The sequence below is a fragment of the Pollicipes pollicipes genome, unplaced genomic scaffold (assembly GCF_011947565.3).
Source record: "Pollicipes pollicipes isolate AB1234 unplaced genomic scaffold, Ppol_2.1 Scaffold_7261;HRSCAF=8764_pilon_pilon_pilon, whole genome shotgun sequence".
Classification (NCBI taxonomy): Eukaryota; Metazoa; Arthropoda; class Thecostraca; order Pollicipedomorpha; family Pollicipedidae; genus Pollicipes; species Pollicipes pollicipes.
Window position 1 is genome coordinate 20,471,464 of NW_023597054.1, and position 144,179 is coordinate 20,615,642.

At 48.2% G+C, this 144,179-nt stretch overlaps 2 protein-coding genes across 2 annotated transcripts; both read left to right on the plus strand.

The window, feature by feature from the left end:
- Positions 1-12,653: 12,653 nt before the first annotated feature.
- Positions 12,654-31,057, plus strand: LOC119111156 (putative imidazolonepropionase). Its single transcript, XM_037234984.1, has 11 exons — positions 12,654-12,753; positions 17,649-17,811; positions 18,201-18,350; positions 19,609-19,780; positions 20,048-20,183; positions 21,884-22,025; positions 22,376-22,493; positions 22,693-22,800; positions 23,108-23,326; positions 23,989-24,149; positions 30,124-31,057. Exons 1-11 carry the CDS (start codon positions 12,654-12,656, stop codon positions 30,248-30,250), a joined length of 1,596 nt encoding a protein of 531 aa, XP_037090879.1. The 3' UTR covers positions 30,251-31,057.
- Positions 31,058-43,719: 12,662 nt separating this feature from the next.
- Positions 43,720-115,842, plus strand: LOC119113226 (uncharacterized). Its single transcript, XM_037237577.1, has 7 exons — positions 43,720-43,782; positions 55,508-55,659; positions 76,455-76,602; positions 88,426-88,568; positions 88,928-89,057; positions 89,394-89,508; positions 114,400-115,842. Exons 2-7 carry the CDS (start codon positions 55,584-55,586, stop codon positions 114,529-114,531), a joined length of 744 nt encoding a protein of 247 aa, XP_037093472.1. The 5' UTR covers positions 43,720-43,782; positions 55,508-55,583; the 3' UTR covers positions 114,532-115,842.
- The last annotated feature ends 28,337 nt before the right edge of the window (positions 115,843-144,179 follow it).

Here is a 144,179-nt window from a genome sequence, read left to right on the forward strand (position 1 = left end):
CGGGGTGCAACATTTGGGGGTAGCAAACATATTCGAATGATCGCGTTTGGATCGTACGAAGTTTTACCTTGGTGCGCGTGGTTCACACATTTCCTCTTGAATATATGATATCTAAAAAGAGACAGAATTGACACATCTTAACGTGCACGTGTGAACACTTCCTTTCTTATTGTGTGCTACCGCCGTGGTCGATAGAAACCCAGGGTTTGATGGCTACTCATGCCACTTCTTCAGAAACAAAATCTATGGGGAGTGCCCCACCTTTGGGACCTCTTTCAAAAGTATACTCAAGCGAAGCCTCAGGATCAGTTACGTCTAATGATATTACCGCGTAGTGCCGCTGCACTTACCCAGTGACACTCCCCATAAGCCCATCAATATAACATATAATGGGGAGATAACTTGATAATTTTCAAATCCAAGTTACGCTGTCAAAGTCAGTCACGAAGGAAGTCACAGCATTACACTTCTTTCCCTCTTGATTACCACAGAGTGTACCTCTAATCTGTGACAGCTACGGGTGTCCTGGCTGCCGTCGTCATGACGACGACAGAATCTGTTTAAGCCGTCAGAGGTTGTTGCGAACCAGAGGCACCACATTTGAGCTGTTTTACTCGCACGTTGCGGCCTGTGGGCTTAAAAATGACGCATCTTCTGGTATGAATGACGCCAGTACAAGTGAATGTTTGTGATTGGCACAGCAGGTGGCAAACAACATTTACCGGGAAGGGCGTTGGTTGAAGTTTGAACCAGTGCGTTACTACATACCAGCTGATCGCTGTTTCCAAAGAAGACCATGGGACGAGCGAGCAACGGCAGAGGCAGCGGTTTGCACAGATCGTACAAATGGAAATTGCACTATTTCATTTAAGGGGAAACCATGTTTTTACGTACTTCCAAATGACATATTAAACTACGTGATATTTTTTGTCATGCACCAACTTAACGTCATGAAGGTTATGTCAAACGACTCGTGAATAGTCCACCGAGTTGCGGATCCACTAACATATCAGAAGTTTTTTTTTTCTTGGCGGGTGCACACCAGGGGCTTGGGAATTCACGCAGGTCACCGATGAGGACGCAGTGGTGCGGGCAAGGGATGCAGAGCGCATGTGCCCCCTCTCCGCTAGGTCCCCAGATGCCGAAGGGCCCTTCTGGATCAGCGATGAGGGGGCCAATTTGAGCGCCCCAGGGCTGACCGGAGGCCGCATTAAAGGGCCCGGCACGCAGGCCGAGCCCTCAAATGCCAGTCAGAGGACCCTTTGCGCCGATTGGGTGCCCATGAGTCCATGGGGGCCGCAATATCGGTCAGACACCACCAGTGCCGAACAGTCAGCTCTGTGTCGGTCTGGGCCTGAGGTCCCATTTTCCTAGCATGGGCAAGTCACTGGTCTGCGATTTTCATTGGTGGAGCCCCTAAGTCAATGACGAGCTCCCTGTTTCGGCTAGGGGTCCACAGTACCTAACAGGTGTCCTGTGTTGGCAAGTAGCCCTAAGTCAGCCGGGGGCTGTGTTCGAGGGGGCCCGAAAGGGCTAAGAGAAAGGTGAGCTCCCTCGACCCGACTGGGGCCAAAGATCTAGGGCCCAACTTGTAGTCTAAAGAATCTGTAACCCCCGGATAGTTGGCTGTATGCTACAATAAAGACCTCTGCCCGTGGAGCTGTGGCCTGAAATGTTAGTCAGAGTGTTGCCCACTCTGATTTGGGAACCCCCGGTCAATGCGTACCCCTATTACGGTCAGAGACCTCAAATATCGAAAAACAGGGACAGAGCTAGGAACCCGAATGATTTTTGGAATATGCTGAACTGGAACAGGGAGGGACCCAGAATGCCGGATGGCCTCTTGCTTTGGCCGGCGTCTTTTGACGACGGAAAGAGATGTGAAAACTTGTGATGAGAACCCGCGATAGGGGAATGAAGTGGTGCTGTGCCAGTCAGGACCCTCAGTGCCGAACCGGAAGCACACCATCACATCTCAGCTGAGCGTCCATTTTGCCGAACTGGAGTCCTTATGACAAATATTGGATTGCGCGCGGCTGTAGAGGACCCTGTCACGTCGGTGATGGCTCCGCGTTGCTGGGTAAATACATGCTGGGCGATGGAATTTATCCCTGAAGTGGTTCGGGCTTGATGCGGTTCGGAACTTTTCGTTCATACACACCGACGTGTTTATACGTTCTGTGGAAACCTGCTTTTTGTTGGAAATACAAGACTGATATCACTCCCCAGTAATTCGAATTTTTGCATGTGATCATAAAATGCAGCTTTATTATGGACAAAAACACTTGTCATCAGGGCCGCAAACATTAACTTCGATTATCAGTAAGTATTTAATGAAACGAGTGCTGGAAACATTCCTACAATTTTGGCCAAGGTAACCGAAATTTTTTGAGTTTCGTATTTCCTGGATTTCGGCGAGCAAAGCACAACTTTAAAACGCCTCTGTTATTGACAATGTTCCGGTGGAGCGCGTGACAACCATGGTAACGGATTATCGTTGGTGGATGATGAAACAGTAACGACATACTTTCTTATCAAATTTTGTTGTATGACATCCCAGGATTTGTAAAGACGTTTGTCACATGCTTGGAAAGACTTTTTAAATGTATTCTCATGATCGTGCCATCCATGTCAAAACCTAAACATGGTGCGAATAAAGACACCAAATTTCTCTCCATGTTCCATCACAGACCATTTGAAATCCTTTTTGGGTGTAATGGGCAGTCACAAGATTTGAACAAGAAGGCAATCCACTTTTATCAGCCATCACGGTCGACTGTTAGACATCTTAAGACATTCTGAGGCAATGGCAGGCTAGGTTAGGCTATTGATGGTATCACGCAGCATAATATAATATGAATAATATCAATAGGTCAGGCTAGGTTAGGTAAGGTTAGGTTAGGTTAGGTTAGGTTAGGTTAGGTTAGGTTAGGTTAGGTTAGGTTAGGTTAGGTTAGGTTAGGTTAGGTCAGGCTCAGGCTCAGGTTCAGGTTCAGGTTCAGGCTTAGGTTGACGTTCTGGTTCTGATTCTGGTTCTGATTCTGGTTCTGGTTCTGGTTCTGGACATCATCTCAAAGGCAGAATGTTGTCAAATAGCAGCTCGAGCTGGCGTTGACGAATGAGCCAGTTTATAACGGGAGTCGAGATCGGGGTCGGGAGTTAGGTTAGGCTCTTATATTCTTGATGCCCTCTTGCCAATGCCGTGTTTTCGGTATTAGGTTAAGTATCTTTAATCCCCAATGCAATAGGATAAACGAAACATGTCTCTGTGTTACGTGTGTGCACACGTACCATGTCTGTGCCGTTTTGGCCGGTCTGAGACCTCAACAGAAGGAAGGTCTCTTACTGGATTTGGAGCAATCCACCCGAAATGGTGTCTCTAAAATGCTGAAAAGGGTCCCGGAAAGCGATGAGACGATCGATACAACTTTCCTTTTTACCGCACATTCTCACGTACCACGTTTAAACAAGATTGAGGAGTCCAAGTTCCCGGGACGTCCGTTGTTGGACTTGACAATTATCCACCGACCGGCCGCCAGCCGTTTCGACACCTGTTCGGGGGCATTTTGTCGCTGCATCGCCAGGCGGGCGGCCGCGGGCTGGCAACCGGCCTCCTGGTGGTGGGTGGCGCGAGGGAGGTCCCTTAGTGGACCTAGCCTGGATATAATATTGTGTCAGTGATCTGTGTGCTGCCTGGTGTCAAGCATCATTTGAGTTGGGTTTAAGATGTCAAAGCATGTGGTAGAATATGAAAAATGACTGAACGCCAGTTACGCTATCTTGGTAATGTGATTTCATTTTTCAGTATATTGAATATCATAAATCGACAGAGCTGCTCACTGAGCGCGAGTAACAACCCGTGTGGCACTGAGTGGCATACTGCTGGCCGCGGACCTGCCTGGATTTGTGCCGCGGATGTACGCCGTCCATCTGCTCTCTTCAAAGGCGTTACAACCCCAGAGCCGCGTCGGCGGCTCTGTCGGCGGCCACGGACCGAGCTACGGGTGTCCAAAGGTCACACAAGATCGTCCAGCCGGCTTCATGTTTCTGGCGCTGGTCACGGCGCCGGACGACGTGACAGTCCAGCTCACCCTACGCGGCGGGACATCCTAGCTCTGGACGCGGCCCCGCGCCTGTCGCTGATCACTGCCGGTGTCCTGCAGGAGCTGCTCTTCGATTCCGAAGTGATGTCCTCCTGGCATCGGCGCTAGCGAGAGTGACCATCGACCGACCTGCCGACAGGTCTGCTCGCCAACCCTCTGGTCGTATTGCTGTATTCTCGCTGATCACACAGCTGTTGGTGCGATTCAACAGATCTAACAAGAATTCAAAACACGGGCTGAAGTGTGCAGAGGTGTCCTGACAAGAACCAAGAACCAGCTTGCATTTTGTCGCTAGATTCATTAATCACAAATCTACAGCCAATGGCTATAGCCATGGTCAGAGATCCCGCAAGAACCCAGAGCCAGCCAAAGAATATAACTGGGATCCAGCAACAACCAAGATGCAGTATGAAGCCAAAGACACCAACAAGAACCAGGATCTCACGTGGAAACATTGTCAGACACCAATACTTATTCACTTGATGAACTTACGTTATGCTGTGAGCACATGCAATCATTAAAGCACACATGTAAGATATCTTTAATCTCAGACATCATCTCAATAGCAGAATGTTGTCAAATGGCAACCCGTGCTGATGTTGACGAATGAGCCAGTAACGAACGGGAGTCGGGATCAAACGGTTTGGGGGTGAATTAATCAAGTCCAGAACGAAGGTGTAGTGTTTGCGACGAACTAACAAGAACTCGTAATCGTATGTTGAGTTTGGGAGCAATCAGTAAGGACCAGGAGCCAAGGCCTGGCGTTTGTAAAATCACCCATGTGATCCCATAACCAGGAGCTAGTGATAATTCCTCGTTTTGATGAGCGGAAGTGGGTACCAGAAACCAACATTGAAAGCCACGCACATGCCTGTTGGTAACGGATCTCTTAGGGTAGGTTTGAGTACAAATTCAGTTGAAATATCAAAAATTGTATTTTTAGTTGCCACATGCCATCATGTTTGTCAGCATGTTAAACGGATTTATTTTTAGCCAACATCAGATTGAATAATCCTTGCTCGTGGGCTCTTATTCCAAATAAAAAATAGATCAACCAAAACAAAGCATTCGTAACTTTTTCCAACATCACTACTTTTATAACTTGTCTTGTGCTGTAGTACCATGCAAACATTGTAATAGTGGTGCAGCATTCGTTGGATTTAGTTTCATAATAGTGTGGCATGGGCCAGAACTTCTCAACATTTGGACGACAAGATTGGTACACTGCTAGCATGAGATGGATACCACGTGGGGGATAAGAAAACCGTGCTTTATTTGACCTACATGCGATGCAATTTTTTCAGATACTGAATGTTCTGACCTTCGTTTAATTTCAACAGAACATTGCATGGCGAAGGCAACAGCTACAGTAAATTGCGCTTTGCGTGCACCAGCAACTTTCTAAAAAGCGCCTGAACTTCAGTTGCATTGGCGTGCTTGCATATCGCTCAGTTAGCACACCGACACTCCCGCACTGAACTCACACACCTGCTGTCGATATTGCGAATAATAATTTTTATTCGCCTCAGTGATTCACTGCAGCATGTATCAGCGCGGGCTAGCGATGCTGGAAGCACAAGTTTTCACTCATTTTCTTGGTCACTCTTGTTTCCAGACCGCTTCTCGCTCCATGCGCCTTGTATCATATGCAAATCTTATTGACACCATGGTGATTTATCTTGCCCCGCCGGATTGGCCGTTAAAAAATTATGAGCCCTTATATGAAAACCATCCGTCCTGAGCAGCAGCCTATGCGCCTAATTGGTACTGGGCAGTATAATATCTTACGTTACAGGTGTATACACGCTTACAATCGCCTGTTTTTCACTTAAGGATCCCAGGGTATTGCGCAATGCAGACCAGATCCAGCCCTTGAGCACACCAAAACATTGCAGAATCTGGGGTTTATTGCCATGGTAACCGGAGTTTATCTCTGTGACGACATGAAATCCTCTGACCAACCAATGGGCGAGTATGACGTCCGAATTCGCGGCTTCCCCAGAGTCATACGCTCTACATTTGCGGAGACCGAAGCTTTCTATTTTATTGTCTCTATAGCTTTGGTGGTGGCTGCGCCAGTCGGAGGCACCAATCAGGCCGCGTGGTGTCCTTTCAACGGAACATATATGGCCTGGTTGGGTTCAGTGCTCCCCAGTTTTTAATTTCTGAAGATCTCTTCCAGCTTCTTAATTGAGCTGTCTGACTTTTTGCATTTAGCTATACCAGACGCAATCCAAGACCGGCACACTGTATCGGAAAAGCCATAGCCCTGTAGATGTCAAGGTCGTTGAGAAAAAAAACTTTAACTACATGTCCTTTAATGTTGACCTTCAGACTCCATGTTTGAGATTCGGCGTTCCATGCGGGATGGCCTCACTGGTTTTCCACGATTCTCCTAGGTAGGCGGTTCCTTGGTTATCTCTAACTTCGACAAACTCGTATAATGCCAGGTTTGTCCTGCATTATACATTCCATGGCATGCTCGTGCATATTTCATGGATGCTATTGCGTTTGCCTGCCGCTATGCGAAGTTGTTTTGTTTTCCAGACACACAAGAGTCAGAGCTGCAGGAGTTTCCATACTGTCTGTCTTGTCATGTCTAATGTCCCTTCTACTGGTAATCTCGTCGCAAGGCCCGTGCGGTGTCTGGAGCTCCATCTGACCTCCGCCAATGACCTGACCAATTACCTGATTCAGTTACACTGGTGTTCGGAGCTTCTCCTGTCTTCCACCGTTGACCCGACCAGGTGACCCTTTGTACAATGGCATTTGCGTTGTCGGAAGCTCCAGACGTCCACAACTGACCGAACGACATGGCCCGTCTTGTCGCAGTGGTGTCCGGAGCTCTAGCTGCCCTCCACCAAACGCCCCTGCGTGGCCCATTATCTTGCAACAGCGACCGAAGCTCCACTTCTCCTCCAGTCATCCACTACTGACGTCGTGCCGTGACCTGCTATCACTGGTGTTCGGAGCTCGAGCTGTCAGCTAATAGCGGTCTGACCCTTGACCTGGCCCATCACACGTTTTCCTGAATACCTGCTCTCCGCCACCGCCGACAGCGTATGACCTTCATCTGTCACAGTAGAGGCCGAATTCGCAGTTGTATTTCAACCACAACCTAACCCTGTGGCTTGTCTTGTAACTGCGATGTAGTGAACATCAACTATCGTCCACCGCTGATCTGACCCTGTGACCCCTCATTTTGCTGAGAGAAGCTCGAGTTGACCCATGATGGATGACCTACGGCCTATGACCTTACGGCGGTGTCCAGAGTTTCAGCTGTTCTCCACTGATTACCGTCCCCGTACCTGTACTGTTAAAGCAGTGTCTCGAATGCCAGATATCCGCTTGCACCCCGCCTCTGTGACCTTCAGCCTATGTCCAAGACCTGTATCATGTCCCGGTGACCTGCAACCCGACGCCGTGATTAGCAAGCTGGCTCCGTGATCTGCAACTTGATTCCATAGGCTGCGGCCTGACCCCGTTATCTGCAACCTGGCCAATGAACAGCAGCCTAACCCCATGGTCTGTAAACTGACCATTAAACTGCAGCCTGATCCTGTAACCTGCTCTAGCTGTGTCCCAAGTTTTAACCGTTTTATCGCCCCTGACGGTGGCTTGCAACTCGCCTTACGTCTTCCTGAGCAGACTGCGCGCCGAGAACGCGACGAGCCAGACAGCCTGGCATTCAGCTCGCTCGCTAGCCGACCCAGGCCTGACCACCGGCCACTAAAGTCATCCAGTTAATCTCAACCAGTATGGGCTCGCTGCAGGGACAGTGGGTCGCGCTCTCAGCCACTGATTTACGAGGACACGGCAACAGTGGATGGTAGTCTACGAGCTGTTGGTGCGTGCTGAAGGTGACTAACACGACACAGCGTCGCTTCGCGGGCAGTGGTAATGTGTGACAACGTATGCTAGTGCCCGTGGCTCGCTTGAATGATCTCAGTCGTAGCATGCACGCGTTTGGTGCTTTTTTGTTACCTTAATGCGTGGAATCAAGGAGCGTTATACCCAAGCGTCTATGGCGCTTTGTAATGTTTAAGTGACGGCACTGGATACAGGACGTGCCCAGCTGTTAATAACAGCTGTAAAAATCAAACAGCTGTTAATAACAGCTGTTTGAGGTTAAAAGCCTTCTCCCCCTTTAAAGGAACTGTTTCAGATTTATATGGAATTTTGAAAGGAATAGCCGTCTCCAGGACCTTTCGGTGTTGTTCACAGTCCTGCTCCTCTTAGTACCCAAGCCCTTCTAGTTTCTGAGCTACACGACAGCAAAAATGACGAAACATATATTGGGAAGAGTATCTAAAAAATCACCTTGGTATTCATGCCGTCACAATAACGTGATTCATATCCTGTCATCCTATAAGCTATGTAGCGACCAAAGCCAAAAAACAAAAAATTGTCGAGGCTCCCATATCTGGCGCTCGTGAGCGCGAATATGGACCGTTAATTGGCTATCAATCGACGTTGTGCAAGGTGCGATGACGTAATCAAACCATGACACATTGACGAGCATATTTACCAAACAGAGAATTGTACCGTCTAGAATACGCTTTTCCATTTAAAAAGTTTACCAATAGTTAAACGTGAGCTTACTTCATCATACCTGATGTTTGCTCCAATATCTTTACGTATGAAACACACCATTTAGGGCTAATTTCTTTCCAAATGGGGCAGACGATCCTCAGGTGTTCGGAATCTGCGTTGCTCAGGCTGCGGATGCTGTCCTGAGATATCCCTCATCGCCGGCACTGAACATTGGCTAGGTTACATATCACCATATTGGGTTGCAGGTCACTGGGTCAGGTTATATGTCACTCTATCAGGCTGCAGGTCATGGGCCGGTTGCAGGACATCAAAGCAGGTTGCAGGTCACGGGCCAAGTTGCATGTTGAGGGGGCGACCTACACGTCACGGAGCAGGTTGCAGGACACGGGGACGGGTTGCACATCATGATGCAGGTGACAGGTCACAGGATCGAGCTTCCAGTAGTGGATGGTGACGCCAATGAAACCACATGACAAAACAGATGATATGGTGAGGTCGTTCGAACACAGCAGCAGGCAACAACAACAAAATAGATGAAGCATGAGTCCAGCATGTCATGGAATATATAATGTGGTACAAAGCTGGCTTCCTACGAGTTTGCCAAAGTTAAAGAAAACCGAGAACAACCTATCTAGAAGAACCGTGGAAAATCCAGCGAAGCCGACCTTACAAGTATGTACAGCTGTAACTTTTCTAATGCAACGTACCGGCTTCAGATTTTGTGCTCATCGCAACCAGGGCGTCATTGTGTCTGTACACCGGTTTTCAAAATAACTGAAAGAGTCCGCCTTCCATCGCGATCTTCGGCACACTATATGTTCGGTAATAGGGCGTACCTGCCCCTGGTTTAGTGTGCATTATGTTCAGAAAAATTAACTGCTTCCGTATGCAAGCTGTCAGGCTATTCTGAAGACTGCTGAATCTCCACTGTGGACCTGGATCTTGTTGTTGATTGGGGTTTAAAGGCGCGCCGACTTCTAAGATCATTCTGCGCCCTGGACCTGAAACAACGTCAGCAAAAGGGTAAGATGTCTTTCCTTAGCGACTTTGACACTGGAAGGGCTGAACTTTTTAGACACAGCCAAACGTTTTGTATTCAACGCGATCAGCCAGGACGTCAATATCGATCTGCACACCGACTTTAAAAATAATTTAAAGGGCCCGCCTTTTGTCGTGATCTTTGATACGGTCTTTCTCGGGTAATGTGCTGGTACTAGTACTAGTACAAATACCGGCACTAGATGTTGCGGTCATTATGTTCAGATTAATACACTGTATCGGTATGCAAAATTTGGCCAATCTGCATAGTCCGTTGAATTCCGAACGTGGGCTTGAATGTGAATGTGAATGTGGTGTTAACTTGACTAACGTGAGTTGCGCCCCTGGCGGGTGTCCGAACAAAAAGTCAAATGGATTAAATGACAGACGCCGAAGGATAGAAATTGGCAAGATAAAAGTCGAACCGAAAAAGTCAATAGGGCCGAAAGTCGACAGGACCAACGCTCGAAACCGGCAAAAGTTATAGGACAAAAGTCAAAAGGGATAAAAATTGACAGAACTAAAGACGATCCGGGAAAAACTCAATGGACAAAGATCATCAGGGCTAAGCGATGGAAGGAACCATGTTCTTAATTGATGTGCCGCACTTCACAATGGTCTTATAAACACGCAAAACCTCGATGTCATCATTTACAGCGCAGTTCCTAGTGTTTGAGCACTGGCCACATTCGCTGTCCGTTTTCTCTCCTGTTCTTTACTTAAAGTTCACCCGCCCTGCACGGAGGGCCGGACGCTTCTTTACATATACTGATGAGGACTTGAGTACTCCAGTGCTCACCTGAGCCTCCCAACCAGGGGGGCTTAGGTAAGCGTATTATGCACTTATGCACTTTATATTATGGTATGTACTTTATATCATTTTGGGGGCCTCAGCCAATCTCCCCCCCTCCATTGCTCCTCTGAGCCCCCTCATTGCATATGAGCAAGGAGGGAATACTGCGGCAAATCAATGCAGAACTATTGTCTTAACCTTTGGTACACTAGAAAGAAAGTACCTTAACAAATCACTATTTGTATCATATCTTTTTATCAGTGCCCTGTAGGTACCTAACGTTGTTGTCATGCTAACCAGTACATATATTAACCCAGGCTGCCAATGTTTGACAAAGTTGTCTTAAGCATAACGCCTAGATTGAGATAAAGGACAAGGAACTGCAATATGCGGCAGCATTTAAAAGTACAGGATGGCCTAGTGAGCGCGTGTTTTCCGGAACGGTGGCAAGTATATTCGTCGGATAATCGCGGCGGTGGCGGTTATACAACACGATCAGCCGCAGCGCTATCACCAGTGATCATTTACTGAGATTAACTTAAGCTGTTTTCTGTGAGTTACACCTCATTCTTAGCTGTTCATAAATAAGCAGCTCACATTGACATGCGAAGTCATTTTCCGCAGTAAAGCAGTTTAAATTCTGTGAAATATTAATCAGGTTTGTTTAAAAATTATGGCATCGAGATTTCAAACTCAAGTGACCGTAATCCGACTAGGTTTGGGGATAGGTCATGTCAACATTTTCTACTGAGACTCCAACCGATTTAGAAAGTGACTCCCCCCCCCCCCCCCAATGCCGCTCTGAGCCCTCTCCAGTGTGTGTGGGCAAAAAAGAATACTGAGGAAAAACACCAAAAATTGCCCGCAACTTTTGGCACTCTTCGTACATGAGCACATCAGTAGAAACATCGTGTTCCTTTTGCACTGCACTGTGTCCAATTGGTACAAAATACAACATTCGTACGCTGGCATAGATAGATAGATAGAGATAGAGACCTCATGGCAAGATAGAGACCTCAGCTGTGACCAAGTAAAGCATGCACGGAAATGTGACAAGTGAGAGGAAAATTCACTGTTTGCTATTAAGGCTGTGAAAACAATCAATATTTTCTACTCCGAAAGCATCTCGTTCTCATCGTCATACACGTGTCGGTCATTTCCCGTTTTGCGGTACTTAATGGTTTGCTTCCATTACAACAAATCCGTAAATGCACGAATAATAAATTGGCACTTGTTGGCATTAACGCATACTAAATTTTCCTGCAGGGACTTTTCTGCGCAATAATACGAGCAAATATACGATATTCTCACCTCACTCCACTCCAAGGAATCTACTATTATAATGTGTTGTACCGCCCGCACCGCCGGCCGAAGAAGCACGAGGAGAGCGGTGCTCGCCGGCACCCTGCATTGTGGCCGCTTAGTCAGCTCTCCGGTGACGTCAGCAGCGGTGACGTGCTTAGTCAGCCGGAGTCCTATCCCATCGTCTGGTACGTATGAGATTAAAATTTCCTCCTCCGTGGAGCTATCACTCCTGATTATAATCGGGTCCTAACTCCTACCGACCCTCGGCTAGGGCTGATTAGCACTGTCCGTAAAAATGCTGGCTGTGGAAGTTGTACCTTATTTATAAGTGTGACATCAGCATTGTCGGCAGTCCTAATATAAGCAGGCGTGAACTACGTCGTAATTTTATTCACTGATTCGAGGTATCACACCATAGATGCAGGAACGAGAACACCGAGATTGTACTCGGAGGGTGCCTTATTTCTTCGGCCATTTTATGTCCATTCGAATTCAGTATGGTGAAAACGTGATATTGTACGCCACGTCCGTTATGAATTTTCAACAGGAAAGGAGATGTCTCTAGACCGAGCATTGCCCGTAGGGGCATGGAAGTAGATCGCCGATTCCCCGTCAAAACTTCCGCTCGACGCACAGTCCTTTGCGTCTAAGGCGCACAAGGCTGCTTCACTGCAATGAAAAAAAGGGAGAACTGAACCATCCTCTAAGGGCGACGGAGCAGAGACGCTGTTCGGCCGCAGCACTGTTGCCAATCCGACGCCCATTGGTCCGCCAGCCCGGTGAGCCGCACTAGCGAGCAGTCTCGCTCTGTGATAGCGTTCTCGAACGACGTCCAGCCTATTTCTGATCGTGCATTAGAGATGCATTCGGAGCGATTTATTCAATACACGGTGCGGATGGCGGAGCTGATGGCCTCGTCGATCTACTGGCCTAAGTGCACTGTGATGGTGGAAGCCAGCCGTCAGGAGGCCAGGCTCGCTGGGAATCGCGTGTGGAAAAACGGGTGCCGGCATGATAGGTGCGTAGATTGAAGAAGCAGAATATGTGTATCTATAGAAATGAGCGCTAGAGTTGAGGACTCGGCTCTCAGAATTGGAAAATATTTGAATAGATGTAAACCTTGAAAACAAGGATTCGTATCCGGAAAGTAAGGATTTGGGCAAAACAATAACACAAGATCTTGAAAGTTCCACCCAGATATGTAAATAAAGTCGGTAAACATTATCTCAGTTCACATTTCCTTCACGGTTAACAAATGCGACACGTACATGGCGGCTCTGCATAGCACTGCGCCGCCTGTCTTCCTCTTCATTACGCTGTACCCCGTTTTACGCTAGCATTATTAGATATACATTCAGTTGATTAAGTTGGTGCCATATCAGAAAGTCACAAAAAGTGGATATGTTGGAGCGAAAACCATTGTTTGTTTTCAGACCTCTCAAAACAGAAAGTAGATCTTGTAACGAAGTCGTTTTTGCTTCTTCATGACTTACCGAATTGTTCATCATTTTACGTTTGCGATTTTGGAGACCGAATCATTAAGTACCACAAACATGAAATGATAAAAAGGTATATGTTGACGACGCAATAACTTTTTACAGAGTGGCTGGCAGCATCCCATGGATTTTGCTCCCACTTATCCAAGTTTTCAGTCATTTCAGATTTGGTACGAAGTAAGGTTCGTGTGTAATAATGCGTACGCAACAAAGAGTGGTACTGATTTTGATGCAAAGATCCGTATCCGATGGAATATACGTGGATCTCGAATGTACTCCAACCTCGAATCCGATTCAAAATTCGTCTGTCAAGGAATTCAGTCCCAAAATGCCGCGATTTTTCCATTCTGCCACGAGCCACCCCAAGCAATTTTCAGGGGACGCGTTAAAGGACCATGAATTCAAAACGAATGTTTTCTCCTGGGGAAATTGAAGCTTGCGCCGGACGTTTGAAAGTTTGCCATTACTGACCAGAGTGCACGTAAATTATATTGTAGGAAGTAAAAATGTCCTTTTGGTGTTTTAGGCACACCTTCGCTGGTTTTGGACGGCTTCGGTCAGGGGCGTAGTTCCACCAATGAGTTGGCGGGGAAGGGGGGGGGGGGGTTGAGTTAAGCTATGAAAATGGCAAACATACCCGAAAATCCTTCAAAAACTTTTTTCTCCGGATATGGCCCACCTTCCTCTCAAGTTTGGGGGAGGGGACTGGAGTCTAAGAGCCCTTATCCAGCTCCTCCCTCATCCACCCCAACTGAAACGGAAACTACACTGCTGGCTTCGGTACTTCACCATAGGTTTGCTAAGAATCTACCGGGTTTCCAAACAAGCCAAGCAAAACGTCGGGGTCTGGATGTCATACCGTGGAGCGGTGTAAAGATTCAGTTCGTTTCTGTGGGGTGGTACACGCACCAGAATGTTGATTTCTGCTGCTCAGCCTTCTCACCTTCAACCTCAATTTCAACTTCAATCGCCTGAAGAGGAATGGACCACGGAATGTGAGAATGATATTCGTGTGACTTGGGTTTCAGTTGGTTAAAATGTAACTGCCGCTGCTTCCGACGCCGCGGTGGTGAAAAATGATGCCCCCACATGTAGCTCGTGCAGGTCGACAAGAATATATAAATGTTCTGATGTCCCCTTAGATGATGCGTTGGTTCAAAGCATATCCACGGGATTACGTTCTCTTTTTTTTGGGGGGGGGGGGCGGGGAATGAGGGCGTTGCAAAGACATGATGTCAGATGTTGACCTATGCACGAAGTCAAAAGTTGAATGCAATGGACGTGCTAATTCATAATAAAACATCAAAGCCCATGAAAATGGCAGCAGCATACAGGATCATAAGAAACATTAAAGTTTATGGGGATTGCAGCAATATGCAGGATTATATGCAGACGAGAGCTTACGATAACGCAAACCACCAGTATGTATGGAAACACTCACATGGGCCAAAAACCAAGGTGCACGATCTAGGATTTGAATTCTTAAGTAAGAGCTTTGACCATGCACACATGTCACTGGACAGCGTTGGCCGTGGGCAGGCGGTTCCACGTTGCCAGCCACGGAAAGGAAATACGAGCATGTTGGCGTCCAGTCGGCACCTGGGCAGGTGGGGAGACATTGACTTTGAAGAACGCATCGCCTTCAGGGACTCATAGGGACGCAGCGTGAAAACGGACTGGACACTGGACAGCGGGACAAATCATTCGCATCTCATTTTTGTATTCTTTACTGTCACCCAAGAACAGGTAGCCAGAAGTGCCCTTCCCTCCATTCCAACGACGCAATAAACCGCGCATTAACGTCACAAAAAAATGAAATTCACCCTCGGTTCTTCCAGCTAAGGGTGCTTATGCTCGCGCTCATCTTTCATATGTGCTCAGCGCTCATCTTTCATATCGCATCTCACCTGGTTTCAAGGCGTCCTTTTCATCCAGCAAGACATCAAGCTGGGGCCAACCAAGAAGTCCATGTCATGCGTTGGCCAAGTTTATCGCCGGAAAGAATCCTGCCGGCAAGATTTATTGTGTTTTGCATAATTTGCACGCTACACTTGGTCATGCCACTTCAAACGCCTGGACGGTATGATATATGTGAAGGCAGTGAACTTGAATACTAAGTTTGAGAGCATCAGTAGCAGAATAAAGTCTAAGCCGGTACAGCGAGCTCAGAATCCCGTTGCATTTGTGTACGGCTCTGATGATCTGCTGCGCTTACGAAATCGTTGAGTCTCCGATCACACCGAGAACTTTGACGTGCCGCGAAGATAACGCAGTCTTCATGCATCGAAGTGGAAATAAATAATTTCTTTTAACTGTTGTTTAGAGCATGTGAGGACAAAGCCGGCTGTGACTTTTATATAAGCAATACAAGCTTTCAGCTCCTTGTCTCGGCATTACGAATTCTGAGTTCTTATACTGAGTTATCGACCTTCTGTATGCGGAGAGGTATTGATTAACCGTCGTTATAGAGCGCGCATTGGTTATATTATTAACACTCGACGTCTTAAGCAGTGCTTATGAGTGGCAGGTGGTGCGATGCGGGCACGGCGGAGAATGAAACCCCGTGCTTATGGTTTCCCAGACGCGCAGCTTAACCGTAGCATTACTGCTCTCCCCCTCCCCCGCCCCCCCCCCCCCCCCCCCCCCCCCACCCAGAAAACACCCATATCGATGTTGGATGGACGGTCTCTAAGTTTATATCCGTGACAGATTCCGAGAGCTTGGAGAGCTCACTCACACTTTGTACTCACATGGAGGCTTTATAAGCCGGAGCCGCCATGGTGGAAATCGTGGGTGTGTTTTGCTAAAGTTAGAATGTTTAAAGCCTTTTGTGAATTTCTCCTCCAGTTTCGTCCGCCTTTAGAATATTGGTGCGATTAACATTCACCACAGCCATTCCACTCACTGCAGGCTTATCTAACGAGCCGTTCATCTCAACCAAGGCTTCATATACGTAGGATCTCCGTCCGTTTTGCATCGTGCATGATTCCTTTTCGTTTTTACGATTCACCTACGTTCGTTTCCTCTTCGTTTGAACTGATATAACGGGATGTTCATCTCAACCAATGCTGCATTTACATAGGACCTCAGCCCTATGTGCACCGTACATGATCCCTTTTCCTCTGTTCGATTCACCGAATATCTTTGCTCATTCATCTGAGTGCTTTCCTTGTCTCGGACTCGGTGTGTCATTAAGACTAGTTCAGATTTCAGCTGTTTTTAAGCTCAACCTCAGCATCTTCCGGAAGTGGCGGAAAGCGGTTTATATATCCGATGCGTAGATGGAGTCATCACGGTCACGCCTACACTACTAACGGATGTCCTCAATGACTTGTGAGCAACTTATGAGCTTTCCTCCATGACTTGTGAGCAACTTGTGAGCTTTCCTCCATGACTTGTGAGCAACTTGTGAGCTTTCCTCCATGACTTGCGAGCAACACTTTCGAGCGTCTTTAGTCACAACCTGCCTCGGAAAGAATCATATTTTGTAAGCCGTTAAGATGCCGTAATATAACTTTATATTTGTCCGCGCTGAGTACCAAAGAGAGTTTTACGAACCTGTCCCTGAGCAAAAACGCTTTACCTCACTCAGTCGCCATGTGGCAGCATCTGCGATTGCGTTACGGCACTGGCCTATTCACATTCACTTCTGCTCTCATTGAACACACAACCACCACACGCTGCACAAGCCGTCCTCACTGGCGGCTAATGAACTGACGAGCCTTGATGAAGCGAGGCAGTTAGGGAGCGCGACGACGCTATAGTGCAGACATCGCTTGCATTGACGGTATTCGACGTTCAAAGTTGGACAAGCAGCTTACGCTCCCGGGGACCACCTCTAGTGAATTTCGAACACATGTACGTAAAGGTTGTCAGCCAATTCATCTCCACCTTACACAATGTGCGATAGCTCGGTGAGGTCCGTCGAGGCTTACGGCGTGCTGTACACGGAACAAAAGAGCTCCGTGACCAGCACATGGAACGGATTTGCTGTGGTTGACAAACCGAAATCGTGGAACATCGTGAGGGAATATAACCGAAATCGCGGAGTATCGCGAGGGAATATTTTCCAGAGCACGGCAGGCCAATGAGTCCCTGAGAAGGGCGCAGCGCTTCCACTCGAAGACAAGTGTCCGTCTATTTTAAAACAAAACACCCTGCTTTTGCCCCGCATCGCATGTTGGTGGGCGGCTGCAGCTCCTTCATCGGAGGGCGGAGGGTCCCCGGGTGGTCCTCAGAGGACACCGGCCCTCTGCAGATGGCGGTGTACCTGCGGACCGGTCGCTCGGCGTCACCTTCCGCCGGCGGGAAGGTCAGCGCCGATCGGGGCCCAGATTGCCCGGCGCTGCTCGCCGGCAGGCCGGCCAGCCGCCGGGCCGGTTTGTTTGGGCGATCTGACAAGGGGAGTGCTGGCCGGCCAGAGCGTGGTGTCGGCACGGCAATCGCCAGTGCTTCGCGGGACGTCGCAGTGCTGCGGTGTGTGGCGGTGCACCGGCTGTCTTTCGCCTACGCGGGAACTGCCGTGAGTTATTCCCACAGTCTTCCCGTTAAAGGCTGCAACTGTACCAGTAACTGCCACTGGGGTCGGTGGGGCAGTAGGTTTGTAACCCCGGTAACTGTCAGGCAAAGTGGACGATTCTATGCTTTGGCCACGTCAAACGGTTTCAAAACAAAAATGCCCCACGTAACATGTAAGGCGTGATTAGGACCACGGCTGGAGCTCGTGTCTGTTACCTAAGGCATTCACTGCCTCGCGCTGGAAATGCACGCTGATAAGCAACGTAGAGGCAAGCAACTTTTGCTTGAAGCGTTGCTGTACATCTCCCGCTCTGACCGTTTTACTTTCCAACTAAGGTTCCTGTTCAGCGGTCTGTTACAAGCTGCCCCTGCCACGTCCGTGTCGCGTTCCAGCTCGGCCGCCGCCATGCGTCTTCTGCTTCACTCGGCGCGCCAGGTGGTGCAGGTGTGCAGCGACGGTCAGCTGGCGCTGCGGGGCGCCGAGATGGGGCGGCTGGCCGTGCTCGACCGGCCGGACGGAGGCCTCGCCGTGGCCGTCGACAGGTCAGCGGGGGCTCATGCTGCCCCACCGTCTCCAGCTGCGTGCTGGGGCGGATTGGCATCAGCGGCTGGAGCGACATCCACACGACAAAATTCGCGGAATACCTGCTCCGGCAAGCACTTCTGCGATATGATTGCGCACGACTGCTAGCTGCTTTCAGCTTGAAGCAGTCGGTAGCCTGCCTGCCCGCAATCCTTGAGATGCACTATGGAGCCTGATTACATTCAGAACTGCTGTGCGTAGATTCCTGAGATGGATGCAGGGATCTGAATCATGACTTCTGGGTCATCGATCCTCTCTAAGATGTAATACCTATGGTAGAGTTAGGTGTACATGGGCTTTTGAGATTCGGGACCTAAAATTTTAGTAATGATTCTTCCCAAATCCCAAATTCCTTTCAGAGATTGTCAAAAAGTAATTCATGGTGTACTACATAGATATCCTTATTGTGTTGAACGGCCTTCAAAGAGCCATTTTGCTGGACTGGTTTTGGATAGTTTATTATTACCCGACGCAAAGCTAAGTTTTGCTTCGTCATTTAAAGTAAGCAGATCGAGGACCTTCAACAAAACCTCGATTGTATCCATGAGGTTTCGGCAGGACAGACAGTGCTGAACATTGTGGCGCGTTGAGCTTTCGCCACCAAATTCTGCCGTTCGTCTGGAATTGCGCGACCGGATGATAGGGGTCAGGGCTCACACAACAGTGTTTGGCGTGAGCTCCGGTCCCAGAAACCCATCCACTTAAAACGTTCGAATCGAATTTTTTGAAGAAATCTGCTTGAAACCAAGATCTAGTTTCCGACATTGTCAAAACCCCATCTGGAACGCAGACTTGGCTTCTACGATGCACAGACGCATCTGCTTATAGACATGCTGCACATGAACCTTCTCCAACGCAGATTACCAGCTACATCTTTGGTATATTAACCTCAACTCCGCCCGCATTGTTGCGTGAATGACTTCAAGCCTAGCAATATAAATACCAGCTCGATCATCAGCCACCATCAGTGTCCACCAGAGGCCGCGGGGTGATCGCTAGCGGGGCTTGTAGCAGGAGTGTCGGTCTTCTTTTGGTCTTTAGACCTTCGGAAAATTTTGCGTTAGTCCTATGTTGGTGCATGGAAGAAAACGAACCAATCTTCAAAAGTATTGGTCCCAAAGTTAGACTGGTTTATGCACTAATGGACCCTGACATACGTTGGGCAGCGCGCCCCAGCAACGCTAGACGTTCGATCTCATTCACTTTGCTTCTGCGCAGCGACGGCAAAATCGCCGCCATCGGCTCCAACGAGTCCGTGCTGGCCGCCTACCCCGAGTCCAGCTTCGAGCAAGTGATGGACGTGTCGGGCCAGGTGCTGCTGCCGGGCCTGGTGGACGCGCACACGCACCCAGTCTGGGCTGGCGACAGAGTGAACGAGTTCGCCATGAAGGTCAGTGAGCGCTGTCCGAAGAAGCCAACGGACCGTTACCAACGCTGCGGGCCTCCACACCGCACGCAAGTGCGTGCATTGGCCGAATTATGTCGGACCTGCTGTAACGAGCGCATTTACGCAGTCTGGGGACTTACTAGTCGTGCTGTGGTACCACCACAGGAGCCAATTCGACACGCCAAATCTCGATTATCGCGGAAGTGACCGATCGTTTCTAGAAGCGCCCTCCAATCCCCACTCGGCCTGACTCGGTCGACCTGTGCGCAGCTGGCCGGAGCGTCCTACATGGAAGTTCACCAGGCCGGCGGTGGGATCAACTTTACGGTGGAGAAGACGCGGGCGGCTTCGGAGGAGACGCTGCTGAAGGCGTTGCTGCCCAGACTGCAGAGAATGATCAGTACTGGTATGTTCAAAGCAGTTTATAAGGACTGGATCGAAGGGTTTCAGCGGACAGGGATAGAGAGGAGAAGAAAGAGAAGAGCAAAAAGGAGAGGGTTATGGGGAGGTATAGAATGGAACATATACAGAGCGAGAGGAATGAACAGATGGAGAGAGCGGGAATGAGCCAGGGAGAGGGACATAGTGTACATAACGGTGATCAGGGCGAACAGTCGTCACCTGTAAGTAACACATTTCCTCTCGCCTATGCTGAAAAAACAGCCATTGACCTCAGTTATCTGAAAAATGTGGCCCACTCAGCCTTCCGAATTCAAAACATACCCCTGATAACAGTCTCGAGAATGATTGCTTTCTCACCCACGGGCGGGAATATATATTCCTCGCTCAACAAAGCCTTGTGACCAGCTTCTCGTAAACAACTTCCTCTCCCACACTTTCGATTCTGAGCACTGCGTCGTGATTTGATCCAAGGTTTAGACAGACATTCAACAGAACGGAAATTTGATCAGAAGTTTTGACAGCCCATTGGATGCTGCATATGAATATCGTTCAGTTTGCCAACCGTTTCAAAACATGGCCGACGGGAAAGCACAATTCCTAGCAAAATCACGCGAGGTAAGACAATGGATAGAACACATCGGTGTTCAACGTGTAAGTCAGCAGTGCGAGGTAGCATGCCCATAATACCAAACATTACTGTTTGGTGACCAAGGACTCCTCCTCTGGCTTTTGACGTAGAACAGCAAATCGTTCTTCGCGTTGAGAATCTTCGTTTAGAAACCCGCGAAAAATGTATTCGTGTTTCTTGGCTGTTTGCAAACCAAGCCTGTTTTAACGGTTTCCACACGTTCGCACGGAATACTAAACACGGAAATAAGCTATAACATGGTAATCAAAAAGGAAGAGACGAGAAGGCATCTAAAGCATATTTAAAACACACGAAACCAAACGCCAAAATCTTCTCTCACATGTTCAGTTCTCAACACCGCATCAAACGCACAACAAAGACGTCGTTTTGTTGGGAATGTCTCGACGCGAGCGATATAGCAAAATGTCTTGCGAGCGGACAGTCATAATTGGGTGTGTATTGAGTATGGGCAATCAGACATCATATATTTGTATTGCACACACTTCTTTATGTATGCGACAGCGCCGGCCCTGAAGACACTACAATGTTCTTGGACTTTTAGAACACTATGCGGCAACAAATGTCTTCATTCCGATGTCTCCTCCATATTTGTTTTGTTATCAACGACCTAGAGACCAACGTAAGCCCCTGTTAATATTTTAGACCATGTGTTCAATGTGACTACCCAGTCATTGCCATTACATCAAACTGAATAAAGAGCATCAGTCACCAAAACAAACCACATCAAGCAAAATAAGTAGACGAGGGTGTTCTTAAAATCATGCGCGAACAGACCCGGCCTGGGGCACATCCCCGATAATCGACTGACATAGTTTTTCGCTCGTCTCAATAATGGAGTTCATTGCGCATTTACCTCACCCAAACTAAATTGAAAAAGTAGTGAAGTCGGCATAGCTCCTCCCGCACCCAATAAAAGGTCTACTTAGCGTTGCTGACCCGCATTCTTTCCCACCCGCGACGCGACCACTCGCTTAGCGTCAACCGCAGTGTGTGCTGGTGCTGAGCACGTGCGGGCACGATGTGCCCGCCCCACCGGAAGCTCCCGCCGTCCACAGGCACCACGCTGGCCGAGTGCAAGTCCGGCTACGGCCTGGACACGGAGACGGAGGTGAAGATGTTACGCGTGCTGGAGGCGGCCCGGCCGCGGAGCGCCGTCGAACTGTCGTCCACCTTCTGCGGCGCCCACTCGGTGCCGAAGTGAGCCGCGGTACCGCCACGTCGGGGTCGGACTCGCTGCACTGGTCGCCACGCTGATGCTTTATGGCTTTGCAAATCGATGCAGACGAGTGGTAATCCGTGATGTTTTGGGGCTAGGAACGTGTTCTTTGATGGCTATACCCGGGAATCGTTTGCCACGAAGCTGAAACGTCGCTTCGGGATTGATGACGGCGTATGTGCTGTTTGCCTGTTCATTTTTTTGTACTGTGTCGACATTCACCCAACTGCAAACGCCAACATCAAAGGTAACGACCAATATACTGTACATACAAACTTTTTAGGGTGCATGTGCCAAGACATTGACGCATACCTGATACCACTGTTTCCAGAGGAAAAACATCGTCAGAGGCAACGGATACTGTCATCGATGGCATGCTGCCTGAAATAAAAAGGCTCCGTGACCTAGGGGAGCTCTCTGTGGATAGCATTGACGTCTTCTGCGAAAAGGTGTGCAATTCAATTTGATACTTATACTTGTGCTAAGAAAGCTTACAAATAAGCACACAAGGGCATCAGACTAGCATTCAACCATCCCTTATGGCACCGCTCTCTGGTCTGTCGCCACATCCGTTATTGCTTTTCATTCTCTGCTTGCGTCTGCAGACAGCAGTGACGGGGCGACTGACTAAAGTTTCGCGGTCGGCAGGGCGTGTTCAGCGTCGAAGAAACGAGCCGTATTCTGCGAGCTGGAAAAGACCAGGGACTTCTGCTCAATTTTCATGGCGAGGAACTATGCAGACTCAACTCTGCAGAGGTACGCGGGGCCGCTGGCCTTTTTCTCCATTATTTCTTATCGTCTTCTCGTCAAGCAGACTGTGGCTTCCAGCTAGTACCCCGCTCGCAGCTGGTAATGTGTTAAACGTGTATAGGAACTCAGTCCCAGGGAATTCTCGCCATTGTTCGCAGCATTGTCAGCGGCTTAGGGCACACAGGCCAGTGATAAACCCGTGACGGACTTGCCTCTGCCAGACCCGTGCCTCCCTGGTGTCGAGTGAGACAGGCGGCGGTCCAAAAGTCCCGGCACGCTCACGGCCAGCTGGCTGCCATCCCGCGGCCGCCAGATGGGTGCAGGGCTGGGCGCCGCCGCCATCAGTCACCTGGAGCACGTCTCGCCGGAGGGCATCGGCGCCATGGCGGCGGCCGGCACCGTGGCCGTCATCCTGCCCACGACGGCGTATATCCTGCGCCTGGTGGCGCCGCCCGTGCGCGACATGATAGCAGCGGGCGCCGCGGTGGCGCTGGGCACCGACTTCAACCCGAATGCCTACTGCTTGTCCATGGTGAGAGTTCGATCGTGCTGCCTGCGTTCTGCATCGTACATCTTTGTCGTCACGTTCAGTTCTCTTCTTAATCCAGGGCCGTACAGGTAGGCTGAAGATGAGCTAACCTTATTACTAGAGCTTTGCTTTCAAAAAGCGAAAGCTTTGATTTCTAGCCGGGAAATTGATAAGGTGATGGTGTTTTCTCCTTATTCCAGCTGTGACGGGCGGCATTTAACTGCCATACTGCATAAAAATGGCCCAGTCATCTGAAAAAGGTGAAAAATGAAAGCTTTCCGCAAAAGTTGCAATCAAAATCACCGTTAGCTCAATTCAGTCACCATTAGATGCGAAACCCAGAACACGGGGCTCAACTCCCTGACGCGTAACCCAATGTTCACCAGATGCAAAATGCTATCTATCTGCAGCGTGGTGGCACATTATTGTCCATCAAAGCCTGAGTAGAGGCAAAACGTCACCATCCCTGTCAGATACCTTTCCGGGAGAGCAGTTTCTGTACGTTCACGCTCCCTGGTATCGCATCAGATATCAGCGACAGGCTATGCGTGTCATAGAGGTCTGCCGCTTCCTCTCTGTCTTCCCTCTTCATCACGAACTGCCACCGAACTCCCTGCCGCCGCCACGCGGGTGAACAGTGCTCGACTGCTGCCACGCTCCGGCAGCCGCTGGTGATGCACCTGGCCTGCGTGAACCTGCGGATGACGATGGCGGAGGCGTTGTCGGCGGCCACCATCAACGCGGCCGCCTCGCTGGGCCGCGCCGCCTCGCACGGCTCGCTCGAGGTCGGCAAGCAGGCCGACCTGCTGGTGCTGGACGCCCCCAGGTCAGGGTCAGCGGCGCCGGCACAGGGGTAGGACAGGTGATCAGAGAACGCAGGCCGACCTGCTCGTGCTGGTCTCTTCAAGGTCAGGCTCGCTGACCTGCTCGTGCTGGTCCCTCCACGGTTGGACTCGCCGACCTGTTCGTGCTGGTCTCTCCCGGTCAGGCTCGCCGACCTGCTCGTGCTGGTCTCTCCACGGTCAGGGGTCTGCTCGCACAGCGATGTCATGCACGCGTGAAAAATCAGATAAACACACTTAAATGCATCTTTAAGCACGAGCAAGGAGGCTGCTGAACCACATTCAAGTTCATCTCAAAAGAAGTGGCACCATTTTCAAACATTTCCATTGCTGTGCCATGACGTATATCGCACCTGTGACGAAGGTGTCGCCATGAACTCTTCGCAGAGTGGGCAGGTCGTCATTCGTGGCCAGCTTCCAACGTAAGGAAACAAGCCTTCTCTGGCTAAAGTGGCCTTGCAATGCATCATGCTTTGGTCATGCCCATAAGTGTTGTAATGGAAGGCTTATCTATGCACACATATATTTCCTAGGAACAACGACAGCAATATTAGTTACCTTTCTTCAGCATGTTATCAGTCATTTTAGCACACCAAACCGCAGGTCAGGCAAGTTTTCTTTTGGCAATGAGCATGGGAAATTTTCAGACCAGTGTCGGATTCCATTTTAACTTAAAACCAGCGCTCATAGGTTCCATAAAACCACCCAACACATTTGTACGACTGATTCCTTTAGTACTGCGGCTTCTCCACGATCACAGGCGCCTCCCACTCTCAGTTGTAGGATGGACTGCTCTCAGTGATTGAAAGGGCGCCCGTTTAGACCGAGGATGTCCCTGCGCATCATGGTCATATCCGTCATGACATGAGCCTTCTGCCGCACCATGGACATGAACTATCCGAACGATAGTTATAGTGCAGGTATGATCAACATTCTCGGTCAAGAGTGGAGTCACCTTCCGTATCTCAACCTTCTTTCACTGTTGCTGCTGACCTTGTCCCCAGACCTGGTAGCCTCTGCCATTGCTGCTGACCTAGTGCCCAGACCTAGTGGCACTCGACCTGCGAGCGGTCCGTCCAACTTCAGAGAAACAATAAATAAAGGGATATTTTTATCGCCCTGTTCTATGGTAGGGTGGAAAGTTACCAACACCACTTACCGGGTGTCGCCGCTCCTGGTAGCCCACCCCGTCCACCGGGTGGCACCGCCCCTGTTAGCGCACCCCGTCCACCGGGTGGTGCCGTCCCTGTTAGCGCACCCCGTCCACCGGGTGGCGTGGCAACTGGTAGCCCACCCCGTCCAACGGGTGGCGCCGTCCCTGGTAGCCCACTCCGTCCACCGGGTGGCGCCGCAACTGGTAGCCCATCTCGTCCACCGGGTGGCGCCGCCCCTGGTAGCCCAACCCGTCCACCGTGTGGCGCTGCCCCGGTTTCTAGGTGTTGTGCTGGCGCGTGTAGATTCGCACACTCACCATGTGTCAATGACACTTGCTTATAGCTTGTTCCGTGAGAGCAAGGCAATTCAGTCCGCTGTAAATCAGTCAGCTGTATGGACAGCTCTGTCTCAGTCTACCACACGTTATAGCGGCCCATACGTCCATCCCTGTTAGGGCTCCTCTGGCGGCAGCGTTTCTGAAGTCCATCCGCTCTAAGTTCCTGCGCTATATCCAGGAAAGCAAGCAGGCCAGATGCAAGCAGAAACAGTATCCGACATCTCGCGTGGCGTCGCATGATTACGTCATTAAAGATAAGTGCATGTAGCATTTGGTGGATAAAATCAGATCAACATGGTCGATCAGTGAACTTGGGTCTCGGCCATCATCTGTACACCTGCATGCGGCGTGACAGTTCGAAACGCGGTATTTCATATTCCACCCGGTACGATGACTCAAGTATCCACAGCGTCATTAATACGCAATGTTTCATTTTAGAAATCACAGCTGTACCAACGAGAGGGCGTGACCCGTGACGTGCCTCACCAAGCCATATCGCACGTGCATGAACCCCACTCTGTCATATGAAAAACTAAGCATCGCATGGCAGCAAAATAAACCAGGCTAGGTAGGGCCTCCTAAACTTCATCAGAGCTAAATTAATTCGATCAAAGACACATCAAACCCAATTACGAAAGGTTCCCTTTCCGAAACGTCCCGAAGGTTCTCGTAAAAATATTCAGCTCGGCTTATTTGACCCAGCTGGGGCTTGAATGACGCGACCAGCATGAATTTGAAAGAATTTCGCCATCATGTAGGATGATAAAATACAGCAAAGCAATGCGATGGAAGCCTTAAAGAACGGACCTATATTTCACGACCAACGTACGCTATCGGGCGCCTGAACCCGAAATGCGGCCATGATCTCGACGGAGTGGTCATATCTCATGGACTCTGACAGATAGGGTCTTGAAAGTTTCACAGGACGTGCGGGGTGTCTTAAAACCCATCGACTGAAACGTTCTGCAGCATACACTCACTGTTTCTTGGGTAATTCCGGAATACCCGAGGTGCTCTGCGGCCAGTGTCCTTGTCCAGCTAAAAGAGTAAAAAAGACGGTTACCGTCCTTCATTTTTCAGGCGCCGTGCACGCCCATATCGCATAAATAGCGGTTCATGTTGTTGTTGCTTAGACTCACCACAGATAACACAGTTTGTGCTTTCACTCATATGTTTATCAATAATATTACGACGTCATTAAATGTGTGCTGAAGCGTTAATCAGTGTGTGCAGCATCGGTCGATGAATAAGCCTCTTTCTTCCCAGTAGCATGCTTATTCTCACCTTAAGCAATTTATTAATCGTTCAGGCACCGTGTTTCGCATTTTCCTAGTCAAGCAATTAGCAGGGACACTTATGGAGTGTTCAGTGACTTTTTTGTCTTTCATTTGTTCTCACTCTCTCGCGCCCCATCTTAGCATTGTGAAGCCAGTCTCGTGCAATTGCTGGATGTGTTCAAACAACTGGTGTCCCACTGCCGCTGATTAGCCCTTGACAGACGACAGCCACGTACTGACGAGACGACGTCATGGTACATCGGGCTGTGTGGAGAAGATCAGACGCGTCAAGGCCCAACGTGCTATGATATGTCATGACCAGGGATCAAATAGGTTCTGGTCTCTTCGACGATCCCGTTTTCAAGACCACTTGTCTATGACGCAATTCTAGAATCGTGCCATAGCTATCTTTCGAGCACTTCAAGTCTATAGTCACACGTCCAAGCACCACAAGTCCGCACTCCGTTGAGCGTGTTGAACTTTGTACACAGAATGGCCTAATGGAGGAAACACAGTCGCGACGAACTTTGCGCAGCCTGTATTGCGCAGCGAACTTTGCGCAGCCCGTATTCTGAGTCGCACTCTGGGTCAGGCGCACTCAATTAAGTTCGACAGTGGCTTTACTAGACACATTTTTTTCCGTCACGCTAAGTTCATGATGGCCGTTGCAGTGTACCCAACTCCATCCTCTATGTATATTGCAACCAGAGTCGTCATTATTGGCGCGCCTCATGCCCGTCATTGTTGCTATGCCTCCGGACCCTTGCTTGGTCCCTTGTGGCAGCAGTGACCTTCATTGCGTGTCGGCTTGTCTCTGCGCACGTCCCCAGTGGCCACAACCATGCGTCACTTTTCGTAGCAGGTGCCAATATTGATGGCTATCCTGTTAGATACTCGTCTGACAACCTGCTTGTTTACTTCATCGCAGTCGACTTTATCTTCGCCTACTTTTCGTGCTTTCATTTTTCAGTTGTCTGTTATCCCGGCTGACTTTTATTCTTTTTGGAGTTGTCTTTCGGCTTTTCTCCGAATTGACTTTCACACGTTTCAACTTTTTGTCTTCCGACCTGTTCAGACTGAACTTGTATGCCTGACGACCGCCATCCTTTTCAATTCCTTCTTTCAACTTTTTCGTTCGCTCTTATTGTCCAGGAGCCCATGCAATACGACAGGGGTGAGCTCGGTTCTCTGTCTCATACTCAAGACACCGCCACTGGGACTCATGGTGTGGACTTGGGCCGATTCCTGCACTACCGTCATGCTTTACAGGCCTCCCTCATGCTGAAACAGAAAGTCAGATCAAATCTTAGCATCAGTTGCTGTTGGCAGCTACTAGAAACTTGTCATCTCCTCTTAAAAACACCCAGTCGAAATTGGTCATTTTAAAATGTACTCGCACATGCACCATCGTGGACACTGGATTTATCGTAGGCTTGCATGCCCTGCAGTTAACGCCCTTGCACGATCACGATTTACAGTGACAGTTCAACGAAAGGATTAGGACGAGGCACTGGTATCAATGAAATTATTGTTCGGACTATGGTCCTTGTCCGTTGGGTGTCAGTGTGCAAACTAACACACCAGACGAGGGTGTTACTCCGAATAATCAGTCTATCCGCGGTCTGACAGAGGTCATTAATTGTGCATACCTGCATCACTTGCAGTGAACGATGCCGGACCACGCTAGGGGCAGTTTTCACTCAGACGGCCTGAATGACGAGCTCTGCGGCGGAATGGTCCAGAACTCGCACTTCGAAATCTAATGTAAAGAATTACTCTTCCTCTTCTGGTTTTGAATCATAAATAATCATTAACTTCAGAACAGACAGCTACCCTGCAGATAGAAATAGCAATCATATGACTGATCGAAACAATAGTGGTCAGATTGCTTTGAAATCGTATATCATATAGCCCATCTTTAGCCCATCACAGCCCTTTAGCCCATCATAGGTGTTTTGCGTTTATCACGTGTTTGTGTGCGTGCATTACATTGTGTGCATGGCCATTGTATTTGCACATATCTTAAGTGTTACGACTGTTCTAATGCCTTCCACTAGCGATGGAAAATTTACTGGCGCAGAGTACTTATCAGCCGTATATTAAGATTGAAACAGCTTCGCTTTCGTTCCCTGTCTTCATTAAAAGTATTCGGAATGGCCCGAGCGGTTGACGTTTGGACTCGCACACGTAAAGAGCACTTGACTGCTCGCACCTTGAGCCAACCGCCTGGCTCCGGTCGGCTGAGCATTGTACCACGAGCTTATCGGGCAGGCATGACCGTGGATACATTTTTATAAGCGGAGGGACGCTACGATAGCGGCCACGTGCAGGTCGACCCTTCACGTAGGATCTCACTGGACCGGGCTCGATTTCGACGGCCGTCGTCTCGACTGACGGTAAAAGTTAGCGTACCGCAGCTGTCTGAACGACCGCCGCCCGGGCCAAATGCAGGAAATGTGACATTCTTGAGGAGCTTGTTGCCGCTTCCAAATCTCACATTTCATCCGCCGTTATTGGTCACGTGCGACCCATCGCGTCATGCGCAAAACCTGTGGCGCGGCGGGTTATGCACTAGGCAATGCGACAAGTTCGCTAAATCCACCGACACCCATGTGGAATGCATGATGGAATGAAGCGGTAAGATATGTCAACAAAAGTACGGGCATAGGCAAGGCCCATGTGGAATGTATGATGGAATAAAGCGGTAAGATATGTCAAAAGTACGGGCATAGGCATGGTTGTGTTTAGGAGCTTGAATAAATGTCTGATAGAGCTTTGTTTGAGCATTTTCCTTCATCCCCGTTATTATCGTAATTAGCTGCACGCACGCGGCTAATGCGAAGATAATGGATCTGCGCGCGTAAAGCTGTCCAAACTTCTCTTATGACTTTAACGTCATACATTGAAACAGGGAAATGCGTGCGTAACATACCGCTGGGACCAATTAAGAATGGTAACAAGCGAAAAGGGATGAGACTCCGCAGGTAGCGGATGGATAGGGTGAAGAGGATCTACGCCTGAAGCCCTCTAGTATGTGAAACATGCTTTGCCCAGTAGGTTCCCGAACGTTTTGAGTACGATGAACCATAACGGGACGCAAGTAATACCACTCACTGACGTACTCGTAGCACACGTGACAGGCAATCAGCTGCGTTGTTGGCATGGCGTAATCATACCGTCATCTTTCAGCTGGAAGCATTTGATCTATCAGTTCGGCGAGGCAGCCCACATCATCAGTCACGTGATCAAGAGGGGTCGCGTCGTGCACAGCCGGCCGGCCTCGGCGACAGCGGCCGGGGAACGCTGCCAGTACTGACCGGCGCTCGGAGCTGGCGGCGCCCGCCACGTGCCCCTGGCTGAGAGAGGCCCATGAATAATTGCAGACAGTAATGGAGGTGAACTATTCCCCTGAATAATGGAAGCCGTTGTTGTTCTGACGCTGCAGTATGTCGATGACGTTTGCTCAGATGAAGGCCACTTTGAGGTGCCATACGCAGCCTATGATATCAAGCGAATGTAAGCAGGTGTTCCTCACTTTACAACCGATAGGTCGACACGGGAACGACCAGACCTTCACGCGTCATGCCGAATACATGTGGCCAGTGTTTACCAATTCCACGCCTTCTGTTTTTGACGCAGTGTGTGCTATCGATGTATCTAACCGTTTGAAAACGTCGTTGTGCGATGTCTGCGTTCACTGGCATGCACTGGTACAGAGTTTATTATCGAATGTAATGGCTTAACCCGTGTCCTAAGGGGGGGGAGCTGAACATGATGGGAGAGCTTAAATGAGAGAGCTTGACATGTAAATTGCGAAGTCTGTCCGAGCATAACATACGAAGTGAACTTTGCGTCGATGTCATGTCGAGCATTAACGATTGGATTAACTCCCTAATGCACCGCTCATGCGTTTGTCGCAAACCACATCGCTTGATAAAAACTGATGGCTATGCGTTTGGCCTGGCCTGGTGGCTTCAATCGACGAAATCGACGAATTCGTCAAGACTCGAGCTGATCAGGACCACTTTTTGGAATACTTCTATAATTTGGTAGATTTCTCTTGGTTTTTGGATATTTTGGCTTTTGTGCGCTGGTTTCGTGGTTGACAATAAATGGGAGGACAAAGCGCACTCTTGAGTTTATCACAGCACACCAGGATATGATAATATTCTTCGCGGCTGCAAATGCGACTTATGATAACTAAATTATATTTAAACAGCACACTTCAAGGTGTTTAAGAAGTATGGGGCACTGTCGTGCAATTCGTCATACATGCTTGGTCCTGAACAAACTCGTCTTGTTGCCTGGTTAGCATACTTACCTTGTTACAAATCTTGACTCATCACCTAGTTTTGGAGCGAAGCAATCGCACGGCGGACTCCTATATAGTACGAAGTTCAGGATTCATGCATTCATACGGAACGACGCTACAGTATTGCACTTTTTGCAGCTGAAATCTGCGTGGAGCTGCGATGAGTGGTTGCAAGGACACTACCTTTTGGAAAGCGTGACGACGCAGCGCCTTCCTCAACCATTCTGACATATTCTTGCCAGCACTTGTTTCAATTTCATCTTACCTTGCAGACCCACAGTTGGGCCCAGTTGTGCCATGTACTCGCCCCCCATCAGAGTCTGATGAGGCGGGAACTTGCGGAAGCACCGAGACGCAGCCCTTCGCTCTGACCCTGGAACTTCATCACCACGTCTGCCTCCCCACTCAGGAGGCTTACCGCCCCGTAAAGGAAGTCGTCTTCAAATTTGGAGCATTTGACACAGGCCTTATATGAAGTCATTCCTGCTGACGATAGAGACGGGTGATCCAGAGCCAAGAACAAACCCATCCCATTCCCGCCCATCTCCAACACAACCGACGAGGCATCATCACTTACCGTTTTGTACTTGACCCAGAACAGTGGTTATGGCCCATCCGTTAAGACACTGACATTCAAGTGAATGGTCGGCACTCCATTCCATCATCCAAACCCTCCAGTACCTGAAATCAGTATTGCACATTTGTACGTGGTTTTGAACTGAAACAACCGTCCTGGAAATCATTCGGTGCAGTTCACAGCCCTGTCTTTCTAAAGACCGAAACCCTTTTAGTTTCTGAGTTACACCCCCGCAAAGATGTGCAAACTTTTTGTGGAGACTACTTCTAGGTCACCCGGGTATCAATGACGCCACAATAACGTCATTCAAATTCTGCCATTCCATTGGCCATGCGCTGATCAAGGCCATTAAAAGTATAATCGCCGAGTCGTTCCTATCTGGCGATCGTGGGGACGACTTCCAGATAAAACGGCCGTTAACTGGTTTTCAATCAATGTTTCTCAAGTGCGATGGCGTAATCGAACCATGACATATTGAGGAGCATATTTAGCAACTAATAGCAACATTGCGTTCTCTAGAACAACCTTTTCCGCTTAAAAGCACACCAATCGTTCTAACTGAACTTATCTCATCATATCTGATGCTTGCTTCAATATCTTTAAACGTGGAATATTCCCTTTAAAACGGTCCTGCTCAACATGCTCGAGGCTACCGCATTCAAAGCTTTTGACGGTGGGGGTGCCCTGACGTTGACGGCAGTCACCTCTTTTGTGCCCTTCAGCATTCCACTTGGAATGATTTCTCTGGAGTCCTACTCCTGAATGCATCTTGCCCTTTATGTCTCGGAAACTCTCCTCCAAAGAGCCTCTGACGTCACAGGAAGCTGTTCTTGAGTGGCCTGCAGCTCTCGACACACAGCGGCCTGGTATCTCCCCTTCCCCTTCCCACCCGGCTGCAGTGAAGCCACACCCATGTTTATGTTTCCACAGCCTTTCCCCGTCACTCCCAAAAGGACTGTCATTTTTCGCCTCCATTCACACACATGCGGTAAAGCGTCATTCCCGCGCTGTTATACTCCTGGTGGGCGATAAGTGTTTTGTCAGCCTTTCCTTGCATTTTTCGAAACTATGGATTCAAGCTTTGATGGTCCTAGTCGGACATCACATATGCCCATTATACAGGACCAACAGATGAATCAACATCACGCATTTCCACTTACTTGTGATACGCGAGGTGGCCAGGCAGCGCTCAACCCCTTTTACCAGTTTTTTTTTAAAGTCTTCTCCTGCTCGTAAGGTCCAACTCCCAGGTAGTCATAGAGAAGCTATCCTTTCTGCGGGTGAAACCTACGGAGCTGCCCTGATGCAGCTTCCTAGGACTATCACCACGCTTTGCGAGGCTCTCGCTTCTTCCGCCGCTCGATATACACGCCTGATAGAGATGTTCCTCGAGGCTTCCATGAAGAAACGCCATACGCGTTCACTGTTTCGTGTTACCGCTCGGGGACACTTGCAGCCTCTGCCTGGGGGCCGCTAAAGCCATTTCTAGGCTCTGCTGGTAAGCCATTTCTAGGCTCTGCCAACCGTACTTCGCCCGGAGCACCAGCGCCGCGCAACCACCATGGCTTCAACGCCACGCCCACTGCCAAGAGAGCAAGGGGCGGGGAGGGAGGGAGGGAGAGAGAGAGAGAGAGAGAGAGAGAGAGAGAGAGAGAGAGAGAGAGAGAAGAGAGAGAGAGAGAGAGGAGGCAGACCGATGAGGAGACCGAGAGAGAGGAAGACTAGAGAGAGACGAGAAGAGACGAGGAGACGAGAGAGAGATCGGAGAAGGAGGACGAGGAGAGAGAGAGGAGACGACGAGAAGAGAGAGAGAGAAGAGAGAGAGAGAGAGAGAGAGAGAGAGAGAGGAGAGAGAGGAGAGAGAGAGGAGAGAGAGAGAGAGAGGAGAGATGAGGAGAGAGAGAGAGAGAGACTGATTAGAGGCGGAGGCGGAGGGTGAGATGTGGAAGGGCGAGGGGGCAAGGGGCGAAGGGGAGGAGGGATAGGGAGCAAGGAGGGCGAGAGGAGGCGAGGGGGCGAGCGAGGGTGAGAGGGTGGGAGGGCGAGGGAGCGAGAGGGCGAGAGAGCAAGAGTTTTGTAAAAACATATGAAAAGATTCCACTCTCGGGGCCAAAATGTTGGCCACGTTCTGTATCGCTCCAATCGCCTCTTAAGTCTTTCCTCCATACTTACAGCCTCCTGGCACTGCATTGAGCCAACGCTACTTCATACCAGGACGTTCGATCTCAACGGAAGCCAGGGGTGGAGTGATGCGCCCCTGCCCGCACCTTACCCACAATGCATCGGTTCGATGCAAACTGCGAGTGACTGGCCTCTTTCTCTCCGTTCCACCCCCACCTCTCCGTTGGTCACCACGGGCCTAGCAGACTCACCTGCGGCTCCACCGGATGCTCCGTGCGGTTTTCGTGTGGGCGCTTGGCGGCACGCGCTGAGTTATAACTCGTGGCTTAACAAGAGTGGCCCCACAGCCTTCTGAAGTTTTCCGGAAAAAAACTTTTCTATGGTTTTGAGCACGGTATTGGAACTTCGTGTCCCTGAAACTTTATCATTTTGCACGTATTACAAAAAATTAAAGTTTCTGACTTCGGTGGCTCATGACCTTTGACCCTTTCTCGTGGTCATGCCCATAACATCTTGCTGAAACTTGCAAACGACGCTTATTTATGGCAGAAATGCAATTCAAAGAGGCGTTCTGGGTCTTTGTCACATGAACATCGCTCCGAAGTGCACTCAGATCGCTCTGCTGTACTTCGCAACGTCGGGTTGTCAGGACGTCATACTTGGACAATTGTGACGTCATACGTCATACGTCAGGACGTCATACTTGGACAATCTGCCACCGAGGGTCAAATGATTGGAACGCTAGTGATGCAAACATCATAGCTTCAAAGGTCTTTCGAGCCGTGTTATCTCCACATAAGTTGTGGGTTTGGCTTGGTTAGTTCGCGTCGTGACACAGCCGGACGAGACACCGCAACAAAAACTACGACCCTTTTGCAGATATGTCGTGCCTCGACAATGTCCATCTGGTGGAGTTTTCCAGACATGTTCAACACTGTCTTCCGCATTGTCGTTGCATATTTAAGTCTCAAGATAACAGAAGAATCGATAAAGTGCTAATTTCTTCGATATGATCTGATTTGACCTGACAAAGGTTACACTCACTCGTGTTAAGTCACACCTAACATATGCAGTTTGACGAGAGCTATCTAATGACATTTTCCCGTACCTTCAGCTTAGCTAGTTGTCGAGCCCCGTAGAGCGGAGGTTTAAGAGTCAAGGGTAACGGTGCTGAGGAGGGGAGTCAATACCGGTAACACCCTGACTGTTTGAGGTGTCACTTACCCCATATAGCACCAGATAGTCACTGTGACAACACCTCCCTTTGTGAAAGAGGGCTGCCCGCTAGTTTGACCCCGAGGTGAAAGTCCCCGATGCCGAATGTTGCGTGCACATCGTGTTGATGCTTCGCAATCTAGCCCCAAACAAATAACGTCTGATCATCTGTTCAGGGACGAGGCGGTGACCCATCTGCCGAAGGACTGGACGGGGACCCATCCGCCAAGGGACGGGACGTTGACACATCCGCCGAGGGACGGAATGGTGGCCCATCCCCCGAAGGACGGGACGTTGACCCATCCGCTAAGAGACGGTGACCCATCTGCCGAAGGACGGTCGCTGACCCATCCGCCGAGGGACGGGACCGTGACTCATCCGCCGAGGGACGGGACGGTGACCCATCCGCCGAAGGACGGGACGGTGACCCATCCGCCGAAGGACGGGTCGGCGACTCATCCGCCAAGGGACGGGACGGTGACCCATCCGCCGAAGGACGGGTCGGCGACTCATCCGCCAAGGGACGGGACGGTGACCCATCCGCCGAAGGACGGGACGGTGACTCATGCGCCAAGGGACGGGACGGTGGCTCTGTCCGCCGTCAGCAAGGCTGTGGGCGACGGCCGCTGAGCCGCTGCGCCATGCTCCGTGAATACGACCCGCCGCTCTGGACAATAATGAGGTGCCAGTCGGCCTCACAACTCCGCTCCTTTCAGTGAAAGGAGGCAATTCCAAAATTTAGTACTCCAGAGTGGTTCTTCATTAATCCGCGTGTAGGGATCAGGATTCAATTTACGACGGAGCAGGGCATGTCGAGAAGATGAAGAGATGTTGAATGGCCAAGAACTTTGCTACTTTGTTCAAAAGACTTTGTTAAATGACAGGAGGCCACTGGAGTGACAGTCACGGTGCAAGCACACCCGGCAAAGAACTATCTGAGTGGTGAGGCAACGCGGTAACACTTGCGGGGTTGCTGAGGACACTGTTGACGGGCTGGTCACAACACGGAATAGCTCATGCAAAACACGTCCTTTGTCAAAACATAGTGGAGCTGTTCTTCATGCTTTCCACTGCCCTGATCTTCTGGAAGAGGTCACGGCCGGTTTGCAGTATGCACCGATGAAGCTCCACGGCGCCGGTACAGTGAGCTGATATAAGTGCCAATTTGTTAAACGCCTACGGTAAGGCCTGGAAAGAGTTGAAATGTCTGACATGTCCAGATGTCTGCCACCAGTTAAAGGAATGTGCATCCCACGTGCTCCAATAACCCGAGATGGTCAGAAGCATACTTATGCATGCATTAAGCGCTCCGCTTTTCTCTGGGAAAAGAAGATCGTTAGAACTAATGCGAAAAACTGCGGCCCAAGATAAAAGCTGCAAACTACCGTCCGCGAGAGACCCAGCGCTGCTCGGCGCACCGACGGGACACCGGTACTCTGAAGCCAGCTGCTGCAACAGGGCGGGAGTGGTGAGCCCTCGACCATCGTGGTGGAGGGCCACGCGCGTGCTAACGGATGGCGCCTGCGGTGTCGGGAGACACCACCGCCATGCGCTCCTCTTGAGTGTCATCACGGCACCTGCAGTGGTAGTGCCCACTGACAGAGGTCGAAAGGTATGGTTAACTATCTCCCAACTCCCCTTTCCGGGCTAACAGGTTGTCTCCCCAGCCCATTCAAGAATTACTGATATTCCTTCGACGTGAGGGAAGCAGATGTAGCGATGCATCTTCCGTGTTATCTGGACAAATGCGTATTGTTAATAGGAGTTGGAGACCGAAAATACCACAAACAATGGGTTAACTCATATTTATACTGTTTCACTACCTATCACAAGTTCCAGACACAGCCAACGATGTATACAAAACTGGGGCGCACTGTAAATACTGCCAGTAAAGGAAAACGAAGCTCCCTTACACCAATAATAGACATTTAGATCTCCAAGACAAACAAAAGGAATATGAAGATATTGCTGGCGTGAACCAAACCAGCCCTCCCAATCATTAGTTACCAACCATTCTGTGACGTCCATGCCTGCCATCTTCCTCCCTCACAGTATCGGTGCCCCCCCCCCCCCCCACACACACACACGTCGCCGCATGTCGGCAGGGTAAGAACTAGACTCAACTTTTCCGAAATTTCAGCCCTCAGCCCGGCCCGCCTCAGTAAGCCAGGGGTCAAGCCCGCAAAAGCCCGCTGTGCTACAACACTGGCTCGGTACTAACCCACCGGTGCTAAGTCAATTGCAATCTGTTCTCCTTAATTTACCGCTATGCATGAAGTGTACGCAAACCGTCATGTCAGGGCTACGTGACGCACAATATCGTTTGGCTAGTGCCATTCATCACGCTTGAACACCCGTGATCGAAGTAGCTGGACTAGGTAATTTGTTACGTGCGAAAGCACATTTAAAACGCTGTGATTTCTGTGACTTCTGTGTAATAAGCACAGCGTCTGACCACGAGTGAGAAGGAAGAGAATTGAATTTGAAAAAGCCTTTTACGAACATGTACCAAAGATTTCGCTCATGTACCTCATTCAGCAAATCACAGACCAGGCCTTCTAAAATCCATGCATCAATTGATGGCTTTGCTCCTGAAAGAGTATAAACATGCTGAATAATAAAACCATGGTAAGCCTCCTTACTTCATCACACTGCACAGGAGCACAAGCACCGTGTGAATGCGTCACAATAGTCGCAATGTCATGACCTGTACTCAAGAACCAGACGCAGGCTGTTATAAGGTGCCTACTGCCATTCCAAGGATATATCATGCACTAAATAAATGTCACGTACTAGCTTTGAAATGATCAACATTTTTCCTTATTTATCGCTGTCCATGTTTCGATGCAGAACAACCATCACGGTACTGTACGTGATTTCTGTCCTGTGTACAAGCAAGAACAGAAATCGCATTTAGTTCAAAAATATTTGTCATTCAACTGGCATCATTCAAAATTAGCACCGCCTCAAAAACATGGTATGTCATCCAATGTTGATGAAAAATATATACGAATATAAAACTAGAACATATGATATCTAGGACCCTCCGCCTACATTTCACATAGACTGACGACTGCCGCTTTTGGGCTTTTGGTCCATATTGAATACTTAATTGTCGTCATATGTTGCGCTAGAATTTTTGGCAAATACCTGTTTACAGAACAGATATCGGACGAGATGGCCAAAGCAAACAGTCTGCTTTATATATATATATATATATATATATATAATATATATATATATATTTATAGCTATATATCGGTGTGCGTGCGTGCGTGCATACGTGCGTGCGTGCGTGCGTGCGTACGTGCGTGCGTGCGTGCGTGCGTGCGTGCGTACGGGCGGGCGGGCGGGCGAGCGGCCGGGCGTGCGTGCGTGCGTGCGTGCATACGTGTGAGTGCGCGTGTGCGTGCGTGTTGAAAGTTAATGGCGATCGCAGGAAGAGTGAAGCGTATCTTACATAACAGCCTCTGTTGCCACGGTCGTAAATTGAGTGTTCTTCAAGCATAGATAGACAAGCTCTGTTCTCACTTTTTAAATTTCGAAACCTGTTTGCGAGTAATGCATCAGTAACTACGGACTGTCTTGTGTTTGGCAGCAGATGGCAATGTGTTGTGTTTGGCAGCACACCAGTTAAAAGCCAACGGGTTCTTGCGGGTCAGATCTTGGCTGGGTTGACGGGCTGAAATGTTGTTTCTCTAGTAAGAGCCCATCTCCCGTGGCCAGCCCTGTCCGTAGGCGAGATCTTGTACGACCAGTGCCGCCCACCGACGAAAGAACCGCGATGACTCGGCAGGTAGATCCGGCCCGCCCAGCCGGAGATGAATGACGCCCAGCTGTGCTGGCGGAATACGGGCCCCAGCGCAAGACCATTTCTGAGAAAGGCATCGAACACTTCCATGTGGCCTTCTGTGGTCTATCTTATCTCGTAACAGTCTGAGGTGACAACTTGGGTGTCGACATCGCTTTACAATGACATTTGCGGAGCGTACAAGCCAAGCCAACAGGCTGTCCCACCTAATCTGCATACGGCGGGGGGTCTGCGTCAACTGCAACCAACCGGGGGGGAGGGGGGGCGGATATCCATTTTCCAGACGGCGTATAAGAAAAACAAGGAAAGATTAAAGTCTCTACAAGTCATGAAGAGTGCACACCAAATATTAGTCCTTAGGTTCAATATCAGGTAAACAGGGGTTACGAAAGGTCAAAAAGGGCCATTCCGATAATCCTTTTCATCTTTAGATCTCATCTGAGTCGGTGGGCGGCACTGGTCGTACAAGATCTCGCCTACGGACAGGCTGGCCACGGGAGATGGGCTCTTACTAGAGAAACAACATTTCAGCCCGCCAACCCGCCAAGGTCAAAAACCTATATTAACATACCAAGACAGATGTTAAGGGTACGAAAATAAGCGTTAAGACAGTGGGAAGTCCATTCCAGCCATTTCTATTCCCCCACATGTGTGAAGACACAGCAGGTTACCGTTCGATGCTGGTCTACCTGTAGCCTACGAGAACGATTCTTTAAAAAATGTTCTTCTGACTTTGTGTGTTTTATTGGGTGCAGCTGTGAAAAAGATATTCCGAACATAAGAATTCAGTTTTAGGCTGACCTATTCGGATGACCTAAGGTCACCTGAGGTTTACTTTGGCCAAATTTTGGAGCCACCCGAGTGCACAAACTTGGAGTACTAACCGAGTCTACGTGATCAGTACAATGTTTTTCTGTGGTTAGAAACAGTGTGCTGGACATCTACGGATACTCAAGATCGCACAGCTGTTGTCTACATCATATGCAGTCACTTCGACGCTTGGCAATGCATTTGCAACAAACCGAAAACAGGTACGTTGCTACACTAAATGATACGCCATCGGCTTCACAAACACGACAAGGAGGTGGTCACGCACGTCGTGCTCGTTCATCTTGCGTCTCCGCTTCTGACAACATAGGTAGTTGACCTTGGGTGACCTTATGTAACCTTGCATGTCCTCAGATGACCTATCGTGAGCTCGTTTTGCATTACGATGATAGCACAAGATGTTTTGAGTGGAGTATTCGAATTCTGTGTTCGAAATACCCTATAAACTGCCTATTTTGAGCCCAACATGTGTTTTGCACTCGCACTCGTTCATCTAGCCTCTTCCGCTACTAGCAACTAGCAACATGGGCCAAGAGTCCTGGTTGACCTCAGATAACCTCACATCTCCTCACCTGAGATATTGTGACCTCCTTACTCGTTATAATGATATCACAGGGTGCTTTTAGTGGAGTATTTGAAATCTTCGCCAAACATTTACCTGAAAAAACTGCCCATTTCGAGCTTGACATGCATTTCACTAAAGGTATCCATAACGGTAGGTCATGACCTGGGTCAAGGTCATGCACTCTGCGGTCATATGACGGTTGTGCATGTACGTAGTAACTCTTTCCCTGACATACAAACGCCAGAGCCACACACAAATCGTACAAATTTGCGGTATTTACAAAAATAGCAAACTATGACCTGACTTTATGTCATTGACCTCACATTTTTCACAAGTTCTGGAATACCAAACCGTAGGTGCTATCATGTTCTTTTAGAATAATACGTGCAGGTTAGGCTACCGAACAGCCTGTGAAACAAACCCTGAAATAATATTTTCCTAGGTGAAATATGATTTTAGCTCTAACAAATCTTCGCTTTTGCGCGGTAAAAACTTCACAATTTTTGCATGAGCGAAAGAGACGCACCGTATCCCACTTTCATAGCTGTTAGTAATAAATTGATTGCATGGCGTTGCATGAAAATTTAACAGCGGCAGTGTGAACACTGCACCATGTGAGTGGGTATGCTGGATACTTTAAGCTGTTTCGGTCGTGGAAAAGTTGCTTTATGGATGTTTAAAATTGAAATTTTCGTGGTGCGCCGAGCGGTTCCCATTTTAGGCCCCCTTGTGCCCATGCAGTGCTGCAGTAGGTTCATACTGGAGCCTAAGCCGGAGCCGGATCTGAATTTTAAAGAAGTCTGCAACTCTAGTGCGCGTGAGGCCTGTGCCTGCGCGCGTGTGTATGTGCAGGGGACGGGGGGGGGCGTGTGTGTGTGTGTGTGTGTGTGTGTGTGTGTGTGTGTGTGTGTGTGTGTGTGTGTGTGTGTGTGTGTGTGTGTGTGTGTGTGTGTGTGTGTGTGTGTGTGTGTGTGTGTGTGTGTGTGTGTGTGTGTGTGTGTGAATATGTGTTTACGCAAGTGTGTGAGCGCGTAGATGTGTGCAATAAGTAATTGAGTTCTGACACGCCTGGCCTGTTGACCGGTCTGAGATGTTATTCGCAACCGCAAGTCCGGATAGTTTATGGAACTTGAATTCCCTATTGGACGTCAATAGAACGTCTTGTTTAACCTGTCTTGATTGCTGTTGGGCGGATGCTTCAGAGTCATCAGGGGTCGCCGAAGTCGAGAAGTCAAGAAGCCTTGAGGCGATCGGTTGGTTCTGAGTTAGCACGGAAGGCATTTACCAGCTTGGGACGTAATGAGAACTCAGAATCTCTAGATGCCTGTGACTGTCAAGGGCCCCGGATTTTGTGGAGGGTCCGGCATCACCCAGGTGTCGTACCCCTTATTCAATTCAAGGCATTCAAAGGGTCCCCGAACCACAAAAATCACTAGGTCTGTGGTGTGTAACAACGCCTCGGCATGACCCAGGGCCCAAGAGGGTTTCAAGATTGCCGAGGCGGGTAAGGAGAGCTCAAGATATCATGGTGACTCGAGCCGTTTAGTGACCGGACTGGCAGTCGTGCTTTCGGGACAAAAGGGTGGAAGAAGTTGCCCTTTGCCGGTTACGCATAGGTCACACACATGCTACGCACCGTCACCTGCTATTGGCTGGCGACAGAACAAGCTGTGGTCGATGCTGTAATCCACTGACCGCGCATCACGTACTGGTCGCTTGCCGCCACCTTACTGCAACGAGAGCGCAGTTTTTCGGACGCCACGTCCAGAGTCGCACGCTATGCGACTTTTTAGGGGATTCTTCGAACATCGTCGAGTTTGGTAAAGTGCTCCAGTTCCTTCGCGCTATAGATTTCCCTGTAATCTTTTCATCATGATGCTAGGGCCGATCATCATGGCTCTATAGGGTGACCTGATTGATGCACTTCTCTGATTGACAGCTCTGCATAAATTGATAGTTATGGGCGCTGCATGACCTTCAGCAGTCGATGCGCCCTAAAACCCCAAATCATCATCATCATCATCAGTGACCGGACGTCGGTGGTCGGGAGATCCCTAAAAGGCCAAGCTACATGAACAACATGCGCATTTTTATCGATATGAAATGATTGGGAGGTCCCATTCAAGTGTCCCTAGGAATGAACGCCGAGTTTAGAGTACAAGCTGGAACTACTAAAACCCTCGAAACAGATGTCTGTAAATATTGAGCCTGACTGACGGCACCCAGTTTGATCCAAGCCTCGTCCTACCCCCCCCCCCCCCCCACATCCCGAGGGGGGAAGGGCATTGCAGTGCTAGGCATCTAAGTGAACCAGACAGCAATCAGTTGTTGAGAAACCATGAGAACCAGAGTCAGAGTGATCCACAGAAAATAGACCACAGAGGCCAAAGAGAGAACGTTTTTGGTCGGCCAGAGTGAAAACAAATACACAAAAAACGAAAGGATGCGAGGCCAAAGTGCATTGCAGATATCTCCGGATTATTCTAGACTCGGTCCAGCCCAGAAACCATACCTTTGTCTGGAGGATCTCCGGAGACGGAAGAGCAGGTCCCCCGCCGTTCCCGAGGGACGGTAGGATGACTGCCGCCGGTACCGACGCCAGATGGGACGGTCAGCTGACGTCAGCTGACAGCTGACGGTCAGTGATATATATATATATATATATATATATATATATATATATATATATATACATGTAATGTAATAATATAATATCTGTAATATATTATATATGTACATATGTAACATATGTGTATAATACATGTAATATATGTAATGCGCAAACGCTACCGACAGCCGGCATAATGCTGCCATTACGAAATTAAGCGATGAAGGAAAGCATATTCCGGTGCACATCTCAAGTTCCATTTTACATGATTGCGCATGCCGTGACTAGTCTCTCAAGCTAAAGAAACAGATATGGGAACAGACCAAGAATAAACTTTTGTACCATCTTCGTTAGTCTCTTTCGTTACGCGATTCCTCGTGACCGAATTAAACAATGTCATGGTTATTTTTTTGTGACAGATCACGTCAGTTGCAACTGACAGACATGGCGTCCACGGCAAAACGGAGCACAAAAATGAGTTGGGCAGACAGCAGTTATGTCTTCGACGCGCCGAAGTCCTCATGGCACGGCCTGCAGCCGCTGGATTCATCCTAACACCGCCACACCGCATTGGCGCCAGCGACGTCGCACGCTGTCACTGTCAGCCGACGAGCGCGGTGGCGCGCCGCCGGCAGATCTGCCCGTGACTATGACGTCAGGCCGCCTCGGGCGTCGCGGAGAAGCCGGAGCAGTGCGCAGGGGCTGGCGGCGCCGGGAGGCGCTCGGACGCTTCGAGCTGCAGAAGTGGCGCAGACCGCGGCCGGGGAGCAGTGGCGGAGAGCAGTACCGATGCCGCCGACTCCGACGCTAGGTGAGCCGACAGCACGCGCACAGATGGACGAAAATTGGCATATCTATGCGAGCTCCCGGCCAAAGCACTTATATGGTCAATGCTAGCAAAATCAAAACAACCTTGGAAAACTTCAGCGCAATAATCCTTTAAAACACCTTTAGCTAGCATTTTAAGTACGGAAAGTAACAACATAAAGCCCTCGGTTCTATGCTGGAGAGATGCGTACTTGTCGGCAGAAGCAGGTACAAGGTGGGGGTGGGGGGGGGGGACAGGAAGGGGGTGTCGAACAAAAAAACGACTTGCTTTCCCTGCCTTTTCCCATTTTTTGCTCACCGAATTTCGGCCAAGCGAGGTTCGAATTGGCTAGAAAGGGTGTTCTTTGTTGTTGTAATGTGTATTATTAACGCCAACGCGTGTCCTGGTGTGATAACAGGTCTAAAAATCCTATTGCACCTTTTTCCACTTTAATGTAATGCTATTCACGAGACCTAGCAAAAAAAAATTATCGTGACTAAAATATCAGAAACAAATGTCCGCATTTACTTCACCTTGAATTTAATGATGAACTGACACATTACCGTCATGGAATCGTCAGAGCATTATCTACCGCACCTCAAAATAACCCCATCATTGACTATGCGTTGTTACAGAAGTGGCCCCGCGTCGTTACAGTAGTGGCTCCGCGTTGTTACAGTAGTGGCCCCGCGTGGTTGCAGTAGTGACCCCGCGTTGTTTGCACATCAGGGTTACGGTTCAACACCAGTGCTCTGCTGACCGCTATAGTGATCGTTTCGTTCTGAGTTTTAATGCAAGCTGAAAGATCGCGAATTGGATCGTACGCCACCGTTTTGTCACGTTTTTCACCATCCCACGTGCTTGCAGCTTCCAGTTGTGATATTCATGTAGCTAAAACCACGGGTCCACCGCTGACTAAGAATGGTGTACCATGAGATGGAGTTAACAGTAAACAGGTGGCACAGCTGGGTGACCTACAACCATAATCATATGATTCCATAGGCAGACCTTAGAACAGGGGGGGGGGGGGGCGTGGGAAGGTTATCTTGTTCTTTGGACCACCCGAGGTCATGGGAAACAGAAAGGCTTCCTTAAACCTCTCTTTTTCATTTCATTCCGGTCAAGAACAGAGGCAGTTGAATGTGTAAGTAGCCGAATCAATGCAAATATATGGGTGGGGGTCAAGTGTACGTCCCGCAACTTCAATGCGGATGCGCGTTTAGCTAGCCGAGTATATAAAGAAGGCACACTGTGCCTGTGTGCCTGTGACCTTCCACCAAGACGATGTGAAAGCCATTTGCTTTTGCTTGCGACAGATCATCATGTGCAGCGCGCTGATATCCGCTGCTTAAAAAGCTGAACATCTAAACGAAATATCTATGTCAATTAAGTCTAGCTCTGTGCACAGGGCTAGTCGGTAACGGCACATTTAGGTCATCTTTTCTAGACATGCAAAATATTATGCATTATAAACACGAGGTATCTCAAACCTAGATATGTCTGAGTGCCGTATTTTTGGTTAAGATAATAACCAAAGCCATAGTTATTGCCGAATTAGTTTCATTACTTTGGCAATTTATGTTTTGGTTATCGAGTTCAGAACAGCAAATTTTCACGGAACACCTGTAATGCACTGTATGCTAAACCCATAAAATATCACACCAATAAGACATCTCGTCCTGTTTTCAGGTATGGTGTATTACATGTTCAAAGTGTTGGCACCGGCGGCTCTATCGCACCCGAACGCGGTGTACGAATTTTTTTCTTCAAAAAGCTCACGCACTGAGCGATGGAAAAAGCTCGAATCTTCTAGCTATCTCCTGCATAAACATGGTCCCTCAAGAAGCCCCACGAAAGAACTCGTGAGGCTACAGGTCACGGGATGCAAGAAGCCCCACGGAAGAACTCGTGAGGCTACAGGTCACGGGATAAGTCGGCCGTTCCAGGTGAAGTCGGCGACTTATCACTTTGTCACCGATGTGATCTTGGAACTGTCCTAATGATTCCTGGGAACAATCAAGTATGCTTCCATCTTGCTGACACCACAGACTAGCACGCCTGCACGTGCGTGCTCTTCTTGGATGCTACCAGAGCTTCTGAAAGACTTGGTGCATCGCTGCATGTTCACTGTCGCCGCTCGGCTGTGTTCTTCCTTGAATCAGAATGTCCCAGTGAAGCCATGTCTGGTCATTACCATTCATGCGGTACTCTTCACGAAGCGTAGGGGCACTGCAGTATGATAGCGGGCATGGTTTGTGCCCAGTACACATATTCTTCCGAGTTAGCATCGTTACTTCACAAGAAAATGTACCTCGTTAGTGCATCGGAGATTGCCAGGAAAGTTTTATTCGAGCTTGAGTTTCGCAGTAAACCATCGACATATTACCATTCATTTCTCCGTGTCTTTGGGTTCGAGTTTTGAGGACACGCCGGTGTGATGTAGGTGCGATTTCAAGTCTGTTTAGTATCCTATGCGATCCAGTTCTGGGCGGTTCGAACTCTTGGCAGCAACCACGGATGAATGTTGTCGGACCACGTATGTCTGACGCCGCGAAAGTGGCATCAGATTTGGGCAGGAGGTCTTTAAAATTTGGGTGCTCCCGAATGTGTAGGCTTGCCCAGGGCTATAGAGTCCAGATTGTTCAACGTTCCATGAACTCTGAATTTGTACATCCAACGACAGATTGATGCCTACTGAAAACATTGTCTCTTGAGACCAAAGCGGCGTGCAAGTTGCGTGCAATTTTTTCTCGGAAATCCGCATCCAACTATGTTTTTTTTGGTTTCGCTGCAGTCATTGGCTGCCATCCTTCAGGGATTTCTCTGGATTCTGCTATGTTGCGTGGCAACTATCCGTGTACTTGCACAAGGCAGGCATCAAAGCACAAATAACAAATGTGACAACGATGAAAACCCCAACATTCGTGCGGCACCTACCCACCTAACGGCCTACCTGGACATGAAAACGAAGACCTGGAGATAAGCCTGTATTCGGCGATTTATGAGCAGTTTTTGTCTTCAGTGCTTAGCAATTGCAACGTTAACAAAATGATGATTCCACATTACTGCTGGATCGACGGAAATGTAAGAGTCTCCTAAAGAAGTGAGAAGCAAAATGACGTCGAAAAAGGCCCACTTTAACCCGCCTTCGATTTTCCCATCTGGGAAACATGGCTTTGTGCCCTGAATTACTGCCTTCGGAAAGTTTTTCATCTTTTCCTCACATTCCAGACACGTCTGTCTTCTTTCACCGTCGTGAAGTGGTTCAGAAATGTAAGGTTCTTCTATGCATTAAAATCTGTCATAGTATAAACCAGGACTGTTCCAAATAAACAATTCTCAACCTCAGTTCCTTCTGTTGCGAATTTTCGTCCTCCAGAGTCTACATTAGGGCGAAAATGATTACTTTATTGATTTGCGAAATGATTGCAAAAAATTGCCTCAGTGGCAATTTATGGTCACGTCCTTGTCTTCTTCAAGTATGTTTTGCAATAGCACCCAAAAAGTGAACACACTTTCTCCAGCTGGTGCCGATACCCACTTTATGTTTTCGAGTGTCTACATCAGTAGTTATTGCCTAGAAACTAACTTCGAGACTGCGACATGCCTGCACAACATTTCGAATCCAAAATATGTGGTTTGTGTTCAAGGAGTAATGATTACTTGGTCCTTATGTTGATCACTGTTCATATTCGGCATCCCCATTTTGACACCCGAATTTGCCGATGCGAAGAACTTCTGCATCACAGCCTTCATAAGCTGTTACCACAATGACTGCGATTGGCCATGAGGGTCACTACGTTTGTGTCTTAGCTCCATCTTACCTCGACCCTTTGATACGTGAGTGGCAACCCGTCGAGATGAAACTAGGCAGGTGCCCCATGGGCGGTCGCGTTGCTGTGTTTTTCATTATAACCGACATCTCTGTGGCTGCAAAATTGAGAGCCTGTGTTAGCAGCCGGGAAGGTTTGTAAAATCATAACCATATTTTGCCGTATATGTATGTTGACGCTCAACTTAAGCTAGCCTTTCACCAAATTTTGAATAACCACCGTGACCATGGGTAACGCTTTTTATAGTTTTGTGTGGTTTTAGGCATGAACGTAACCACGTCCCTACGATGGGGGAGACGGGGGAAATCAGCATTGGATAGGTCATTTGGAATCTGAGAAGGCGCAGTCTGACAGAAAGTAGTGATTTCAGTGGGAAAACAATAAAATGTGTTCATTCCTCAGGCAAGCAGAATGTCATTTCGTAAAGGTGGGGATATATCCCCCGGTGGTTAAATGCATGGTTCTAGGTGTGTTTATAAATGTCTATCTTTACTTGTTCTATTTGCGCCGATGGGAGCAAATATGAGGCGAGTACAGTTTATCGTAGAATACCTTCTTATAATTAATGCACCCAGATCAACTAAAAACATCACATTATACGGCCAGCAATCTAAAAATGCACATGCAAATCAAATTATAATATCGCTAATTTTGATTATAGAATTTCTAAACTACTCTCTGTTCATTTTACAACCTTTATGCTGCAGTGACAAATTGTTCTAGGGTGATCTGAACCTCATTGTAGCACATGGAGCAGCACCCTGGATGTACTCCCCACCCAAAACAAGTCACACCCGCGACCGCCACACGGCATTCATTACACGGCTGTCCAAGAATTATTTGCTTGCTGCCAAGAGCATCTTTGCTTGTTGGAAATAATATGCTACCGTGCATCGTGTAAAATGTATCACTTAGTATTTTTAGTGGACTTCTTATGATTCCATACGTATACCCTCGCTCTGATAAGGGAGGGTCATGTGCCGCCTAAGGTTTTTTATGGGTACCTCCGCGGTATGCTATGCAATTGCGCCGAAATTTCCGTCAGTGTCTGGGGCATCTGTTGCACGTGTTTTGACGCCAAAAAACGAGCCCCTAACATTTCTGGTCCCTGAGTAGCGACGGTTTATAGAACACTGCATGGAGATCCACCGCTGGAGCTGCAGCAACCGGCGATTCCGCAGACTTGCGCAGCGTGCCGACGCCGTGACATCGACGGAGCCGTACATCATAAACGTATGCTCAAAACACATCAAATGGCATACCGCTGTACTCAGAATTAGACAATAAATACGTCTGTAGGAGTGTCAGTGTAACCACAAGGCAAGGTCCTGTATATATTAGCATGTAAAGCCGACAAAGCTCTAATTTCGGGACAATTTTAACTTTGACCTGGTCTGACAGGCCAATTTTTAACATAACGACACATAACTTATTGCCAATCGCGAGATGTCGTAGGGGAACAATCCGCTGTAATTCGTCTGCGGGGCTTCATCTTTTTTTAGCCTGGGAATGGCAGCGGGTTGCATCACCCCCCCCCCCCCCCCCCATCCCATTAGTGTGTTATTCAAAACGGGAACCGAGATAAGAGCTATTTTCTGATTTTCAGCTCCGCCCAAAGTGTATCGCCATCCGCCAAGCAATGACGGAGATACTGGAAGACTGTAGCGCAGTCCCACCAACTCGCTGAGCCAGACCAGACAATGATACACGCTTAATCATTGACCGGGATTGGCTCCCAAAAATCATTACTGGTGTAACTGCACGGGAAGTTGCGGCACGCTTCCGATCAGACGGTTTTTTTTCCTTTTTTGCTGAGTTTTCTAAGCAGCAGCATTACGGCACTGTTGTTCTCAACCCAGGCCGAATGAGAGATAAGTGCTGCATTGCGACCTATTCGTTGTGGAGGTGTTTTGTCAAAGATGATACACAAAAATCTGCATAGGTCATGAGCTCGGGATTTGTCGGAAGGAGAGGGGGAGGGGGGGGGGGGGGGTAAGAAGCTCCAGTTAGATGCATCTGCCCGCTCTTCATTCTTGAACAAGGAAACTTATTGGCAGGCCCGATTCCCTTGAATTCTATATCCCTCTGTGAAAAACTGGCGTCTTCAACGTCTGCACAGTTGAGATCGTGGCGATATGGTTCCTTCGGCGTTTGGTGTGCTCCACACAATCAGGCTGAGAGAAGTTCCCAAAAGACACTGTGTACCTGAGATGTCTTGTCTACAATGCAAAGAAAACATCGGTCAACGAACACGAGTAACTATCACGCTAGATGTTCTTCAGTGGACAGTGCTTGGTGAGGAAGTCTGACATTAGGAAGCATTTATGCTTTGGCATCATGCCAGACCAGCAGAACGGTGGTTAGAACCCGAAAAGAGGAAGGGTTAGAAACTGATTAGTAGGCAGTCAAATGTTGTACGCAGCAACCCATCTTTGTGGCGTGAAACGTGTCAGGAATTGTCATGTCATGCCAACATGTTAAATGCACGCAGAACATTTTACATACCTGAAGGTGTTAGCCTGTATTTCACTGTCACAAAATTTATGGCGTTAAGTCTAGCAATCTAACTGCCTTTACCCATTTCTACCACCGCCACCAACATATCAATATGCGTGTTATGTGACTCACTTAGTTCATCGCAAATTCTGAGTTTGAAAGTGGCTAGTGTCATCAGGCTCTGGAGGAAGGGAACAGGCTCCATGTGCCTTCGTCCCATGTCTGCCGCTCCGGGCTTGGGCCCAGGAGGGCGGTGACCCGCATAAAAAAGAACAAAAGCAGGAATCAAGATTAAATGACAAATTCCAGACCTTTGGGGACAAAAAGTTTGGGGGCGCCGTCATGCGATATCGTTTGTCGTGCTGGCAATGTGTTCATATTCGTATCCATATCGATATTTGCCCGGGAGAGGACTTTTGGTTGACCTGAAAATCTGCACAGGGATGTAATGCGATTATCTGAACGCATTAAATAAGGCAATGAAAACTGGTACGCAGCATCCCGTAGGTCCTACTCTTATTACTGATTAGAGGCGTGATGGTATGTCTAACGTCATTGTTTAAGATAGTCTGCTTTCATTTTCATAAACTCTTGTGAAAAAATATGTATTGACCCTCTCAACACGACGAGCAAAATAAATGACACCGGCAATACTTATTACGGGGCCAAATGCTTGTTCTATGAACACGCACTCGCCATGTAGACCTCGTCGAAGAGTTCTGGAAGGATGTCGAAGTGATTGGTTTTAAGCCTGGAATGAATGGATTAAAGGTGGCGGCCAGAGTTCCCGACGCAGTGGGTCGGTCGTGCCCCGTCACCAGAGATACCGGCCGGTCGGCTCGTGGCGTGCCACAGAGCGTGATCCGCCAAGGTTCAGATTTGATTTGCAGCCGATCTTGCTGAGATTCCATCGATTCATTTTTGGGGCGTCTAAACGGCAATAAACTAATATGATATTCCATGTCAGTTTGAAAAAAAAATGCAAGCTGCCGCGTATTCAAGAAGTGAGATCAAAGGTGAAAGTAGATCAATACATGCACTTAGCTGACCTCGACCTTTTATCTCCTGCACCAAGGTCAGCTCACCAGATCTCAGCGCAGCGCTCGGCTGCGGTGCGGACGGCGCCCGGCGTGTCGGTGACGCATGCGCAATGTACTCACATGCAGCCAACGAGCCGACATTGCCGGCGAGGATGACATTCGCAGTAATGGAGTCAGCCAACGACCGTCTCGTGCTCGTGTGAGGCCAGCCAACAATCAGGCGTAAGGCCGTGACATCGGAGTAATGGGCCGCCGACGTTGTGACGGGACACAGGGGAGAAGGCGACGGCCGTTCAGTCAATCGACAATGCAAAAGAGTTCCTAGATTTTCGGACTTACCGGACGAGAGCCGCAAAATGTTGGGGACGGCGTCTCTACGATAAGGAAATTTATGCATGGAATAAGTCTGTACCGCGGGGTTCCGAGTAGCTGAGTTTGGGTTTTTCAGCATTCAGGAGTTGGGAAATACAAGTTTGACGATGTGCATCATTGGTTCATTTCCAGGCGCACTCCAAGCGTTCCACGCTGTGAATGGGAAAAGCGGCCAGCGTGGACCGGGTGCGGCTGTGATGATGGTTCGTTCATCTGTGTTTAAAAACCAATCATCGACTGGGATTCTTTGGGTCCGATTGATGCCTGCTGACATCAGCATCACATGACACAGGCAGTGACCCTGCCTCGTGGTGACCACCCCACTGCTCCCTTTGTATATGCAGATGTAACAGCCCTCTCACCTCCAGGACACGATTTCAGCTAAAAGTCCACCGTCCGTGATAACGCTCCCGCATACTAAAGGGTCTGATTCTGCTCAGGGCACACCGATGGCAGTTCGCTCACGCCGCCCGCAATAGTTGTAAAGCTGACGTAGCGTTGGGTTTCGGAGTTCCGCTAATTTTTGGCAGAGGTCATCAACGAAGGGAACGCTGTCACTAACGCAATATTGGGCTGGCAGTTGTCAGCATCGTGGTCAGGCTTTTATCAGTGGCTGCAGAGGAGGGCGGGGGAGGGGTTAGGCCGGATCAGGGGTCCTCGTAATCTCGTAATCAATCAGGGCTCATGAGTTCAGATTGTATCATGGCAGCGAAAGGACTATCTATGTGGAAGGTGCGTTATATCTCATTTTTTTAATCAAGCCAGCACGTCAGTTTGCCACGCACAATTATGACCCACGGCCAGTGGTGCAGTTTCTATTGCATTGAAAAGGTTGCATCTAGACCCATCCCCAACTTGGCCTCCATCGCTCAAAATCCCCACCTCCTCTCAACTCATTTCGCGAAATTACGCCCTGCCCACGACGCCACCGATATGCTCGTACAGGCGACTGGCGTCCGGGTACGGTTTCGTTGTGTTCAAAAACGTGTCTATTTATATCTACACACATAATCACTAAGACCTGATTCATGGGCATTGTGAGCTGTTCGTGATCATTTTCAAGAACTGGATCATTAAAAATACATTGTTGCTTCGAGAAGCCCTTTCCATAACGTGAATTTTTCTAACGCAGGAAACAGTTTTGTTTTGTCTCACGCATCTACCTCGCTTCGCATTGCATAAAAGCCAATGGGGCCCTCGGTCCCCGGAAGGGACCCTGCTATCTACAGTGGTGGGGATGCCAGGCCTTTGACCCCCTTGGCTTCGCAGCTGGCGGTAGCCTCCATGGCCATGCTTCTAGCGAGCATGTTTATGCTCTTGCCTACCACACGGAACCAGCATGTCAGTGAGCCTAGTAAACACCGAACACTAACAACACTAACACCGAATTGCGTGATCGGGACGCCCAGGCATGCGACACACCATAGAAACGTCACGTGAATGCTGCTTCCTGATTGGCCATGCAGTGCTAAAGGTCAAGCAAAAATATGATCATCGCGCTGTCCTTGTCTGGCGCACGTCATCACAATTTCTAGTATCGGCGGACTTCAGTTGGCCCTCAACTCATGTAATGCTATCAGCGCAAGTTTAAAACGTGAATCACGTTTTGTGTTACATAACACAGGAAGTTAGGCGGCGGTGCGAATTATGGCGAAGATAAGTCTGGGAATCCAATAACTTGAGAAGAACGCCATAACCGAGTATGTGAATGCCAATAAACAATGCAAAATCAAGGCCAAATATGCAAGGACGTCTCGAGAAGGAGCCGACCGACGAGGACATAACGATATTGGTTCAGCAACATATCCGGCATCGCCACTCGACCCCACTATTGAAGTACTACATTTAAGCCAGCCCGTCAGCTACAGTGGCAATTCTGACACGGCCAGTCTGGCAGCGACTTGACGCCGTTAAGACGTTCCATAAAATGATCAAACGATGATGTGTTGAGTAACGTATTCACTAAATAGTGAAATTGTGTTGTTTAAAGCAGTCTTGAACACCTGACCTGCGCCCGGCCGGGGGTCTGAGACAACCGCACCCGTCGGAGGAGGAAGTTGACTTCCTCTGGGATTTCCAACTTCCAGACGCCGTATGCTAAAAACATGGGTAACCATGTGAGAGTATCGTCAAATCATGAACAATGCACGCCAATTGTTTTACTTTAAATCAAACGTTAGGTCACCAGAGGTCATGAAAGGTAAAAAACGTTCTGATAGATGCAGTTAAAAACCTTGTTAACACGTCAAGACGGATATTGAGGGCCCGGAAATAAGCGTTAGGACTGTAGGGAGTCCATTTCGATAGTTTCTGTTCCCCACAAGCGTCAAGTCAGATCAAGCCAACGTCCAAATTTGGTCTACCAGTTTCTTACAACGACATTTCTCACAATGTGCTCCAGGCTAAGTTTATTTTATTAGGTGCAGCTGTGGGACAAAAATATTCCAGACACTAAAATACCATCTTAGTCTGACCAAGAGATTATCTCAGGTCAACTTAGGTTAGATTTATAAACTATCCAAATGGATAAATTGTAGTGCTAACCGGGTCTATAAGACCAGTACACTGCTATTCCGTGGTCAGAAATAGTATGTTGCACATCTGCCGGTATTCAAGATCGCCTAGCTGTTGTCTACATTGTACATATAGTTCCCTCGACGTTTGGCAATGCATTTGTAGCAAACTGAGAACAGTCACTTTGGTACATGAAATTATACGTTATCAGTTTCACAAGCACGATAGGGAAGTGGTCACGCGCGTCGTGCTCGTAAATCTTGCGTCTCCACTTCTGACAACATAGGTAATTGACCTTTGATGACCTTATGTAACCTCGCATGTCCTCAGATGACCTATCGTAAGCTCGTTTTGCATTACGATGATAGCACAAGATGTTTTGAGTAGAGTATTCGAATTATGTGTTCAAAATACCTTGGCCAAGATTATGTACTCTGTGGTCATATGATGGCTGTGTATGTAAGTGCTCTTTTCCCCACACACAAACGCCAAAATCACGCGAAGATGCGTACAAATTTGTATTATTTACGAAGGAAGCAATAATAACCTGACTTCAGGTCTCTAACATCGCCTGCCTTAAAAGGCGACATATGCAACTGTGCTAGTATCATGTTCTATCATTAATGCCTCTATCTTTTAGTAACCCACAAAAAGCTACGTATAATGCAGTATGCATTCAAAGTTTTTTAGAGGTTGACCTCTTTGATGTGACGTAGGTCACTGATCTTGACAGGTCAAAGATTCAAATTTGCAAAAGGGATACCAGATTGAAACATCAAGAAGTACCAAAATTCCATGTTGTTGCGAGCGTTCATTTCTTGACCTGTGTCTAAAAACCATGATGGGAAATCAGTTTCCACACGGCTGGGCGCGCGTTAAAGGCAAACCAGTAGTTATAAGCAAGGCCATTTTATCATGCCGGATGCTACCCTCAATATCTTCAAATGTGGAACATCCCCGGAAGAAATGTGTGGAAATTGCGTACAGTGGGTGTTTGTGGAAAAGGGTAGGTAATTGTCGGCATAATTTTGTATTTGGCAATGAGCGATGCACGCTCTACATCATCTTGACGCCAGGGGCAAATGTTATAAGCAAATTGACCCCACAAACGTAATTTTCGCTCCGGCTTCAATCACTTTCTTATATAAAAACAAAAGGAAAACAAATTTACCGCACCAAATAATGTTTAACTAATGTGTTTTCTTCTACGCTCGTGGTGGTATGTCATACCGTAAATCACGTTAGAGGGCTGTAGCGCATGAGAGCACTTTTAATTATGATAACGCGTCGTAATGTGTTTTTTGTGTGATGTTTTTTACGACTTTGGCTTTCGAACAGTGTTGCGAGGTTACCGAGCATATCAACGATCCTTTGCTTATTTAATCGCGCAGCCGGCGGGCTGCAGGTATCGTTGATCTTCCCGTGGATCTATTGATCGATCAATCTCACGCTGATCGGTGTGATTGCTTTCAGGTGCTATGGCGAACCAAGAGTGCTATGATTAAAGGTGATCTTCAGTGAGAGCGCGTTCTTGTCAGCAAGCGTATCAATGGAAAGAAGCCTCGTGCAGCCTACGACGTCAAGAGCCTTGTTCGGCTATTTGCTGCTGTTTTTTCTCATTCTCGGTAAGCATATGCCCGCCGATGCCTGCCAATATAGATTATCCAATATGCAGAAGTTTGTCTGATGTGCATTGCTCCGAAAATTTCATCTTTTCATAATTGGTTTGATTTCACTTTCAATAACCATGCTCCCAAATTCAAATGTTTTAGAACACATTTAGAAATGCAGTTAAATTTGGCAGCAAGTTAACGGTACAGGTGAGCATTCTCAACAAACCATCGCGGGTCGGACCTTCAGCGTTCTTTAAGTCGATCTGGCTGTTAAATACGTGTTGCAATGCCTTTCGAACGTACTGTCCGGTGCACCTTTGCTGCGTTCGCCCGCCCGAGGTCTCAAGTGGTTCGTAAACTGATTGCAATTTATTGGCTGTCATGGAGATACGACCCTGGCAATGCCACTCATCTATGTATTGCCGCCTTAAGTTTGGTCACCATGATCATGATTGGTGTTTTACGCCTCACCGGCTGCCAGGGCCATTTCGAGCCCCGTACCTTTGTTAGGCATCATGTGGGATGCGGTGGTGTCGTGGTGGGGGCTTGAACCCCAGACCGACGGGTCCAAAGTCGCACCGCTATACCGACAACGTTCCCAAAATAAATGAAGGCATGAAAAATCGGGGCTGTCACATGAAACAAGTGGGTTGTGAACAAGCGATGCTGCTAAACGCCGTGCAAGACATTTCCTAGCTGAGGAACGTCCATCTGTGTGTTCGTATATTCCTGTACTCAAGCGATTAATACCTTTCATAAATGTATTTTCATCCTTTCTGCCTGTGTTTGAGTGAAGTGCCATTGAAACAAGCTGAGCTAAGCATGAGCACCATATGTCACTTCGACGATTTTGACCTGTGGATTGTGCGTAGATGGATCGCTTTTCTGTCATACTGATTGTTTTACGCCGGTAGCGTTGACGTACGTTCATGCACTCATGTTAGCTTGACCGTTAACAGCGCTTTAACGAAGTGTGAACAGGCTGAACTAGACTTGCGCTCGCAGACGTCACGGTTCAGTGTTACCCCCATTTGTTTGCAGCCGTTGGCGGGTTGGGTGGGGAGCGTGCGGGGTGTCAGAGCCCAGGTCACTAGAAGTGGTACTTCTCCAGAGCAGGGAAAGTTGGGCAGCATTCTCGGCGCGTGCGGGAGACTTAAGCTGACCAGGTCTGACACTGTACATGCTTTAATTATCCGTTCGCAGAGCTGGCTACAAAATGGGACTAAATCGAAAGCCCCATCACGCCGAGTACACGCCTGGGTTTCATGTTGATTTAATTGGTGAAACCGTCCCACCACGCCACACGGATACCTGTTATCTAGCTTTTTACCACAGAAGTAAGAGTAGAATGCGCAGCTGCATGAACGATCTGGCCGCTAAGTCAGCGAGTGAACAAGCTTGCGCTCGGCAACAAACGGCCGCACTGTTTTCCCAACGTTTGCAACGCCCATAACGCAAACACGGCATCACCGGTCGGGCTGGTCGAGTCCGGCGCCGCTCCAGAAGGCGGGGCGGCGGTGCTAATAGGGTTGTAGCGTGCGCTGACGGCGGGTCGGTCGGCGGCCGGACCTGGCGCTCCCCGGTACCGCCGCTGACCGACGGCCGCCGAGTACACGGGTGTCGACCGCCGGTCACCACCGGGCGTGACCCCAATCGCAGCCCGGGGGCCACGATAGCACGCCACGCCTCGCTTCGGGCAGCCGGATGTGGGACGAGCATGAAGGGCGCCGCACGGCTGCTGAACACTCGGTGACCCAAAATAGCCCGTTCTTATGGAAGTCCGGCGGGGTGGTTTCATCCTCGTCGTAATTCGCTCAGTCATCACCAGGTGTCCAACATGACATACGCAGTACAGGTACAAAATGTCGCCAATTCTGACGCCTGAGTCGCACCGGCGCTGCTCTCCAGGCACGTGCCACTGCACCAGGACGCTATGTGGCCGGATGCAGTCCATTTGACCCAGAAGCAGCCCGGTCAGCTAAGCCCCGCGGGCACGTCTCGAGCGTGCGTTAGACGGGAATAGAAGGTCGGCGCTGCGGGCGTGGGTGTCGCGAGCCGTCCCTCCCTCCCGTACACTGGCCGGTCGCGCAGAGCGTTCAGGGTGCGCGGGTGTGGTGGCAAATCCCAGACACGCCAGAAATGTCAAGCCACGTCACCAACTGTCGGCCGGTGAAATTGTTGGGAAAGCGCTGGAACGTGATGATGTTTGGAACAGAACAAATTGTGATGACAGTTGTTCGTAAACTTTGCAAGCGATAAAGCAGCCGTAAACCACATCGCCCACATGTAGCCAAGCAATGCAACATATGACGAAACACAAACGCTTCGATAAGAACCGTTTTCCACTTCCGCAGACAGGCGATGAGACAGCTGAGGCAAGCCGTTTATCTTTCCACAGTCCACCCAGGCTTGCAATGCTCGCAGGTAGATCGCGAGCTGCCGCAGTAAAGATGGGGAAATCGGAATATGCGCGCGCCACTTCATGCCGCGGCTTGACTGGAACGGGCATAACGTCGGTCTTCTCCGGGTGGATGTGTTGCCCATGCTCGGCGAACCGGACGCCCGCTTCTTCTTCCAACTCTGTCGTAAACTTCCTGCAAATCGCGACTGCGTGGCAGACAGCTCTTCGGAGGGCTACGGAGAATGCAGTGAGCGTTGTCAGCAAACAGTAAGAAATTTTCGGCCTGTGACGAAGGATGTAAAGGCATACGTGAGAAGAAAACACGTAATTGTACTCGACAAATAGCCATACCGACGACATAACCGGGGAAGACGGGAACATGGCGCTCTAAGCCAAGAAGTTTACATCACATACTGAGCGGTTTCGCAAGAGTTCAATCTAAATTCACAACTTCGAACAAACTGTGACATATTCCCCCTGTCGCTGAGGGAAATTGTGTTTAAGTGCCTATAGTGGTCGACATTCACAGCAGGTCCGTCGGTGCGACTCGAAACGCACCGCTGACTGCGTTGCGGAGCGTTGAGACGTGAGAAAGCAGCCGTTCACTGTAGCGTCTGCAGCTGCAGCCACACGGAAACACTCAGAGAAAAGTTGCAGCCACACTTGAACACTCAGAGAGAAACTGCAACCACACGGGAACACTCAGAGCGAAGCTGCAGCCACACGGAAACACTCAGAGCAAAGCTGCAGCCACACGGAAACACTCAAAGGAAAGCTGCAGCCACACTGGAACACTCAGAGCGAAGCTGCAGCCACACGGGAGCACTTAGAGCGAAACTGTATACCAGGCAGAACGCTGCCAGCCCGAAAAGTGGGAAATAACTAAGATTTGGTCGCGGTGTTGAGTCGAGCGACACGTGACTTATCACACGAGCCGGAAAGAAAGCAGAAACTAGTGGGCCGTTTCTGCTTAACACGTGCCCGGGTGGCTGGCTGAATACGCTTCGCCCGGGTGGGCGGGGGTTGATTTGAACCCATGCGATCTCAAAAATTAAGATAGCTAAGGACACCAAATTCACAGGATATATTAATTTGGACGTGATGACACCTGTGTCCAAATTTGAGGTGGCTAGGTCATGGCCCTGGTGTCAAATTATGTAAAAAAGGCAAAAACTCAGATTGGTGCCTCAGGTGCACCCAGACCTCCTCATGCAACCACCGTGAAGCTAGACACCTAAAGCAAAAGGTCATTGAGGTCAGTGACCTTGTTTGACCTTCATAAGACCAAGGCCACCAGGCATCTAAGAGATTGCCCTTACTTTGTCATTCAAATAAGCGCCAGGGATTACGCTAGGCGATGTCCCTAAAAACTGAATGTCAACCTGGGTAGTTTTAGGCCAGTAACCTATTCTACTAGTCTTTAAAAAGTCCATGGAACATGTCTGTTGTGGTCCCTGTCGTGATAAGTTTGAAGTAAGCACCAGAAACTGCCCGTTAAATCCAGCTCTCGAGTATAAAGCAGATTAGTTTTGATCTCGTTTTGACATTTATATCTGACTGCAGGTCAATAGAATTGGTTGTAATTCTAAATTCAATTGGGTTATTTCCTAAGAAACTATCGCAGATACGTATGACTTCGTCAAACAATCCGTTGCTACATCACGTTAATCGATTCTCTAGAAATGCCCTTTGCTGGCGGCCAAGTCCTGATTTTGACCTGCCAGAGGTCAGCAACCTTACGATGTACATCTAATTTTTACATCAATGATCCGGTTTTCAATTCTCTATAGCTATGCAAAGTTTTCCCCCACCAAAGTGCTCGTGAAGAGTGGTGGGGTTAATTCTTTTGTGGTGTGGTGCTTGATGTGACAGATAATGTGATCGATAGTGTGGCTTCAATTGTTCCCTACTATTCTTCGTGTAACTTAAGTCTGTCCAGTCTTTTGTTAGCTGTTTTAAGGACGTAAAATTTCTAGCAGCTCGATGGGGATTTGTTTCTTTCAGTTAGTGAAAGATTGGATATGTCAGAACTTTTTTGATCGGCATTTTCTTACCAATTAAAGATGAAAAGAAAGAGTGGATAGTGCCATCATATATTTTTATAGTTTTATATTTTACCTCTTTTCTCAATTTTCCGCGTGTATTATTGAGATGCCTTTGAGCGCATGCTTACAACTTGCACGCAAAGGAACGTAGAAACTTTGAGCGTTTTACGTTGATGCATATCAAGATTCATTCTACGTTTGCTCTTCTTGAGTGCATAACGAATATTTTCACTAAATTCTAGCCAGATCAAAGAAGGCATTCAGACCCGAACCATTTGTTTCGCACGCCGTCCATCAAAACCCTTACGATAGATTTATATTTCAGGCTTTTTCAATCCGAAATAAGTCCTCACATAGTTTTGAAACAAACCTCTCGCAAAGACAGGAGTCCCTCAGAAGCTCTCCCAATAATCATAATCGCCCGATGCTGTATGCAAGCCAGTGATGCACGGTCGCGCACTGAAATTTGAATGTGGCTTCTCTGCTCTGACGCAAGCAAAGCTGGCTCCAACAGCTGAACAGTGCTCCACAATTGATGGAACGGAGCTGCCGACCCTTGCCTTGCGAGAAGACATCAGACCCCCATGTCAAAGGCAGTGAGTCTTTAGTGTTTTATCTGTCGGCCTTTGCTGCAATGACGTCGTTTTTTCGTGGTCATGTTTCATGTTGTAGATGAGATCCTAGGTCTCATCACATGCTGTTAAAAGATGTGGTATATCTGTTCCAAAGAGTGCATTTGAGCATTATCAACTCTTAGTGTCGATGCTATTCTTTGGGGTTCTACTTGAATAGCTGACACCGATGTATTCGGCTCAAAGCCTTGTCGGAACGAAACTGAGTGTCTTGCTCCGGGTGCAAGAATGACACAGTTTTTGCCTGCACAACTTTCTAATGACGGCTAACTTTCGGATCACTCTGTCATGCTCCTACATCTCACGTTGCCTCTCGGTCAATGTCCCCGGCGTGCTGTTCTGTCAGCGTCCAGATCAAAGGAAGTGCTCCATCCCTTCTTTTACCGCCTATCCGCCTGGTAAGGATCCGTCCAGTGACGGCCATTTCGAGTGCATAAATGAAATTTTACCGCGAGACTTGCCACGCGACTATAATATTGAGAGCACGTACCAACTGCCATTGAGTCGCCCTCCTCTGCTTGAATCCCTTTGAGGCGACATATGGTGAGCATTTGATGCATCGGCACGATTCCATAAGTGTGAAGAGTCCTGAATGCTTTTAGTTGTTCACCAGCTACTGAGGGTATTTTGATCCAGCGCTCGACCACCTCACAAAAAAACTGCAAAGGGTCGCTTCATCTACAGGGCTCCAGCGCCCGGCAAGCCGCAGTTCGATAGCCGCGGGTTCCCCCTTACGAGCCGCGGTTCGCTAGGTACCAATTCTCCCCCACCAGCCCGGTAGGTGTTAGTTTTTCCCAACGAGCCGCGGTTCGACAAGTACCATTCTTCGCCACCAGCCGTAGTTCGATAGGTGCTAGTTTTCCCCAACGAGCCGTGGTTCGATAAGTACCATTCTTCGCCACCAGCCGTAGTCTGATAGGTGCTAGTTCTCCCGATAAGTGTCAGTTCCCCCCACGAGCCGATGTTCGACAGGTGCTAGTTCTCCCCCACGAGCCGCTGTTCGACATGTGCCAGTTCTCCCCCACGAACCGCTGTTCGATAGGTGCTAGTTCTCCCCACGAGCCGCTGTTCGATAGGTGCCAGTCTTCCCCACGAGCCGCTGTTCGACAGGTGCTAGTTCTCCCCCACGAGTCGCTGTTCGATAGGTGCCAGTCTTCCCCACGAGCCGCTGTTCGACAGGTGCTAGTTCTCCCCCACGAGCCGCTGTTCGATAGATGCTAGTTCTCCCCCACGAGCCGCTGTTCGATAGGTGCCAGGTCTCCCCAAGCTGAGCTCATAATCTCGCCGTGCAGTGGCTGCCTGGAACAGTCTGTGTCCTGGTGTGACGGTTTTGCGCATGGTATGTACAACGCGCCAATCGGATGTCAGGCGCAGAGACTAGCTCAGTTGAGTGTGTGTCTGCGCGTGCGTGCGTGCGTGCATTATATACGAGTTTGTAAATATAACTGTTTAGTGGGTTCAGCATGTCAATACACGGAATAACTTAACGAACATTGAAGCTATGGCTGGTTGCGACCACTTAAACTGGTTTATCCGCTTAGTCTTATTATGAATGTTTAACTGCAACATATATGTGAATAGGATCATCGCCAAATTATTTGTTAAGTTCCTGAGTTCCTTTTCTTTGTGGTAGATTACTGTATGTATCCTAAACACATAGCCCAAGTGCTCTGACATATTACAGACTGCGTTAACCCTCAGCTCTTTACTACACTACAGAGCTCGCGCACCTGATGATATTCCCCAGCTGCACGTGGCTGGGGCGGCGAGAACGATCCGCTGCAGCTGGTGTGCATGCTGTCTCTGACGGCGAAATACGTTGTTAAGCCATGACTACAGGTCAAATATATCAAACTAAATGGAAGGAAAGTGAAATATATACACATAGCAGACTAGCAAGTTATTTCTAATTGCCGTGGCGTTTTGCTCGGTACCAAGGCAAGATTCCTGACAATTTTGTAGTTTAAGGTTGATAAATTCGGTAGACATTCAAATACATACATCGGTCTTAGACATGGAAGAAAATGAACCTGCCAGTGACAGGTCATTAAGGAAACAGCACATTGGCGGTGCGCGCTTCATTTGAGTCTTATGGAAGTAAGTCAGCGACGGGGTGGTCAAAGCCCAACTACGTTCCATCTATAACAGGGTCACCCAGTGCTGAAATAGCTCATGATGTTGCCAGGTGTCTCGGATGTTACGGGATGAGGTGCATGCCGATGAAGTGGCAATGCCAGCGCAGCAGACAGGCTAGTATAGTTTGTTAGACCACCACCAGAGGGTTTGCGCACCAAATCTCACCATTAGTAAATGAGATTTGGTACGCGAACCTTCCCCAGATATCCAAGCGAACTTCGTGTTTTAAATTGCGGATTTCTCGGCTTCCGGAGAACATGTTCCAAGTTCGTCGCACATTCCTAACATATATGCAAAGTTTGGCTATCGCATGCATGGTGCCGCGCGGATTTTGGGCGCGGTTTGTCTAACCTTGGGCCAAAGTCACAGGAAAAAGTCATTTTGTCCTTTGCCTTAACAGTCAACGACAAAGTGCAAGAACAAAGTGGTATCGCAACAAACAAGAGAGCAAAGGATGACCAATTTATGAAACCAGCAAGAAAGCTTTTGAGGGCTCAGACGAACAATTTAACAACAGTCGTAATTATCAACTCTATGTAGATGCTACCTAAATGATAGGAGATGAAGCCCCCCAGCTTTTTGGGATCCATACGGATATGCGCTATATATGCATTGGACTATCAATATCAGTTGAGTGGGCGGAGATGCACTGATGTGTAGTGCCCGCGCATTACACGTTTATCTATGGCTGGAATATTGATTATCTTTGGGACTGCCAAAGCTTTACTATTAAGACGACGAGGTGAGTGAACTGGGAATAGCTTACGTTTTTGGCAGGTGTGAAGGAAGTGTCTGGGATATATCTAATATCTTGAGTGAATGTTGGCAACAATGAGGTTAGCGCTTGCTTCGATTCAGGTTCTGAATCAAACCAATAATTATCCGTATTTTCCGTGTGAGAAGCTTTTTTGCATCATTAGCTTTTGAAACGATTAAAATCAAACGTGATTTAAGTCTTATGGCTTGATTCAGTGGAATCATTGGATCAACTTGAATCAGCGATGTGTCATAAATGCTGTTAATGATTAAGAAACGATGGGTTTTTGGGAGAAAGCGATGCGATGGGAAAAGTTCGGTCAAAATGTTTGACAGCGTGAGTGACAATATATATTGCGTGTGGTGGAAGCCTAACTGAATCTGATGTCAACACGCTGCATAGCCGAAAGCTCGAACACAAAGGTATATCAAAAATGGATATGACAGGCGTACAAGACAGTTGAGAAAGAGAATGAGCCAGACTGTTAGAGATATTTATGCATGGCAAAACATGCTAATTTACTAAATTCGGAATTCATGGACTCCTGGGTTTTTTTTAGATGATATCAGTGTTTTAATCATTACATGACAGGAGCTCAGAATATTTTGCTAAATGTCCGGTGGTGCAAACAATTGATGGATGACTTGCAACGACTTCCTGCTGTTCCATTTGATACAACAGTATCGGAAATCCTAACGATACATCCGTCCACTGCAGGCGTTCATTTCAACTCGAATTAGATGAATCTAGCAAATCATTTAGACCCTATGTTGATGTTGCTTCATTGAAGTTTATTGAGGTGCAAGTTCAATTGAACACGAATATGGCCACGTTTAACGGGGCTATGTGCCGAAGTATATTTTTAGGTGCAACCGGCCCCGATCGAGACCACAGCATGTGATAATTTTTTAGGTCGGGTTTGGAAAAGGTGACATTTGCGGCTTTCCGGTCAGTGACTGGCGCAGCTACGTATGATCGCCTAAGGTCTAGGCAAGGTCATGTCTGGTTGGTTGCACGTTTGCCTGTATTGCACTGCTCATTTACATTCATGTCTGGTATTGCTCTGATTGCAGAGATATAACATCGATCGTAAATGCGGCTAAAAACCGGCGGACCCATGGTTTGCACACTTACCATGCTAATCGAAAGGGGAGGCGAAACAATGGTGATTTTGCAAAATTGCGGCAGATATAAGTCGCTCGATCCTCACCGTTGTGTGGTGGAATGATCATGGCGCGAGCTCAGTTATCGAGCACGGTTTTAGTGACGATCCTGCAGTTAAGATTCGCAGGATAATTCTTCTGGTGACAGGGAAAGCGATCTTGACACTTATTGGTGAATGGTCGCCGGTACAAGACGTTTCGTTTGATATATGCTTAATGCGATTCATATGGTTCAATGTAGCTCACAAAGAAGTACTCGGATCAAATCGAAAGCTCCGGTGTGCAGGTGTGCACTAATCGCTAGAAGTTTGTGAAGTTTATTGGGGCTCGACAGTTCATACTCGGCTGCGATCGAATTGCGCATTGCAGTACCGACAGGGATGGAGGAGAGACTAAGGTCATCAGCGCTGAAGTTAATCGGAGACGATGTTTTCCATTTCTGGACGCGATTCCGATGGCCGGTCCGGATTGCACGCGTGGTGACCGCATTATCTTGCTGGTGGGCACCCCTGTCCGCTTCTGCTCCGATCACTCGCCGCGGACGCATGGGCTGTAGCGTGTCTTCAGACGGAGATGGTGGTTAAGAATTACTTTACTCGGTGATGTGGCACGCAGAGATCGAAAGCTTCCTGGAAGATGCTCGAGAACTTTTCTTGTTGACATAGCGTGACATTCCGGAGCATGACTTGTCATTTGGTCGCACCAGTCTCCGGCTCGCAACAGAGAAGGCTTTAAGAAGTTGTCTTGCTGAGTTACATGCAGTTTTGACTCGTGCAGCATGTCGGTTTCTGCTTTATTCTGACGGCGCGGAGGCGAACGGTGATCGCTCAATGCTGGCCGATATATACCCGTGGTACAGCTGAACAGCGTATACGTTGGTGACGTGTCACCTGCCCCCAACAGGATGTTCTCAAGTGTTGAACGTCTTTCACGTCGACACAATTTTGCTCTGGCGTGGCGATCGCACCATGATCTTAAGCTCATGCTGCTGTAGATTGCGTACCGAAACGAAGGGCTACTTTTTATAGCTGTGTGGAACGCAGATTTCCAAGTGTCATGAGCAGGCAGTTGCCAATCGCCATGCACCTTTGAGGCCCGCTGCGACTCATAACTGTTATCCCACATCAAATGACTGTGAACGCTCTGGTGTTTTCGTAGACTCCGCATGAAGCTTACTTTTAATGAGCATGCATGCTCCTCCACCACTACGCTTGGCGATCGATCTTTCGCTCTTTCCGAAGGAAGGTATGCGCAGAAAGACTGATCAGACGGCAAGGTGTTCTCTGTTTAACACAAAACACTTGGCTTATCTTCGGCTCGCTAGACGCTTATGTCCGGCAAATTTGGATGCAATGGCCGGATGCTCGGAAGTAGTTTGATATTCGCGGTAGTGGGATTGCGCTGATAGCTCACCGCGGTCTGAGATTTATTCGGTGGTCTGGTCAGATCTGGCCACGTGGGATGGCAGGCAGAATAGGCCAGACACGGATCCCAGGCTATATCATCATATTTTGCCCCGGTATGGGGAGCTGATCGCTGAGCTGGTTGTCCAGTTGGGTGAGGACGAATGAGAGCGGCAGCCTTTTTTGATGGGTAATTTGTTAAGACCTTGCAAACTTTTTACACGATATTTTATAACAGCATGACGTGGAAATATATTTGTTAAAATTGCACACCCAAAGGGCCAAATTTATCTACAAAGAGTTCGGTTACGTCACACAAAATTACACTCATTGATTAATAAAACCATACATTATCTATAGATGAACATTTAGCTTCAGATCATTCAGAAACAACTTATGTTTAGTTAGATGGACTTACTGGAGCCATACAAATATCCAATCACAAGCATGGCCAGTCCAGACCAACCCTTTGACCGATATGCGCGCGCACTTTGGACTAAAATGACAAATGCAAGTGGCCCCCTGGATGATTAAAAGGATATTTATTGCTAATGTCGGCTGCAACCACGTTCAGCATTTGAACGTTACGTACGCATACCTAACACTGATCATGATGTGCGCTTTGCGTCTTTTTACGCACTCGCATTGTTTCACCTCTGAGTAAGGAGTGCCGCGACTGGCTGCTTGTGTTCTTTGGTGTTTATATATGGTAATGTGTTTTGCTGAGATAGTGGGAGGGACAGTTCTGGTTGCTTATTTACGAGTGATGGCTTAAAAAAATAGTTCGGCAAGAGTCGTGTCAAAATCATGATCGTGTTTATCATACAGCTAAACCTGGTATGCACTATTCATGACATTTTTCTTCCACTAGCACCATAAAAAACATGGTGAGTAACACAGAATGGTCAGGGGAAGAACAAAAACCAAAAGGCACAAGACACGTATGTCATGTCTGAAATGGAAATGCTGACAGAAATCTGTGTATTCTGATTAGTACTTTGTTTTAAAGCCCAGTTACAAAATCTTATGCACCTGCTGCATTCAATGCCCTTTATAATCAGCTTTAGTCTATTTGTCATGTTAAGCATTTCAACTATGCTTTCTGGACACTGGAAAGTAAGTACTTGATCCCATCTTTGTCTGTAAATCAGCATTATTGTTTTATGCCCGATCACACCATACCGTAAAGTGAGCTTGAAAATCCTTATGCTGCTGAACTTGTTTCAATAGAAAGAAAATCTTATAGACCTTCTGCACTCCCCGTCGACCCCCAGAGTAAACCATTCTCTGCTCTTTCATTTTAAACTGTTACACATAATTACCGCAATTATTTCTTCGCTACCAAAATTACGTTCTTTCTTCCTAAGTCTTTCCAAGAACATTGCCAATACTTGTGTTTGCTGGCATCATTATCGTAGTTATTTATTCGCTACTACAATGAACCTTTTTTCTTATCTCTATACCTTTCCACGAGCCTTTTTTAATACCTGGATTGTTGGCAGCTATCGTCATAGCGATCATATTTTTGTATATCTGTTTCACTACCGTTTGTAAAAATGAATTCGTTTTCCATTTCATTTTGGACGTTTTTCAAATTTGGGCTGCCGCGTGGGCCGTTTTTTAGAAACTCAAAATTGACCGCTGTAGTCGCACCGCGACCGACACGTGGTCTTTCTTACATGGACCCGCCTAGCACCATGTTCAACGCTCCTACTTCCTAGGACGTGTTCGCCAGAACACCGGTGAACACCACAAAGTAGTCGAGCATACCGCTGTGGCGCTTGTATCAGTTGGGGGCGACACCAAGCAGACATTCCACTGAAAGGCGATGAATTTACCAGCTATCTCGCAGGCAAGCACTTGGAAACTGCGTGTCGGAGGCTATGTGTAAAAGGAAACTTAGAGCTGGTCCGAGAATGCTGCACTACACCGTTGGCAAACGACGTTTTGCCTGAAAAACCTTTGATATCCTGAGCACCATCACCTAACTAGTTACGAAACTGTCCAACATCTATGCCATGCCTCTCAGCTACATCGGGAGCCGACCATGTGGGACTTTTTTAAAAAGTTTTGAATTTTGTGTTGCAAAGCGGGGACCGCTTGACCTTGGTCCATGTGGCATGGGATGACGCCGAGAGCCTCCACCAGGGCTTGCGCTTTAGAGTAAGCCGGACCTAAACCATCACGTTCAGGGCAAAGTAGGCCCTATGCAGCACGGTACGTAATCGGTCGGTCGCATGCCGTCCGTTCGTCGAGTTCAGAAATAGTAGGTGACATGGACATTGGCATGTTGGTATACATAGTCAGCGTTGTAAGCGTTCATGTCTGAGACATTTCCAAAGTTAAGGAGTTGTGTCAGTGGAGCTATGTTCTACTCAGAAAGGTTGTTGTCCGACTGCCGTGTTCGCTTGTGATTTGCAGGATATGAAACCCGACGACAGGAATAGCTGACGTCGAGGATTCTGCCGTCCGTCATGCTATCTCTCAAACTAAGCTGTGAACCAAAATAAGCAAGCTCTCAAACTAAGCACGGTATTGGGAAATAGACAACTGTAACTGGCCAATATATAACGAAAGCAAAGCTGTGTGTTCTCAAAATTGATCAAATTGGCACATTGACTAGCTTGACTATGGATGGCCGAATTTATTTTTGATAATTCTAGGGAAATTGGTAATGAAAGTTGTGAGGAACTTCCATACGCAGAACGTTAGAAGTACAAAGAACATTAGTTTACGCATAGACTTGTAACTTCAAGTGACGTGGAACAAAGAGAGCATCACTTATGTGCTACAGCAGTTTTAAACCATCAGATTTGCAGACATTTCAAACTATAAATAACTGGAGCACTTCAGATTTCCCCAGCATGTGTAAACAGCCATTAAAAAGACGGATAGACAATCACAGGTCTCAGGAGCTCCTCTCAAGAGGTCATAAACATTGTAGGCTCTCAGGCTGTGAGGGCTATAAGGCGCTCTGATAATTACAGCAAGGGTTCGGAATGGTGAGCGCGGAACATTGTTGGCTTAGTTATGTCTGATCTCTTGTCGTGCTCTAAACTGGCCCGGAACTTAACTAAGGAATAGTTTGTTCCTCCAGCACGCCAATTAAAAAGTTTGAGTGCGCTAGCAAGAAGTCCTCTAGCATAATCATTTAAGTTTATAAGAAGTAAGAAGTTGCTCTGCATCTCAAAAGACCGGTGTTTTGCCGTGTCCCACGGTTGCAGAGCATTTCTTCCTCAGGTCGGCGCGCGTGTGCTCCGCCATTAGGGGTGCCGCACAACGTTCGTTGCCAGGTGTGCCGGCCCGTCGCGGACTGGCTCCGGAGGGTGTCCCGTTTAGTGGGTGTCCGCTGACGTACAGTGCGTGATGACACCGGAGGGTGTCCGCTTTAGTGGTTGTCCACCGACATACAGTGCGTGATGACACCGAAGGGTGTCCGGTTTAGTGGTTGTCCACCGATGCACAGTGCGAAATGACACTGGAGCGTGTCTCGTTTGGTAGTTGTCCACCGACGTACAGTGCGGGACAACACCGGAGGATGCCCGGTTTAGTGGTTGTCAACCGACGTGCAGTGCGGGACAACACCGGAGGATGCCCGGTTTAGTGGTTGTCCACCGACGTACAGCGCGGGATGATACCGCGCAGCCGCATTTCATCGTTCGACATGTTGGTAGAGCTGGATTCAAATGCATGAAAACAGATTCAATCTCTCCTGGGTTGTTAAATGCTTAAATGCGTGCCTTTAGTACCAGCCAGGTCAGGCAGTGATGTGGTCGGGCCGAGTAAGCTATGATACATGGTACACACGTATGCGCGAACGTCCTAACCGGACCGTTTCTGTGGCATCGTGCCCCTTGTGTGTGTTTTACCGGTTGTACGCTAAATGTTCACCTCGGATATCCCCGGCTTAAGGGAAGTGATTTGTTTGGTTCGACTGCAGCAGGGGTCTGCGAGCGTCGTCTGTTGACCGTCGACCGCCACGGCACCACTAAGTTCTCTGGGTGATCGGTCAGACTGGTCCGTTTGGTGTTCGGCGCCTGATGATGATGATGATGATTTGGGGCGCATCGACTGCTAAAGGTCATGCAGCGCCCATTTGTGTGTTCGGCGCCTGTGCGCTTCCATAAGTGCACTAACCCGGCTGTCAGACGGGCTGTGTGCCTGTTGAAACAACGGGCTGTTGAAACAATTACAACAGCGAAAGCTCTTAAATTTTCTCAGCTCTCACACTTCGATAGTGTCTTATAAATCACGCAAATGCATTCCAAGTCAAAGTTTCACTGCTTAAGCTAATTGCTAGCAAATCGCCATTATACCGTCACCAAACAAGCCAACGACAATAATATGGAGCTATCGGGAGTGAATTTCCACGAAACAACACTATCTTTACCACTATTAGAGTTACAGATGTTTTGATACACACATTGTTGGAAAAATGACGATCATTTCCCCTGTCACTTGGCCACATTGAGCCGGTGGGCCTAGAACAATCCCACCACAGGCGCTGCGCGCTCACCGCTCTCCGAGCCCACTCATCAACCGGCACTGCCCAACGCACAGCGTGCCGCACCCACGCACCCGATCCGTCCGCACATCGTGGCAGGGTGTTCGATTCTGTGGGAGCATACGACCTTGGCACATGTCAATATGCAAAGCTACGAGTCACTTACGACGCCACATGTCTGGTCGAGGTGAATTGCGCCGTGAACATTTTCTGAATCGGAATCTGCAACGTTAATAAAGAGAAGTTCACTTTTTGTGACGTAGTCTTTGTTTCTCTTTAAGGCTGACGAAAACTGGAGGATATTTATCGTGGGTGGTTTGAGTGCAGGTAACGATTTCTAGCGTCATGGGGCGAATTGTTTGTCCATGGCTGTCGATTATCCACACGCTTGCGAGGAACCTGTATATATATATATATATATATATATTGATAGATAGATAGAGATAGATAGATAGATGGATAGATGGATAGATAGATAGACAGATAGAAAGATAGAAAATTTCATCATTATTTATCAGTTTGGTTTGACGACGCAACCCGCAAATGAGGTTATATGTCGTAGCTTGCCTTTCATCCTGGCAGCGTGTGCATCGCGTGGAATCGGACACCGTGCTTCTGGTTTCCGAGACGCCCAGTGAAACCATTAAGCTAATGACATCCCAATATGTGTGTCTGACATGCAGGTGGAGAGTCGTGACATTGGTCACGATGCCTCAATGCCTCAATGTTCTAACACATCCGCACGAAACATACGAAACACCAGCTTACACGGCCAAATGGGTCAAAAGAAGAGTCACATAGTTTCGCAAAGTTACGCTGGTCTCGTTTTAATGTCAGTGGTCTTTACAGTTTCTTACTCAAGTCCAGCGAATTCCGTTTGTAAAAAGAAATAAATCAAGTGCGACTTCTGAATGCCTAACACAACGGTGACATCTGTGCTTGGAGTAAAGATTATCAGAAAAGATGACAGTAAACATGACCATGGCATTCAAAACAATGAAACAGGACACCTTTGGACACTTAATTTACTGTGTTCCCACCTTCAGGGAGTGCACTTCTGAGTTGTTCAAACTGATTGCACCTCTCATTGTCTTCCGCTTCAATTCAACTCGTCCAAGCGCACAAGCGCCCTGCCCTTCACTCACACCTGAAACGCGAAGCTTAGGTGTGGTCACATCAGGCCGCGATCGGTCGAAGCTTAGGTGTGGTCACATCAGGCCGTGATCGGTCGAAGCTTAAGTGTGGTCACATCAGGCCGCGATCGGTCGAAGCTTAGGTGTGGTCACATCAGGCCGCGATCGGTCGACGCTTAGGTGTGGTCACATCAGGCCGCGATCGGTCGAAGCTTAGGTGTGGTCACATCAGGCCGCGATCGATCAAAGTTAAGGTGTGGCCACATCAGACCGCGGTCGGTCGAAGCTTAGGTGTGGTCACATAAGACCGCGTTCGGTCGAAGCTTAGGTGTGGCCACATCAGACCGCGATCGATCGAAGCTTAGGTGTGGTCACATCAGACCGCGATCGGTCGAAGCTTAGGTGTGGTCACATCAGGCTGCGATCGGTCAAAGCTAAGGTGTGGTCACATCAGGCCGCGATCGGTCGAAGCTTAGGTGTGGTCACATCAGGCCGCGATCGGTCGAAGCGTCCGACGCATAGCGGCAAGCACATCAAACACGCTGCCATGGAATGTAAACATATATTTGAAGAGCAGCCCAGCCCTCATCACCCCAACGCCCCAAACCTCACCGCCTGGTCTATACGCGTCTGCTTGCCATTCGTCGACGGCAAAATAGTTGGAAGAGTAAGTGGGGTAATCCGGGGATCTCAGTGGGGTAATTCGGGGAGCTCAGGTATCTGTTAGGGTGGCTTAGTTCATTTCAGCGCCTCGCAGTGAAACAAAACCCTGTGCCACCCTACTCATCAAGCCTACAACGATTCCAGAGCTGTACCTATGGCGTATCAGGTAAATGCGAAATGAAACATGTGGCATGCAAAAACGCAGGCAGGCTTTGCGAAATGGAAGGGCGTGGCAGGTTTTGCGTGGGCGACAACGATACTGTCGGGTATTGTTCCAGCGAATCGATCTAGAGTACACCGCCGACGCAGTCTTGGCACGCCGAGGGGGGGGGGGGGGGGGGGGGGAGGGGAGTATCGCATCGATACAGCGATGCCGAGAGCGTCCTCATCTTGTCATGCGGTTAGTGGAAGTACGTTGACCCCAGATATTAGAAACATTATTTAGTTGCAAAACATTTTGAAGCTAGTCATGGGGTCGCAAATCCCACTTTATTGGACATTGTAAGCAGTGGCGGTCATCTTTTACGCCAACGCAGCTCATCATTTATCGTTATCATTTTAATTTAAGTCATTTGCCGTTTCTGGTCTGTTTTTGTCATGTCACTCGTTTTTTCCAGGACGTTTCCGCTGCCCTGGGGGTGTCAAACCTGGACATGACTGCGTCAAAGCTATCTAATGGAACCGGACTTGGTGCTAGGCAGCAACACCAAATTTTCACGTTCGGTCTCCGCGTCCAGTTTGATAATGGCCGAGGTCATGTACTTTAAAACTCAGGCTGTGCTAGTCATACTTGAGTGGGGAGCATGCTAATGTAGTGCAGTAGACTTGCCCAAGATTTCTGAGCCTCGGAAAAAAACAAAAAATAAAGACATATTTCCTTGCAAACAATGCTTGCAAGTTTGCAAGTTTGTAAATAAAGTTTTACGTCGAAAATAAAACCACCAATAAAAAGTTGAATACTTTATACAGAACAAAAGTTGCATGCCCTGCAAAAGCTTGTGTCGGGTATCAAAAAGCTCTTAGTTTGACCCAGCCTGCGTTTGGATGACCTGATCCTCTAAAAGTAATCAGAGCGATAATGATGTACTTCAGAGTGATACAGATAAAAAAGCAGCTCAGATAACCTATTTCGAGTGATTTTCCTGCAAGAAATAGACGCTGAAATGTCACCGACATTAACTCGAGAAAGAGATTATGATCACGAGCCGTCAAAGTTAAAATCTACACATGTTCGAATGCAAACAACAAAGTTAGCTCAAGTATCCAGAGCTTAAGCGTCGTGCTCAAAACTATTAATGATTTGTGCTAGAAAAAGCGGACGGGAGGCCTCTGGGGTGCCTTTCGTGGGGCGAGTGTTAATCACACGAAATGCACTAAAAAAATGAGATCGGGAGCCGGTACAATTAGTCATAGACAAATAATATGTATTGAATGCGATCGCACAATCTTGTACACGATCACGGGATATTTGTTTGGCTCCACCCCTGTCAATAGTCTGCCGAATGGCCATGCCTGGCTTTAAACGAATGCGGCAGCATGCACATCTCTTAGGACCTGACTAGACTTCGCTGTCGTATGGTAAGACAGCATACACAATTTTTAAAGGTTGGCTCCCGGCCCAAAATGCCTGTCAGCAGATTCCCCGTGTTTTGTGCCGGCGATATGGGACATTTTCCCCACATCTGTTGGCTGAGCCGGCGCGATGTCCGGATATTGCCAGTTGATTGGGTTACGCTGGGAGCGCCCAGTGTCATTCAGCGTCACCGAAGGCAGGGGGCGGGAGCGGAGACGGGCGGTCGGCTGACGCGAGCTGGCGTATATTCATGAGCGACGCGCGGCGGCAGGCAGCGCCACATGTCGCTTCCGTGCCCAATTACCGCGCAACTTGTCTGTGTTGCATTTGAATGAGACGGGAAGAAAACCTACGAGCTGTCTATAGAGGGTCTAATTTACTGGCCTGATCAGAATGTTTGCTGAGTGCGGATGCGAGGCTCCCAGGACGTGAGCGGCATGCTCCAAGACCCTGCTGTCCTTTTGCCAGCTGTTCTAAAATATTACACGTGACACTGGGTAAATGGATTACCATTCTGCGTCAGCCTTCGCGATAAAAAACATCGACTCTTCGCAATGCGTCTTGTTTATCGTTAGGCAAAGGATGGTGTATTTCTTTCGAAATCTTTCTCCTTACACGGTAGGGAACGATATAGAATGTCAACGCATCTTGTTGGACCACACAATCCATTCCAGTTGACGTATTCATGTCTAGCTGCATCGCGCATGGGACATGTAAGGATTGAAACCTCCAAATATGTTGTCTCACGCGTTTTTATTGAATTTCATGCTCAGAAGTGATTGTGTGATCGATATGTGGGTTTTCGTGCTTTATTTTGATTTAAATTGAAAATCATTGACTGGGAAGTTCTGCTAAAAAAACGGACCTTATAAGAATTATACTAGTGATATCTGAGCATAACCACTTAATTACATAATTTTGTGATACCTGACCAATTTTTTAAAACCATTCGGAACAGCCACTTTCAATCCATCGTGTGTTGCGAAGGAGTTATGCGAAATGATATCGAGTTGTGCCCTTTAAAAGACATGTATGTGTAATTACACAAATTATGATATTCAATATAATATGATATAATATGATATTTAATATAAATAAAAAATATGATATTAAATATAGTATGAATATGAATGCGTTTGTGAGTAATAATAGAAATAGAAATTTAAGATCGAAAGGTATTTCGACCACTGGTTCATCCACCTCTGGCTGCTGTCGTTCACCCGGTTAATTCCCGTGGCCAGGCGGAAATAACGGAGAGAAATTTTCTCGACACCCAGCGCCTCACAAATGGCAACAGTCGCGATACACCCGTGCACAAAATCAAAGCTCAAGATCTGAATTGTGTATGAAAGATTTTAGGCTAGCCACGCTTTATTTACGCATAAATTGTCTGTTGACTTTATGCCGGCTCATATCCAAGGGTCTCGTGAGGGCTTTTCAAAAAAGTTTATGGCGAATATCTCGCGCCCAAGCCCCTTTAAGCCAGGAGCGTGGTTTCCCAAAATAAGTTCGGGAGGTGCGTGAGCATTGAAAACTGGCGCATCCTACCCCGAAAATCCTCCCCCAAAATGGGTTTCTGCCCGGATTTGGACCGCCTTCTTCTTAAAATTGGGGAGGGGCTCGAACCCCCTTCCAACGGAACTGCAAAATGCATCCCTGCTTTAAGTTCAAAAACATTATTAGCTGACGCCGACGGGACCAACGAAAATACCACATGACATTTGGGGAATGGTTGACCTGTGTACAGGAGTTTGAACAAGGTTATTATATACTGTTACGTGAGCACGAACAACTCTGTGTAAAGCGGAAGATGTTTTACTTCCGTCGCCTACGTTTACGGACTTACGTAGTTTGGGCTCAGTTGGGGTCTGGCGTTATGCAGTTTATTGTTTTGGGTTGAAATAGTGATCGTTAAAGGTTCATGAGGACAACGCTACTTGACTTCAGGCATTATGTCGGACTGGATTTATAGAGGGCCAGTGACATTATAGGTGCTTTGTTTTATTCACTGAGTTGAATTCCAACCAATTTCATCGATACGCTCACTGATTGTCTTGGGAATGACCTCCCGACGGGACTTGAAGAACCCAGTGATGGGGAAATGCATCACTTTGTTCATCAACTTGAACTGTGGTGATTTTCATGAAAAATCCGGATGTTTTCGCGGACTTCATCATGCCTCTTTATACAAATAGACAGACGTTTATTAGAATAGACAGACACTCACTGTCCAACAACAGACATTTTACATCAAGCCTCCATTACCGCACTATATGAAGCCTCCATTACCGCACCGTGTCGTGATATTCCGCCACGAGATGGTGCGTCGCTGACGGAGCATCCGCCTCTGGCGCGATCCGTGCCGCGCCCTGACCGCGCGCCGGCCCGGTCCGGCAGCGCTCGCCGGCGGCGTCGATCGGAATGACCGGTCGCGGGACTGCGCCCTGGCGCGCGTCAAGCCCTGCGTCGACCGGCTGCTGCAGCTGGCCAACGACAACGTACTGGTGCACGCCACCAACGAGACTCTGCTGGACGACGTCTGCACGTGAGTCATGCGGCAGCCGCGCCCCTCCGACGTCTGTCCGAGCGCATTAGGAAACTGTACGTGCCGTGCCGGACCCGTGCCGCTCGCCGTTTGCTTCCGCTCCGCGTCGGGTCACGCTTCCAGTGGGGCAGCGTGGCGGGTCACGTCAGTGCGGGGTTGTATATCAGTTAACCGCCGCCGGGCGGGAGCTTTTCTCCGCCGTATCTCCGCCGCGTCGGGCCCATGGTTTGATGAGTGCACCCCTCGGTATTTTGCCACTATCTGAGTTAGAACCACAAAGCAAAGCAAACAGCAACCGGCTGACAGCCTGGTGCCTATGAAATGTGATGATGCCGGATATGACCCCTTTAAACAAATTTAGCGATGTGTACGTCGATATTAAATTATTTAGGCGTGCCGAAATGCATGACGTTTTATGTTAAGTACCAATTTTGAATTTGCTGTGGTTGTATGGAGAAAACGTTATTGCCATGTTTCATTTTGATGTACATATTTCAACATTTTAACATATTTGTTTGTGTCGTCAGCGCTCATTTACCTAGCGAAATGACTTCACGTCGGCCTCCTGAACGCAAACACGCGTATGCAAATTATGTAGGATGCCCCGTGCAGGCAGCGCCTGCTGTCTTGCAAACGGCCTATCCAGCCACAGGACGCAGAAAGGGCGGGCTTACATCTATAGCTCCCAGATCACAATGATTGCGACAACGACGGCAATCTGTGTGAATGACAACAATCCAAATGTGCGATAATTTTCGACAATTCTTTCCAGATGGCGAATGCTTGGCCTATTATTTGCGCGTCATCATGTCATGTCAAGTGTCATCTCTAGTGAAACACACCGAACAAAAGTTTATCATTCCAAATAAACAACTCCAGATCACCGGAAGTGTCACCATTCTTGTGCCTTTTTCCTCCATGATGCTTATGGATGAGAACGCTGCAGTAGGGGAAGTCCGACCGCGTGATACTTGCTTCCTATTGTGTTATTATTACGCCGAAACTTAACACGCGCCCGGGTGGCCGGTTGGATACCCTTCGCTCGGACGGGGGTCAGTTTGACCCCCTGAGATCTCGGGAATTAAGAGAGCTAAAAACACAAAATTCACAGAATGTGTTGACCTGTACGTGAATTTTCTTAGATCAAAGTTTTCATGCCCTAGGTCATGACCTTTAGGTCAGATAAGGTCAAACAAGGTCAATTTCCAGATTGGTCTCCAAAGGGCCCCTAGAACCTAGGCAACTGTTCGAAGCAAAATGTCATACGCTCAATTAAGGTTAGCGACCATGTTTGACCTTAAAAAGGTTATGATGACCAAAATGATGTAAGACTGTCTTGAGTTTTGCATTTGGATAAGCGACAAAGATAACGCTAGGCGGTATGTTCATAAAAAAACAAAAGGTTGACCTGAGTCATTTTAGGTCAGTGACGTGTTCCAGCTTTAAGAAGTCCATGCAAGGTCTGTAATGCGGTTCCTGCTATCAATGTACTGAAATGAGCTTTAGAAGCAAACCCATACAGCAAACCTGAGAGCAATAAAACAGGCTGGTCTTGACCTTGGTCTGACCTTTATGCCTGACCCTAGTTCAATGCTATTTGTTGATTCAATTGTTGTGTTACCTGAGAAAGTATCTCAGAGTTGTCTGGCTTCGTCTAACACTCCGTTTTTCTATTGGATTGAACGACTCCCTTGAACGTGCCTTCGCTGAAACCGTGGCCTGACTTTGCCCTGCCATAGCTCAGCGACCTTACAAGGTGCATCTAAATTTTTTATGCCAGACAATCTGCTATTTAATTATCTATAGCTTTGCAAAATTTGGCGTGGCTACGTTTTGCCACTCAGAAACCGTTTTGAGAAAACCCTCGGGGGGGTTTGAGAAAACCCTCGGGGGGGTTTGAGAAAACCCTCGGGGGGGGTCAATTTGACCCCCGCCCGAGTGCTTGTTAAACCGAAGCGTAAAGATAAGACTTCTGGCAAAAAAGAAACAATACGAACCATTAGAACGTTCTGCATTTTAGCATACTTAACCCTAACATGGTTTTACTTGGTCCAATCCCTAAAATGTTTAGAAACGAAAAGTATATAAGTAGCTCTTTTCGTATTATACGAATGACACCTTTGATACCATCCAGTCACATAACATTTTCAGTCAAGTGCACTGCAAAACGTGAGCGGCATTGATCTATACGCGGTTACGGCAAGGCTAATTTGTTTCATATCTCATTTTACCTTTCAGAGGTAATTGATGCATTCAGAGCTACTTATTTTTTTCTTCCCTGTGGCCGCCGTTCTATATTGATTTTGCGCGCAGTAACTATTCATGACCAATCAATATTGGCTTCGCCTGCTTTCTGAGATAAAAGCATAGCCCAGCAATCTGTCACGGCTCTAGACGTCAATTAATGCAACACTTATGCAACGTCTTTTTCTCAGATTGAGTTCGTGCCTTTAGTGAATGTTCGTCTAAGATCAGCGAATCGTAGGATCAGCGAAGCGAATCGAATCAGTCTAGGATCACGAAACAAACACTGAGCAGTGTTTGTTGCTTGACTCTCGACCCTCCCCCTCCCTCCGATCGTTCCGGGTCAACGGTAAAGCACTGCGGAGAAAGCTCAGTGTTCCGCAATGGTCTGAACGGTCAGTCCTGCTCTCTGACATCACGTGACCTTAAACGTGACCCCTGCCACCGGCCGTTGGCAATCCCAGCCCCAGGGGGCAAATAACGATTGTCTGAAGCGACTTGAACCCACGTGGCCACGGGTGAATAAATCGGAATGCATTCGCTCTAACAGCTAAACTCATCATCATGAAAGGGCATCATCATGACTGGATTGTCAAATATATCATATCATGGTGTCGTTGTTGGCCATTTATCCATGATTCAAAAAGTGCCCATTTGAAGCTGCTGATTACTAATCTGCGGTTGGTAATAGAGAATTGGTGATTGGTGAAACTCCAATCTGAAGAAGTAAAGGTAAAACTCTGTCACTGAAGCTAGTGAGGCTTGAAACTTGTAGACTGGCTCGTGAGGAGAAATACGCTATTAAACTGGCATTTGTTCGTCGTGGCAGATGCCCCAAGGACGTTTGGGCGGAAGCGATCCAGCTGTATGTAATTGGCGTGGCAAGCTTATCGTTTCGTAATCATACGTTGCTTTTGTTTTGTTTTAACATTGATCCTGGTCCAGCAGTTTGATAAAGCAAGTGTAGACAGAGCTAGCAAAGCAAAGCAAAGCAAACTTGGAAAAGCTGCAAATTAACGAATAGAATGGGGCATAACTGTTTTGAAAATAAGTTCCCTTTGCCCGACGCATGTCTTATCTTCCAAAACCCAAATGTTTCTCTTTGGTTGATCAGCAATACCAAAGACTGACGCGCGTTGGTTGATACATACATACATACATTTAGATACTTACATATAGTCACGCACACAGCCAGCTACCCACTCTCCATTCTGTGGGCGACGTCGCCTTTATCACGCCTGGCAACGTAAATTTCCCGCTCTTGCTGTCAGTTGTTCTGTCGCACATGTTAACATCGCTGCAACCAAAAAGTCTGTCATGTTTGGCTATAGTGATTTTTTGCATTGAAGATACAAGTGCACCCCGGGGCAGATCCAGGATCTGCGTCGCGGTGGAGGGGGTCGGCCGGTCCGAGAGGCGACATTTCTACCGGATTACAGCGGTGGCATAGTCCGGCATGGAAGAAGTCGCAAATTTGCCGCAACGTCAAACTGCCGGGAGGGCTGTCATGCTTTGGAGTCCTTAAGTGCCTCGTTTTCAGTTTCATGTTGTCATGATCGACGCTTAATAGGGTGCGCAAGGCGCCCTACTTACGTACCAGGCTCCTATTGGCTCCGACCTTGCATTTACCAGACATGAACAGTTGAGCGGCCCTACAGAATACGTTAGCATTATGAGACTTACGCCTGGCCTCCAATAGAGGTTCCTTGCAGGGGCGCAGGCAGGGGGGGGGGGCACAGGGGACACGTGCCGCACCTCCTCCTCTTAGGTCCCGGGGTGCCCTTTGGTCCTTTGGAGATTAAAAAAAAATGTTGAATTACGCCTCAATGATCGGTAGTGTTCCCTAATAAGTTTGCTTTAACTGGCACTCCCCTGCCTATGGTATGGCCAGGGAGACAAGGGGAGCAGTTCCACGACAAAACTTCCAACCCAGTTACCGCTAGCGACTAAACTTCTGCGACATGGTTTCTTATGGCTAAACTTCCACGACATGGATCTGACACAAATACTTCTCCGTAGCATTACTTGTACGCGGCAAAACTTCGGACGCAAAAACTTCTGTGCGACAATGCCTCTAAGGTGAGAACTTATCATGCATGAACTTGGATACGACAAAACCTCAACACAAAAACTTCTACCTGCCGTAACTTCTGCGCGACAAAGCCAAAAACGCAAAAAGCTCCACGCGACAAAACTGATAGCCCTCTTTACGCGACGTCACTTCTAACGTGAGCACTTGTGACGCATCAGCTTCTACGAAACACACTTATATTGCAAAACCTTCTCCACGTCACTTTTAATGCAAGCACTTTTAACGTATCAGCTGCTACGCGGAAATCCTTCTGACGTGAGAGATTCTAACGCAAGTATTAAATGGGCTGCCAATGGAGGTACGGGGAGTGTGTTCCAAAGTCCGAACCTTTGGCTTTCTCACTGACAGAGCGTCGTCACCACTTCTGCGAGGCTTGCGCTCTTTTTTGTACCGGAGAACGTTATCTAGCTGACATTACGGGACCTTGAATCTGTCCCTGTTCCGTAGATGGGGCCATGACCGGTAGGGGACGCCGTCTGGAGCCAGGGCCTCTGACCAGAGATCTTTCTGCATCACGGATTCTCCTAGTGATTCAAGAGGAATCACTTTGACTGAAATCCGAGGTCCATGGCTCTGTCGCTGTTCGGCTGGTGGGGTCCTGGCCGGCACGGAGCCCTGTTAAATGTCGTTGATCCCCGGTTGAGTATTGGGGATCCATGGCAGCTGAGCATGCTCCCTGTTCAGTTCCCTGCTCAGTACCGAGCTCCCTGGCCGGTAAAGGGGCCCCTTAATGAATCAGAGGCCCCTTAGTGATGCCGGAAGAGGCCTCTTTTTTACTTGGGTCCCACCACTGCTCCCGCTCGGCATATGGGCCCAGCACCGGGTCCCTGTTAGGCACCGTGGTCACTATTCAGGTTCTGGGACCCCTGGCGGTCAGACGGCCTCATAACGCATCAGAGACCCCGGTCGGCCCTCTCAGCCTTTCGGGTCAGAGGACGGACCGCGAGGCCTACGATCCGCCACAGCTATAGCCCCCAGAGCCCCCTTGTATCTTCTCCTGGCTGGGATGATGTCTCCCGACACAGCAGCTTATGTCATGCTGCCATACGCCACGCCATCTGACCGGGCTTGTGTCAACATTTTAAATCATTTGTGTTTAAACTGTGCACAGTAATTTCAGCTATGAATATTTCCAAGATTTGAAATAGCCTGCTACAGGTTTAATTGCGGGCAATGCAGTGCACAGCTGCTACACATTGGGGCATACGCAGATATGTATTATTGATAAACACGTTTATATTGCTAGGTACAGGTCAATGGTATATCTTTGTTCATAACAATATTTCCCCTCGGGATGCTGGAAGTGTGTAAAAATGTGGACTGGCATTCCATGTGACAAGCACCGTCGCGGGGAATATTCTGAGTTGGAAGTCTGCATTGTGTAAGTTTATGCGTTATAAATTATTGAATTGAAGTAGAGTCGCATGTGATTCGTGTGTCAGGTTGTGTGTGTCGCGTAGAAGCATAGGCGTAGGAGTTTTTTCAAAAAGTGGGGGGCGGACTCAGGGTTTGCCTTTACTGGGAAGCAGGCCCGATAACCGGAAAGGGGAAAGGTAAGAGACGGAGGAAATTTTCCACCATTAATTCGCAGAACACATTTTGTAAATAATTACATTTCATGGCTGTGCTATGCTAGATATCCACCTACAACTGTTTCTCACTGGTGTACAATCTTGCCTATCCAACTCATGTATGCCATTCAGCAAATAAGAATATCCAGCTTCCCAATACGCATTTTGGTTTATTTGGGAGGCATCTGCCTCCTTGGGGTAGATGCCGAAATACCAGCTGGGCACAGGCTGGTCAGAATTTTGAATGCCAATCAGTAGCCCAGAGCGCGCCAGAGATTTCTTTCGCATAAATTTCGCCGGCTGTTTTTCAAGAGATGAGATTTGTCGCAGCAATTTGGGCGGAAACAGGTTTGGAGGCTTCAGTGACTAACTGTCAAAAGCGATGTGAGGAAATCCATAAGACCGGAGCTTCTCCCGTAAAAAACAAGCCACAGAATGCAGGCCCCTCTACCAGATAGTCCTTTTCTAGGCCCTGCTCCCATCCGCCATCGGCGGCCACTGCCCTGGACCAGCTTTCCCTCGCATGACTGACCGCGAACTAATCGTATGGCTGCTTTGCTGCATGTTTGTGCATCAGCATAGCTACTTATTGGCATCAAAAGCATAGATTAGAACCTGCTGCTGTATGTATTTCCGAATTATCTTCCCTTACACCACACTAATGCAGAAAATAAGATTTCGGAAATCTGCCTGTCGTAGACATGAACTGATCTACCGGGTACCTGTTTGCTGCTAATTCAACGTAGCTGGCTTGATCTGCTCTTGTGTGTAGGCAGGGGCGTAGCCTTACCAAGGGGAGCCTTACCTTAGGGGAAGCACAGGGCTTACACAATCCCCTTTTGGTGACCTCCGAAAAACTGTCGGATATAATTCACTTGTGAACGAGTGGCACTATTCTCTGTTTAACTGTTATTTTTATCTTGCAACCAGGACAGAAACCAGAAGCCCCAGCGTCAATTATGTTTGTATTTTGAAGAAAACAAGCTGCAGAAGTCAGGCGTTGGACGACCGCATCGAATAAATCACTGCCACTCTTCATTTTAACGGTCCTGTGCGCTTTGTTTAAGCTGTTACAGCTCAGAAACATTGCCAGATTTTTGCGTTCTTCAGATATATTGAAAACGCTCTGAACGTAGACTGTGGATCGAAATGGGGTCCAAATTATATATTGATATGGCTAGACCAGGTTTGCTTTGAAATGTTCAACATTCTGTCAAAATGAATTTCGGAGAAAAGTTATGTAGCATGGTGTTGAACACGCGCGCTGGCAAACCTTGCAACAACATTAAAGCCCGGCGATACAGTCTCCTTATGCCGGTCTGCGTCGGCCCCGCCGCCGACGCTAAGCGCTGGCTAACAGGCAGATGAAAAGGCGATTGATCTGAAAGTAGTCCTTTTGAACGCGTAAAGACATTAGTTTGTATGTTTAGAAAGTGGTCTGAGCGTACATTTCACCTGTGTGATTTTTGGATCGATGATAAGGACGGATTAGTCTTTACAGCACCGCGAAGACGTGCTGGAATAGATGGTGGAAGTGGAAGATAAAAGGTACAATCTCTGCTTTTCGTGTTGCCTTAGCTATTAACTTCACCAGGGAACATCGTGAAAATTGCTAAAGACACACGCCCAGTGTAAATTTTGAATGGCTCAAATTTATTTTGAAATACTTTTGGAGGCATTATTTTACGACGGTCGTTCTCTCGCGTACCGCGAGCGCCGCCTGGTGTTACCGGCAGCGGCCAACGCCGTTCGGTTTTACGAAACTGCCATCGCTGTTCTTGCCACTGAGATTCCGAGCGTGCGGAGTGTAAAACTGATTTATGATATTTGTTTCAGCAGTCGATTTCGTAAAGAAGAATGTGCTCTGGCTTTGGGGTTTGCCTTTCTCATTTTGTGCTTATTTCGATCCACTCAATTCCAAACTTCTGGGACCCCTTACGTTTTCCGGGCAAGGGACTCGTGGGTGGAACACTAGACGGCACATTGTCATTACCGGTCCAAGGCTCAAGAGCCATTCGGTCGCAGCGCGGGATGCATTCCGGCCGCCGTTCTGGTGATGCAGGGACGGGGTCCCCTGTTCGATCGGGAGGCCCTTAGAGGGATACATCATGCCATCCTGAAAACCATGAATATGTGCTGATGGGGCTGTGAGCAGTCATGCAGAAAAATCTAGACAATATAAAAAGAGAGAATAGAGCTTTTTGGCACTAGAAGAACCTCACGTTTACTCCCCAATATATCCGTTCGGTGTAAATGATAGAATAAGATGCTGCCATTTCTCACTTGAAGAAATTCTGTCCAGTGCGGTTTGAGGAAGATGTCTGGTGAACCAGGTAAATCGGCATGCGTGTTTAAGATAACACGAAAGTAAGCTAAACGCAAATAATATCTGAAAAGTGGGGGCAGTTAATATTGCTGCCCCTCCCACCTTGAAAAGCGTGGTACATGGCCCCTCAGGCCTCATGTTCCTAAACGCATGCCTAGAAGCAATGTCGCGCAGAAGCCTTGCATTCGAATTCAATCGCATGGAAATTAGTGCGTTGTAAGTTTTGTTTTAATGCAACTTAAGTTGTGCATAAGGATCTGCGTTAGACATTTTATGGGGTGAAAGAAATGTCGTGTATAAGTTTATTGTTAGGGGATTTGTTGCACGCAAGACATTTCAAGTATAAATTTTTCGTCGTCATGCATAGATTAAAAAGTAAATAATGAAAGTTTTTGCATTATAAGTGATGCATAGAAGACATTTTGTTAGGGACTGTACTGCATAGAAGTAATGTCGTCAAAAAGTTATCGTATTAAAAGTTTTGTCGTGGACAAGTTTATGCGTTAGAAATAATGCCGCGGAGCAGTATTTGTGTTAGAAGAATCGTCACTCAGAAGTCATGTCGTGTAGAAGTTTTTGCGTTAGCAGCTTTATCGCGTAGAACTTCTTGCATTAGAAGCAGTGTCGCATAGAAGTTGTTGCGCTGGAATTTTTGTCGCATATAACTCATATCGCCTGGAACGTCGCCTGTCTAATGGTGCCTCACCTTTTTGCGTTAGAAACGCTGTCGCGTAGAAGTTTATGCATTAGGCGCGTTTGCATACGAATTACTGTCGTGCAGAAGTCGTGTCATGGAAGTCTGTCGATCGCATTATTCGTGCCGCAACTATTGTTGACACATTGACACCCTTTGGCCGAAGAAGCCCCGAAAGGTCCCTCGAAAAAGGCCACGATAAAGGCCCAATTGTAGCAATAAAGGGTCCGAAGGGCTGGCGTGAAGTCGTACTAAGGGTCCCCGGCCAGCAGTCCCGGGCCTTGGAATGCTAATCAGAGGGCATTTTGCGCCGATCGGGAGCCCCCCCCCCCCCGAATCGATGATGGCCTCTATATCAATAAGGCACCATCAGTGCCATCAGTGCCAACAGTCATCTTCGCATTGGTATAGGCCTGCGAGCCGGTTGCCCGAGGCGGGAAGAGGATAGGGCCCGCGATTTACATTGGTCGAGGCCCTTGAAACAATGAGCGGTACCCTGGTCGGTCAGGGACCCACAATGCCTAACAGGATGCCCTATGTTCATAAGGGGCCCGAGTCAGCCAGGGGTTTTCTTAGTGAAGAAGGAAAGGGATGAATTCTGAATGCCAGGGGGCCTTTTGCATTGGACGGTTTTCCCCTGGTTAAGACGAGGTTTTGAGGCAGAACGAACCTGCTGAATGATTGTAAAATGAATAGCACCAGCGGTTTATTGCATACAGTTGTTTCACATCTAGTTCCTTCACTTTTACTTCAAACAGCACAGATTGATTTTCATTTCGCGGTGTTCTCCGGTTTCTGTTTCAGTCAAAGTACAAAATGAAGTAAAATGGAGAAAATCGTTCACCCCGAAGTCAAGTGGGCCATATCCGGTGATTTTTTGGGAGTGAGTATGGGCTTTCATCAGCAGAGGGTCCTCTGTCAACTCTTTGGCCCTCTTACTAGTACTCTGGATGAACCCCTGGCTCCTGGTTTTCAATGTTCTTCTTCGAAAAAAAAACGGATCCTTGGTCCTACTAGTTCATTCTACAAATTACGCATAGGTGCTGGTTCTCACTGGGTCGTCCAGCAACATATAATCCTTAATCCAGGTTTCCGCTGTTTCCTTCGAGAAAACAAGAACATGGATCCCAATTTCCACTGGATCTTTTGACCAAACGAAAGCCCAAACCCTGTTTCTCCTTGGCTCTTTCGAGGACCCTGAATATGGTTCCTGGATCTAATTTGCTCTGTTGAGTACATCGGATGTTATATGTGGTTCTCACGGGTTTGCTCACAAATACAAGACCCTTATTCCTGGTTCATAGCAACAAAGTCACAAAATTCAGATGTAAACCAGCATGCCTTGATCCTACTACAACAAATGAATCTTGGCCATTTGTTGAAAACGACTGCTTGCAAGGAAGTCCCTGAAGTCCATTCGCTGTTCCGGGACATCAGGGACGTCTTTCTGTATTATTTCGTGAGGACTTTGCCCCTCCCCTTTCCCTACCAATGTTGGCTCTCCAATGCTAATTGGCCTCCTAATATTGTTTGCTGCAAACTTCGGTCCAGAGTTCTAGCCGGTGGCGGCTTGGGGTACCGGCCGGCTGGCCCTGCACGCTGTCCCAGTCGCGGTCACGGTGCAGTGCTACACTCGCGGGTCGTGATTAATGACGTCAATCAGCGCGTAGCCGTAATGGCGCCTGCCTTAAGTCGGCGGCTAATGAGGCGTGGCCGCGGCCGCCAGGTCAGCGCGTAGGACCGCTCGGGCGGCGTCAGTGCCCTGCGGTGTCCACACCTGACGCCAGCCGAGGCGACTGCCTCTGGGCGGCAAGCGGCGGCTTGCGGGGTCGTTGACGGGCGGCCAGGTGGCAGCCGCCCACGCCAGACGCCGTTATGACTGCTCAGTGCTCCGAACCCCGCCCAGAAGCGGACCCAGAGGTCCAATTTGTCCCGTCCTCGGATCCACCAGAGCCAACGGAGCCTATCCGCTGCTTTCATCTTCTCCGCAGGCAGTGGCCTTTTTGGCTCCTTTTTTCCTTCCTTTGTTTTGCTCAGAAGCAAGGGAAGGCTCGTTTTGTACGGTGATTGTAAGGGAAAGCATACATGTAGAGTTCATTCTGTTGTAGTCAGTTATGCGGGTTGCGATAGCAGTTGCTTTATGCCTCCCTTAAGGGTTCCACACGACTAAATTGCCCTAACCATGGCCTTGGAATGGACATTGATTAGACGTACGTGAGATGCATGCGAAGGAAATGCAGTATTTCGGGTCGTTATAGCACAGCACACCGGAAAACGACCACTATTGAGAGCACAAGCAAGTCCATTCGCAAGAATTTTCGGTCTGCGAGAATTATGCTCCCATTGTGATGCGGCTACCGCGCGGGATCAATCTCCAGCGTGATTGTGGGCGGAACGGCTGAACTGATCTGGAGCAGACATGGCTGCATTTTGCTGATAGTGACGTCCCGCTTTGGAAACTGAGAACGTTCTGAGAACTGGCTGTCATGGCCCACCCCTCGGTTTTCAGTAGCCTTGCTGTATGTTTTGTTTTTTGTTTTGTTTTAAGGGCCCAATTACACAGTTCAGTCACGGTATCATGTTTCTTATGTGTAGGGAACACACAGGGCGTCCAAAACCTGTTAACACCGATAAACTTTTCAGTCGCAATATTTAACACCAAGAGAGCTAGCACGTTATTAACTGACCGTGAAACTAAACGCCATTGGTCTGATAGTAAAGTTTGACAGCCGATGGGGCAGGCGAAGGTCTTGGCACGAGCCCAAAAGACGTTCAACTATTCCCAGATCATAATATAAAAGGGTGTGTTGCATGCGCTTATCCCAGCCCCAGACTGCATTCCGTTTGAACAAACGCGGTGGTTGTGTAGGCGCTCACGCCACGTCCCCGCCGGCAGGATGACCCGCAAGGCCGTCGAGTGCGTGACTTCGTACATCAGCAACTGCTTCGACAAGACGGATCGCGAGGTGTACCTGCAGACGGCGTCCAGCACCAAGGGCATCATGAACGACATATGCCAGCCGGGGGAGTTCAGAAACCGTAAGCGGAGGTCGTTCCGTGAAGCCGAGCAACGACAACGGGCAGTTCCAGCGTTTCGCGTTCCGCGATATCCCTGTTACGCCGGCGTTGGATGCTGTGCTTGGTAGAGCAATCACTTTGTGCACGGGAGCGGCTGTGGCCAGGGCCTTACCGACCTCCAAAGTTGATGTCCAGAAATGTTGGCGCAGTTGTGTTGCTTGCTTGCGGTGCAACGTTATCTGCCTAATACTGAGTGTTCTGGCAATTGCGGCGTGGGCGAGAAAGTGGTGGGAATAAACAGGATCGAACGTTGCAGCAGCCAAATGTTCCCATTCCTACGACACTTCGTGCTGAACATTCCCGCTGAAACTTATCGCCAGGGTTTCTGGAGCACATCCCATGTCTGAGGCTGGTCACCATCGACTACAACTACTGCGGCTATCTATACAAGAAAACAGTGTACCACATCGAGAGAGGCGACAACGCGCACGCCACGCCCGAGACGTGCTGGTAAGCTGGGGCCTCTGGGCCCTCGGAGCGCGAACAGGCGCGGTTACCCGATCAGGCGAGTTACCCGAACAGGCGCGGCCTAGTTACATCCCAACAGCTGCTTGGCATCTGACCGCTAACAAACAGCCTCGTCTGTACAGGCGTCGAGAAAAGCGGAATCATCTCAAAAAGCGGAGGTCTTGGGGATGCTTGTCATCCATCATCACTCAACGTTTCACTTGGAAAAATGGCGGGAACGTTGTCTCCTCCCTCGTGCTCCTGTACCGTGACAGCAGACAGAAGTGCCAGCTGAATACGGTTAGCGGGTCCGCTGATGGGTTATGCTCTATCTTTCAGCACATACAATAAGCTGAACAACTGCTCTCGCAGCATGTCCCGTAAGCTGTGTGACAGCGAAGCGGCCGAGTTCGTAGACGAATTCCTGGAGCGTTCCGGTGACGTGCAGCTGCGGGTGAGAAACGCCTACAGCCTTCTGTGGCCCGCGCAATTAGCTCTGAAGGAATGTGTGCCATCTTTCAGGTGGAAATGTAGTCTTGCGCATATGGAACTAGAAACATGATAGCTGGGCGTCGGGCTGCAAAGCGTAGTTTTCTTAACAGGTAAGATTTTCCACTTTAGGTAACTTTTTGGATGGAGCTTCAATTGGAGCCCTGGCTGACGACAATCAAACGCATTATTTTCATCCCAAACCTCTGGCGTATCAGTCGGTCAAAGCTGAGTGGTTCAATAGACTTTATGACTAAATGGATTCCGCTACCAATCGCATGGCAGTTCATAATGTGTTCTTCAAAAGAATACGTTATTTGAAATATTCCAGTTCAGTGAAAACCTGGCGTCCTTGGCTTCTGCGTAAAAGATAAGCTCCGTCGGCTGTCAGCAGAGCCAAAGTCTTACTGCCACACGCGTGGCAAGCGTTGGGCCGTTTAGCCTGATTGGCCAGCCACAACAGACTTAAGGTTGTTGCCGTAGTTTATCTTGTTGCTTATGGCTTGCAATTCGATTCAGCTTCAGCTTTTTTGGCGTAAATAACCAATGCAGTTGACGCATCCTTAAAACTGAATAACTGAACTAATGTAGCTTCGAACAACTTTCCATGCCGGCAGTTTGATTCAAATGAATCAGTTCCCGGTGGTCAACGTGCGCTTTGGAGTATTCTGTACCGTGATATCTAGTGAGACGCTTCCGATGGAGAACATCGGTCGCATGACCATCTAAGATGGGCTGAAAACCCCTTCTGAAACTCGAACCCCCTGGCGCTTGATCACGTAACACAGCAGAGGACCGTCGCATTTCCGTCACTAGGGGGCTGCCGTTTGAGCTCCACATTAAAGACTCGGTGATAAAGTAATAGACTCGGTAAAGACTCGGCAGATAACGTAATGAACTCGGACATCTCCCGGATGGCTGCCACCCCATCTGTGGGTATACCGGACTGGGTCAACAAATTGGCTTTAATGCGGGCCACGAACGGTGTGTAGTCTGTTTCACAGCAGAAGCGGCGAATAGGGGCGGGTCAACTTTCATTTTCGCCACCCGGAGTGCATTTTGTTTGTCAGCAGAAGCAACAGATTGAAGTGTCTCAGCCCTCATTTTCGTCAGGTATCAAATAAGGTCGCAACCATCATACATTGGTCGTAAGGGAAATGCCTCGTCCTCTTGCCAAGCTATTCGGGACTCAGCAGGCTGAAGTCATTCATGAAAAGTGCGAGCATTTCCAAGTTAGTAAATCGGAATCGACCTCACCGCCGAATTGTGAGCAACACCAACGTATCTCATGATTTAAGCTTGATATAAGGCACGGTTTTCTGTTAAGCGTTGTGACAGTCCGTCCAGATGGCGTAGTTGGTTAGAGGACCTGCTTTTCGATTCACCCTACCGCGGAAAAATGAGCTCGAGGCGCTTTAGGCGCTCGCTATTTACCCTTGACAGATATGCCCTGGGGCCGGTGGCAGCAGCCGCAATAAAGGTCAGGTCATGTCAGGGGGCAGGACGAACAGTGTCGAGCATAGCGGCGCATTGCGGCTCATTAAGCTCTCGCCACCAAATTTCTCCGTTGACCTGGAACTGCGCGATCGGATGATATGGGTCATGGCTCGCACAACGAGTGCTGCTTGGCGTCAGCTCTGATCGCATAAATCCATCCATTCAAAAGGTTTGGATTAAATCTTAAAAAATGATAAAATGATAGCCTATGTAAGGTACGATTATGCTACACATTACTGCCATGGCGACTCTGAGAAAACACAAATTTATGGGGAATCAAAGCATGTTCAAAAATGCCCCCAAAAACCCAGTGCTAAACTTCGCTGTATGGATTACACGCAGCGCAGGTTTGCGAGTACTGTACTGCCGGTAGGAGGGCGACGTTGGGTACTACAAAGCACAACACCATTCCACGATTCTGGGCACGGCGTACGCAAAATGTCGGCTTCACCAAAGCAGGCCGTGCGCAAGGCAGTGCCCGCTAAACTAGTCGCTCAAAACAGTTGCAAAGTCTGCATGCTGGATTCAAAGTAAAAACTCTGAATCATCAAACAATATATGATGCTGTGGCACAAACTGGTGGGTATGGCAGGCCTGTCTTCATCATCATCAAAATATGAAACAAGTAAAGGCGGCAAGACGGGAATGACAACATTTTATTCGGAAAGAGAAAGCGGGTCGTGAAGAACTAGCTGCCCAGCATGCAATAAGCAAAGCCAAGAGCGGCACCATGTCCGCTACCTAAATTATGCATTGTGTTAACATTACTGATAGATTAGCAATAAGCATGCCTCTCACAGACTGTGCAATGACTGGTAGTGTGTAGAAGAACGTGGGGTATTCTAGAAGTATGTGGATGAATGACATTGTGATCCGGACAGCTATAAGGTGCCTGAAATGGGCTGGATTACTGGAATATAGCTTGCAATTATCGCAAGTGTTTCAGTGCTCCTGGATGTCAAAGATGTATCCTGGATTCCACAGTGTATTATGGCGACGGGTCCTGTATCCAAGATCCTTGGCTCTGTTCTTGAGCCGAAGTACTCAGCTGAATGTGATTAGACCATTCCACTGCCGAGAACATTATTACGAGATTACGAGACTACGGAAGTTGCTAAGTGCATTTGCGGAAGACATTATAGTTATAGATAAGGCAATGCTGTTAGCCTTATTCTTCGCAGAAGAACCGGGAAAAGAAAAGATAAATACATCGGGCGCTTGTGAGATCTAATACGTGTACCCCTCCCTTCTCCCGGCTATTTTGTGAGAAATAAGGCCAACAATACTGTGTTATCCATTGGCTTCAGTCGATGTGGAATCTTGTAGTATGTGTAAACTTCACAGTATGTAAGAGCCGAGACCAAGAGTTTGTGTGGCTTTCGTCTTCTGGCATCAAACATTTGTCGCTTCTGGCATGGTTTTGACCTTTGATTGCCATTGCCATGGACATTTGCAGCTAGGGCTGTGTGAAAAGTGATGAGCTTCGACTGCTACTTTCAGGTCCACATAACATGATAAAACGGTTAGCTCTCAAAAATAGCAAACATAGGATTACAAAAAGCCCCAAATGATATTGGGATGAGTTGACATTAAATCGGGTGCCTTTGGGGAGTGCGTGCGAAATTTAACAAGAACCGTATTGCATATTCAGTAATGACTAACTAGTCCAAAGTATTTGTTTGTTTGGCGCCAAATCCCTTCCAAAGAATTATGCTACCAAGTGCCGCACATTCTAAAAATTATTGATAATTATAACGCGGTGCAAAACGTGCATGCAAACGTTAACGGAAAAATTTGGCCCCAAATGTGAAACCAGCTGCTCTCATACAGCACTTTACGAAAGTGAAATGCCTTACTAGATCGTTACGATGGTTAGAATTTGTCAGTTAGCACGCATCCTTACTGATACTAAACATGGACACCACGCGTGTATTGAAGCATTGGTTTAGTTGCGCATGGCCGTCTGAAAATACACCACGGGCTTCGTGCAAAACAGCCTAAAACTACTGCCTGCCACACTACGGGAGGATTATCGTCCACGTGCAGGCACGAGGTCACCAGTAGGTCCGATTGGTCAAATAGATCCGTAAAACCACTGCCAGCTCTCAAACTGGGAAATGACCGGGCACAGGAGCGTATTTTTACAAAAGGAGTTGGGAGGAAGGCGTTGGAGAACTGCGAAAGATGACGCGATCTACCCGAACAACACCAACAGACAGGTGCCTCTACGGATTTGGATCTCTCCCTCCTCGAATTGGGGGACTGGAACCCAACTTGGGGGGGGGGGGCTGAATGGGGGCTGGTGAAATAATGCTTCCGGAAGTTTTTCAAAATATATTGGTATCGTTGAAAGATTAGGCGGGGCTTATCTTTTTTATAATTTTGAGGCTCTCGTCGGCACAGATTAACAGCTAACGGCAATGCCAAAACATAGATGCTATCTTGACCCTTTCAGTTTCACCAGCAGATTACAACACTTCGTGGTGCTGTAGAGGAAAGTTTGGTCTTACCAGCAATCTAGCAATCGCATAGGTGACATATTCACCCAGGATATCGTCTTAATGTACGAATTGATGTTCTTAAGGGCTCAAAGGTACTGCTTTCAGATGCGTTTTCATTTTCGCCCGCTCGTTGTAGCCGAAGCTTAGTGTTAGCCGCAAGATCAGGGCGAAGCCGACACCGCGCGATCTAAGGAGACTGTAGCGCCGGGTGTGGAGGTTTTTCTTACAAAGTTTGCGAGCGCTCATGCTCAAAACTACGTTACATAACTTTTCTCACTTCTCTATTCCCGGCTAAATGACGAACGTTTTCTGGCTAACATGGGTTGACCGTGTCACTACACATTTTTGGCCCTTCTTTGGAGGTGGGGCTCTTTGTGAGCCATTTCTCCCGCCTTCACCCGTCGCCAAAGCTCTGACTGCGCCCCGACAGTGTACGTGAATCAGAGCATTTATGTGAGATGAAACGCCACGTTTCCAACTGCCTCACAACTTCGAGAAGAGAGAGGCTCAAACCGGAGGGAGTTCGTTTTTTGGTATTTTGGAATATAGGTTGTCATTTTTCTCTGTTCGGTCCTTGCACAAGTCATTTTGCGAAGCTTCACGCCTTTGTTAGGTCCATTTTCCCAGTTTGAGAGCCGGCGATGATTTTTTCGGATCTATTTGACCGATCGGACCTGCTGGTGACTTCATGTCAGCGGTTAGTCAGTAACCCGCCAATCTTATGACAGGGCGGTAGTTTTAGATTGTTTGCTCCACGCCCGTGTTGTATTTTCAGACTGTCATGCTTAACTAAATCAATGTTTCAATATGCGCAGACACCACAGGGGATTCTCGAATATGGCGGTATTTACTGCTTTTTTGTTTGGCGGCTAAACTCCAGTAACGTCGTTGCGGGCACACAATTTCTAGATATGAAGGCGACAAAATGAGTTTCCCTCGCCCCACCAAACTCCGACAATCTGAACTGGCGAAATAGGAAGGACGGAGATAAAACACCAATCATTTCAAGCATAAAACTCCTGTTGTATTTCGCACTGCAAGTGAGTTAGGGACGATTCCCGGGGCGTATTTTATTATTTCTAACTCTGGTGGTACGTAGATGATACTACATGCCAGCTGGTGGCCAACGATGAGCACGTCTGTTTTTTGTTCGTGTGGTAGCTTTGTTTTGCCCGCTGACATTCAGTCGCTGTATATGTGCCTTCACTCAAACATTTTCCCGGATCTCACGGTACATGACTCGTCTGATTTTGCGTCAGCAACTCACAATGCAAACCATGGCCTGAAACGTCTTTTGTGTTGTGAGGACTGATTCATTAATGAGAATGTGGAAAATGTTTGCTAATTAAGAACTACGGACTGTATCAAAACACTCATTATGTCACAACGGCATATATGCGTGATTCTCAGTCTAGTCCACCTCATGCCTAACGTGACCAAGCGATGCCTGCAAAAAAGCATAGTCCGCGGCTTGAGCCGGGGCCAGCTTCTAAAATGGCTTTGTTCCTCATGTTGTGTCGTGTTTACTGCTTTTTATGTCGCATTAATAAAACTTTGTGTGCCCTCTGTGTCATCAATTTAAAAGGTTGGCCTTCTGAATGTACATGACGTATGCGGTGGGAACTAACGCCAGAAACATGGCACGTCTATCATGATTAAATCTTGATGAACATGCTTGGCTCCTACACCCGAACAGACTGGGTCGCAGTTGGCAAGAGATTGCAGAGGAAAGTGAGTGCTGCGAAGTAGTTCGCGGCCACTGGATGAGCCACGAAAATATCCGCTAGGCTGTACAGTTAAGCCTTGTTCCCTTTTTGCAGGAAGTTCAGCCTTGGCCCTTATTGTCATACGTTGAAGACGTAAAGATAAAAACGACATCTTCATGTGGGCCGCCAAGCTAGTGATTTATTCGCCTCACGGTTAGGAATCAATGTGCGTTTCTTCAAAACTAGCCTGTCTAGGAAAGTTCTCCAAACTAGTAAGCCAATCAGAACGTAGCGCTGCTCCCACGAGCGGTCACGCTGGCGGGCACGGCCAGGCGACTGCTGATGTCGATGGAGGTGGGACCACAGTGCAAGTCAAGAATTACTTGATATATGAACTAGACACCTGACATCTACCACACCACGTATATTACACGTGACGTTGCATTACACTACAGCAGGTCTCGGGGCTGTACATGGGCGGGGCTGAGTGAATTGATTGCTTTCGGCACAGCTCTTGTGTAGTTGAAGTATTTAGGCTATTGCGTTGCCCTTTAAAATTTGTAGCATGCAGTATGTCATTGGACCGACGTCTTTATAATGACGGCTGAGTGCCAGCAGGAAGGATTCCGTAGCGCATGAGAGCAATAACTTGGGCCTCATAGCCCACGGATTATGAAATCCGCAGTGATATATTGCGATCCGCGGTGGACTTCATGACCCATGGATTACATTTTCTATACTGGGACGTCGTGAGTTATGCAAAACCCATGATGCCTACAAACGTTATCTTAAGATTTCCGATATGACGTCATAATATGACCCACCCCTCAAATTTGATCAAAATCAGACCATGAGTGTTTCAACGCGTCTCGTCGAGCGTCTGCCGGCGATCATGTGCGGAGATTCTTGGGCTCGAGCCTGTCTGCCTGCCTACAGTTTGGTCCCCCGCAGGTTGGTCGACAGCTGGCGCTAAGCGATGCCACGGCAAATGACAAGAGGCGCTAAATGTACACTTATTTCCACGGTTACTATGTGACAGGCTCCAACTGTGCTGAAGTCTGAGCAGTTGTTCACCATGGTCACGTGAGAGCTTCGGACGGGGAGAGCTATCCATGAGAGAGCTTCGGTCGGAGAGAGCTGTCGGACGGCGGCGGTGCCCAAGGGTCGCCATCGGCGTAGACCAGAGGCCGGCACCTGTGCGGCACTCGGACGAGCGCACGAAGGGCAGGACGCTTGGGCTGGTGTCGTCCACCCCGTCCTGACTGGCCCGGTCCCCAGTTCGTGGTAGCGGCACCGGCACACTGACCTCAATCATCCTGGGCGATCCTGCCATGTCCATGACGAGCGCAGAGTGAGGGACAAAGTCAGGAGCTTAGATTTTATGCAAAAAAGGTCGTGATCTCCTGGTCCTTCGCACGTTAAGTTCTCGTGGACAAAGTGCTTCAATGTGCAAGAAGGCATTGGTTAATAAATGTGAAACAATTCCTCAACTTAATTATGAATGCATGTAGTTTTTTTTTAAAAACAGTATTACTTTTCCAAGCCAAAGTCAGCGCTACACTCAAGTAAGCTGTACGCATGTTTCAATTTTAAGCAGCGGCGTATAGTTTCCGGAGCGCAATAAGGACGAAAATGTCTCCGTTAAAAATATAATACTCCTCAATACATTTTCCTTTCTTAATGGATTTAACATGAAGAATATATATATATATATATATATATATATATATATATATATATATAGCATAAGATATGCACAGAATGAAACAGATGGTATGCCACCGCAGAGATATTCATTGGGCGATTACAACGATGGCAGACTACTAGCTGGCGACCAATGAATAGCGGCAGCCTTAAACGATGGTACCCACCGGCCCCGTCCGCCGATGGTACGAGCCGTCGGCTGATGGCATCCCTTCTCCTCCCTCCGAGACTACGAGCGTCCGAAATTGCCCGCCAGAACAGACTCCAGACCCGTGATGCGCAAACTCCGCCCCCGCCGGTGGAGTTGATGAATTATCGACTGGGAATGTCCAGAGGCTGTTAACCAGTCAAGGCCAGGCGCTAGCGAGCCCGACGCGATCCTGGAATCGAAGCAGTGCGCTAAAACCAGATATCCGGATCGTTGAGATGGTCAAGGAGTTCTGGAGTCTGCCGAGCGGTGCTCGAAGTCAGCCATTGGGCGGGCGTGATGGTCAGATGGACTGGCGGGCCGTTTAATTGGCTCAGGGAGCGCCCGGGCCAACGTCCGTGCGATGCGCCAAACACAGCTCCCTAGAAACAACTATCTAAACGTCGTGCACAGGTGAGTTCTGTAACTGCTAAGTCGCTCCCCTGAGGCGTCAGATGATAGTCTGATGCCCACCTCCAAGTTGGAGCTTAAATGGTGACAGCAAATTTGATGCTGATAATTCACGCCAACTACCACCTTCCTGACCATGGGCCCAGTTTTGCTGCTCTTCTAGCATGAGACCGCGATGGATACGTATTGAGGCAAGACATTTGGCACAAATCGTGTACCACCACCTAGCACTAGATCGAGACATAATGGTCGAGCGTAATGGCCGAGTGGTTAGTGCTTTGGACTCCCTCGTGGGAGCCCAGGGCCAAATCGCGGGCACCGTGCCATAACCCCTGAACGCTAATATGGTAAATGCAGTCTCTTGCGTTTCCTAAAAGGGGTGTGGCGACGTTCTTCGCGTTCCCTTAGTAATCAGTAAAGATTAACGTAAAACAGTACAATGCAGCAGAAAATGCAAACACTCAATGGTGAAAGTTCGCGTTTCCCGGCGAAGATTTTAATGATATCGGTCGCCTTCCGGGAACGTTCTCACGTAAAGAGAACGTAGAGCTAACAGGAAGTGAGGCTGTCGGAAATCACCCACACGTCGGCCGCCAACAGATTGCAGGTTAAGAAAAAGCGCGGTCGTAAGGGCTCCCGCGTCCCTGAAGAGAATGGGATAACCTGGATGGCACTGTACTCGGCGCCGAGGAGTCTGAGAAAGGGGCCTGATAATCACCACGACAACGCCGGTGTACTCGGCGCTGAGGAGTCTGAGGAAGGGGCCTGATAAACACCACGACACTGCCGGTGTACTCGGCGCTGAGGAGTCCGAGAAAGGGGCCTGATAAACACCACGACACCGCCGGTGTACTCGGCGCTGAGGAGTCCGAGAAAGGGGCCTGATAAACACCACGACATGGTCGGTGTACTCGGCGCTGAGGAGTCCGAGAAAGGGGCCTGATAATCACCACGACAACGCCGGTGTACTCGGCGCTGAGGAGTCTGAGGAAGGGGCCTGATAAACACCACGACATGGTCGGTGTACTCGGCGCTGAAGAATTCCAGAAAGGGGCCTGGTGTATACGGTGACACCGTCGGTCCATCCACAGCGTGAACTGGGGATGGAGGCCGAGAAAGGGGTCTGGTGTACACCACGACACCATCGGTTCATCCACAGCGTGAGCTGGTCATGAAGGCCGCTATCGCGCCGTGCCTCGGCGCCAGCGGGAGGGGCAAGCGGCCAGGGAGCCGCGACCGTAGCGGTCTGGAACGACAGAGGCGCCGTCAATGACCACTGTCGGCCTGATGACACTTTTTTGGTTCATTAATAACCTTCTCAAAATGAATTATTAACCGGTTCCAGCGGAGACTACTTGATTAGTTGAAATAGCATCATTAATTATTTCAATGTGAGAGCCACGGATTTGTCTCACTCAGAGCTAGTCTGACACCATACAGCTCGTGCCGTTCTTCAACTGCACGACTTAAAGTGGTATAAGCGGTATAAGTAAATGAGCCCTTAACGTAACAGCAGCTTTGTAAAGTAAGTCTGACATATGTCGTAGTGCGTTCATGCATTTTTCAGCGCTTAGCTCGTATTTTTACGACGATTGGTAAAGCGACATTTTCAACTTTTTCCGTCTCCACCGATCCACCCGGTTTTCCGGGCCGGGAAAGTTGGTGGGAACTGGCCTTAAGCAGACCTGTGCTACTGGCACGACAGGTCTACTGTAATACTGGCAGGTTGGGTTATCAGGTCATGCCGGTTGGGGTCACGGTAAACCCCCGAAGATTCTCAAAAAATAGCTTTCGAAGGGTGCAGCGTAGTTGCGTCAAACTCTCAATAGCTGTGGTCAATTCAGTAGCAGAGGTTTCGCTATTAAAATAGATGTACCATGTAAGGACTTTACACGGCACAGCTGTTTTTCAGGTATGATGCTCAGGTCGAGTTCAAAACTTTTTTTGCACTTGACGCCTTGCTGTTCTTTTTTTCTTAGTTTCTGACGCTCGTCTCGAATTTCTTGACCACATGGAGGTTAAACAATGTGCTATTTGAACTTCATAAAGGTCACAAGAGATCACTGACCTAGAATGACCCCAAAATCATTTTGCTTTTTGAAGCATGCCATCGAACGTAATCCTCGATGATTACTGCAATACAAAAAATCCATAAATTTTGCAGATTCTGGGTTACTGTGATCTTCTCAAGGTTATATAGGGTCAGTGACTTGAAACATGCATCATAAACTTCTGCTTCGTAGAAGTGTGCAGATGAACGATGATTGCATGAGAAATTCGGACACCGATCTGAAGTTTGACCTTGCTTGATCTTATTTGACCCAAAGATCATAATGTGGCACCTTAAACTTGGACACAAATGAGTTCTTATTTAGGCATATTTATATTTCACTTAACTACCTCAAGCTCTCGTGATTCTTCGGATCTCATAGGTTAAATTGATCCCTCCAGTCCTGGTGTCGTTGTATTCAGACAGACAACCAGGTGTGCGATAGTGTTTAAATTGATCAAAGCATGGTGAAGAAGCATACCATTTCGAATTGATGCGGGCGAAATATATAAATATATATATATATATATATATATATATATATATTTATTCATATATCTATCCATCTATATATCTATCTATATACATATGCATCTCAATCACGGCCATTGCGTATACATACTTTTCACATATTTGAGCTCTTTCTCGCCAGAGTTGTCAGCGTGGCGCTCCAAATACCTTTTCCCCAGGTCTCTAGACCCGAGATCCCCCAGACTCAGCCGCGCTGACTTCTGCGAGCACGAGTAGGCTCAGAGGTTATAACTCGACTCGACGCTTCAAATTAGGCTGACGCAACGTTTCTCTATGACTTCTGCATCTGTGCTAAATCCAATCCCGCTGCTGTGGGTAAGCAGGAATTGCTCATTTCTATTATTCAACACATTGCTTATTTGCAGTTAGTGAGAGGGATATGGCCTATCCTAGAAGAGGTCCCGATATCATATGTATATATATATATATATATATATATATATATGTATGTGTGTGTGTGTATATATATATATATATATATATATATATATATATAGACCTAGACCGAGCTATGGGGATGCGACTCATCTTTGTTTCGTCGGTACTCGGCTAATACTAGCTTCGAACTTCGAATGCTTTTATTTGATTTTATGGTAAGGAGACTTCAGGCTAAGGCAAAGCCAGCCGATTCAAGGCATAGTTCTTCAATCTTTTTTTCACGCCAAATTTCCATTATAAAATAGCTTGGATCCGAGTTACAACGTAACACATTATCTCGACAACAACAACCACACGCACGATCCGCGTCGCGTTACAACCAGCTCTGAATCTCTTTCATTACAGAAGCTCACTTTTCTAAACGAGAGCAATGGTGGATGTGATATCTAATCTGTAATCTAACTAATAAACTAATCTGAACGACAATTACGTCTTCTCACGGTGACCTCGCGCCGGGTACAGGTTATAGCACTTACATGTGGACGCTCAAAGACGCTACTGATGAAAAAAGACTTAGAAGACTAAGTTATTAGTGACTTAATAGAAAGCATGCAAGAAACACAACTGTTAACGCAAAAAACCTTGGCATTATAGACGAGCGAAGCACGATTATGGATATACAAGTTAGAGATAAATGAGGCAAGCGATTATGTTTGTGATGTCACATGACCTACATGTCTATGTACACGTACATATGTAATGGCTCACAACCCCCGGTGTTTGGTAGTCCCTATCGTGCCCAGTCGACAACGCACAGAATGTTTGGGGTCGAAGAGCATGTCACTTAGGCGCCTGGGTTTCGGGCGGCGCATCTAAGGTCTCCGTTCCAAGTCTCATTCTTGGCAGAGGTAGCGGCAGGGTCAAAGAAAACAACGTGGAAAACACTCCAGCTTTTGTTACAAGGCAATGCTGATCAAATGCGATGAAATGCTGATCAAATGCGTGGATGATGATGATCAAACTGCGATCATTAATGGGACGTTCACACGTGAAGACATTTGTATGTTCTCGTTCTTATTTGCTCTGAAAATAGCGGCAGGCACGTATCACATCACAGCGGTAATGGAACGAAAACACGTTTGGAGCCTCCGGGCCTTGAGTACTAGACACTCCAGCTGCAAAAATTGTACGTATACATGACGCTATTTGGCTGCTGAAACTCCCTGAAGCTTGGCAAAATTGGCTGCACGCTTTCCAATTGGTATGAGTAGCTGAGGTGCCGCGCATAAATCACCGGTATGCTGCTGAAGCGTCGAAATTACCTCCGTTAGTGCCGACGACTAACGACGCCATGAGCACGCCGTGGTTTCATTTATTTCGTTGGTGCTATATATGGTGTGTGAGTTCTGAAATGCATGTGATCATGCCGCGCGATAGCTGGGAGCGGTGCAGGGGGCTTATGCGGCGCGCCGAAATAGCGTCGGGTGGCGAGCAAGGGCGGAGGCTGGTGGAGGGCATCACCCAAGTAGGCTGTTGTGCCATACACGAGGCCGCCAGCAGCCGCAGTCCGTCGGCGCCCGCTTCAACGTCAGGGGTTGACACGCGGCAGGAACGGCGTCAGCGAAGAGGAGTCGCGCGCCAGACGAGTTGCAGCGGGGGACTTGATCACCGGCAGGACTGGGCCGCAGCGCCGCCGCGGCGCTCCGGGCCGGCCGCGGCGGGCCCGAAACGGCACGCGTCGTCAGTGCCGACCGCGACGTCGGACTCCGCAGAGACTCTAGGAGTCCACCAAGTCTGAGTTGCCGAGACTCCACTGAGTCCAAGGTCGGCGTCGCTGCCGGGTGGTCGGGACGACCGGCCGGATCCGCCCGTGTTGGAAGTGGCCGCCGGCGAAGGTCAGCGCCAGCCGACCGCGCGGGCGCCGGCCGTCGGACGGCGATCCGGAGAGAGAGAGGAGAGGAGAGGAGAGGGAAAGGGAGAGGGAGAGGAGAGGAGAGGAGAGGAGAGGAGAGGAGAGGAGAGGAGAGAGGGCGGCCGCCCGGCATGCGACGGCTTCCCGACGACTACACGGAGTCCACAGTAGCAGAGGTCGTCGTAGACGCCACAGCACGCGGGGAGGGGGAGGGGGAGGGGGGCAACCTGCTGTGGGCGACGATCAGCGTCAGGTGGACTCGCACCCAGAGCCAAGCGTGGTGGTCCGGGAAGGGTCGGCAGCCTTACCTTTAGTCACGATAGTGCGTGGCTCCTCCTGCTGCTGCTCAACCGGAAGTGTCTGCTGGCACCGTGCTGCTACTGGCGAAGATCCTCACCCACGGCAGCTGCTGGGGCCGACCCGGTCAGGACTGGACTGGACTGGACTGGACTGGACTGGACTGGACTGGACTGGACTGGACTGGACTGAACGATGCAGATGTCTACTCACGCTGTGCGGTGATGCGACGAAGGAGTCAGCCGAGGGGTTTGGTTGCTTAGTAACTGGTTTTTCAGAACTACGGTGAGAAAACCTGTTTTTTCCAGTGTGTTTTCCCCAGCCGTAGACGACTTGCAGTTGACGCTTTTAGTCTCAGAGTGTCATTCACCATAGCCTGATATGCAGATGCAATGCGCTCCGCCCTTTCCAGGCATTATTTTATGGGATTTCTTCGACGGCATAGGGGGCTCGATGATTGCTGACTTCAGCTTTCTGTCGTCCTTGTCCACGAAGCCATCAAATAGCGCCGAACAATTTTGGGCGGAACTGTGGTTATCTTTGGCATTGCTCTCCCTAGCCTGGGAGCTATCGGGGCACTGAAATGATGAATGTTCTCCGCGCAGCCGCAGCTACCATTACTTACATCCATAGAGGATGCATTCCGTTGCCACTGATCCCGGATGTATAGTTCAGTGAGCTTGTGTGGTGGTCAACAACCTTGTATATTATAGTTCTACAGAATAATTGTGACATGGCATCTGCATCACGGATGACATGATTGGTACGGACTTACTCGTCTGATATGTTGGTGTGCACACAACGTTTCGAGCAGTTTATTATCCGGCGTGACAACTGACGCCGGCCGAGGAATTAATTGGCCGAAATGTTGTGTGCGTGCTAACACACCAGACGAGGACCATAGTCCGAACAATTGCTGCATCCGTGAGCCCGTGTTTCTTTTCAGAGGAACTCGGGCCGGCATTCAGGCAGCCCAATCACCGATGAGTTGACACGGATAAAACTGTAACAGCATGGCTGGTGTTTGGCTGGTCTGGCTGGTGTGGTGTTTTTCCCACTTACGCTGAACGTTGGGCTCCACGCTTTTTCGAAAAGTAAACATGCCAAAGCCACGGAGAAAACACCATGGGATGGATTGAGTGTCGACTCGTGAACTGTTGGGGCTTACCACTGAGGGATTTGAGTCACGAAGACGTCCCAGGTGCCTTGCAGTGCTCGCAGAAGTACAGTTAACCGAAACATGTCATGACGGTGAGTGTTCTCAGCAGCGGTTGCAAACAGCCTCCCCCTGTTCCTCCACGAGGACGGAGTGAGTGCGTTTGTGCGTGGCACAGGTGTGTGCGATTTGTATTCGGGGCAACACAGCCTCGCCCTGTTCCTCCACGAGGACGGAGTGAGTGCGTTTGTGCGTGGCACAGGTGTGTGCGATCTGTATTCGGGGCAACACGGCCTCGCCCTGTTCCTCCACGAGGACGGAGTGAGTGCGTTTGTGCGTGGCACAGGTGTGTGCGATTTGTATTCGGGGCAACACAGCCTCGCCCTGTTCCTCCACGAGGACGGAGTGAGTGCGTTTGTGCGTGGCACAGGTGTGTGCGATTTGTATTCGGGCAACACGGCCTCGCCCTGTTCCTCCACGAGGACGGAGTGAGTGCGTTTGTGCGTGGCACAGGTGTGTGTGATCTGTATTCGGGTCAACATGGCCTCGCCCTGTTCCTCCGCGAGGACGGAGTGAGTGCGTTTGTGCGTGGCACAGGTGTGTGCGATCTGTAATTGGGGCAAAACGGCCTCCGCGTTTTCCGGAACGAGAAGCCCCATTCTCACAACACAACAAGGCTTCAGGTTCTTCAGTTGGTTTCGATCGTGTTACTGGTTTCATCTTTTTCCAACACGCGATTAAAATGTGGCGCAAATCGATAACAGATTGCTGCGTTTCGCGATGTGGTGGTAAGGTCAATGGCAATCCCCTTCATCGAGGACAAAACGCCTAAGGCGCATGGTCTGCCGTGCAGTTAAACAAAAATATTCGGTTCCAAACACATGCACTGCATTTGTCTGCTTTGGTGGGGTTTTTGCGTTGAATCGTTGCTTACGATTAGTAGCGAGTTTATGAAAACATATGCAAAAAATAATCAGCACATTATCGTTAAGCAAAACACCAAGGTGTGCCATGCTGCCTAGCTCGCGTGGGCGGGTACGCGTACTCCCCGCGTGCCCAGCGTACGTGGGCGGGTATTCCCGGGTACGCGTGGAGCGCTCTTTTTGCGTGAACTGACTTCGTCAGTTTGCATGAAAAGTATTTCAACGTCGCACAGAATGCTTTTAAAAGTGAGGTAGGTGATCATTTTACCTATCGATGTGTACTGGTAAGTGCTGTAGTTTCCTGAGTATCAGTAATCACATTCTAAATTTTGAGCGTGCGTACCAGTCCACCCGACCAGTCTGCTTAGCAAGATTAGCGGTAGTCTATCGGTTTGGAAATGGCCCCATTCGTCAGCACGCCCCGGTCCTGTTCCGGGGGCGTGGCTGGGCTGTCAGCTGGATCTGCCACAGCCTGCGTCGCCGCTGACGCCCCGTTGGCGAGAGGGGAGCGCTAGCGGCCCGTCAGCAGGCGGTGCTGAGCGCACCGGGGCGACACCGGCGAGCGAGGCCCCATCCGTCGCTCCCGTCCTGATCGAGATCGGTAGGAGGAACGAGGGGGATTTAATAAATGTCAGTAGGCGGTGCTGAGCGCACCGGGGCGACACCGGCGGGCGAGGCCCCCCCGTCGCTCCCGTCCTGATCGAGATCAGTAGGAGGAACGAGGGGGATTCCATTAACGCAATCAAAATTTCCAGTCTGACGCACGCTCGGCAGCGCACGCAGAGCTGGATGTAGCACGCTCGACTTCGTGCAAAGCGACAGCAAAAGGCCTTTGGCGAATGTTGCTCTGCGGGGTTGTGTAGACACGAATGCAATCTAACTTCCAATCTGATCGTCAGGAAATGCAATCACAGGCTGTAAGCGTACGCTGGAAATTTATTGCATATGTTTTAAGGGAGCCATTTAGTGTGACGAAATTTGTGAACCGCTTATGACCCTCTAGACAATATGCAGAGGTTCAGGTGTCTGATCCAGGGTAACTATGCTGCGCTCTCCATATGATGTCAGGACCGTGATGCATATTTGTTTTAACTACCTATGAACGTTTTTACAGCCACTACTGGCTACAATACACTGATCATATATACGATTCCTGCCTAAACGGTGCTTGAAATATTCATTTAGTCCCAACGGCAGGCTTATGGACTGGTAATTATTCCAACGTTCGATAATTCCCGAAAGCAATGTTAAAGCTTTTTGTCAATTTGATAGGCACGAATGCAAAAAGACGCATGACGGTGCCACGGGTGACTGCACCAATTCCAGCAGCGATTGTGATGCTAAGTGTATGCAAACCTCATATGTATGATTGCTATCATAAAACAAATCCAAATGTAGTCAAATAAACAAATCCAAACGCCGTCAAGCACCGAAACAGCAGAAATAATCGAAAATGAGGTAATGAAATCGAGTGATATGATAATGATGCATAATAGTTATGTGATAACAACCAAAGTACTAACAAAATTAAGTCAAAGACCGAAACAACAGTTCCTTTCATCACATACTCAGCACAGTCTTCGTTGCACGCCAAAAAGCGGGTTTACTGTGATAGGTGGCGCTGAGTCGTGATCTATGTAAATGCTATATCAAACTTAAGGTTATTAAGTTACAATTACTGCACTGCGCATCAAGCGTTTTGCTCAACACGCACGGGTGGCCGGTTGGATATCCCTCGTTAGAGTGGGGGTCAGTTTAACCCCAGCAAAGATCTCAGAAACTAAGAGAGCTAGGGGCCCTAAATTCACAGGATGCGTTTATGTGCATGTGAACTCACATGTGCCGCAATTTGGGGTTCCTAAGTCATGACCCTCACGTAATATAAGGTCAAACAGGGTTAAACTCCAGATTGTGTCCAAGGAGCCCCAAGAGCCTATATACATGCTCTCAGTTAAAAGTTCACTGGTGCTCCTTTTAAGGTCATTGATCTTACTCGACTTTTCTCAGGTCATGGTGACCAAAATCAGGCAAGACTGCTTTGATTTTTGCATTTGAATAATCGTTAAAGGTTACGCTAGGCGGTATATTTCTAAAAACAAAATGTTTTAATTTGTTTGGTCATTTTATTTTGGCCATTTCAGGTCATTCAGGTCAATGTCCTGGGTCATTTTTGGTCGGTGAGATATTTTGACCTTTAAGAAGTGCACGGAATATGCATCATGCGGTTCATGTTATCGATTCCTTCAGAATTTGCACTAGAAACTAGCCAATACAGCAAGCTCTAGAGTAATAAAACGGGTCTGATTTGATCTTGGTCCAACACTTGACCCCAGGTCTAGGTCAGCTTGACCCTAGGTCAGTCAAATTTGTTCATTCAATTGTTATTCTGTCTACGGAACTATCTCAGGGATGCATAGCTTCGCATAACACTCCCCTATTGCATCAGATTGAACGATTCCAGAAAAATTGTCTTCGCGAGATCCATGATTTGACCTTGACCTGCCGCAGGTCAGCAATCTTACAAGGTACATCTAAACATTTCAAACCAAATTCAATTTTCTTGTCTATAGCTGTGGAAAATTTGGCCAGGCTACCCAGCGCCGTTCGGAAACCATTCTGAAAAACCCCTAGAGAGGTCAATTGGACTCCCCACCCTAACGCATACGAACACGTGCTTGGGCGGCCGGTTGAATGCCATTCACTCTGATGGACGAAGGTCAGTTGGACCCCCGGAGGTCTCAAACACTAAGAGAGCTAAAGACATCGAACTCACAGGGTGGGTTGGTCTGCACGTGAACTCACCTGTGTCAAAATTTGACGTTCCGAGATCGCGACTTCGGGGTCAAATAAGACCAAAGAAGCACTTAAGCCCACTTTGGTGTCCGAAGTGCCCCCAGGTCTCCTCATGCAATCCCCTAGAACCTGGATGCTTGTCTAAAACAAAAGTTCACTGGTTTTCATCCACGGTCAGTGACCTTTTCACCTTTGGAAGGTCAAGGTGACCGAAAGCCTGGATTTAAAAATCCTAGATGGAGATTGCTTCTATTTTGTCATTCAGCTAAGCGTCGCGGATGACGCTGGGCGGTATGTTTCTAAACAAATGTTCACCTGGATCACTTTAGGTCATTAACGTACTCTGATCGTAAATAAGCTGATGGAACATGTCTGTTGGGGTCCCCGTTCTAGATGAATTCGAAATGAGCACAAAAAATACGTGACAAAGCAACTCTCCAGGAAAAAAGCCCACTGGTTTTGGCCTCGTTCTGACCTTTATACCTGACTAGGTAAATGACATTTGTTGTACTTCAACTGGTATTTTCCTGTAAGAAACTGCCTCGGGGTGTATGACTTCGTCTAGCACTCCGTTGTCGCATAAGATTGAACGTTTTCCTAGAACTTGCCTCCGCTGACAGTCGCGGCGTGGCTTTGGCCTGTCGCAGGTCAGCGATCTTATAAGGTACATCTAATTTTTGAAGGGAATGTTCCACCTTTGAAGATAATGAGGCAGGCATCAGATATGATGGGAAAGCTTACTTGTAACTATTGGTAATCATTCAAAGTTCAAAAACGACGCTAAGAAGCAAAATTTCAAAGTTTATTAAAATGCGCCCCATTACGTCATTGTTTTATGGCGTCATGGAATGGTTTCATGACGGTATCAATACCTGGCAGCATGTGGCAGCCAGACGTAAAGAATACCTCGAGACACACGAAAGCTGACGCCAACCGGCCATTCTCTTCGCGGGGGCTGTGCAGGATGGAGGTTTAGTGGGTGGTTTGTTTGAAGATTTTTTGTCCTGGTGCTGGTGGTAATACAAGCTTTGATGGACTGTTTGACATACGCAACGTGGCAATCGCCAGCCCTTATGGCAGATTATTAATATCAAAGCACGACATGCTGGGCTGCTGTTGTTGTCGCTATGCTGTTCCTGATTTTGTCAATACTTTACTGTTAATCCATCGTTGCCTGCAATGCTGTAGTTCTGGCGTCGAGATCATGTAATGTGCACAGTAGTTACTTTCTCTACTAATTGCAACTGAAAATGCGGTGTCATGCAAAAATTAATAACTCCGTAACGTCGCCATGATTTGATTGCCAAAGCGTTGCTATTGCTATGGTAACGTTGGTATGGTTGGGCTACCAATGTTTTTGGTTTTGCTTAGGATCATTTATGCAATTGATAGTCAACCCTGATACAACCATTGAGATGCAATGACATTCTTGCTGTTGATAGTCCTTTGGCATTGTTAAATCAGTTGTTACGAGTCATTCATAAATTACAAGCTGCTGTCTCATAGGCCTGACATAGAGCAGTCAACCAATGTAGTACATTGTGTAATGGCACAGGTCAACAGCTCCATTGTGGCACTACCTCAGTGCTGATCCGTGGCGTGACATAATGAACAGCAATATAGTTTTTGTACTGCAATCAATTCTGCTTTCATAATAAGTTCCATCACGAAAAGATGGGTCAAGTGGGCTCTCTTGTATTGACTTCCCATCTGACATATGATGGACCAAAAACGCGTGATACAATAATTAATCACTTTTAGCAAAGCAGACAACCAATAAGTGGCATACAACGTACAAATCACTTTCAGTAAAGCAGACAATGGATAAGTGGCATCACTTGCTCAACCCGTTTTGGGAATCCACAAAACGTGGGTGAGAAAGATGCAAACACATCTTCCACTTCCACAGTCATGCAACATGCTGCAGCCATCAGGCTGCTTTACTAAAAAATAACAAGAAAAATTTACATGTGGTGAAGTGACACTGCAAACATGCTGACCTTGCACAAGACAGGAAACATGACAAGTACGTGTAGTTATGGTTAGATGGACAAAATGCAAGGAAGTCATGAAGATGTCAGTGCACACAAGGTTCATGATAAACATATTATTACGTGCTGTCTAAGGCACCAACAGTAGTACTTTTCCACCTTTCTCAGCATTCAGCATCCCAGGCAAGTTGCAGTGCCTATGACATTGATGACACAAGCAATGCTCGCCGGCAAACAAAATTTCTTTAAGACATTATCATGTGCATCAGCTATAAGGCAGCTCTATATTTACAGAATTCTTTAGGGAAATAATTGTGCAAAGCCATATAATGTGAGCCTATACTGAGCATGTCCATTAATGAGCTGCATGCACCAGCCCCTACTACCAAATAAATTGCTGATATGGCATGCAATGGATTAATTACATGCTATAATACCTCAATAGGTTCGAAATGTTGGCAAGATCATAATGAAATGCCAGCTTGCCTTTGTTCACCCTGCAACATACGTGCTAGTGTTTCTGTTAGTTTGCCAGCATTCCTTTATCATGTTCAAATACGAACATAATTGGTAAAGGCAGGTATCAATATATCACATTTTTGGGGGAATCAGTACACTAAACAATACCAAAACAATGTTCTCTCTCAGAAGAACAAACTTCGCACACGCACTGCCCATCACATCAAGATCAATACAAGCCACTGGCACACACCACCAGTGATCACACATTTCGAGCCCCCGATTCACATCCTTTTGTCAATTAAGTGTGATCTCGCATTTGCACAGTTCGAGGGACTATCAACTCGCAGGTTTTCTCACAAATTCCGCACAGATTTTCAGTCATAACGCTGGATTTTACCTTGATCTGCCTTCAAAACCAAGTCCCAACGGGGGTTGATAGTAATGCGGCTCAAGAAGTCCTATTTGTAGAACACAATTTTGTTCAAGATTTAGATTTGTGGTACCATATGTGTGAAATATTTAGTGAAATATATGTATAAGATTACTGTAATGTTTCCCAAATTTCATAATGCCTTGCTAACCCATAAATCCGCGCAAGGTTCTGTGCTCCGGTACACAACGCGCCAACAGAGCTGTTGTAAGAGATGCGTTAGTTGAAGAAAAAAACGCCAGCAGGGGAAAAGAGACGGATTTGCCGTCACGTCATCTTTTTATAACTTTCGGGAGAGTGCCGTTTTGGGTACCGTACTTTTTTGTTAACAGTAGCGTTCTGTTTTATGATATTGACCTGTGCCCTAGAAATAAGGAAAAATGACCCGTTCACGACGAGTGCCGCACGACCCGAAAGTGCTCACACTTACGTTCGCGACACACATTCAGCAGCGAAATCTTGCTAACAGCCAGTCATCTTCCGCACATTGATCATACGTGTCGCATCATCGTTTTTGCGAATGTACCAGCAGCCATGCTCTTTTGACCATAAGCAGAGAACAACCTATAGTATGATCGCGATCGCATGATGTTTCTATGGCATCATGAATGCCGAGGCAACTTTGAAATAGGCTCCAAATAAACCCTTTCGCACTTTTGCGGGCATGTTACTTACGAACCGGATCGTTTTGGATTTTAAAAAGGACATGACCGTGAAATGTATCAAAAGGTCGTCAAGATGGCTATTTCAGTTCAAAACGCCATACAAACGTGGAACATTCCCTTTCATGCCGAAAAAAATCGGTGAGGTCTTCTACACTATGCAAAGTTTGGCGCGGCTGCACTGCGTAGTTCGGTAATTATTTCGGGGAAAACTCCTGGTAGGTCAAATTGGCCCGCAGCCGAACGCGTGTGAACGCTGCTGTCATAAGGACTGAAAACACGCAAATGTCATACAGTTGTGGAGACAGGACGGAATTCTACGACCCGAGCCCGGCCGTGGACTCAACCTTCCCTTGTTTCAATGAAGTGGATGCTCGTTATGTGCTGGGCAAACTCGTTATGTGGTTGCTCGTTATATGCATAACCATCGCGAAATGTGTCACAATCATGCATAGTCATTAAGAACAGTTTGTGGTGCGATCTATGCGCATGATGTAATGTATGGAATAATTTCTATGCAATTCGCACTGTATGAAACTCTCGCTGTAAATATCAGTTTCATTTCAAAGTTGAAGTCGGAAATTGCTTGCGCTTTAAGCAACGCCTCACTGCACGTTTCTTTCGCACAGACTGACCCAAGTTAGTTTTGAATTCAGAACACTGTATGTCTTCAAACACCACCGAAATGCTGGTTTTGCCGGACAGCAGAAGACCTCTTGACGTATAAACCTGAATAGGCCCCAACTTCTACGGATCATCTTTGCATGCAAGATGACAGCCCTGATCCGGCCATTCACTCCGCCGAGCGCCTTGTCACCCAGTCGGCTTGTGGTCAATGTCAATTTCTGTCGCTGGGCGGATTCGGATGGCGCCGACACCGCTCATGGACATGAATGGGAATATACGGTCCAATCCGGCCGGCGTGCTGTCTCGTGCACTTACGTCACTTCCGGTCCGGCTCGCGCCCGGAAACGGGGCGCAGCACGTGCTGATGCAGCTGCTGGGCTGCCATCGCTGATCCAACGCCCACGACAGCTTGATGTGCGTGGGCCGCTCCCACTGAGATGTTTCTTAGTTTCGTCTTGTTTCTCCAGTCACCTGATCGCGTTCATGAATTATTTTGTTGAAGGTGGGTGTAACACGCCCACAGAAACTAAAACCATTGTGTTGCCCGTGGCGGCTTGAGACGAGGGACGTGATGTCTGGCACTGTCCTAACGGCCGCCCTAACACATGCGGCTAGGTCCAGAGGCTCCGATGATCCGCATCAGGTACAGAGGCTAATTTTGTGATATAGTGCAATAAAGTGATGTGAATGGTACAACACAATGCAATTATAATGCAATGAAGGCATCGGAGTTGAAAGGCATGAGAACTACGGCATACATGACTTGAAAACGGTCCATTAAATATTGTCCCAATATAACACTTGTGTTCTTAGGCCTGGATGGAGTAGGCAGATGTGTGGCGATCTCATTATCTTGGTCTTGGCCTATGAAGGTCTGAGTCGTCCCGTGCAGTATGTCTCAAGCAGCATTAGCTCTCGTAGCATTTATTACGCAAGAATTTCGACAATTTGGAGTGTTGCATACATTGCAGAACATACACGTTGGAAAAAGCCAGGTGAATGTATTGTATTACTTTCATTGTGGTAAACAGGGAGGCCATTGCTACTGCCTCCGCAGGAGCGGCTACTTGGACTTGAAACCCTAAGTTTTTCAGGATTTCGAGAAAACCGGTATTACCGATCACATTGCACGCGTCTGATCCAACCATAAGGGACAAGTACAAAAAAGGTGGCATACTCCATGTAAAAACCCATAACGCCGAACCCGGAGATGAAGGCCTGTCCTGCTCCTAACGTTGCAATGCGCTTTTTCACGTGTTTGGCAGACGGAGGAGCGGTGATGTTTGGCGCCCGCTCATAAGATTATAATTTACATTTCTGTAATATTGGCCGGTTTACCCCTCCCCCTCCCGATAGTCTGGAATTTTAAGCCAGGAAGTTGGAACTTGGCACACCTGGCAAAGGTTTGGAAAGAGCGTCAAGGGTTTTGGTACATAGCGTTAACAACGAACTAGTTTGGATGGTCTGAGCTGTGTGCGAAGCGGGCACCAATGTGTTTTATCGCTGGAAGGTTTCGGAACAGGTGCCGTTGATGGCTTCCTAGGCTTTAGCGGCGCACCTATCTGTCAGATATTGTCTAGATCGCTTTGCAATTCGCAGATGGTATGTTTATCTCCACTGTGCAGCTAGTTTCACGTCACTAATTGCTTTGGTGCCGATATTTGACGTCACTTCTAAAAAACGCTTGAAAACGAACGAAGTATGGTTGCGCACGATTGTGCGCTGCGGTTTCCACGCATCGTCCCACTTTTGTGCTTGTGCGATTGTCCGCCTTCTCCATCGTTAGTTTATGCCAGTTTTACGTCCTTGCGATGCCTAGTCACTGGATTTTAGACCCGTTCTCGAATGACGTTGTTCAGGCTTTTCATTTTGTCAAAATTTTACGATTTCCGTGTAAATCGAATAAGCAGTTGAAACAATGATGGCATTGCAGCGTTGCAGAAGTACGCTGCCTTATCAAACAACCCGCGATTGAATGCTTTGGAAATGCTGCTACATCACTTTTAAGACTTGTGCCACCTATTCCCGAAAACCTCCTGACAGTGCGCACATTGGTCGTAAAAAAGCCCCGTCGACTGGCAGGGCCCGCTCAGGTCGGGCCGCCGAAGGTAGCCAGTTGCAGGCTACCTGACATTGGGGCTCACGTGGTCTGACGGCCAGAGTCTTAACACAGGTACTTGATAGTCACCTTGCCGGTGATGAGCTTGCTGGCAATTAGAGAGCGCGCCCTGCACGGTTACGTTTCGGTCATCTTTGATTATGGTGTGCGTAAAATAATAGGGAGGTGATGAGTCGTAACGTATCATGACGGCCTTAAAATGGTTTATAAAGGCTTGAGGCTGAATGAAGGTAGAACCTTTCCACGAAAGCTCTGTCCAAAAAAGTTTACCGCGTTTCGCACTCAATGGCAAGCGGTAATTTATTACGGTTTGTAAACACAAAGTGCTCCGCACCGGTAGTGCACCGCACCGCACCGCATTGGTAGTATTCTGCTCCGCATAATACTACCAATCATAGAGTTTTTTATTTTAAATTTCTAGCTTTCATAAAAACATATAAACACACATATATACATATATGCATAACTATAAACTAGATCGGATGCATTCCGCATTTAAGATCCATGGGCGTATTTCAGGGCAACTGCAGCGCCTACCAGGAGGACTCCGGGCTGTGCTCAGGATGTGGAGCGGCACCTGGCTGGCCCGGCTGGCCAGCGCTGGCCGCTGGTGTGCTGCTGCTCTTCGGTCGCCACCTTCTCGGCCGCTAGGAGGAGGCTGCCGACGTCTGAAGCCAATCCTGCGGCCCATCATGGCCCGCTCTGAGTCGTCCTCAGGGCGCAGACACGCCATCAACCGGCCAGCAGGACCTACCTGTGGGCCTGACGAGGAAGTGATGGAGCTGCTCTGTGATGGTCACCAGGAAGCTCCAACGTAGCTCCGGTATGGTGGTTACCAGAAACGTCCAGTGGCGGTCGTCGAGATGGGATGGAAAAGGGAGGAGCACTGGCTGGATCTGACTGAGTGAAAGTCGTCAGTAGACCAGTGACAGGATGCGTAGAGCATTCTGAGCAGTGCGCGGAACACGCCTCGCACTGGGAACCAAACACGCCGCCGTCCAGAAGCAATGCACGCCGACGTGGCAGCTTCTCTCCTGCCCTGGGTCGATAGATAGTTTGATGTCCAGGAAAGGCCCCCACCCCCAGCTATCCGCCTCCCACTTCCAGGTATGCACGTGTGAGACTCCCCCAACAACAGGCGGCCGACGGACGCTGCCGCGGCTGCTTCTGATTGCCAGCGCTGCTCAGTGGCAATGTATGTGGAGCAGTGATGGTAAACCAATCGCTGGGTATTGACCGTGGCAGCTGGGGCGGACGCCGCAAGCTTATGTGTGGCGTGTGGCGAGATGTCATCACACCAGCTGTAGTAGAGCCTAAGTTGGCCGTTCCTTGTGCTACGTGAGGACCGGAGCAGCTGCGGAGCAAGGGAAGGCGATTGGGTTAAAAGACTTCTCCCGACCAGTCTAGAACCCGTACGTGCGGAAGCCATACCAGCGTAACGGAGCACATCCAGCGGAGCTCTTCCAGGCTGAAGCAAATCGGGGCAGTCACCATTCAGACAGGTGGCATAATGTCGCGGCCTGGACACCGAAGCTCCTGCCCCGCGGCCCAGGGAGTTTGGGAAGAGGTCCAAGCCTTGCGTCTTCTCTCACCATATCGTCCACACGCACTCGCTAATTAACACGAGATGAAGCGCTATTTAATATTGCTATATAAGAAGCAATCGGGTAAAAGCACTTCAAGTTCTATGTGCAGTTCATTCCTATTTTGTTACGTTTTCAATTCGATACAAGAGCTGATATCCCTGACTACCAGAGCTAGAACGCTCTCCAGCCGCGGCATCATACCGGCCCAGACTTGAGCCCATCAATGCTCGCTGTACTATATGGCGGGGTCATTCCATTTGCTATATAACGGGTCTCGAAAGCGGCTGCCATAGCGGCGTACTGGTGGCACTGGCGCACTGGCGCTACCCGGCGCGGCAGCGCCACCCGGCACGGCGGCGCTACCCGGCCCGGTGGTGCTACCCGGCACGGCGGCGCTACCCGGCGCGCTGGCGCTACCCGCCGCACTGGCGCTACCCGGCGCACCAGAGCCACCCGGCACGGCGGCGCTACCCGGTCCGGTGGCGCAACCCGGCATGGCGACGCTACCCGGCCCGGTGGTGCTACCCGGCACGGCGGCGCTACCCGGCGCACTGGTCAGCCGCTACCGCGGCCGGGACCGGCGCCGCTTCGGAGCGGCAGCGTCTGTGATATGACGTGCTGCCTCCGCTGTCAGCAGCGCAGTGCATGCCACGCTCGCCCGCAGGCGGTGCTCAGGGGTCGCTAATCGGGATGGGTACCCCCAGCCGTGCATGTCGCCATTATCCCTAGTCAGCTGCGTGCACGCGTGAGGTGGGATGTTCTGCCGTCGGCTCAGGTGTGGTTCCAGATTTGGCGGACGCTCTGGGGAGCGTTGGAGCGCTATCGCGTTGCTGCAAAAAGTGCACTGCGAGCGTGCGTAGCGGTCCTACGGCTGTGTTTGCAGGCTTCAGTCACGAATGTTGTAGACGTACGTTTCTTATGCTTTTTTAGTTTGTATTTCTGATGCGTTCTTATTTAGCACTTTAGCCAATAAAGGAAAATATGTTAAATTTTGAGGGGGCTGAGTTGTAAAGGCCTGAGCCTGTGGATCACGTAGATTTTGCAGATCAAGTGCGTTGGGTAACACGATGTTAATCATGGTGTACGTTTAGAGGCACCCTACGTATTGTTTAAATGTATAAGGCAGTGATATGCCGCAGGGCGCGTATCCACATGCACATTGCTATCACATCCAGGGACGTATGGTCGCAACATGAGTCGGAAGGGGAAGGGGATTGCTAAGCAGTAAAAAATGACGTCACCTACCCCCAAAATACAAAAGCAAACGGATTTTTCGAACTTGGTCCACTTCCTTCTCAAAGTTGAGTGGGGGGGGGGGGGGAAGCCTCCCCCACCAACCGAATAGGAACCTACATCCCTGACCACATCCGTCGTGACTTGTACGGCTGCCGCTACGCCTGTCGCGGTTTGATGTGATGAAAGCAGACCAGTGTACATGTCTGCGTGTATAATCTGCACGGCATAGTCAATGATGAATACATCCACCTGATGCAGCCAATGTTTCTGTGTTTTACTCTGCTGGTGGCGAATCGTCTAAAAAACCGTTCAATACATCAGTTTGTCTTGAAAAATGTCTGGCAAAACAAATGGGACCACGATTCTCCGCGCAACACAAGCGTTTTGCTTAGGAGAGGTGCCGTGCTGACTTATTAATCGAGCATGAACTTGAGTGTCATCATCAGAGCATGTGCTTGGCGATCATCGTCAGAGTATGAGCTTGAGCGTCATCGTCGGAGCTTGAGCGCCATCATCGGGGCATGCGCTTGACCATCATCATCAGAGCGAGAACTTGAGCGTCATCGTCGGAGCTTGAGCGCCATCATCGGGGCATGAGCTCGAGCGCCATCATCGGGGCATGAGCTCGAGCGCCATCATCGGGGCATGAGCTCGAGCGCCATCATCGGAGCATGAGCTTGAGCGTCAGCAACGGAGCTCGGCATCGCCGCATCAGATTCACGTGTAGATTTCCAGCAAGCTTCGCCGTGTGTTGTTGCAGCGCTTTGTCATACAATAACCAAACTCGTAATATTGTTTGCCTAACTTCCGTAGGTTTTACGTGTCACTTGTCTGTAGCTTGCGATATCAGTAGTTTTTGCAAGTTATTTTGTATTGCATTGGCAAGCTCAGTTACATTGGTATCTACAATCATCGTAGTTATTCTAAGTATATTGTATCAGTAATTCGCATCTATATACGATACAGTTTGCATCCATATTTTATCCGGTTCAAATGCGGGCTAAGATTTATTCAAATAGGGTGGCCTGCACCTATTAAGATGACGGACCGACTCCAACTAATCTTGGTGTAGAGAAGAATTTATTCACGTTGACCTATGGCCAAGAAATGCCTGCTCCCTACCTTCCACTGCACTGTCTAATTGAAAGGACGCGAGACGGGAATGAATCGGACATGGACGCTAGCTGGTGGCACATCTATCTCTCGCTGGCACTCTGCTCAGAGCCATGGCGAGGGCCATGTCCCTGTTTTCTGTTCCTGGCAGGCGGTGGTTCACATCGTAAATTGGCCCGGCGAACTTCTGCCAGAACATGGAAATGCCACACAGCCGGCCGGCTCCAGGTAAACGAAAGCAGTGGCACGTGCTTTCACACATATGTTTGGAAGCTTCAAAGACTTTTGCAAAGACGTGCACTTCTAAACAACGTAACGACTGGCCACCTAGTTCTTCCGACCGGCGAAGGGAATTGCGGACCACACCAAGTGACAAATAACTGGAAAACTCCGCGCGCGTGGGTACAGCTCCGGAGCAGCCATCACCACCGCTCGTGCCGTGCGGGCGACGCCCGTCTTCTTTGGCAGGAGACACGTGGGTACGTCGCCGCGCACATGTCAGTGCTGGGCCGGCGTCGCAAGCCAGCGCTCCCTTGGTGGCCGTTGGTGGTATCGATGTTTCAGTCAAGTTTGAGTCTTCAACGTCGGGTTCACAGCCATTTGCGAGAATGGACGATGCGCATTGCATGCCTGCCCGGTGGCTCCGCTGTAGATGGGGACCTTTTGACCTTAACCATCCGGAGGCCAAGTGGCAGGGCCGGCGTCGGCTTAGGTCGGCGGCACTCCGCGTAAGGTCACGCGATGCCCGGCTCAGGCTGGTACCCGATCCCCGCAGAGCGCATGTTTATACATTTACTTCTGCGAAGTTATGTTATACGTCGAGTACAAAGTCACGTGGAGATGCAGTGGTGGCACAGACGCAAGGCATGTATAGGGACATGCAATAGCTATTGACTTGAGATTCAGAAATTATTGAGCTGAGTCAGCTGCGGACCGCTATGGTGGTATGATGGTGGAGACCTTCGTTACTCCAGCCGACGTTGACAATATTTCTATCTCCTCTTCTTCGTGGGGGGAGGGGTCGGGGCCACGGGGCAACTTCTTCACGGGTGGGGTAAGGAATGTAGTGGGCCATCCGAGTCTCCAAACTGTCAGCCATGCCTTTTGCGACCTCAGGGAGGAGCCAAACGACGCAGTACAGCAGCTGACCGAGGCCAACCAACAACGGATCTGCGGGCACTGCGGTCTCATTGCCCGGGTGTCAACAGGCGTGCGCGCACATCAGTAGCTCCTTCCTGGCACGCTGGGGAAGGTGGTTCGTCTGTTTCACATGTCAGTACAGTTAGCGAGCATAATTGACCTGCCGCGAAGAAACACGGCTTCAGTGCCTGGAGACGGTGCTAAAGGAGGAGCTTGTCCTTGCACCCTCCGTGCAAGAGCATGAACGCTAGCAGTGCAGGCTTGAAGGGGTGTTTCGCCCACATGCGTCTGGTCACATGCTCTTTGGCTGTCTCCAGGTAGTCCCTGGTACGTCTCGACTTCCCTCCAGCACAATCTCTGCGGCGGGACGGCGATAGCCAGGTGTCCCCTTTGCGACTGCGATTCACCCACTAGGCTGAGCAGCTGCGGCGCTACAAGGGGCCTGCCAAGCTGAACGCACCTCAGCTCCCGACAAGGGCCCTGTCCGCTGAAGAGTCGCAGATTCAGTCCGCTGCCGTCAGGCCCAGTCAGCAGTGAAACGTGACCTGACTGCGGAAAGTCCTCAAGACAGAAAAGCCGACCGAGTGGACCGGTTTTAATGCTCAGCAAGGCCGACTGGTGGCGGACTCTGCCCTGAAGCCCGAGACATTGGTGGCGTTCAGGCCGATGGTAGACTCGTCACCTGACTGGTGGCGGACTCTGCCCTGAAGCCTGAGACACTGGTGGCGTTCAGGCCGATGGTAGACTCGTCACCTGACTGGTGGCGGACTCTGCCCTGAAGCCTAAGACACTGGTGGCGTTCAGGCCGATGGTAGACTCGTCACCTGATTGGTGGCGGACTCTGCCCTGAAGCCTAAGACATTGGTGGCGTTCAGGCCGATGGTAGACTCGTCACCTGACTGGTGGCGGACTCTGCTCTGAAGCCTAAGACACTGGTGGTGTTCAGGCGGATGGTCGACTCGTCACATGACAGTCAGACACAGGCTGCGTACCTAGTCTAATCCAGCGGACATCAGCGCCGGATCAGCCTCATACCTGACTCACACGGGCATGCTTCGAGCGGGCATAATGACTATACATTCATCGTGCATGCACTCTCATGAATGCCCTGGGCCGTGCAGGGACATTGATGAGGGGATCGGTTGTGATCGTAACTATGATCACCAGCACGCAACATCACCAGCAGAACAGGAACAAAGCCCTATGGCAAATCGCCTCGCACCGCTGTGGTGCTGCATGCGTTTTGACCTGATGGCAACAGGTCATGCCAGGAGCTGGGAAACCACCTGGCATTAGCCCGAGAGCACTTAACCGGATGTGGGCGGACTCCGTGATGGAGGGGCGGTGGACGGGAACAGCGCAAACGGTTGTAGCAAGTGGCATGGCATTGGTGTCAGCGGGGTGCAGATCTATCAGCCCACTGAGCATAAGCGCTGTCGCTCTAGCCCGGGGGTTTCTTTTTTCTTACTTGAACGTGATTTGACTACGCCTATTCACGGTTTTGCACGGTTCGACCTATACCCAGCTGCGTGGGTCTAGCTGTCTTTCTGCTTACACCGCTTCTTAGACAGCAGACAGTCTCGTTTCAAAAAAAGTCACCATGATGGGACTTTTGGGAATTACTATATGAGCCCTCAAAGACTTTCTTGTTTCATTATTTCTACGCCTCTCTATAAAGCTGCAGCAGCACGATTTATGAGCTAAGGTATGACGTCAAGGCAGTTCCTCTCATCGCGTGTCATTTGGCAGCGACGAGTTTCTAGAACCTCCGATATTACATGTCTATGTTAGTGCGATAGTCTTCTTTAAAACATGCGTTGTACATGTAGCACATGTTCGTATTATCATGATTCAAAGTGAATGCAGCTGCTGCGGGATGTATACTTACTACGAGTGGAAGAAGACAACAAACGGCATAGGGCCATGAATCAGTAGAGGGGATTTTGATGCTCTTGATCACTTTTACCTTAGATTCTCGAATGTAACCTTCCGTTTGACTCCACACATTAAAAATGGCTACAGAAAGTGCTTTTCTGCCACGAAATAATCTAAAAACGGTATTTCACGAGCCTCCGAGTTGTCGAGAAAAAACGTTGAAACTGGACCGGCATTCAAGATGGCGGCGCCCGCCATCTTGGTTTCTGAGATGTGTGCTAAAATGCGCAAGCAGCAACCAAGCTAATTTGGCTCTCTTGGCTACATAAAACTAGTCACATAGAAAATTTCCCTCAAACTTTGGCGGTAGTTAATATTGCAAGGTCACATGTTAGAATCATAAAAATGGCAACTCGATTATTCATGCCCAACCAACTGAATAGCGTCTTCTATAGATACGCGTCGTGTTCGTAGCACACGTTTATATAATTATTGTATATATCACACACAGCCTTTGTGAGTGGTACCCTTACAATGGGTATGAGACGGAAAAAACGAGAGAGATCGATGACTAGAGGTGCTTTTCGTTATTCGTGATCATCTTTGAATCTGACGCTCAATTTGACCATGAACTTGATCCCATGCATGACCAATAAGTGCAGAAATGGCCTCCCTGCCACAGAAAGACCCTAAAAAACACGTCAGACGATCATCCAAGGCATCGAGAAAAAATTTTAAGCTGGACACGAAAAATACAAGATGACGGCGGCCGCCATCTTGCATTGTGAGAAATACTCGAAGCTCCAAAGGTAGCAATCAAACTAATTTTCGATCCCCTTCGCTACATAGAACATATTCCATGTAAAAGTTCGCGGTAGTCAATATTCCAGGATCTCATATAGGAAGTATAAGGATGGCAACTCGACTAAAAAAGGCCAAAGACATGCAGTAGTCGCATCCGAAGCTTTCGTATGCACCCCCTCCTGCTTAAACAATCGCTTCATGTGGACAGGCGTTCGACTGTAGTATCTGACGACGAGCATTAAGGGGCCGGCTGGGCATAGACGTCCACACATTCAGCACGGTGGCCCTCCGCGCTCCTGCGTGTCTGTATGCGAACACACGTCGACTGCACTCGATCAGACATAAGTTATTTCAAGGTTTCTGATTATTCGCCCAATGCATTGACGTGATGCCGTCCTGTCACAGCATCTTGGATGATGGCGGTACAATTTTGTTTTTTGGATAGACATGTGCACTGACTAACGGTTTCCACTTGGGGTCAAAATTCACGGGTCAATCATCGGAAGATAGCGTATGTATCCGACTGCCACTTGGCGGCCTGGACAGGGCTTAAACTGCAAAAGAGCAGTTAAGTTCAGAATTGCAAAAGCATTTTAGCTCGAACATTACTTACAAATGGCCCAATGCAGCCATTTGAACAGTGGAGAACATGGCTAAGTTGCTATCATCCAATGCGCATCAGCACCACGTCTATGTCATGAGCTCCCTGTCAGGGCTCCCCTATAGCCTTAGAACCCACAGAAAAAAAATACAAAAAATACAGTGAGCCATTGCTCAAGCGTAGAGCCCTCACAGGCTCTGTTGAAATCACTGCATAGTGCACCACTGGCCTAGCTCTCTTGGAACAATACGCACAAATGGATTTGGGTGCGTACTCGGAGAGTTCAAACTGAAAGTGCTCACGTTCACTCGGAGTACAGTAGATGAGTGGCTAATATTCACAGTTCCTTTGTAAGTTCGCCCGCCAGGGGAGCTCGCCTAACTAGCACGACACGCACAGGATGCAGGCATTAAAATGCACGGTTTGTGTGATTCGCTGGCTCTTGGGCTTGGACGCCTCTGTCAGCACACTCCGAGAGCTTCTTCGAACTTCTCAAGCATTATTTGCACAGCTGGCCCGGGGACCGGCCGCGCCTTTAAGCCGGGCGCATTAAAGAGCGCATGTCGAGCTGCAGACTACCGCGTCTGCCGACATTTGGATGCAGACCAAGGCGCTGCAGACTATGGTCTGGCCCACCATGGTGAACATAGGCACACACAGCCCCCGACGGAGCGGGCCTGCCCGCGGCAATGTCCACACAACACGCGGGGGGCTGGGCGGACCTCCGGGGCGTGTAGGTGTCATGGTTTCAAGGACGGCCGAAGTCGCCGAGAGGCGGTCAGGTTCTGCGGCCGTTCCACTTGCCAGCCAGCCAGGGCTGCAGCGGCGCACCGGCACGGCGTGCGTATGCGTGCCGACAGGAGACAAACTCCTGTCGTTCCTCAACTTCCTCGGGCCGAACAACGCACTCCGCCCACAGCCCGTAAACGTTAGAACTGTAAAACGTTGAGCGGGTGCCAATCCTGATGGAGTTGTTGAAAGGTACTGGCTTATTAAGCACATGTGTCAGACATCAACATTTGTTTTTTCCCCTATCATTCAGTCAAGCTGAAAAAGATTGGTCAACATTTCGAAACCATCCTGAAGTTTTATTCATGTAAGAAAACACGCCAACACCAGCAATTTTATTTGTGCACGGTTTCAGCACACAACAAGCTTAATGTCTACCTTTCCACCAAGCTTAAGCGTTAATGGCAAGGAACGCATTGGCAAGCCACTTGCCAATATGCACCTGCTCACATTGGCAAGTGGTTACTGGCTTTGCAAAACGACGACCGCTCGCACGACTTTTTGGAATGGTTTGTACGGTGAATCAAAAACATCTTTTAGTTCGCGATTTTTTGGGGGCCTGTTCCGCCACATGTTACCCTTCCGGTGTGCCCACAGAAAGCAGTTTAGTGAGATGAGTTCAGCAGAGTGAGGCGCCCGTTCATATTGCGTTTCGTAAGAGGTAAAGAGACACCCAAAATGGGCCTAGGCCCCGCCGGTTAATCAAAGGCGTTTTAGTTAGTTTTAGATAATGCGTTTTTGTGATTGGCCTTCTATCATTTACTTACAAATATGATTGTCTTGAGCGCACCTGCATTTCTCTTATTAAGACTGTTTTATGGGACACAGCTTTGGAACCGCATGGTATGTAGAATATGTCCGAAACACCCGCGCCAAGCTCGGAGCGTCCAGAAAAGCCTTTATCAAGTCCAGCGACTTGGAAGCATGGCCTTCAGGGGGCTGTGCGAGCAACGCGTCCGTTCCAGATGCCTGAAGTTGCATGGGACGGAATTAGCTCGCCAGTCTAAATCATTTTCGGTTTTGAACGGCCAATGTCGGCCGGACCCGACTAAGATTTACATTACAAAGCTATCAGATCCGTAACTTCCCAACTTCCAACGTCTAGACCTGAAATCCACAAAAGCCGTTATTCACAGCCGTCTCAGACAGTGGATCCACTGTAATTGTGTCAATCCTGGCTGAGCCTCCATGGATGAACTCGTTGTGCAAAAAGTGTCACGGGCTCAGAGATATCGCGGCGCTCCAACGGGCCAGGTGGACGCCTCTTCGGAGAGGAGCGGATCGATGCAGGCACTACACTGAGCAGTTCGCCTCCCCCTCCCAGAGGTTCCACGATATAAAGGTTTCAATGCTAATCCCACGTCTTGTATGCTAGGGAGGCCAAAAACGACAATGCAGTGCTCTATGTGTAAAACCTGCGTTGCTTTAATTTGCATTGGCGGTACAGCTCTAATTAGGATACTGTTCAGGCAACGGCCGCCCCGATCCCTCTGCCCCTGCGCGCCCCATACCGCCTGACCTCACCGCCCGGTCACATGACTCACCGCCGCCGGCTGCGGGCGGACGTCTGCTGACCCGGGGTCATGTGGCGGTCGATCGCGGCAGGTCCGTGCGCACCAGATGCACCTCAGGCCTTGCATATGCATTCTAAGCTCAGTTGTAGTCATTTTAAATCACCGATTATGATCACCGTATCAGACCACGTCAAATGCGATGCAGTCCTGGCTTTTTTGCCAGACTGAGCATGTTAAAGTAAATTTTCCACATTTCTATGGGATTTTGGACTAAAATAGCGAACTCGAAGATCATTCGATGCTGTTCAGAGCCCTGTCCTTCTGAAGACGTAACGCCTTTCAGTTTCTGAGTTACACTTCCGCGAAGACGTACAGACTTTCGTGCAGACTATTTCAAGGCTACCCTGGTATCCATGACGTCATAATAGCGTCATTAAAATCCTGCTTTCCACTGATCATGCGGCGATCAAGGTCAAGAAAAACATAACTGCCGAGCCGTTCATATCTGATATTCGTAAGCACGATTTCCAGACGTCACTGCCATCGATTGGTTCTCAACCAGTAGTGTGTAAACTATACAAGATGCTATACTACTATGCTATACTATACTAAACTATACCTAATGCCATAACAATGATATAAGTTTAGCACTTAGCCCTTTGGTTTAAGCCCTCAGTTTGAATTACACAATTTCGAGCCCTTACAAGCTCGAGCTCGAGCCCTTTCGACCATAAATGAACAGTTCAGGGCTATGGGATGGAGGAGAATGAGTAATGGTGGGTCAGGACCACACGAGCCAGGCGAGGTCAACCGCCGAGCTTTAACCCGCGCAAGGGAGCTTCTCTGCGGGGCGTGCACTGACCGTCAGGTTGGGGTCTCCTCCATAGGGCCTCTCGGCCTACTCGTGGCTGACGCATGCAGCCCGCACGGACAAGCGGGGCGTCGCAGGGAATAAGGATAAAATGAGAAAGAGTATGAGAGGGTCATTGCAGATCTTTTGATTACGTTGTGTGCTACGTGATATAAGAAGACTTGCATTCTTCCTAGCTGTTACATAAATGTGACTTGTAATCGAATAACTTAAGAATAACGCTATAAACGAGCATTTGAATACAAGCAAGCACCTGAAACTCACGAATAAACATGCAAGAGCACCACGAAAAATAGCCAAAACACCAACACCTAACGATATTCAACTCATCAAACATCCAGCACCGCCGAGGGTCACCTCTTTGGAGATTAAAGAACTGCAAGTGAGTGCTGTCATACAAACATTCCTATATTCGATCGAAAACAATCGTGTACTAAGGAGCATATTTAGTAAATATGAAACCTTTTTGCCTACAGAAGTCCTTTCTACTTAAGAATAAACCGATAGCTTTCCAAAGCTATATAAGTGAGTTTATTTCATCATATCTGAGGCTTACTACGGTATCTTAAAATGTGCAACATTCCCTTTAACGTCGTTGCTGCTCCGGACATCGTGTTTGGGAACCTTTTTCTCATGCTGCATGAAATCGGGAACGTCGCGGACTGACCACTTTTCCGAGAGTGAAACCATTTCGTGTTCATGCATGCCCAATAAGGTGTCCGGGCTTCCCTTCCCACAAGAAAACCGGTGCGCAACACGTCGCCCAATGGCGTCGTCCACAATCGCCATGATTGATGGAGGCGGCTGGCGGCGCCACGCGTCGGCGGCGGCCGGCACCATCCCAGATGAGTCCGCGCCGGCGGCCCCTCCACAGAAGCCCGGCAGAGCCGGCGCCGGCGGCACCCTCCGCGGCAGCTCGGCAGAGCGGAACGCCCGCCGGCGGCCACGGCCTGAGGCGGCGGCTTTGCCCGCGCCGCTGACGGGCTGGCTGGGGCTCGGGGTCAGCCGCGGGTCGTCTGCTTCAGCTGGCCGAGGATGGTCGTGTGTCACCAGCCGAGCACGGCGGCCGCCCGCCGCCACCTCGTCCATCATCGCGACGACGCGCCGGCCGGCGTCGCGCCGCTAAATCGGCCGGGCCAGCGACGGGACGCGTCGAGCCCGACGGCTGCCGGCTGGCGCGTGGCGGATCGGCTCGCGCGCCAACTGGTCAACGCCATTGAACACAGGCGGCAGGAGGTTTGGGCGCGGACGTTCTGACGATTTAAAGCATGTCAGTCTTGACAGCAAACGACGGGGACGTCAATTGACTATTACATTTTGTTTGATTTTGACAGTTGCTTCGTTTGCATGAACATGGCAACGACTACGCGGTTGCAGCTATTGCATGCAACCTTTCTCGTGTCACCACTAACCCGCACTTGCTCTATGTCATCTCACCGTGTTTTTTTTCCTTCCGACTCGAAAATCTCACGCAGCATCTGGATTAGTAAGGCAAACCCGTGCAAGATGCTGATCATAAGTCTTTGCTTTGGTTATCTCATCATTTAAAAGCTTTTATCATTACTTTGACCGGCACCAACCGAAACATATTGTTGCACCCAAAGTGACGTTGCCATGCACAGTTGACTGAAGATCCTAGAGCGTCACCCGCTGGCACGTACTTGCTCTGTCCTTAGTGTCCTATTTGGCAAACTGCGGACGGCTGGGTGGGTACACGGAAAACTCCCTCTCTCATTTGAAAAGGTGTGTTTTTCGAAGGTATTTAGCATCTGAAAGCTGAAACCAATCGCATCAGAAATGTGAGGGCAACATAAGATAGTCTACACCTTTTGTTGCTGGATAGTTGCGGTAAAGTCTTTTTACTTGCAAAGACGTTTCTGCATTTTTTTCGTATAAAATCCACGCAGCGGTCAAAACGCACTGAACGCGCCGGTTTTAAGGTTCAAGAGTGTCAAATGTCCTCTTTAACGTCGTATTTCAAAGAACTGGCAGCTTCCGTCAAAAATATCATGCATACAAATGATAGCTTGATATTTTTGGATGCGATCCGCAAAAGATGGATATGATGCTGAAAAAAGTGTTTATCGCACTTTTGAAGGAAGAAAAGTTGTGCTTAGTCTTTCCATTCTGCCGTCATTTGATGTGGTTTGATTTTCGATCAGTTTTTTTTTTGGCACTGAAGTCCCCATAAGACAAGGCTAAACATTGTTGGGCATGCTTGCTCATCTCAGCAATATTAAAAAATTGTGGAAAGTGAATATGATGTAGTAAATGTCAAAGATTTTTATTTTTGCGAGAAAAGATAATCACGCATACTACTACATACCGCACCAATCATGCTCAATGAAAGATGGAGAAGATGACAAGAGCGTAATGGATTGTCGTAAAAGAATTTCGTCCCGGGCACCATTTGGTTGAGTTTCATTTCTTTCAAATTCCTGCATCTTTTGCGCTGATATTTTATATTTAGCAGTGGACCATAAAACCTAAGCATATGACTGACGGTCGTCTCACTTCAGGGTGTCGAAGGTCGGAAACATAAAAGACGCAGAGAGATTACAAATATGGCATTACTTTCACGACAACAGGTTTCTTAAAGGGAATGTTTCACACTTGAAGGTATTAAAGCAAGTATCAGACATGACGAAATAAACTTGGTTATAACTGTTGACACACTTTGAAGTAGAAAAGGCTGCTGTTGACAGCAAAATTTCTTGTTTATTAAATATGCTCCTCAATACGCCATTTTTTGGTTACGTCACCGTACTTTGCACAACATTGGTTAGGAGCCAGTCGACGGCCGTTTTATTTGGAAATCGCTTTCATGAACGTCGGATATGAACGACTGGACCATTATACTTTCTTGGCCTTGATCACCGCATGACTTATGGAATGGCAGCATTCGAGGGGCGTTATTAGACTCATGAATGTCAAGGTGACCATGAAATACTCTCCCCAAAATAGTCTCCTTTTCTTCACGGGCATGTGGCTCAGACACTAGTGGTAAGAAGTGGCAACGTCTTAAGAAGGACGGGGCTGTGAACTGTACCGAATGATCTTTAAAATGTCTGTTTCAGTTCAAAACCCACAGAATTGTAAAGTACTCCCTTTAATTCAGCTTACACAATGACCTGCATAAACGCAAGCAGTGATAAATCCTCAAAGAGCATAAGTATCAAAACAGCTACTGTTCGGTCCAAGAATGCCACTCCGCTTATATAAACCGTCGTGGCAACATTAAAACCCAATTAAAAGATTTCAAGAAATACTTAAGGCACCGGTTACTTTCCAATCAAAAAGGTCTGCCCCATGTGCTGACGCACTAGGCGCTCCAGCTAATTGCGATACCGCTCAGCATTGTGACGCAGGTCCACGTTGCTTTGAAATATTGCAATAGTCCTTCCATCTTTACCAAAAGCTCGCTCACTTGAAAGTGTATTGTGTGGCTGCACGGTGTAAAATTTCTGTCGGGACGGACGCTCAAAAAAGTGCTCCTGCCATGCGTCGCACAAGCTGTCAACCACAGCTGGGCTAAATTAAAATAACCATCCAGTAGCGCGGACAGGGATGAAGGGGCACAGGGAGCACATGCGCCCCCCCCCCCCCCTCCCTAAGTTTCGAGCGACCTTTGAGCCCCTCAGAACCTTCGATTTAGGGGCCAATTTACAGGCCCAAAGGGCCCGTAAGGCCGGCCGAAATTCCCATTTAAGGGCCCGGCCCGCAGGGCCAAACACTAATGTCACCTAGAGGGTCGTACGCGCTGATCAGGGGCCCACAAAGTCGATGCGGGCCTATATTTCGGTCAGACACGACCAATAACGCACGGTCGGCCCGGTGGCCGCACAGGCCTAAGGGTCCATTTCCCAGAAGAGACAAGGCCGTAGCCAACGATTCATATTGCTCGGGGCCCCACAGCGCCTAACAGGGGCCCTGTGTTGTCATGGGGCCACGAGTCGGCCAGAGGCAGTGTTCGAGGGGGCCCGGAGAGCCTAGAGGGTCCAGCGGGTCCGACGAGCAAGGGTGTCATTGGGGGGTCTGAGGGCATAAAGGGCAAGTTGGAGTATTATTCAGCGGCCCCGACCTGCGAAGACGGACCCTCAAGTAACGGTGAGAGGGCCCTCTGCGCCGATCGGGGACCCTCTGAGTCGATAAGGGCCTACATGTCGATCAAGTACCACCAGTGCCGCACTGCATGCTCCCTGGCGTTATGGACCTGAGAGCCCATTTCCTAATCAGCTATAAAGCCGCGTCCAGTGATTTTCACCGGTCGGGACCTTGTATCTGTCAGGGGCCTACAGTGCCGAAAAGAGGGTCCTGTTCTTACAAGGGCTCCGAGCCGACCAAAGTAAGTCTTCGATGAGGCCCGACGAGGGGCCCAGGCCGCCCACCGAAACCGACGATCAAAGACCCGGTTGGAGTGCATAAGGGCCAGAAGGACTAGCTGTAGATCATATAAAGAATTGCGGCTCTAAGGGTCGTCACCTGAAATATCAGAGGCCCTATTGTACCGTTTGAGGAACCCCTGAGACAATGCGGGTGTCTAAGTCGGTCAGGATCAATGAGCACCGAACGGTCGGCTCTATATCCGTATGGGCTCTAAATACCCATTTCCCAAGCAGGAACGAGGCTGGTGCTCGCGATTTGCAATGCCCGGGTCCTTGACACAGTGAGGGGGTCCTATGTCGGTTGGGGGCCACATGGCCTAGCAGGGGTCCTGTGGCGGTAAGTGGCCCCGAGTCGTAGCAGTGTTTGACGAGGCCCGAAGAGGGACCGAACCAAAGATCAAGGGCCCGATGGGATGGATTAAGGATCTGAAGGGCTGGCTGTAGGTCACATTAGGGACCTCCGCCCATAGGGCCGTGATCTTAAACGTCAGCAAGATGATCTCTTACACCGATAGGGACCCCTGAGACAGAGCGTTTCTCTATTTCGGCTAGAAATCACGAACAACGACCAGGCGGCTCCGTGTTGGTTTGAGCTCTGATAGCCCACTTCCCAAGAAGAGACGAGGCGAGGCCCGCGATTTACATCGGTCGGGGCTCTTGTATTGTGCAGGGCCTACAGTGCCTAACAGGGCATTCTCTGTCGACAGCAGGCCTTTAATCGGTCAGGGAAAGATGTGCTCATCTGGGACGAGGACGGGAGCCCGAATGACAAGGGGTCCCTCGCGTTGGTTGGGCTCTCTGACAACTGAAGGAAACACAAAATTATGATGAGTGCTCACATCTGGGCAATATAATTGTCCTGTACCATCTAGGGCCCTCAGCACCGAACGGTGGGCCTTTCAACCCAATTCCAACAAGGGCACGTTTAGCCCAACTGAAGTCTATGTGCCAGTCATTTGACTACCTGCGGCGAACAGGAATGTTGTTGCGCTAGTGACGGTCCATGCGTCGATCCGGGGTCATCTGCTCGGGTCAGAAGGCCTCCCGCGTCAGGGAACAGACCAATATGATACGTTGTATCTTTCTAGGGGCCTCTGGATCTGGCAGGGAGATGCCACCCCGTGTCGCCAGAGTGACGGCCGGGACGCACACCGCGGTAGGACTGGAGGGCCCTTCGGTCCTTAACCGGGAACAACGATGTGCCCCGTAGTGTTGTATTCAACGGGACCCTTTACCGGAGAGAAATAAGAGGTCTCATTAGTGTTGAATGGGGCGGGCCGAAATAAGTTTAAAACGCGCGGTTATCTCATGTTCCCTGAGAACATTCAGTCTTTTGCAGAATCGACTTGTGAAACAGATAACGTCAAAATGTTTGAGCCGGCTCGCCGGATGCCGGCAGTGAACTGGTAAACGCGCCTGCGTTAACCACAGCGCCTTTGGGAAACCACAGGTACGGGTTTCATTCACCGTGATGCCCGCCGTTCCCGCCAGGGTGAGAGGCTGGCGACGCCATATAGCCTCAGATGCTGCGTGTGTCATAAAGCCCCAATGACACGCCCGTCATCAGGGAGCAAGGACAGCGATGGCTTGGGCTGCAGTTTTCATAAAACCGAAAGCCGTTGGCCACTGCAATAGGGCTAGCGGGCGGGTGCCGAGGGCGGAACCACAGCCATCGTAAAATAGTGCATCTGGATGTTTTTCCAAATTAATTCGCACATCTCAAAAATTACAGCGGGTGAACCTTTTTTGATAACAGTTACAGTAACACGAAAAACAGAGATTTTACCTGTACTCTTACAGCTCTACCACTAGATTCCAGCACCACTTCGCGGTGCTGTAGAGACCAATACGTTATTATCATTCTAAAAACTGCACAGGTGAAATGTACACCCAAAATAGCTCTAATTTTACGATTAGGTGTCCAAGAGCGTTTAAACGTACTTCTTTGAAATGCAGCATCATTCCCGTCCACCCGTTGACAACAGCCTAGTGTTAACCGTAGAACCGACGCTGCGCAACCTGCGGAGACCGCAACGCGTGGCGTCGAGATTTTTGAGGCTGAGATATGCGAGCGCACAAGTTCAAAACTACGTTGCGTAATTTGCGTCACTATTCGATTCTGCCTGATTGTTAACCACCCCCAAACAAACAAGGCTTGGCTACGTTAATACAAACTGTTGACCTATTTTAACCCTCAATCTACATTGGAGGAATCCTTAATATCTCTGTACAACCCAGATAAATATTTTGACAAAGGTTCTGAGCTCTAGCGTTTTAAAAAGAGATCAAAGACCATTGTAAAATGGAGAGCACCGGCAATTTATTTCATGCAGTGCTTAAGCGCATAATTGTGTTCAGTTTGTTTTTTTTATAACCTATGTGCCGGTAGAATTGATCTTGCAGTTGCGTCTGGCCTATATTTGAGTAGTGAAAGGTAAAATGTGTAAGATATATAGTTATACATATATATATATATATATATATATATATATATATATATAAGTTATATGTATACATATATATATATATATGATGTCCTAGAAAAACATGCCCTTATCAACAAATGGACTATATCCGGCGATTTTTGTGAGTAGGCCTTCTCTGTCAGGGGACCCTCTGTCAACCCTGTGCCCTCCCCTACCGAGGCTCTGGCTGCGCCCCTGGAATCTTCACTACACATTTTGTTGATGTCCCGAATCAATAAAGTGAATTTGTAGTTGATGCAGTTTGTATTTTATATTTGACCCGGTATAATTAGTTTAAATACTAGCCAAGAAAAATTAACTGTATCACCAATCGCGAAATACCTTTATGACCAATCCACTGGTGTTATCCGCGAGCTTCTGTCGCTCTTGGTTTTAAAACCCCAGAGAGGAGAAAGGGTGGCCTCGACTTCCATATCAGTACGCGTTATGGAAAAGGCTCATCACGGCAAGCGTCAATAACGTGTTACAGAAAGGAAGGAAAATCTGAAGGATCTGAAAGGAAGAAAAATCTGAAGGAAAATCACCGATTTCAATTAATGGAAAACACACAAACTATGCCGACTTTCCGTTAGGTAATCATTCGGAATCTGATTCCCTTCGCGGCATTCACAAACAGTTATCACGTCTTAGCTGTTTTGTTAAGATGTCTGGTGACAAAGCTGATAAATCAGGACGACAAAGTACCGATAAAGTGAAATTTTTACTTCGAACGTTGTCATACTGGAACTTGGAAACAGTATATGCGTCGGCCATTTAAAAATGACAGAATCGGGAGCCTTCCATGGGCATATCATGGATGTTCATCGCTCACTTGCCTCCACATCGGTATCTTCAATGTCGAAAAAGGCGGCGTTTATGGTATGCCTTGGCAATGCTGGCAATGCCCAAGGCTGCAATGCCGGTCCTGCGTCATTATTGAGCAAGGCAAAGGACGTGCTCAATCTGGTATGCATCTCCACTTTAGGTGTTTTAGTCCTTTTATGGTCTAGAATTAAGCTTTAATATCACGCAAGACCTTTGTTGAAATCCACAAATGACCGGCGTAATTTCTTTCGACTTGTTAAAGGTCATTTTTGGTGAACAGGTGCTAAGGAATTGCGGTGACTAATTTTATTACGTGATAACGTTAGGCTAACATGAAGACAAACATCCAGCTTTTTCATCTAGCGTAGCAAAACACTTCAGAGGCATCTGTTTAGGCAGCTTCGTACTATTCTCAAACCCCTAGTTGGCCAAATGGGACACCATACGTGTTATGCTTCTTACATCGTACCACATCTCTTGTTTTTTTCTCGTTCCTGTTTAGGGTGCTGCGCACTGAAGGAGTAATTACAACATAAATAATGTGCTATTAAAAATCAACTCGCACCACGAAGGTTACATTCATTAGTGAGGCTGATGATGATATGTGCATCTTGTGCTTGGGACCCCTATGCCGCCCACCCAGGCCGAGGAATAGAAATAGTTCAGGAAAGCGCGACCAGATTTGTTTTAGGCAAGTGCGATAGGCCTGATAGGGTACATGATTTACCCATTGAGCTGCACTGGAAGCCGTTGAAATTTAAATGAAAGACGGCCGGGCTTTGCCAGCTAACCAATTTCAGTGATGAAGCAAAAAAGTAAATGCTGAAAATATTATTCTTAGACCAAATTACGTCGGGTGTCGGAACCTTTCAGGAAAGAATCGCGTAGTGTATATTCGTCTCCTTTGCTATCATCCCCATCTTTCCTAAAACAATGCAAGGTTGGAAGGTCTCAATCCAATTCTGTAGAACTCATCAAGGAAAGGCTGGGGAAATTATGGAAGTATCACTAGAAGTTTTTATAGATGTTTTTTATTGTCATTTTATGGTACGCACTAGGTATGCATGTGCCAAGCTTCTGGAAATTATCGTGTATTCAAGATTGTAGAATGTTGTGCAGTGTTATAATTGGGCAACATTATCAAATTAAGTTCTTTGGCTGCATGCAGAACATTGTGTTTACCTAGAACAACAGGGCCCACATCTCTATTTGTGATGTGAGAATGACCATACTTAAAACTGTATGCTTAATTGGTATAAGCGGCACGGCACGAAGCTTAAAAAAAACATTTTGCAGCCGTACTGTCAATGTGGTTATCCATACATCCAGTACCACAATAGAACACTCGCGTTGAGAGAAAACTGGGCCTCAAGGCTGGAGTACTGGGTTGGACGCCGGATTCACTGAACTTATCCAATACTGGACACAACTTTCACTACCTTTTAATGAAGTAAAAAGTTATACAACCATACGCAGGAGACAACCAGCGCCCTAGTATCGTTACATGTCCGAAATGCTATCATGACGATGAAAAAAAGAACGGGCATCGCGGCACTTCAGAGCGCAAGAAAGCTTTTTTGCAGGCATTTACTTTGAAACTTTAAGAAGTACTGACATCGCGGCACTTTCGAGCACACGGAAACCCTTCTGCAGGTATGCACTCTGAAACTTTAAGAACACTGACACGATAACACCTCAACACCGTGACCATTCCTTCAGGAGGTGTTCAGTATAGAACTGTCAGGCGCGTCAAGCGGACACCACCGCCAGCAAGCTGTAATGCGGAGGTGAAGGAATGCAAGGAGACAAACAGGAAACCGAGAAGACGAACCGGAGAGATGAACGGAGGTGGTAATGGGGCGTCGTTAGACCATGACCACCTTTTGCACAAGAGGTAGTGCCGGCCGTCCAAAGGGATGCATTCTCGTCTACTGAGCGAGGTTCAGTCGCTTTTTAGGCTGTCACGTCGTCATCGGATCAGAATAGCGTTTTCAAATTCATCGGGTCCATGCGATTGGATGTTCGGGTTCCAGTGCGGCACCACATGGTGCGCATACCGGAAGCAGAGAACCGATCCGCGGGATGGTGTTCATATCTCGGAGCACGCCAAACATTTTTGAGGCGCCAGCTGGCTTCACGTCACGGTGGGCGTAAAACGGTTCGCCTATTTCTCCGGACGCTATAGGCAAACGGCGTTATGCGGTCTCTGGTAGATTAATAGCTCATACGTGCCATTCCTGCAGGTGAGATTGCAATTGGGCATTACAGCAGCCGCGTAAGCTTTCATAGTGTTACGGAGTGATTACGACTAGGTACAACCATCATGAATGGAATAATTGTCACGACTACCGTTCTTGCTTGGTGTGTCAGTAGATAATCAAGGGTTTGGACATTTAATTCCCCCGCTGTCGTCAGGTGTCATTGAATACTGCGTGGAATGCTACGTGGAGCTTGGCTCTCAGCCATGTGTGCGATAGAACCGGAATTATCTCCTGATAATTGTTGGGATTCGAATCAAGGTCTTCAGATAACGAGTCCAGCGCTCAATCAGCTCAGCTAAGGGCCTTTCCGGTCCCCTTAGCGTAGTGACGTGTAAAAGATCTTCGGATATGCCGGAGTTAGAATTTTTTATTTTGACGTATTTCTGGGCAGCAGTGCCTGCACAGATTCGGAACATTTTCTGTATTCAGTTGTGTTGTTTTTTTTAAGCTTTTTGCTTTATTTTGTTTAATCTTGCTCACTCGTGACTACGGTCTTAGCTGAACCTTGAAACATCGAGCTTTGTCTATATAGTCAATGCCTCGTTAATTTGTCGTTTAAGCAGTATGTCCTCGTATATCAAGGGTCAGTTATTGTCAGAATAAGATCTCCCAGCTCATAACAACGGCAAGCATTCAAAGGCGCCAGTTTAGTAATATTTCATGGCGCCAAAGTAAATATGGAACACTTGGTTTGCGCAACGAACTCCGCACATTAGGTGTTCCAGAAGTATTGGCGCAATAACAACTTTTTATTGCTCACAAATCACGAGATGTTAAACCATACAATACCACTTCTTTGACCAGGACGCTTGGGAGACTGCAGAGATACTTCACGTCTCGTAATTTAGCCTGGAAGAGCAGTCCCATTATGTGGTTTGCGCTCATGTCACAAGTTTGCTTTGTTTGCATTCTGCACTTGCGTTATGAAGTTGAGCGCCTTCAAAACTCTACAAGAGCTGTCTTGAGCTGCAGGCCGCTTCGGGCTTGCCTTTGTAAGGGTCGTCCTCTGCGAAGCCCGACAGAAAGCCTGAGCGGCTGAGGTAAGGGGGATGGGGAGCACATGCGTGCCTCGCCTTCGGCAAAGTCACTCTTAAGTAGAACGTCTTTGAGAACATTTTCTTGCCTTCACTGCAGTATGAGGACTGGTTCCATATAGTTGGAAGCAATGGCTATTGATGCTAATGGGACGGTTTCGGAGAATGCTGAAAAACTTGCTGACAGTAATGCAATTATTTCCCCTATTCAACATCGCCGCCTTCGCGACATCATCTTGGAATTGCAACGACAAATTTAATTACGACAAGAAGGCTTAAGTTGTCTGAGTCCAGAGCCAGCATGCTGTTCACGGCGCGGTGGATAATAAAATTAGTGAAATGTTTCCCACAGACCACCTGTGACCAAAGCCCCGCGGTTTTCTGGCAGGAGTTCCCAGTGAGGCTTCCAGCTGGCAGGAACGACATCGTGCACAACATTCAGATATTCCGGGAGGAAGGCACCTTCGGCTATCTGCAAGCAAGCAGAATCAGAACTCGTCGACCAGAAGAAAATATCGAGTCGGAGCGAAAGACAGCATTCCAGGCCATCAATAAATCCCGTCCTTGGCCATGGGGGCCAAGTCCTCCTTTCTCAAGATTGGTTTACCAACAATGTTTTCTGCTACCCTTACAGAATGTATTCGTGTTTAGCTTACTTTTGTGTTACCTAAAACACCTATGCTTGATTTACCCAGTTCACCAGCGATCTTTCCCAATGCTCACTGGACAACACTGCGTCGTATTATGAACAACAGCATGATTTGCTACCACGTACAGTGGCAAATGGTGTACTTTGGGACAAAACCCAGCAGATCTCAATGCCCAGAGTCCCGTTGTGTGTGTGTTCATAGACTTTTTCTTCTGTCCACCCGCTTACGGCTCCTTCTCAGATTTGGTCCACATATTTCTGGATATTCACCATCTATATATAGATATATAGTTATATAGATATATAGATATAGATAGATAGATAGATAGATAGATAGATAGATAGATAGATAGATAGATAGAGAGAGAGAGATATATATATATATATATATATATGCTCAACTTATAAGGTTAACAGATATATGCTTAACTAACCCGCATATATATATATATATATATATATATATATATATATATATACACTAGCAAACATTTTGGCAGTTAACCCAGCGTCTGTGTATAAGCCTGGAACTTTGCCTGGTTTCTACCACATGCGCTTGGTGTTGTTTGCATCAGCTTCTTATAAGCGCACCATTCCTGTGAGGCAGAAGACGTGTAATGGTATCTCTATCCCGTGTAAGGAAATCAAATTCTGCGTTTAATTCATTGTCATTTGCTTAGGTAATTTGTCATGTATTTATTTAAACATGTACTCAAAATTAAGGATGGTTCACAAACTAAGTGGCTACCGCAAACCGTTTACGCATACCTTCTCGACACACCAAAATTGGATAAAAAGCATATGTATTTCATTTAATGTAAAAATAGAACGTAACCACTGCTCCACCCACCATTTAAGACAATGTCTCTCTACCTTTCTTCAAATACGCCTGGGCAGCTGCCCTGCCTGTTGACAATGCCCTTCTCTGCTTATTTCAGTGACCACGAGTCGTGAGCCTATTTTTCTTCTGGGGACATTGCTCCAAGCTACTCTGGACGGAAAACGGCCTTCACCCGCTTCAGCTAGAACGTGTGGCCAGGGAAATACCCGTCATGTCCATGAAATGGGCGACGCAGGCTGGTTATAACAGCTTTAGGCCAGGGAAACGCCCTCCATAACATTTACAAGCTCATCTAGATTCCATGTCTTTCCTGCTTTACGTACTTGGCAGTTAACCGCGCACAGTGAGGCAGTGAAGAAATGCAGTGACGCGTGTAAGAGCTGAGTTTGTTGGTAGAAGGCAGTAGTTTCTCAATATGAAAAAGGAAATTTTGGAACGAGCTCTGTTTTTAAACACTCCTTGAGGTGACAGCTGGCTCGCTCTCGGACTTAAAATTGGTGGACAAGAATTACCAGAAAACGGCGCGTATGTTCAAAACGCTTCGTTTCGATCCCAAGTTTGCAGGTGACGTTACGATGTATATTTTGCTTGGACGTCCGAAGTCAAAGAGTCATCCGCTGGTACATGCTTTTATGTTGTGTGCTATAGTGTGTGCCTGCAAAATCGCTCTGGGTCGTAGGCTCACAAAATTAGTGGGGGGAATGGGCTGAGCAGCGAAAAATAACACAACCTACCCTCAAAAATACGCTAAAAAACTGTGCCTCACAGATTTGGCCCATTTTGCTAAAACTTGGGGTGTCTGGAACTCAAGTTGGGAAGGGGGCTGGAACCCATCCAGATAAATGAGACACTACACCACTGATAGCAATTCTTTGTACCCTGTGCGTTTTGCCTTTCGTGCTCCGGATAATACTCCGTGAGCGAGTTATAAGTTTAGAGCAAAGCTGCAAAAATAGTAATGAAGGTTTATAATCATTGATCATATAGAATCAGGGGATTAATAATTATTGGAACCTTTTAAAGGTTTGCTTCTAGCCCGGGCGCTTTAGCTATGAAAACGGCAGGGGATCATTAACACGCGCCCGGGTGGCCGGTTTGATACCTTTCGCTCGGCGGGGTTCAATTTAACCCCTCTGAGATCTTAGGAACTAAGACGGCTAGAAACACCAAATTTACAGGATGTACTGGCCCGTGCGTGAAATCACGTAGTTCAAAGTTTGAGCCTCTTAGTGAATGACCTTTGGGCCAAATAAGGTCAAACAATGTCAAACTCCAAGTTGGTCCCCAAAGTGTCCCCAGAACCTAGATACCTGTTCCTTGCAAAAGATCACAAACTCATCTGAATAAGTGAGAGTTTTGAGTTTCTCATTTGAATCAGCGAGAAAGATTATGCCAGGCAGTATGCTTCTAAAAACAAAATGTTGAGCTAGGTCATTTTAGGTCAATATCCTATTCTGGCCTCTAAGAAGTCCATGGAAGATGCGTAATGTGGTTCCTGCTATCAGTAAATTCGAAATGAGCACCAGAAACCATCCCATACAGCAAGCCCTGGAGTAATAAAACAGGTTTGGTTTGACTTTGCTCTGACCTTTATACCTGACCTTAGGTCAATGTAATTTGCTCATTCAATATTTTTGTTTCCTAAGAAAGTATATCAGAGATGTATGGCTTCGTCTAACACTCTGTTGTTCTATCAGGTTGAACGATTCCCTTGAAATCGACTTCGCTGAATCCATGGATGATTTTGACCTGCCGTAGGTCAGCGACCTTTCAAGGTACATTCAGTTTTTTGATACCACTCCATCGCGACAGCGGGGTGTTGTTAAACCACTCGATTGCGACAGTGGAGCGTGAAACGAAGCCATACATCTTTGAGATGGTCTCTTTGACATTAAGACGATGAATTTTGGGATTACCACTCGTTCGACTGACCTTGAATCAGGTGTGAAGGTCAGACCGGGATCAAAACCAAACTGCTTCACACTGAGTAAATTGTTTTACTGGGTAGCTACTGACTCTCATTTCGGATTTCGTGGTCACAGGAACGTGAACATACATTTTATATGAATTTGATATACGTAAAATGTCACTGGCCTAAAATGACTCTGATTGACCTTTTGTAGGGAGGAACATACCGTCCAGCGTAATCCTTCACCCGTAGATGAATTACGAAATCAAAACAATTGCATAGGTTTTTGATTATTGGGGCCTCCTGAATGTCGATTAAGGTCACTGACCGGAAATGATCACCGGTGAATTTGTGCTGAGAAGACGATTCTTCAAGGTTAAAAGTGGTTGCACGGGTAAGTCTTAGGGTATTTCTGGCACGGATCTAAAGTTTGACCTTTTTAACATTACTTGAACTAAAGGTCATGTCCTAGCGACCTCCAAGTTGACATAAGTGAGTATACATAGAACCCTACTTACTCCATGACTTTGGTGCCCTACCTTTTGAGATCTCAGGTGTGAGACTGACTTGAAAATTCACTTTGTTGAATTAACCATCACTCCACACGAGTGTGTCGCATTTAATTAACCACCCGGGCTCACGTCAACTGCCGATGTTCGGATTGGCAATGTTGGTGATTTGAAACTCCGTAAGTCGGCGAGAGAAGATTGTTGATATGGCGGTAGAAGACCATGGACTGAACCGTTTGATTTTCTCCCATTGTCAAATCATTTTCTCCCTTTGCTGCTCGTTATCCTCCCTTATTCTTACTTCCTTATTTTCATAGCTCTATCCAGATAAGATAGTGGAAAACAGCAAAAGCACACATATAAGTCAAGGACCGGAAAGTTTCATATCGTGACAGTGTACCGTCTTATATGAGTAAGGGAAACAACAGCGAAATGAAATCCACGCGCAATGCAACTCAAAAAGCTTGCAATTTCCGTCACTTCGGATCAAGTAATTTAGAGATGAAGAAGTGAGCGATTCCTTCCAGAAGAGCAAGCTCTCGGGATAATTCGAACAAAAACGGCGCAAGCCGGATCTGGGGTCGATGACAGATCAATGTAGGCCAAACGGTTTACTGCCAGACATCGGTGATTAGGAATCTTGTCAATGGGCAATCACCGAATGGGCTTCAGGATGCCGTATGAGCGACTGCAGATGTGAAAAAAATCAACTGTGAAGGAGTATGGGGCGGGGCCGGGGCTACTGGATCACACGTGGCCAGATCGGCCAAAACAGTGTGAAATGGATCGGTAGGGGTCGTCTGGTGGGGACGGGAGTCAGAGGGGTGAACTGTGTGGGAGGGACGCACCCTAAACGCGAGAACAGGTTGCGCTCAGGGCGGGCAGAAAAAAAACAGACGAGGAACGGGCAGGGAACGAACTGAGAACGGACAGAAAATGGACGGGGAACGGACGGAGAACGAACGGAAAACAGACGGGGAACGGACGGCGAACGGGCAGAGAGCGGGTGGGGAAGAGGCGGACATGTATCATGAAAGCCTGTGCGACCTCGAAATAGTCTCCCCGAAAAAGTATGCGCATCTTCCCGGGCGTGTAGCTCAGAAACTAGGGCGGCCTGGGCCTTAAAAAGGTAGAGCTGTGAACCGCATCAAATGGCCTTTAAGATGGTTATTTCAGTTCAAATCCTAGTACAAATGTGAAACATTTCCTTTAACACCCCGCAAAAGGCTTTGCCATTTATATTGGTGTGAGACTTTCTAGCTGAGACAGACCTGCGTCCGGCAGACAAGTTTGAGCAGACGATGACGAGACAGGGGTGAGTTTGATGGGGAATATTGTATGTCATTTTAATGGTAGGTACCTAGATAATAGGAAGTTGTTACTTATTTCCCAAAATACAGAGAGACAATGGTTAAAAAATTTTCACAAACAACATCAAAAGGTAGATGTCGACCGATTGTTTCTTTTAATTGATTTATATGGCAATTGGTAACCTATGACAGCATCAGAGAATCCACATAGAAATTGCCAGGAGTACGCATGTAATAAGTCAGTCAGGCAGCCTCCAAACATCTGAAATTAAAAGCATATGCCTTACGATCTGTGCGTGTACATGTCTAAGCAGATGTGCAGCACAGACGGCTGAACCGATTGCCGTAAATGTGTACATGCCACCATTTCAATCCTCCTGACGCTACACCACAAAAATTTATGAGCCTCGCAGGTAAAAAGGCCCCAAAAGTCACGTGATTTGCCCGCTTAATACTTAGTTGGTCCAATTTTTTCGTTCTTTGCCAAAAGCTAGAACGGAAACTAGAAGCCACTGGAATACGCCAGGCTGTTTTTCTTTACAAATCAGTGAGACAGTACTAAAAATACATATTCGTCGTAGAATAACCAGGAAACTAAATCAGGAATCTGCTGTCTAAGAAAGATAGATGCATTGACATTTAGACCACATACCTTTATTGATACCAATATCAGTGGCATATTCAAAATGGTCTGCCTATCATATTTGATTTTTCAGGGTTTTTTAAACAGCGAGTCATAATTTCTACGACTCACCAACACCCAGAAGGCTATACCAAGAACAATCGTCAGGCATTGCCAAGATACAGTGTACATCCAACGAAGAATTAAAATGCGTGAAAGAGTTTACATGCAAACAAATGCATGTAAACGGACATAGCGCATCACCCATCATTCACACATGTAATCGGTTTTAAGTAAAAGGCGGCACGCATCGCGCATCACTTATGAATGTAAACGATTTCAATTGACCAGGCATCGCGCATCATGCATCAGGTATCACTCATACATGTCATACTTCCATGTATGCGAAGTAATGGTATTTTAGAACAAGCTTTTGATGTTTGCTTCCACTCACCTGTGAGACACCAGATACTTTTAAAGAGGCTTTTCATGCATTCATACGCAGAAAGGGTACCAGAGGGCAGCATTTTTCCGTGCAAATGTCAATTTATATGACAACAGACCAGCCAATGAGACTATCGCTGCCGTGAAAACTAATGTAGACGAACCCTTCTGTGACCTTGATGTTTTCGGTCTATCAAAAGAGGCATCCGCAGTATTTTAGAACAATGTCTTCAGGATAATAGTGTCCCGTTCGGATATGACTACTAGCGACAGAAATTGGGCATGACAATGGGCAGCCCATGCGCTGCTCCCATGGCAATAAAGTTTTTTAATCAGTTTGAAACAAAACCCATGCCACCAGCCCGGTAAAACCAACTTTCTTAGCTAGATACATCGATGATTATACCGGAGTATAGACGCATGGAAAGCGTGCCCTTGAAGAATTTTTAGAGTTCGTGACCAATCAGCATCTTAAACCTTAACGGTGGAACTACAGAGGGCGGAAAGGGGTCCATATTCGGATACACTACTAACGGTAGAAAGAAGGGGCAAACCGCAACTTGAGAAACTGAGCGCTTTATCAAGGCTACCAACTCTGGTATAATTCCGCACTGTGGATCTGACCACCCAGCTTCGTAGCATGTTCCATTAGTAAGATGTTCCAGGTTCTTGATAACTCATCAAGTAGTGAAAAAGAAAGAAAGAGCATAAACAAGATGTGGATTTTGCCGTTGGGTAATGGGTATTCTCCACAACTTTCAGGTAGAATGCTGAAAGAGGTAAAATATCTAGAGCATGTGTAGGGGAGGGATGGGTGGTAAGAAACGGAAATACGCCCCATCGGACTTCGTATTCTTAATACTACCTTATATAGACGACCACTTACTTTGGAAAATCAGACAGGTCGTTCGAAAATGAAAACTGCGCGTGCGCTTAGCTTCCAAGAACGACAATAAGCTAAGAAAGCCTCTGGTAAAATTTTCCATCTCGAAGCCTATGTGGCCGGGGACAATAGGCGTCATGCATGCAAGTCTGGGTTTTAAGGGGTTTCCAAGGCAAAAAACACGTGGTTTACGAAATTAAGTGTAAACTGTGTAATAAACGTGGGAGGAACTATGTCGGGGAGTGCATGGGCTCTTTTGGCTTGAGTTATAATAAACGCTGGCGAGAGGCCAAAAACAAAACAGAGAATACCCTTTCGGCGGCCAGTTTGACAAAACACGCTCAGGCTGAAATCCAGGGAAGTACGAACGCTATATCCCTTTTAGAGCTCAAAGTTATCGACAGAGAACCAGACCATCGAGACAGGAAAACAGGTGAATCTAATCTTAGAAGTCGGCGACCAGACCTTGACGTACAGCGCTGACCAGGACCGGTTAGGTGTATGGGATAAGTGCTCTGACGTGTAATGCGTCCCAGCTTAAAATCCTTTACGTGTATGGGTGATGCCTGACGCGTGATGCGCAACGTCTGTTTAATAGAAATCGTTTACATGCGTAAGTGATGCGTGATGCGT

Coding starts and splice junctions, on each gene's coding strand:
- LOC119111156 (XM_037234984.1), top strand. CDS start 12,654: ATGCATTCGGAGCGATTTATTCAATACACGGTGCGGATGGCGGAGCTG. Junction 20,184..21,883: donor GCAGAGAATGATCAGTACTG/GTATGTTCAAAG, acceptor CGCCGTCCACAG/GCACCACGCTGGCCGAGTGC. Junction 22,494..22,692: donor TTGACGTCTTCTGCGAAAAG/GTGTGCAATTCA, acceptor CGCGGTCGGCAG/GGCGTGTTCAGCGTCGAAGA.
- LOC119113226 (XM_037237577.1), top strand. CDS start 55,584: ATGGAAAGAAGCCTCGTGCAGCCTACGACGTCAAGAGCCTTGTTCGGC. Junction 55,660..76,454: donor GCTGTTTTTTCTCATTCTCG/GTAAGCATATGC, acceptor CCGGTCCGGCAG/CGCTCGCCGGCGGCGTCGAT. Junction 88,569..88,927: donor GCCGGGGGAGTTCAGAAACC/GTAAGCGGAGGT, acceptor ACTTATCGCCAG/GGTTTCTGGAGCACATCCCA.